This window comes from Ipomoea nil, unplaced genomic scaffold (assembly GCF_001879475.1).
Source record: "Ipomoea nil cultivar Tokyo-kokei standard unplaced genomic scaffold, Asagao_1.1 scaffold2759, whole genome shotgun sequence".
In the NCBI taxonomy this organism is placed as follows: Eukaryota; Viridiplantae; Streptophyta; class Magnoliopsida; order Solanales; family Convolvulaceae; genus Ipomoea; species Ipomoea nil.
Genome location: NW_017619187.1, coordinates 593,594 through 734,841, shown reverse-complemented (window position 1 = coordinate 734,841; position 141,248 = coordinate 593,594). Strand labels below are relative to the sequence as shown.

The window sequence follows — 141,248 nt, the reverse complement described above, 5'->3', positions numbered from 1 at the left end:
ATTAGCATTTTGTATATTACAAAATTTTAAATTGCGGCGCGTGAGCACCACGCGCCACAATACTGGTGTGTGGTGCGTGGCAGAGCCTTTCTCTCCCTTTCCTTCGGAGACAGTTGTCTCCAAAGAATAATCTTCTCTCGCCTCCAACTAGTAGTGGAGTCAAGTTTCAAATTTAGTGATGTCAATATACTAAATTTAATATTACTCTCAATGACATACAAATATAAGTATAAGTTACATTTATAAATAAATATTTTCTTTTTTGCAATTATTCACGACATGTTTTCCTACATTGAAAACATTGTATAATTTTTTTTTTATCAACGCTTTCAAACACATCTCTTTAATAAAAATAATTAACCAAACAATCATTTATTAAATTATCTCCCATTCGATTGCGTTATCTATGATTCTATTCTTAACTATTTTCATTGTTGAAAAAACTCTTTCAACATTACCGTTATCACCGGATATATAAAAGCTAATGTTACCAAGTAAAAAATATACTAATGGCTAATATCATGGACCATGTGTATTTTTTTCAACTTAAATGTATAAAAAATATATTTCATTAAAAAGTTATTGTTGAGATATTTTGAATCATATTTTTTTCTAATTTTTTTAGTAAATCTACAAATATATAAATTGTTCATAAAATTACTATACTATCTTAGGTTCATAAAGTCATCACTGCAGGTTAATAAATGCACTACTCTAAGTTCATAAAATCACTATTACAAGTTCATAAAGTCACATTCATAAAGTTACAACTATAAGTTTATAATATCTCTACTACATATTCATTACACAATTATTGAAATGATATATTGAAAAATATAAATCAATATAATTGCCATTTCAAATGTCACATTGATATTTTTAACGATTTATATTTTTATATATTGATATTATTTATAAAAAATAAATATAAAGGATAATATATTTAAATGATGATTGATTAATTGGTATCATTATATTTTTATGAACCTGCAATTTTATTTTTATTAATCTAATTTTTTTATGAACCGACAACATTAGTTTAAACTTCATGACTTTTTAATCTAAATGATATAATTTGCCTCTTGTATCTTGTAGTTACTTCTGTAGAATAATACTCATTTCATCCTTTTGAAAATATTTATATCCCGGTGAGCAGTAGACTACTCAATACCCGGCAATTTATTGAGTTGCAATATCACGGACGACAAAAACATAAATTAGTAAAGTCGAAATATTGTGAAGATATGGGGATTAAAAAAAAAAAAAAAAAAGAAAGTAACATGTACATTCAATCTTAAATCACTTCCGTGTTTTTTCCTTATAATACAAATGTTTCTACTTCACTCACCGTGTATAACAATCGTCTAGGAATTAAGCTTGACATATCATACGTACAATGGAGAGGGAGAGAGAGAGATTCATCAGCTCTGATAAAATCTACTGAGGAAAGTTTTCTGTTCTAAGCCCGACCATCGGTCCACGAATTATCAATCTTATATAAACTTACAACATGGGTGAAGCCTGTACGAATTTCGTTAAGGATGTCTGTATTCAAGCTTCGTCCAAATAATCTCCTCTGCTCGATCAAAATCTTTCCCCATTCTCTCGATAATAAATACCATTTCGATGTGTCCTTTATAACCTGCAAAATGGGGACAACTTTATACATTAGGAACAATTGGTAAGACCAAAATACCAAAATCAAATCGTAGATCAGAAGTGGGAATAGCTGGAATAGAAATCAATGCAAAGGCGTATCTCAATGCTGTGTGAATCTCAATTCGAAACACAAAGTAACCGCTTCCGTTAAAGAAGTCAGTTTTTAGGAGCTCAAGTTAAGCAAGCAGTGTGAACATTCTAGCACCACCCTGGAATTAGTCACATCAAGACGAACCCCAAGGAAGATAATAAGTTGCACGTTCACTACCGGCTTCTGGTGTAATGGTAATTGATTTTATTACACCGTAAATTAGACATGTACTGTGTATGAGAGATAATTGTCATGTGTTCCGAACTTATGTGGCCTAGTATAATATGTGCATAGAAGTTCCAGCGATCAACTTATTCATAGAGATGAATCTAGCAAAATTTGTAAAGAAACATAGTAGAATAATGTAAATTGAAGCATTACCAAGGAAGCTTAAAAGTGTCCTTCAACCATCCATGTTTAGAGCAATTTGTAACGATTCTATCTGTCCGTAGAATGATCTCTGAAAATGTTGGCCTCACAACATGATCAGGATTCCAACATTCTTCAATCAACCTATAACGGAGTTAAATCAATTGGAGAAGCACAAATAACCTTAGAATGATCCTAAAAAGCAAATAAATCGGGGGGTGGGGGTGGGGGGGTGGGAGTTGAAATTACTTAAATTCCAATTTATGTGATACTCCTCAGCTTGTCGTAAACTTATGTGAGGGATATTGCAGAAGGATATGCATGTCAAATATTTGATATTCAGAGAGGCAATGTGGAATTGAAAAATCACAATTCATGTGTGCAGAATATGATTGGCAATGGTATTGTTTCCCATTTAAATAACCAGCACTATACCATAGATGCTCAAATAAAAGCAGAGCACTATTTTTGAAGTTATATAATTGCACTTCAACAGTCAAAACACTTGATTGTAGCCAAAATATTGAAAACAAAAGCAAATTCAGTCTTACTCTTTCAAATCAGGAGGATATTTGGATTTTGTCTTGAATGTTGGTCTTTTTCCTTCTAAACATAGCAACTTAGCAACCTCTTCAGGAGGTTTTGGATGAAAAGGAGGATATCCTTCCACCATCTGGTACCAAATTAAAGGAATCAATTGTAATAATCTAGAATTATTTTTGACTACTTGCAGACTTTAATAGCTATACAAATTAAGCTAAGGAAAAAAAAAATGGGGGTGGGGAGCGAGCAGAAAATTTTCTACTAAAAAACAATGTGAAAATGGCTGCAGATGAAAACAAGGTTGGTTCTCTGAGAGAGAGAGGGATGATAAATACAAGTACACAATTACAAAAATGTCCTTTACTCTCAAATATTTCAGATGCTTTGGGTGAGAAGCTAAAATTAGTTAAAAATAAATATGCAACCTGTTTCCATCAAATGCCAGATTAAAACAAACAAATCAAATGAAAAATATACCTCGTAAAGTATTATACCAAATGAGTATACATCTGCACTTCTATCAAATATTTGATCCTTATAAATCTCAGGTGCCACATAGTAACCTACAATTTACAACATATGTCACTTTATCACATAAATTCAGCTGTAATCTGAACATATTAATGAATTAGAATGCCACAATTTGGTTTCTCAGAATTAAAGATTATGCTACATGGAATAGTCTCATTAACATACTTTTACGGTCATAGGCATGTGGCTGCACCAACTTTGCTTTGTCAGGAGAAATTTTTGACAGCCTAATTAAACCAAATCCTGCAACTTTCAACAGACCTCCATCATCCAGCAAAACGTTTCTGGCACCTTACCAAAATTTGAATATTAAGAACAATGCAAATCTCAATAAGTGTAGAATATGATGGGAATTATACACCTGAGAATAAACTCAAGCATTTAGTTTCCTTACTTTGGCTGTAAACTACAATGGATAATTGGGTCTGGTTTACATTCATGAAGATAATTCATGCCCCTAAAAAGACAAAGGCAAAAGTCAACTAACAGAATAAGTAGAAAATGGGGAAGTATATTATGCAATCAACTCACTATGCATGTTGAGTAAGATCAGAAAAGTGATTCAAGCACCAATACTCATTTAAGTACATCCTTGACAAAGAGAGTACTTGCCTAGCGATATCAAGAGCAAATCTTAGGGATTTAGAAGGAGATAGGCGTCCTTTCTTTTGAAGATAGATACTTAGATCGCCCTGAAAAATTGGCAGCAGTAAATTTTATGATAATGACATTCCACTTCTGAAGCTAATAAATTTTGGTAAACTGTACATAATAGAGACATCAAATACTTCATCATATATATTCAAATAAAAAGACTGCACAACTCAGAAGCAAAAAGGGCAATAAAACTTAATGTCCTATGCTCATCAAATCATTTAAACCATCTAAAGAGAGTCAAAGAAATGCACTATAAATGTAGATAGATTTATGGATTGGTAAGAGGGAAAGGGCTACTGGGGGTTGAGGGGGATATAGAGAGAGATTCCTACTCTTGGATGATACTCGGAAACAATCATCATTGGAATATTTTGGGTGACAGCTCCAACAAACTGAACCACATTAGGATGCCGTACTTTCTCTAACAATGTTAGTTCATGTTTGAAAGCATTTCTGCATGCAAGAATAAAGAATTGAAAAAAAAAATGTGTTAGCCATTAAAATTTAGAACTTCTGAACAAGAAGAAAGAAATCCTTCACTCCTAAAACAACTTAATGGTGGACTGATCAATTCTTAAACAGAAAATAGAAACTTCCTTCGAAAATTAGTGAGCACAATTTTAAGAATATTCAAGAGCAGGTGAATTCATACATGCTTTCAGGGTCTGAATAGGAATCCTTGTCAAGAATCTTCACAGAAACCTTGGTACCATTCCATTTAGCAACTTGATATGATCCCTGCTCAAGGAAATTAAATAGATTTTAAACAAAATAATGGTGGTGTTGGACCACATAGAGATGCAGTCAGGATGCAAGAGTTAAAATAGTTTACTTCTTTCTCTTTTCCAGTGGTGAGAAGCAAATATGACAACGGGGAGCTATGGATTGGGTGTAGTTAGTGGCAGTAACAAAAATCCTTAAAGAAGATGGATGTTCACACAAACACTGTATCTTTATTCAACATATAGCATATTGCTTCCCTATATGCAGCTTTCGTTATGTTCAGGTTTAGATCTTGGTCACTGTTTTCAGGAACAGTGGACAGGTTATCTTTATGCCAATGGCATCACATAATAGGGATAATGACCACCTTTTCTTTTTGGGTACCCCAGATGGGTTAGCATTTTATAGGCCTAGCCTCAAAAGGTGCTTAGCTACTGATAATGTGGATCTGGAATCAGAGACTATATACTTCGACCATGGGAGACTGAATTGAACAGAAATATCTCAGTCAAACAGAAAATAGTTCATCAACTTTCATTTTGCTTGGGAACAAGATTTGCATGTAGAATGTAAGAGGAAATAAGCACAGAAGAATTATTACGTTTTAAGGAAAATATACAAGGAGAGAACATAGATCTTGCCTTGATTCCATCACTTCTGCGAATTTGAAGCTCCAGTGGATTGAGTTCATATTCTGGAACTTCCCGGGGATTAGCAACAGTCATAGGTGTCTTTCTGATTTTCTAGCAATATGGAATACACTTATAAGGGCCAAGTAAATAAAAAGTCTGAATGTGAAGTATGAACTTGGTATCACTTACTGGAACTTTGGCCCCACGGGCCTTCAAGATATTATAGACATCAGCATTTCCATAATACTTGGCATCAGCAGCTGCCTGTCATAATTCACAAGCAACATAAAAATTCATAGATTTACTGCAAGAAACAATAATTACAGATCGCAAACCAAGTAAAACACAGGCTAAAAGCGAAAAGTCATTTGTTCTATTGGTGCTTGCTATTGCACTAAAAAGTGATGCTGCAGGATCCAATCTCAAGAGTTTCTGATCCTATTCATCCACTATATTCTTCTAATGTTCTAAATTCTAATCATAATTTGCCACACAAAAAATCAGGCCAGAACTTTCAGCACTTTGTATATATATCTCACATATTCATAACAGCACAAGCCAAATAATCAAAAAAGTAAGAGTTCAGGGGGGGAAAAAAAAAAAAAGTATAGGCAAGCTTTACCGTGCTCCCCCATCGATCACGAGCATCAATATTGGCCTTCCGGCTGAGCAGAAGCTTAACGACCTCCACGTGGCCTTCGCACGCCCCGATATGCAGAGCGGTCCGGCCATCCAAATCAATGCTATTGACGTCAATTCCCTCATCCAGCAATTCCTTGACTCCCTCCACGTCCCCCTGGCAGGCCATGAAGAGCAGCTGCATGGTTGAGTCGAGGTTCTCCGGCACCGTGAGCAAGTCGATGTCATCGGCGTGACTCCGGCGAATCGGATCGAGCGACGACTGCCTGCCGAAGCTGAAACGCATATTATTCCGGCGCGGATCCAGCGAGTTCTGGCGCCTGAAGCTGAACCTCCCGCTCTTCTGCACCGACCCCGTCGAGAACTGCCGCGATATCCCCCGCTTCAACTGCACCGCCACGTCCATTTTATTGGCGCAGTTCATTTCCCACCCTCAATCACATCAAAAATGCCAAATCACCTCCCACCATACCCAAAAAACCCCTCAAATATCAATCCACTCTTCCTTCTCCTAAAAAATCAAACAAACAACCAAAAAAACACTACGCAAAACAAACCTGTCGGAATTGAAAGCTCGATCGAGAGCTATGGAGAGAGAGAGAGAGCTCTCGAACGCGAGCAATGAGAGGGAAAGAGATGGATTTGGGTAGAGGATGAAGAAGATGTAATGTATTCCACAGAGTCGCCCGTAAAAAGCGTTACAGCTAGATAAAGTGTACTAGTCATTCTTGTTCATTCTTTTTTTATTTTTATTTTTTGTTAATTATTACTCCGTATTTTTTATTTTTAATTTTAAATTGTTGGTGGTTATTTCGGGTGGTATTATCACGCGGTAACGGCTCGGTGCGGTTAGGCGGTCGTTTTACGTGGGAACGACAGATACCGACGCTTAAATCTATAAAAAATGATAAAAATAAATTTTAAAATGTACATGTGTTAATTAATTCCTTTTTTTAATACTATTAATTCTATTACAATGTGTTAGTTGAATAATTATGCATAATAGAAGTATGAGTCTATTTGACTCTTCTATCATATTTGAATTATTAACAAAAATACCACCGTACTCTAATTATTTCAAATATGTTAAGGGTGTATTTGGTTCATGTGTTTACGCATTACGAATGGGATTCAAAATCATAGTTATTGTTTGGTTGACAATTTTTTAAAATAAAACTAGAGAATTTGATTACTCATTCAATTAAGAACTTCACTCCCTAATTAAAAAAGGAGTATCATTCCACTTTATATTCGTAATATGATTTTTAAGTTTGGATTAGTGCTTTTAAATTTTTGTTTTGATTTTTTATTCATGATGTAGTAAATGCGGGAATTTCTTCTAATTCGTAAGGTACCGGGATTGGTTCTGGTTTCGGTTCATTTTCTTAGTCTGCTTTTGGTTTAAGTCTCTGAGATCGGATTACGTGACAATGGGTCAGAGGTTCTCGAGCTAAAAGTTAGTATGTGGAAAATGCCAAAAGTCCACTCTCTTCGCATTTAATGTTGTATTTGTAGGAGTAAGGGGACAACTACTGATCTCTCGACATGCATGGCACGTGGATTGCATGCATAAGGCCAAGCCGGGATCCTGATGACTGGCTCATCCATGTGTCCATAGATTCCTGAATCCACTGAGTTCGCGTCATCGCATTTGGTTAAGGATACTGGGCTTGAGGTTCTAAGTACTGCTGGTTGGGTGATATGTCTCGACCCAATTTGGTCGAGAAATGGCAATTGATACTGATCTCCGCTTGGCTAGCGGAATTACACTCGTTCACGGCTTTTAGGCCGGGTGGGTGTGCAAGGAGATCGGCGATGCTTGGATCCAACTCTAGCTGCCTGATGGGCAGACCGGTACCGATCAAGTATACGCTACATGAACCGTTGGGGTTAATCCCTATCAGTTCATATTGGTGGTTTTGGATGTCATTATATTAATATTAATTGCCTTGCTTTTTTATTTTGTATTTTTAAAACTTGCATTTCTATTATAGAGTTATACATAACCAAACATCAATATTGGCAATCATTCCAATTACAATCATTATATCGTGGACCTTGGTCCAATATACAGAATTCATGTTCATAATGTACATAATTCATGTTCATAATACACATACACATAAACACGATATAATGAACATGAATTATGTGCATTATTGACATGAATTATGTGTATTATATACCTAAGGACATATAAACATTTAACATAATACACAGAATTCATGTTCATAATGCACAAAATTCATGTTCATTATATCGTGTTTATGTGTATGTGTATTATGAACATGAATTATGTGCATTATGAATATGAATTATGTGTATTATGAAGTCAAATTCTGTGTTTGGACCAGGGTCCACGATATAATTTGTCAAATTCCACCCTACTACCAAATATGCTAAATACTTTTACCAAAACCTATTACTATTACTAAGTATTTGATTCACATTCCGATTCTATTTCAATTCCATGTGCGAACCAAACACACCCTAAATATTTCTAGATCAATATATATGATTGCTTCTTGCTTCTTGCTTCTTTTCTTAAAAGAATAATAATAATAATAAGGAAAAATTACATTTTTCGTCCCTATGTTATAGGATAATTGTAGAATTCGTCTCTGAGTGTTGGTTATGCTCACTTTTCGTCCATAAGTTATCATTGGCGTTGCACTTTTCGTCCCTGAGTTATAGAGTAATTGTAGAATTCGTCCTTGGGTGTTGGCAATGCTCACTTTTCGTCTCTAAGTTATCATTGGCGTTTCACTTTTCGTCCCCGAGTTATACTAAAATTGCAAATTTCGTCCCTAATCACTACTACATAAATAGTATATTACGTCACTTAATAGACATGATTTTTTTAAATAACCACCGTATAATATATTTTGTTATATTACGTCACTTAATAGACGACGATTTTTTAAATAATCGTCGTATATACCTTAATTATTTTTTTTACTTCATACATTTTAAATAACCATCGGCCTTTTTTTTTTTTTTTTTTTTTTTTACACATACACGACAGTTTTTGAAATGTTGTGCATGTAAGTGACTACTGTTGTAAATATACACTTTCTACGGCAGTTTTAGAAACCGCCATGTATGTTAACTATATACGAAGGTTAAACAACCGTCGTGTATGTCAACTATATACGCAGTTATTTAAACAACTGTAATCTATTAAGTGACGTAGTATAACACAATATATTAGACGACGGTTATTTAAAAAAATCACCGTCTATTAAGTGACGTAGTATACTATTTATGTAGTAGTGATTAGGGACGAAATTTACAATTTTTGTATAACTCAGGGACGAAAAGTGCAACGTCAATGATAACTTAGTGACGAAAAGTGAACATGAACAACACTTAGGGACGAATGCTACAATTTCCTTATAGCTCAGGGACGAAAAGTGCAACGCCAATGATAACTTAGGAACGAAAAGTGAGCATGACCAACACTTAGGGACGAATTCTACAATTACCCTATAACTTAGGGACAAAAAGTACAATTTTCCCTAATAATAATAAAATAAAGGTTCTCTCGTGACGCACACTGGATGGTACTCAATCTCCTGAACGATCGTTCGCATGAGAGTGCGCCAATATATATACACACAAACACACTCACACCACAATATATATATATACACACACAAACACACTCACACCACACCACACCATACCCTGTCATCAATTAAAATCAACATTCATCTAACTTAAAATTAAAAATGTATGGGAAGAAGAAAATTAAAAATTAAAAATTAAAAATAATATATATATGAATTAATTTGAAAGGACATCAAGGGAATAGCGGCCATCTTCATTTATTCGAGTACTGACTAGATACCAATTCACGTGCTTGACTCATTCCAGTAGACCAATAAAGAATTATTGTTCCCCTACTAAATATTGCTATTTAATGTTCAACTGTAGATTTTTTTAAAAAAAAAAAAACAAAAAATTCTTTATTTTTATTCACTAGCGATAAATTAGTCAATTTCACCCTGAGTTAATAAAGGATTTGTAAAATAATCAAATACAAAAAAAGTTCAGTACAATCATAACACATTCACAAAACAACTAATTGAACCAAATAATGGTTAAGCTACCAAAAGAAACTGTCAAACAAAACAGAGTGATGTTTTTTGACTTTTTGTCTTTTTCAGTAACAAAGTATCTAGCATTTGGTAAGTGACACAACACAATTTGAACACTTCAAAGGTTGTGTTAAATTTTAAACCACCTAATAAAACATTAGTAGATTAATCAAGGATTAAGTGTGCGTTTGGAAATCCAAAAATGATTTATGCAAATTATTTTTTCAGATTTTCCATGCTTGGCTAGAGGGGAAAATGGAGTTAATGAAAAACAGAGGTGTGGTCAATGGAAACTAGAGGAGATTTTTCAGAAAATGACTTCCATTTTTTAGGGGAAGTCATTTTTCGTTTGTAGCAGTGGAGCAGCCAATCACCCGTCGCCGCCACCACTACCACTATTGTATATTTTAAATATTTAAAACTAAAAATAATTATGCTCATTTTCCAGAAAATGAACCAAACACACAAGATAGTTTTCTGGATTGCAAACAAACACTAAAAAGAAAATGATTTCTGAAAAATGATTCATTTCCATAAAACATTTTTCAAAAGTCATTTTTCTTCTTTTCAAACACACCCTAATATCAACTATTGAAAAATTCTTTACGCTATCTTTACTAATTACCACGCAGTTCTCTCTCACTTTAAAAGTCAACAAAATACACCTATTATAGCATTTGTAATTTAACAATATTTTCTTGACGTCACTGAAATTTTCGCACATATTCAAATAATGATATGAAGATATATATCATTATTCTTATCCCAATGGCTAGACCTAAATTTATTAATTGCTCTGTTTGGTTGTATTTCGTTTTCCTTGCATTTAGAAAACTAAAGGTTGAAATTTTAGTAATGATAAGTTTGGTCTGAAGAGGGATGGATTAAAGTATGATACAAGTTTTATTAAACTTGTAAACGTTTTTTTTTTTTTTTTTTTATCTATTTAAGGTATACATTTTTCAACCATAAACTAGGGAGTGAAAAAAATATGCATATAAGGGGCACACAAAGTTTTTGAATATTTTATGAGAAAATCTTACCAATTCGTTCTTACAAATTAAAAGTTGTTATAACATAAAATTTGTTTGATAATAAAAATGTATTAAAAAATTGCAATCAATATTAATGAGGCATGTTACTAGGTTCAAGGAGGATTTTTATGAATGGGAGAATAATGAGCATATCCAATCAATTTCTGGTAAAACTTATACTCCGTAATAAAATGTTTAATTAATCTAACAAAGTTTTTTTTTTTTTTTTTTGGGGTTAGTTTATAATTATATATTATATATTATATATTATATATTTAGTCTTTAAAATAAGTAAGAATGGTTAAATTAGTCAAGTTGTTGATTTAGCAACTACAAGAGAGATCGATTAAGTTAATGACGTTAGTATATAATTAGTAGTAACATTAACTAACTGCATGATTGAGAAACTAATTTGACTATTCCTTCCTATTTGCACGAGTAACTCAATTGGTTATCATGTGAGCAAGGACACATGATCGAGTTTTAAAAGTCGTAGTATGAACTCTTTATGTGCACCAAGCACTAGTCCTCTTACATAAAAATTCACCGAGTCACGATAATTTATCTTTTTAAATTGTCTTTTATGAGTAAAAATAAAATTAATTATATTTAACGTAACTTATTATGAAACTATATTGTGAATCATAATAAGCAATAATGTTAGAGTTTGAAGTATAAAATCTCGCATGAGCTTAACTTAATGGTAGACACTATTTGAGGCATGAGATTAAGGCTCGAAACTCGATAGTGACAGTGTGGAGATTGTGCCCAAAGTAGGCAGGTCCCTTGTGTGCACTGACATTTAGTTCCGTATACTGAGTCATTGTGTTTTCGTGATTTACGTCTTCCCAAATATTTTGATAGACCCAAATGTAAGGGATTTTTGGGTTGGGATTTAACCTTTTGGGCAAGAGTTGAATTAATTCACATTATTTTACTATGGCCCTGTTTGGTAAAATAATTAGCATATAGGCAAATTTTGACTTATTTGATCACTATTAGCTTTTTGATTTGGTTAAAAATATTAATATAAGTGTTTGGTTAATTAGCTTTTTGTAACTCTAAAATGCTAAAATTTAAAAAGCTACTCAAAATAACTTTTTCAATTATCCTTTTGAAAAAAGAAATTATACCAAAATACTATTAGCTAACAGCTAATTTACCAAACACCTTTCTACAATCAACTAATGTTATTAATCAATTATATCATCTAATTAACTCAATCAACTAACTGCTAACAATTATTAGCTAACAACTATTTACCGTCCTATATGTTTTGTTGGGGAAGAATTACACCGACGTATATGAGTGTGGTGAGCTGGCTATATCTGCGTATCAATATATAATTATATATATGGATAAAACTATGAATTGGAAGAATGGATAAAACTATGAATCAAGTTGCGAACATGTCGGCATTGAAAATGCCCATGCTACCTTCAATACATAATTATTTCATTTTAGTTTGCATTGAATACCACATGGTTTACGCCGTTTGACTTTTAGCCTGCAGAACTATGCATTTACATCACCCCAAAAAAAAAAAAAAATTATTTCATAAAGAATGAATTGGAATAATAATAATAATAATAATAATAATAATAATAATAATAATAATAATAATAAATTATTAATTGCATTTTATTATATTTAATTTATAGAGAGAATGAAAATATGAGACAGATTTGTTATATGTATGTTAGAGTGCTTTTATTTTTCATTTAAAAAAAATATATTGTAGCAAAAGATATTTGAAAAATTGTCTTTGTTATATGTTAATATATTATATACATAAGAGGCCTTTTTTTATTATAAAAATACTCATTTGATTTTAGAAATAATTATCCCTCTATTGTGGCAATTATGCTGTGCAACCGTGTGCACCATGCAAAAACAATGTCGTTTTTAAAAAAAAAAAATCATTTTCGATTGCCGTTAGTTACGTAAAAATATATTCATAATTTTATAATTTTACATTCTGAATGTATAGTTATGAAGTTATGGATGTGTAGTTATGCAATTCTGAATGTATAGTTATGAAGTTATGAATGTGTAGTTATGCAATTTTGAATATATAGTTATGAAGTTATGGATGTGTAGTTATGCATGCAATTCTGAATGTATAGTTATGAAGTTATGGATGTGTAGTTATGCAATTCTGAATGTATAGTTATGAAGTTATATGGATGTGTAGTTATGCATTTCTAAATGTATAGTTATGAAGTTATGGATGTGTAGTTATGCAATTCTGAATGTATAGTTACGAAGTTAATGGATGTATAGTTATGCAATTCTGAATATATAGTTATGAAGTTATGAATGTATAGTTATGCAATTCAGAATGTATAGTTATGAAGTTATATGGATGTATAGTTCAAATTATGCACAACATAACACCGTTAACGACAATCAAAACTGCTTTATTTTTTTAAGTCGGACGTTAAAACGATGTCGTTTTTGCAACCGTGTGCACCATGACGACTCCTCTATTATCTAATTTTATTATTCATTGGATAAATCAACCCTTTTATCTTCACTTATTTTCTTTAATGTTCTCTTGTAATTCTTAAATTTGACTTTTTGTATTTACTAATCTTTCTCATGTAGTTTCTAAATATATAATCATATGCACTAATACTAAACTAAAGGTCGATTTGGAAACTTGAAAAATGTTTTTCAAAAAATGATTTTTAGAAAATGACTCATTCTCTAGAAAATATTTTAATTTTCTAGTGTTCGGTTGAATGTTAGAAAACTATATCTTTTTTCTTTGGCTGAAAGGTAAGAAAATTTATTTTTTATTTGGTTTATTTTCCTTAAAATCAATATATTATTTGTTATAATAATAATAACAATAATTGGTTGTGGTGGTAATAATGATTTGAAAACTAGCCTGAAGAGATCAGAGAAAAGAGAGAAGGGAGAAGGGAGAAGGGAGAGAGACATGAAAATAAAGAATCCAAAAAATTTCTTCGGACTAAAAGTTTAATAAGATATTTTATGCTAAATTGAGTTTTTTTTTCCTATTGATTAGAATGAAGATTTTCTTTTAACTCTATTTTTAAAAAATATCCAAACACATCAAAGTTTGAAAAATAACTTTTGAAAGACATTTTTCGAGTTGCCCTAAATATTACGAACTATAAAATTATATATATAATAAGCCGTTATTAAATTGAACCAGACAAAAACAATTGTACATGTTGAGTAATATCAAACCTTTTCATTCAAAATGCTTTTTTATAACACTACTATTCTTCTTCCAAAGGTTGAACCCCAACCCTAAGGGACACTACTATTCTTGATAATAGAACTAAATGATGAACATATTTTTAAAAATGCTCTTTCATTTTTTATTGTTTTTGGAAAAATAGCATTTTTGTCTATAAATGATGTGTGTGTGTGTGTGTGTGTATCATAGACATAGTTCCTTAATAATTTATCAAAATTAGGATTTCAAAAGTTTTCATCAAAACCTAGTGGAATCTGTATGTGATAAATTAAAAATGTCATTTTAAAAATATTTATTGATAAAACATATATTTTAAATTATTATGTGACCAAATTTATATTTTTTTTTTATTATAAGGAAGGGGGATACCCTACATACAAACTATTTGTCTCAACTAAGGCTCGAACCTTACACCTCCCACTTAGGGGAGTAAGCCGATACCAATGGACCACAAGCCACTTAGTACCAAATTTATATTTAAATATATACTCCGTAATTCAAGGAGTAAAATTTTCAATTTTAAAATCTCTTTTGCAGAGAATATTAGTTCAACTTTTCACGTGCTAGCTAAATGCCTAAATAAGCTAGCCACCAAAATTTTATAGGCTATACACGTTTGACCTGGAGTATGCAGTCTAATTTAGTTTTATTATAAAGATATTTAATAGATGTAATTAATAATCAAAAGCATCTCTTAAAATTTAAAATATTTTTCTTATTTAATATGAGATTGAATTTAATTTGAAGGGGACGTAAATCTACTTCAATCAATTATAAAATTGAAGTCTAAAAAGAAATAAAAAAATTCAGAAGGAACACTATGTAAATCCGTTTTTGTTTTAATACTACTGACTCTATTACAATGCAGTAAATAGTCAATATCACATTCACTGAGGTTCAATCCCACAACCTTCCATATAAGGAAGTAACTTTGTGCCATTGGACGACAATAAATGTATATTTATATGTATACTTGTTAAATTATTTATACATTAGAGTGCAAATGAGTAAAGCTGTTTGGTTAAAACGTGATTCAAGATGCCTGCATGGCTCAACTGGCCATAGGAGTGAGGTTTGGGAATAATGACTAGGGACCGAGTCTCATCAAGGGCTCCTTGTACGCCGTAAGCAAAAGTCTAACCTATGTAGTTCCGTTGAGTTACCATGATTTAATCCTCCCAGATCCTGTGTTGGATACTCACATGAGAACATGTTATTAGTAGAAAGAACACTGGTCATATTTTTATAAAATTTTCCAACTTTAAAAGTGCAAACTGCAACACTATAGAGTATAATTTTAAACAATATAGAGTGTATTCACTGAAAGATACTTCTTTCATTGAAATACATTACAATTACCAAATAATTCGTATTTAATTTGATTTCAATATTCACTGCTAGAAATCTCTCGGTTTCCTGCCAACGAAAGTTGAACGGTAAAAGGATATTTTTGGTTGGTAAAAGGGTTTGCGACTAACATACTGACCAAAATGGAGATCTGAAAAAATCACGGTCGGAGTTTCTATCCAACACCCACTGCTGAAAATTATGAAATTTTCGACCACCTGAAAGTGATCTTAAATCAAGTCGAAAGCAAAAAGTGGTCGGAAATAGCAACAAAGGTTTTTCCGGATACCAAAAGTGATAGGAACAAGGCTTTCGACTTGATTTAAGATCACTTTCAGGTGGTCGGAAATTCCATAATTTTCAGCAGTGACCAAATAGCGTCGAACAACTAAAATGTTGGTCGGAAACGACAGAGGGTAAACTCACATTTTTTTATATTGTAAGTTCTGCCCAACTTCAGTTGTCACTACTGGAAATTCTGAAATTTCCGACCACCTGAAAGTGGTCTTAAATCAAGTCGAAAGCCTTGTTCCGACCACTTTTGGTATCCGGAAAAACCCTTATTGCTATTTCCGACCATTTTTTGCTTTCAACTTGATTTAAGATCACTTTCAGGTGGTCGGAAATTCAATAATTTTCAGTAGTGTGTTGGTAAAAAGTTCCAACCATTAGTTGGACGAAAAACACTCCTGATGTATGATGTGGTTTTCTTTTCAATTGTTGGACAGAATTTCTAACCAACTGTTAGACGAAAATTGTGATAAACTATTTACAGAAAAATTTGAAATCATATAAACCGTTTTAATTATTTGATCTTGCCATAATTTTATTTCAACCAAACCACCCCTTTTGCTATGCTTGTCTTTCACTATTACTTCAAAACCTAACTATTTCACTTTGACGTTGCCAAATCGTTTTCAAAATAAGTTTGAATTCATTCACAAACCTAAGACCTTTCCAGAAAAACTATTCATTAATTAGTCACACTTTTACAATAAATTGGATCACCTAATTTCTTTTATTATAAATGTGTTGTTGGCTAAGAATTGAATAATAATTAATTCCAAGATCTTATACTGTGGAGCAGTCTATATATGATATGGTCATAATTGAATTATAAACTCAGATTTATTTTTTATTAAAATAAAAAAGTTGTTGGCTGAAGATATGATATAGACCAACTTATATAAGTGGTTAGTTGGCCCTGTCTTGGTGTCAATTAATTATCGGTATATCTAAGAACCAACTTGTAATCGTGTCGGCCATCAAAATGACTGTTCTATCCCTGCAGATAATATTTTCATGAAAATTTTCATTTGAATCATGTTTCTTATTAAATCAAAACGAGTTAATCCAGTAGGTTAAATTCGGTTAACCCATTTTAGATAGCTTGAACATCAATAATATTTGCCTAGTGTGTTTTGACATGGTCCGTATAACTTGACTCATATAGATATAATTAGTCTGTTTTAACAGTTCTAAATATGATGATAGGTAAAAAAGATATAATTTTGTATATTCATTCATTTACATTGAATTAAGAGTTAATTCTCAAAATGGTCATCCGACTATGACATTTTCTCAAATTAGTCTTTTGATTTTTAATTTCTCTAAAATAGTCCTTTGACTTTTAAATTTTAAGCCAAAATGGTCATCCGTTAGCTTTGGCATTAAGTTGGTGTTAAAATGAAGGGTAAAATTAAAAATTTAGGTTTTGCACTCCAATTTAAAGCAATATGTGATTCCTATAAGTAGTCTGCGCACATATTTCTTCAAATTAGGTTTTTGCTCTCCTAAATCTGCAATCAAAATATGGGATAATTAACTAGAAGGCCATAAATCTTTTCCTTGGGAAGTTTGTGGATGAAGTTGAAGATGAATGTTTTTGGCCTTTTAGTTGATTATCTCACATTTTGATTGCAGATTTAGGAGAGCAAAAATCTAATTTGAAGAAATATGTGCGCAAATTGCTGAAAGGAATCACAGATTGCTTTAAATTGGAGTGCAAAACTTAAATTTCCAATTTTATCCTTTATTTTAACACTAACTTAACGCCAAAGCTAACAGATGACCATTTTGGTTTAAAATTCAAAAGTCGAAGGACCACTATGAGAAAATTAAAAGTTAAGGGACCAATTTAAGAAAAAGTCATAGTCGAAAGACCATTTTGAAAATTATCTCTTGAATTAATTAAATACAATTACATTGAATAACCTAATACTTGAAAATTTGTGTGTATATATTATCTTTTTTCCAATAGAAGTATTTATTTTTTAACCAGATACACCAGTTAAATAGGTGTGCAGTGTGTGTGTATAGAAAGTTATATATTTCTAAATTCTAATTTTTCTCACATTAAATAATTCCTCTATCTAGAAAATGTTGTTCCTGCTCGTACGAGTTTAGCTCAACGGTTCAGTATACAGTATTTGTGAGAAGAGACAATGGTTTGAACCTCAGCGGGGACAGTGGTTATGCCCAAAATGGACAGATCCCTTGTGCGCACCGACATTTGAGCCATTGAGTCACCGTAATTTACATTCTCCTAAATGTTCTGTCAGGTTGGGGAAGAAAATGTTGTTCCTTTTGATTGATAAATAAATTTAACTATTTAAGGGAGTATATTTAATATATATGTTGTCCATCCCTAATAACACCACCCTCTGCTACAAGACCAAATTATCTGCACTCACAACCACCAACATTCAATTCAATATAGATGACAGTTTATTTGTTTATTTATTTATTTTACATCTGAATATAGTAAAGATGATAATTTTTTTATTTTAATAGATGGATGGTGTATATAACCTATAAATATTTTATTATTTCAAAATTAAAGTTAATTTAAAGGGTATTTCAGAGATATGAAGGTATAAATATTGTTAAAGTTATTGAATGTGATAATTTATTTTAGACATCCTAATATACTAAAAAATAAAAATTTTAGTGGTACTGTGGTAGGAGTATAACATTAAGCCTATTTAGTAAATGGAATATTCACACAAATTTGTCAAATTTAAACAATTGACTTGGTCAACTCACTAAAATATATATTTAGTAAATATCAAATTGACGTAGCACACAGGCTGCAAAACAGTAACTAGAGATTCTACTTATTTTGTCCAAAAAACAATTTTACCAACTAATTGGTAGAAATTACCACTAGTGCTTTTAATTTATATTTATATTATAATTTTTTTGAAAAGATATATTATATATTATATTATATAATAATTCACAACAAAATAACTACTTAGCTTTGTAATAATAATAATAATAATAATAATAATAATAATAATAATAATAACAACAACAACAACAACAACAACAACAACAACAACCTTTCAAAAAAAAAAGAACAACAACAACAACAATAACAATAACAATAACAATAATAATAATAATAATAATAATAATAATAATAATAATAATAATAATAATAATAATAATAATAATAATAATAATAATAATAATAATAATAACCTCGAAAAGTATGACCAAATTGGTGAAACTAACATGATTCGAGAAAGTCATAAGTTCGATTTTTATTAAAATTCTTGAATAATGACAACGGATTTTCCTTAATTAAAAAAATACACTTAGAATTTACCTTAACTTTTGTCTTTGAGACACAATTCATTTGGTCAATAAACTCAAAATAAATTCATAAATTTTACGATGAGATATAGATTTGATCTTATATATTGTGGACTTGCATTTAAGGGCGTGTAGGCCATGTGGGATAGGAACGATGAGTAACCCTTAAGTTTGGAGTTAAAACGAAATAACAAAAATAAGGGTGTGTTTTTTTTTTTTTTTTTTTGAATGGACTCTATGACAATGTATTATCTGTTCATAACTACTTTCTTAAGTACAAAAAGTTAATAACACTTCCACTGAGACATGAACTCATAACTTCCTATATGGGAGTCCAACCCGAGTGCCATCTGAGTACAAGGTGCTTGGCTAATTACCCCCTTAATTAATTAGAAATTCATTCCCTAATAAAATAAGGGTTTTTCTTCAAAAATAAATAAATAAAATAAGAGTTTCATTCCATTATATATTCCCCTCCTAATTGGTAATTTGATTTTTAAGTTTGGATGAATGCTTTTAGATTTTTGTTTTTTATTGTTTTTTGTTCATATTGGTGTTTTGGATGTCTTTATATTAGAATAAATTGTCTTGATTTTTTGTTCTTGTATTTTTAAAACCTTTATTCCCATTATAGGATTATACATAACCAAACAACAATATTAGTAATCATTTCAATTCTACCCAACTACCAAACAAGCAAAATTCTAGCTATATGATCAAACATACCCTAATTGTATTAAAGTTAGAACTCTAAAGACAAAGATCTTATGTTCAAGCAGCATACTTGTGATTCTTCCAAAGATTTGAACCCCAATATATTATGATCTTTTTCAAAATTGATATCCCGTACCTATAATTTGGTTTTAGATAACCAATTCGCAAGTTGTCGGCAAACAAGTATATCTCTAAAGATGTTAATAGATGAGTGGACAATGAAAGTTAAAAAGTTTACTTCCAAAAATGACAATAATTTAATGCGCTATTAATTTCAATTTAGGGCGAAAAAAAAAAAAAAAGGAATGTTAGTCCTTTAATTATTAGTTATTAGTTTGTTTTGATTTTTCATTATATTGTTAAAGGTTAGAAAATACAATCTTTCCCAGATGTTCAGATGACACCTCTATGGCTCTCTTTAAGAGAATATTATATGATCAAATTTCGGTGGTGGGGTATTGACTCCTTGACCTACAATAGTTAGAGAAGGTATAGAACATATAATATCTTATAATAGAGTCAATAGTATATATTAAAAAAAATTACAATCTTACATTTTTAAGATTATAAGACTATAGCAATTTTGCTTCTGTGACAAATTGAAACATAGAATGACATGACAAAATGCTTACCGCAAGGGTAAAAATTATGTCTAGTGGTTAATGCACAATTTATTTACTTATACTTGTATAGCAGCGAACATCATATTTCGATAACAGAATGTTGGATTTAGCCATTCACATCTAGCTTCACATAACGCAGAATATCATTAAGGTTTAGGTATTTTTTGATTTTGGATGAAATGATTAAGTTGGAAGGAGATAACAATTATGTTTTCACTTGTCAAATGACCAAAATCACTACAATCTTGCAAAGCAGAAAGTATGTTTTGCAAAATTTGGAAGTGGAAAACTAAATGACAACTAAACACAAATAATTGAATTTTTTTTTTAAAAAAAAAACTTTTTTCTTTTTAATTTTTTTTGGTCCGACCAACGTCATCTCATTTATAGAGCATGAGTTTTTTCTTTTTAATTTATATTAATCTTTTCGGATGTGTTAAATAAAAAATTAACAATGACAATTAGTGTGCCTTCAAAATCTAAAATTGTAATATTTGATTGATAGATTGGAGATGAGTGACTCATCGTCGGATGGGAAAGAGTCAAACCAAATTAATGACCCTCCACCAAATCTGTTGAACCGGTCAACCAGACAAAATAATGGATGATTCAGGTATATACGTATATTGTCTCATGTAGGGTTTGAGGGGAAAATGATAAGTGCATTTAAAGACACTAAAATTTTGTCATTTATTAAGAAAGTAATAAAAATTGTGTTTTTTTTTATTATTATTTTATTTTATTTTATTTAGCAATTAGAGCATGTCACGAAACAAAACAAAAAAAAAAAACAAAAAAAAAAAAAAAAAAAAAAAACAAAACAAAAAACAAAACAAAAACAAAAGTAAAAAGTGTGAAAAAAATATTGTATGACTTACCTTGACGTATAATTTAGTCATAGGTTAAGTCCATTTTTAAGAATAAAAAAGAGTTTGAATTTTGTCTTGTGTGTGCAATGCAACAAATGGAACTAAATGGGAGATCTTAATGTAAAAAACTTGAAAGCACAATATTGAAGAGAGTTAATACCAAAATCGTCCTCGACTATAGTGATTTTTCTCAATTTCGTCCTAAACGACTTTGGAAACTTAATATCGTCCCAGACTTTTGTGTTTCGCTCAATTTAGTCCTCCATTTGTTATTCCGTCAAATTGGTGTTAAATAAAGGGACAATTCAGTAATGTCAATATTGATCTCTCTTTACTTTCAACTTGTGAAGTGCGAAATTCCTCTTTCTTGTACGAATTACACCCAGAATTACTCTCGGACCTGCAAATCAAATTTTATATTCGCAGTTTTAGGAGTAATTCTGGGAATAATTCGTAAAAAAAAAAGATTTCGCAGTTCACATGTTTATGAGTAAAGAGATGCCAATATTAAAATTACTGAATTGTCTATTTATTTAACACCAAATGGACAGAATAACAAATGAGGGACTAAATTGAGCAAAAATACAAAAGTCTGGGACTAAATTGAGCGAAACACAAAAGTCTGGGACGATATTAGGTCACCAAAGTCGTTTAGGACGAAATTGAGAAAAACCACTATAGTCAAGGACGATTTTGGGTATTAACTCATATTGAAGACTAAAAAACACAATGGGTTGTTTGGTAACATAGCTAAGCTAATTTTAAGTGATTTGACTGGTCAATAAGTTATTTGTGTTTAGTCAAAATCTGACAACTTAAAAAGAGTAGAGTTATTGGTTAATTGATTGACCTTAATTATAAAATGATCATATTATCCTCTTTTTTTTTGAAAACATCATATTACCCTTATTATCCCTAATATTTATCTCTTTTGTTGTTGTTCATTTGTCTTGTCCTTTTGTTTTTGTTTTTGTTTTTGTTTTTGTTTTTTTGTTTTTTTTTTTGTTTTTTTTTTTTTGTTTCCGTATCGACCATAATAATGTTTTATTTTTTTAAATTTTTGATTTCACTCATCCTTGTAATAATAATAATAATAATAATAATAATAATAATAATAATAATAATAATAATAATAATAATAATAATAATAATAATAATAATAATAATAATAATAATAATAAATAAATAAATAAATAAATAAATCAATCAATCAATCACTAAATAAAAATTGTAAAAGTAATTTAATAATTAATAAATTAGCACAATATGTTTATGTCCTTATAGATCATTTAAATCCGGCTAATCAACTAAAAGTAAACAGTTAATTTAACAAACATTTTTTTTTACAACCGACCAATATTATTAGATAGTCAAACCCAGCTAACCCAATAGGTTGTTAGATATCAGCCATCAGCCATTTGCCAAACGCCCCCACTATTATGATACAACTAAGAACTATGTTTACAAAAATAGACAACTAGATACTAAAATTGACAAATGTACAATTTTTTCTAATAAAAAAAAAAACAATTCATATCTAAGCCACAAAATAAATTAATCTGGTTGAAAATCATGATGACTATAAAAAAAAAAAAAAAAAAAAAAAACAGGGTCAATAGTACTCAAAAAAAAAAAAAACATATGTGTAATATTTTTTTTTTTTTTTGGTGACGAGGGAAATCTGTAGCCATTATTCAAGGCTGTATATTGAAAAAACTCTGTTCATGTGTAATAGCCTGCTAATCACACTAGAAAGACTCATGCAACATGTTCAATTAAGAAGATATTAACAATAATTACACTTGTGATTTTTAGGTATGAAAATTATATTTTGATTATACATTGATGGATATATTAGGAACGGACTCGGGGCAAACTGATCCGGGAAGGCATGGTGCAAGGGGCCAAGGGCGAGCCCGGCACGGGCCGACTAAGGCCTTGGCTAGGGGCCGACCGCGACCCAGACAAGGTCGACCTCGGCAGGGGTCTACTTCAGCCCGTCGTCCACGGCTGGGGCCTACCTCGACCCAGGGGCAGAAGGCTGTCCCGGGTACCCGCATGGACTCGGTCAAATCGCGATCCAACCGCCCCACGAGAATAGGGTGGGCGGTTGGGAGGTTAGCTAATATAAAAAGGGGATCATTGTCTTGTTTAGTCTTATTATTACCTTCACCTTGTAATTCTCCTACAAACATTATCAATACAAAAGTTGTCCCCGCGACACACATTTATCGCCTTTATTACCGCATTATTCTAGTCTTATTATTATCAGGTTTAATAATTCGAACTATCCGAGTTAATTAAATCCATCATACATTTTGACACATGTATACTACGGAGTACTATTTTTAAAAATATCTCAACATAGTCTACTGGACTGATTAAGACGCGCAGAGCTGTACTGGGACAAAAATTTTAAATGGTGCTAAGGACGCGGGTATTTCATGTACGTGTGATATTTGGGCCATAAATAAGATGCATGATTGAACCAGGACACTTAATAATGGACAAAATAACTAATATTCATTGGACATACTTATCCTCTTTTAGTTGCGACCACTCTTTGCTTTGGCACGTGGATTCTCAATTTTAGTTCGTTGATTGAATAATTCAAATCTTCAAGATCAACAAAATAAATTAATTGTCACAAAAGCATACACTGATTGAGCATATCTTAATTATTTAAAACAAATAGTCATAATTCCATAACTTTTTTTTTTGGTTGATTAAATTTCATAACTTTTTGATGTATGAAGTAAAGGCAGGTTTCCTAGAGTGTTTATATATTTCATCCTGTAACTATCAACGAAATTAAATTGATTTACGTAGAACGTGCTTTCAGCACCAGGGTATGGTAAGAGTCTCAAAATTAAATTGACTCAATTTACATATCATGAGCCTGAGAACGAGTTCATAAGGTTTAGGAAGAATGTGTTATAAAAATAAATAAATAAATAAATAAATAAATAAATACTACACTTTGCCTACTAGCCATAAGTGGTCCAAATCATATTCCATAAAGATGTACGAAGTCGTGAAAAATCAAAACTTGTGAATCTTTAAGTCCATAATGGCAACAATCATGCCAATACTTCTATGTGTATTTGATTTGCTAGAATTGATGGGTTTTGGCGGGTTTAGAATACAATTTGATAATAAGTTATATAACTTTTTTTAATTAGATTTGAATTTTGTTTAGACGACGAAGGAAATCTAATATTGTATACTGGGTAAACCTTGCTCTTGTTTAACAGTCCACCAACCATACAGAGAAGTGGCAAAGAACATTAAGAAGACCTTGTGCGACTCGACCAATAGTATTGATAAGAATCAATCATTGACCTATTGACCTTTAAGTATAAGAATAATGTTCCACTCACTTGACGACCCATATTAGATTTGAATTTTATTAATCTATTTGTCAAGATGTCTTATGCAATAGGAATTCTAGCTAATTAATCTACAAATAAATACAGAGGAATGATTGTTTCACTTCTTTTACCTTACGACGAGTAGACATGATATTTCTTAGTCTATGTGCTAGATTTCATGCCAAACCAAAGGAAAATCATTTCACAACAACAAAGAAGATCATACTATACCTCAAGAGAATACAAAATGTTGGATTATGGTATCAAAGTAAGGTAATTTTATATTGACAAGATTTTCAGATTTTGATTATGGTGTCTATATCTACTATACTAATAAGAACCAATAAAATTAAGTCTATAATGGGTAGAAAAAATGTCTGTCAAATTTTAGTATTCTGCAGCATGTAGACAAAGGTCTCTTCGTCCCCATGACCGGAGATATATTTGTTTTTTAATTTTAAATAACTATTTTTAATAATATTTTAAATTTTGGTGATCCGTTAAAAATTGAAAAAACCTACAAATTAGATGAATTGTATGAAATGAGTCAATTTAAAGATTCAATTGTAATTTTTTAAGGTTCAGTGTCCTAACTGCATTATCGTGTGCAGTTCAGTGACCTACTTGATTCTTATTCCTAAAAACAAAAATAAAGAAAATCAATACATCCTGATTTAGGATCTACATTGCATGATTGATTACATACATATTCATTTTTAGAATATTGAATGTTTTTTTTTTTAGTGTAATGAAATACCTAAAAATGAACATTCACTATATTAAAAATGAATTTGGGTATGACACTACTGATACTTTGTATGCATTAGGAATGGGCCTATTTGTCCGTCGCATCCCAGTTTAATTTTTTTTTGGAAAGTTATCCCAGTTCAATTAGAAAAGCCCAATTTCAAAAACCAAAGAAAATCAGAAAAATATGGCGTTATTCATATTTTCTCAAAAAAAATTAAAAAAAAAAATGGCGTCATTCATCTTCCACAGAACAACCTAGCACTGTCACTGAACAATTGTGCCCTAATTCTTCCAGCTTACAATAATGGCGCTCTTCAGAGCTCGAATGGCTTCGTCCTCGATTTGTCAATTCCTCGCTCGTTCTTTCTCCAGTATATATATATGCTCTCTATCCACCTTTTCATACAATTTTTGCATTTTCATAACTCAGGATTTCATATTTATATATATTTTTACAGATGCGGCTTCGGCATCTTCGACACTCTCATCGTTCACTCTCGATGTCAGCTCCCAAATAGGGTCGTCCATGCCGCTGAAGAAGATGCGGATTGGAACCCTAATTCACAACCTCGAGATGCGGCCCGGTCAAGGCCCGAAACTAGTCCGGGGATGGGGCACCGTAGCTAAGATCATGACCGAGCCAAGCTCTTCGTCCAGGTACTGCGAGATCAAGCTCCCCTCTGGCGTGAAGAAGTTGATCGATGTTCGGTGTTGGGCCACCATCGGACAGGCGCCGAACCCTGAGCACGCGTCGAAGAAACTGTATAAGGCTGGGCAGAATCGGTGGCGCGGGATTAGGCCAACAGTTCGTGGTGTGGCGATGAACCCTGTTGATCATCCGCATGGTGGTGGGGAAGGGAAGAGCAAGAGTAGTGGTAGCCATGGGAAGGGTTCTCGTACCCCTTGGGGTAAGCCCACCAAATGTGGCTACAAAACTGGGCCACTTAAGAGGAAGAAGTGATTCTTATTTCTACTGAATTATAGAAACAGATATTAATATATTAGAGTTTGATTTGGTTATCTATTGAAATTTCAGGTTCTTTCTTGATTGATACTGTATTATTAGGTCTATTGTGTTTGAAAACTACTGCCTTTTTTTTAGTTCTTTCGAGTTCTTGGTTCTAAATTTTGTACATGTTCATAAATGCAAGATTTACAGATACATGAGATCTGATTAAACTTTCATGTAATTGTTAGGCAGACAGGTTATTGGTTAATATGTTGATCTTTAATAAGAATCCTATGCTGATAGACCTCATCCTTAACAATGGACGAACATATTCAGGTATGAGATTCTACTTTGTTTTTTCGTACAAGCTTTCTTCTGACAATTCATATCTTGAAGGTATTTTTAGACATAAATATGCTTCGATCATGATTTAGATATGAATATCTTGAAGGTATTTTGAGCCTTTTGTATTAGATCATGATTTACGAGATGATTATTTGTTAATTTTGTTGTCTACAAGAGTGTATGATCTACATCTTGTTAGAGATATTATTATTTATGTTATTATTTCTATTAGTTATGTTGACTAGTCTTTGTATTAGATTAGTTAATTATGGCTTTCCTAGTTAATAGGGTTAGTTCACGCTGTGTATTTAGAATACCGTTCTGTAATCTCTATTGTGTTGGAATTGAAATTGCAATCCTTATCTCATCCATCTAACCTTTGATTCTAATATGACTTGGAAGCATGAAGTTTCTTGTTTAGAAGCACCGTATCAAGCATCATTTTACTCAATGTTCTCGAAGTAGATATCAATGCCATTAATGAAGAACCCGATTCAGAAAACTAAATTAATAACAGAATGGTGTCCCATCTTAACAGAAATAATGTGTTCCAGAGATTACAGCGAGCTATAAGTTGGCCATAAAACAGAGCCTCACCTGAATTCAAGTTCTTAACATGCTGATTTGTAATGATTGATTTTCCCGAAATGCTGAGTATTATTTTTCAGTGTGTACAAATTACATTTGCAATTGCATAGATGGTTATCTGTTGCAGTTTCAGGTTCTTTCTTGGTTGCTACTGTATTATTTGGTTGGTTGAGTTATAAAATTATCACTTTTTGGTTCTTTCTGTGTTCCCGGTTCTGAATTTTGTGCGTGTTTCTATCTATGAGATATCGAGATTTGCAGTTGCATGATCTGATTAAACTTTCCTGCAATTGTTAGGCACAGACAGGTTATTGGTTCTTTAATTTGAAACCTATGTTGAATTGCTGATAGACCGGCCTCCTCCTTAATAGTGGAAAAACAGATTCAGGTATGCGATTCTACTTCACTGATTCATATTTCGTATCTTGAAAATATTTCCGATACTTTCATTAATTCAAAAGATTTATAGAAAAGAAACGAAAGGTTTTTCTTATTGTTACATGATATGCAAATGAAATGTGAACACTATAGAGATATTCATGAAATTAAAATGTCTATTCTTGAGAAACAACAATCACTTTCTTTCCCATACTTTGACCATTTAAAAATTCTATGAGAGCACGAGGAGCACTTTCAATACCATCTGAAAGGTCTTCTGCGTAAGAAATCTTCCCCTCCTTAATGTACTGAAGAGCTGTTTCTAGGAATTTTGGATAGAGATCATAATGATCTGCGAGAAGAAATCCTTCAAAACGGAGTCGTTTGTTGATGATGAGAATCAAGTTATGAACACCTTCAGGTTTCTCGAGATTGTTGTATTGTGAGAGCATTCCACAACCAACAATGCGCCCATGGATCTTCATGTTGAGAAGTACTGCATCGAGCATTTTTCCTCCGACATTTTCAAAGTAGATATCAATTCCATTGGGGAAATATCTAACCAAGACAGAAATTCGTAAGAACAATATCTATATATGTATCTGTCAAACTATTTTTTTTTTTACTACTTTGATTCTGTTACAATGTAGTATTTGTCAAACTGTTTGATACAACTTCAATTCAATTTTGAGTTTTTTGTAATGTTTGTCTTTAAAAAAATTTTGGTGCTAGAGTTTAAAAGTGAACAAATATAGTTCTTGGACATGAAAAATGTGCTCCTTTTAGTCCTAACATATTGACTAAAAGTGCCACATTTGTGTGAGCAATTGGCACATTTTTTAATAATGATAATCGAATTTGGTCAATTTTAAACTTGAAAAGCAAAAGGAAAAAATATACAATAATTAAATAATAGTTAGTTTTCACTTTGAAATATTTAAACCAAAAAAAGGAAAATAAAAATATTGTACTAACCTTTTTAAAGCCGCATTCAAGTCTTTCTCCTCTTTGTAGTTAAAAGCGTCATCAAATCCATATTTACTTTTTAACAGGTCAACCTGAGAAAAATTAATTAAATTAAAATTAGGAATAACACTTAGAAATCAAATAAGCGCAATATATACAAAAGGCTCTATATTAATGTAGGGTAAGGGTAGTGATTGAAAAGTATCTATTTTAATTTTTAAGCATGTTGTTTATCAATTATCATTGAAGAAAATATTTAATTATATTAATGTAGGTTGGGGTAGTTAAAAAAGCATTTATTTTAAATAAACTGTTTATCATTGAGGAAAAATATTTAAATATATTAATGTAGGGGAGGGGGGGGGGGGGGGGGGGTTTGAAAAAGTATCTATAATAAATAAGTTTATTATTGAGGTAAAATATTTAAATATATTAATGTGTGGTGTGGAGTTATTCTTTCAGACAATTGTAGACACTTTAATTAGATGAGTAGATGTTAATATTCATTTTCTCTCATTTTATGTGATGGTTCGGTTAATCAACCCTTATTGAAGTTATTTATATATATATTTTTTATAATCTTAAGTTTGTTAATAGTATATAAAATTTATATATTTAGAAATTATATTAAAAATATTACTACGTATTAAATACAAAGAAAATAAATTTAAAAATTATATAAGAATTAAAGAAAGTAAGTAAAGAAAACAAATTGATTTGATCAAATAGTAATATATATGACAAATAAATTAGAATAGAAGGAACAAATTAAAAGCTTACTATCACCATTCTAATTTCATAACTTTTTCAAATGCACCACTACATGAGAGAGGTGCCCTCAGGCATTGAACTAGTAGATGAAAAGCGTTACTTAAGATTTGCTTCTAGAGATAAGATTGGGATTCAATTCTTACCAGTAACATTAAAGACAAAAGTGTACAATTTAGTCCGAGGTCTAGAAAAAAAAAAAAAAAAAAAACATGAGAGGAGGTGAAACAAACCTTTTCTTTTGTGCCAGCACTACCAACAACATGACAACCCACAAGTTTTGCAAATTGTCCAACAAGCTGACCAACAGCCCCAAAAGCAGAGGACACAAAAACCGTTTCTCCTTTTTTGGGACGTCCAATCTCATATAGCCCTACATATGCTGTCAAACCAACCATACCTATACCATTCCATTTATAACAAATTAGATAAATGCCATATTTTGAAATTAAAATAGTTAACTATACATATTCCCGTGCGCATAATACTTCCCGTGCTGTCGCTCACCATTAGGTAAATATAAATGTACTACAAAGTGTTTAGAAATACACCATTAGGTGTTGCGGTGTGGTGCATATTTTGGTGTGTATGTGGTGCATTTTGTGGTTCATTAGTACATTTCATTGTGTTGTATTTCCGAATACTGTGTGGTGCATTTTTACATACCTAATAGCGAATCGCACTAGTCGCACAAAAAGTATTATCCACATTTTAACCAATATATATATATATATATATATATATATATATATATATATATATATATATATATATATATATATATATATATATATATATATATATATATATATATATATATATAACACTTGTGTGAGACTGTCTCACGGGTCTCAATCTGTGAGATGAGTCGAATCAATAGGTCGAATCTTTGACCTCATTAATCAAAGATTCACCCATCTCTCACGGATTGAGTCTCGTGAAACGGTCGCACACAAATTTGTTAGACACACATATGATATATAATGAAGTATATATATAAAACTTACTTAGAATTCCCGCATAATATGAAATGGGAACATCTGTATGTTCGATTTTGTGAAGGTGGTCATGAAATTGAGTAATTATACTATACTCTTCCCAACCGGTGATTCCCCATATCAAATCGCCCTTCTTGAACTTGGGATTACCAGAATCCAACACTCTGCCCACTCCAAATCCTTCCATAGCCTACATCACAACAAAAAAGTAATCAGTCCACACACGTAAAAAGAAATACTAAACATATAAAATACTCTTCAATTATCAGTTTAGACTTACTTCACCGGGCGTGAAAGCCGAGACATAGTTGCCTCCATAATCTATCATTCGAGGCCGCAAGAATGGGTCGCAGGCTAAATACAGATTCTTCACCACCACGGCGTCGGAGCCCGCCGGAACCTCCAGCTTCACGGTGGTTGTCCGGCATTCCATGTCGGATTCTTTCGGCTCCCCCTTCACGTACCCTTTGAAAATTATCTGCTTGTTGCTCACTTCCTCCGCCATCTCTCTCTCTCACTATCACTATTTTGCTCTTCTGGGTGTGGGTTTCGTCAACTTTAACAGATCATCAGTTTATATAATATTTGTACACACACAGTGACACAGAAATAAAGTATTAAAATGGGGAATTAAATATATTATATTTGCATTATCTTTATCGCTGTTCAGACGATTTTGGGTCATCATTAAAGATGACTATATGAGTTCAATATTACTACGCCTTTGTTCAGTAAAAGTATGCATTGGCTGGCTAATGAAAAACGTAGAATGTTTTTTATTTATAAAAATATATAATACTTTTTTATTAACTTATAGAAAAATATTAAGCATTTCACATGCAACGATTTTACATAGTACCAACTGATCTGATTCCCACTACCCCTCTACTGAGGCTCGAACTCACAACCTTCCAAGTGGAAGTCCAACCCGGGTACCATTGGACAACATAGTCCTGATTCCCACTACCTATTTGCACAATTTTACAAAAAAAAAAAAATGTTTCTTAGTTTAATTTATTTGTGTCTCGCATTTAATCAATGTACAATTTAATAGTTAAACAAACTTTTTTATGCTGAGTTTGTCTGTTTACTAATTCATATTTCATATATATGGAGTTGCAGAAATAGTTATATGCTGGGTTACACTACCACCATGGTTGCCTTCTGCCGGAAAAGGCGACTACTAAGTTGCTTGTCTTCTCACCAGAGAAACAACTCAATGGTTGCCTTCTTGAAGAACGCAATCCAGTTTCCTTCTCCATAATTCAAAATCAATTAGCGACCATTCTACAATCGCCAATTGATTTGTTGCTGAAAATGTCGCCGGAGGTTGCCGAAATTAGTTTTTGGGCTTCATTGCACCAAAATGAGATGTTGATGGGTTTAATTGCAACTTTAAAAAGTTTAGGGCCTAATTGACTTTTTAGGTAACGTTTGAGGGCCTATTTAACCATTTTCCCTTTTAAGTTATATATTTAGAAACTATACTAAAAGTACTATTAAACACAAAAAAAAAAAAAAAAAAAAAACACACGCAAAATTTATATATTTATATATACTAAAATTACACTTTTGGTCCCCCTCTTAATTTATTTTTTTTAAAAAAAAATCTATTATGTATATATTAAATGAACTCAAAAGTTACAGTTTTTGTCCCTAAGTTATTAGGTAATTGTAGAATTCGTCTTTAAATGTTGGTTGTGCTAACTTTTCAGCCCTAAGTTATAATTGACGTCACAAATTTTGTCCTTTTAATAACAGGTTGTGGTCACTCTTCGTCTCTAAGCTATACTAACGTTGCAAATTTCGTTCCAAATATTTTGTTAGTAAAGGGACGAAATTTGCAACATTAATTATGAAGTATATTTTAGGGACGAAAAGTGAGCACGATTAATAATTAGAGATGATTCTACAATGACCCTGTATTTTAGGGATAAAAAGTTCAATTTTCCCTATCATTTAGGGATGAAAAGTGTAATTTTTTTTTTTACTACTGTATATATTTTGTGTTATGTGAAAAATTCAAAAGTAATGTTTGAGAATCTTAACAATTGTACTCATATAATTATATTTTTTTAATAAATATAATTTTTATTACAAAGGAAGGGGAATACCCATACAATCTATGCCTACACTAAGGCTCGAAACCTACACCTCTCACATAGGAGAGCAATCCGATACCAGTGGACTACAAGCCACTTGGTCTCATATAATTATATATTTCATATATTATTGCACATAGTATAATTAAAAATAATTATCAATAATAATTGACACAATTATATATATATATATATATATATATATATATATATATATATATATATATATATTGTATGATTGATATTAATATCGACTAAGATAATAAATTTTCTCTATAAATTCGATCTTTGACCCAGACTTTCTGGCTCCCTCCGGCTGGGTTACACTACCACCATGGCTGCCTTCTCGAAGAACGCAACCCAGCTGTCGTCTCCATTACTCTGTATTATTTTTGCATGGATCGATGGATTAGGTAAATTTAAAATGATTTTTTCTTTTAACACAATTTAAAATGAATTTAGTTATATTATAAGTTCGTATTTGTTTGAACGTTGACTTGGTTGTTATTAACACGTGGTGATCATATATTCCTCTAGTAAACACTGAACGTCACTGCCGCAAATAAAACAACAACAACAACAATAATAATAATGATAATAATAATAATAATAATAATAATAAAGGTTATCTTTGCATGTTACAATAATTCTAAAAATTTTAAAGTTAATAATTGAAAAAAAAAATTCTATGATAACTCACTTGATTATTATGTATTTATGTTCAATAATATAAAGATACAAATTTAATTACCGATGATCGGAAATTAGGCCATCAGAGGACTAAATGTGTTGGGCGTCGGCCGGGTTGGCTGAGTCCAAGGTCGGGCCAAGCAAGGATCGAGTCAGGCATGTTGTACAACTGGCCGGGCTTTGTGATCAAAGGTTGCGGCAAATGTTAAGAGGGGATTGTTGGGCGTCGGTCGGATTGGCCGAGTTCAGCCCCTGCTCGAGCTTGGTGATCAAAGGTTGCAGCAGGTGCTCGGAGAGGGATTGTTGGGCGTCGGCCGGGTTGGTCGAGTTCAGCCTCTGCTTGATTCGAGACATGACGCTGTGGCTTACCATAGAGAGATGTGGTTAAATGGTTAATGTCCACCTACTTATCACCAAGATTTTGAGTATGATATGACAACCAGGTACCATAGAACTCTGTGGTTAAGGGTACTTGACTTCCGATAATCCCGAGTAAACATAGTGCAGTGCTGAGATCCTTTAAGATTTTAAAAGTCGTTAACTAAATGTAGAAATAATTCAATAACCGTGAGATCGAAAGTGGAAAAACTATGATAGTAACATAAGCTATGAATTGAAAATTTTATACAATAAATATCTTAACATCAAATGAAAACAAATTCTCTCTATGATGTTATAAGACATCACGGTTTTTTTTTAAATGAAGGGTTCTGATAGCTGCCCTTTGTCAACTCGGGTTAGGCAAGAGCATCCATGGCTGCGCCCATCATCACAGAGTTGATGGGGGCAGTCATTTTCTCAAAGTAATGGAGGTAGCCAAATTTAATTTGTTACTAATTTTTTCTTACTAATTTAAGAAGTGTTTTGTCTAACTAACTCTTCTTAGCTATAATTTATTAACTCTTTTTAGGAAGGTTGGCTTAAATTTACCCAAGGATGTTTTGGCACTCAAACAAGAAATATGGCTTCACTTGTGACTGTTAATCAACCGAACATGAACGAACAGAGTTTGTTTGTGTTCGTTTGTTAAAATTTTTAAAGTGTTTGTGTTTGTTTATTAAGATTTTTTTAAAAAATTCAGTTCGCATTCGTTTGTTAAGCATTCGTTAGTACGTGTTTGTTAACGTTTACAAACGTGTTCGCTAATGTTCACGAGCGCTAAACAAACAAACACATGTACATGTACATGATCATAATTTGTTTGTGAACAAGAAATAGTCTATATTCATGAACAAGGAATAGTCTATGTTCACGAACAATAACCTAACAAACAACATAATGAGTATAAAAAATTTGACTAAACTAAAATAGTATCTTAAATTTTTACAAAAATAAAATAAAATAAAATAAATTGTACTTAAATGTGTCAATCTTAAACGAACACTAAATGAGCATGTTCGTGAACATGATCAAATGAACACTAAATGATCGAGCATATTCATGAACATTATTAAACGAACACTAACAAACGCATTTACGAGCTTTTAACAAACGAGCATACAAAGGTTCGAATTCTGTTTGTTTATTAAACGATTTCTAAAATTTGTTCATTTATATTCGTTTATCTTAATAAACAAACACTTACTAAACACAAACATAAGTAGTTTATCAAAAACTCTATTCGTTAACACTCTAGCTTCACTACTCATGTTCCTAGAACTATCTACTCTCAAAATCCTTATAAGTTATAACTATAGCAGTTAGAGTATGATATGTAGAGGAAATATCTACAAAGAGGGCCAGAGAGGTCCAACTCAATAATGATACAAATATCGAACAGAAAATATTGTCTTTCAACCTCATAACTAGAAATACTAAAAATGTCCCGAAAGGGATGATTGAGTGGGGGATCCGGAGCATGATTCTCGTCCTGTAAGGTTATAAGTTTGATTCTTGGTAACACCATCTCAGTTGAATCTATCGTGCAGGGTCTTCCTAGTGTGTTTTACTTCTCCTATGTAATTTGCGGATAATTACACAAATTAAAGGTCTTTCTAGTGTGCTTTACTTCTCCTAGGTAGTTTGTGGATTATTACACACAAGAGTGAGTTTACCCCGTGCAGAGTTACACGTACACCCTCATGTTTCTATTATCTCTCTTATTTCTCTTGTGTAATTTGCAGGTTTTACACAAAATAGAGAGTTTATCCTGTAGACACTACACTCATGATTTTTTACATGGTAACTAATATTTGTTCTATACTTTTTCAATCTTTTTTAGCCCAAAAAATCTATGTTTCCACCACAAAATTCAATTCTATGACCACTCATTTAGAATGGTAACAAATTTGTCTTAAGATAATAAAACAAACAAGTATACTCCCTGCCTACCCTTTTTGAATAAATTGATCCTCAACATTCTTTTTAAATATTTGGTCAAGATTCCTTTCAAAAAAAAAAAAATAATATTTGGTCAAGATTGTCCAATATGTTAATTTTATAAGTATACAAATCGTCACATTTTGACTGACACAGTGCAATTACTATATAGATCTATCTCATAGTTATACGTTCATATTTAATTTTTGTGATCAAGTTAAGTTTGTATGTAAGTATTTTAGTTGCAATGGATGATATATATATTTTGAAATTGTATTCCAATTTAATTTTTGTATATTTTAAAATTCTTGAAATGTTAAAAAAAAAAAACAATATGTGAAATATTGAGAACTTTCCGATATTATATATATATATATAGATTTTGGTTCATGTGAGGTCAGGTCTTCCCGTGCGGTCAGTGCGGCATACACCGTTAGGTATGCATAAATTCACCATACAATATTCGAAAATACACCAGAATGAAATGCCCAAAAATGCACCACACAAAAATAAAATACACGACACATATAGTGTATTTACGAACACTGTGTGGTGCATTTATGCATATCTAATGGTGTATGTCGCACTGACCGCACGGGAAGACCTGACCTCACAGGAACCTGACCCTATATATATATATATATATATATATATATATATATATATATATATATATATATATATATATATATATATATATATATATATATATATATATATATATATATATATATATATATATATAGTATAATTTGTTTCTTAGGCAGAACTTCATAATTCAAAACATAGATTTATTCAAACTTTTGGCATCCTGTAAACATGTATAATTATTATACAGAACAAAATCAAAAAGTATCATTAGCTTATTTGGTTTGTGTATGCCTGTATTAAACTATTTATGGTAATGTTAGAGTATAATAATACCAAAAAATAAGTATATCTAATATAATGAACATTGGTCAAAGTAATAAAAAATATCTCTCTAATCATATCGACAAATTTGTAAACTGTTCCAATATTATTAAGATGCAACACATGATTCATGATTGTACTATAAATTATTGGAATAATTTTTAGTTGTATCCAATATAATTGGGTAGTATTATATACTATTTCAATATTACACAAATATCATCACGTTTGTCGTTCTATATCGATATTGTTGTTGATTGACAGGATATAATACAAAACACGTTAGCATTTTTGTAAATATGTATACCTTTTATTATTGCATCATTTATGAGAAAAATGACATTATTTTGGAGAGAAACAATACCGTGAGGAAAATAACATTGCTATGGGAAAAACTTGTAAAATATATGGGAAAATGGCACTTTTTCCCCATTTGTTATATACTTATAGCACTTTTTCCCCCTAAATTATTTAAGTGGCAGTTTTTTCACCTGATATATTAAATGGACATATTTACCCTTAAAATAAATATTTTATTTATTTTTCTTCTCCAACAAATTATAACCACGATTTGAAAAAATAAAATACATTAAGTGTTGAATTTAAAATATTTTAAAAATAAAAAAATAAAATTTTAAAAGAAAGTTTGAACCAACCGTTCAAATTGGATCCAAAATCGTGAACCGACGGTTCAAAATAAAACTCAAACCGCGATTATATATACTTATATGTGAGAGTCAATATAAATGCGGAAAAAAACATACACTATTTGCAAATATTATAATTATAATTTAAGTTATTGCTAGTAGTTGTTCCGATTTGAACCTCCGGTTCACGGTTCAGGATCCATTTTTTTCCAGTTCACGATTTTAATAAACGGAAATCCAAATATTGGGTTATGTTATGAATCATAACCGAAATTTTTTAATTTGATTGCTATAGTGTTTGGTTCAGTTCGAACCGAACCGTGGTCATCCCTACGTATAAGCAATAATTTGTTGAAGAAGAGAAATAAATAAAACATTTGTTTTAAGGGTAGAAATGTCCATTTAATATTATCAGGGGGAAAAACCGCCACTTTTATAATAATTGAGGGGGCAAATGTGAATGCATGAATAACACAGGGGGAAAAAATGCTATAAGCATATAACACAGAGGGAAAAAGTGCCATTTTCCCTATATAAAAGAGAAAATTTCTATTTTGATCCTATGACTATAGGGGTCTTGTTAATTTCACTCTATGACTTTTAAAAGTGTCAATTTAGTACCTTAATTATGCAATTTTTGTCAATTTTGGTCACTCTGGCCAAATTTCACCGAAAAATTTAATAGTTAAAATAATGAGGGTATTTTGGTCATTTCACATCTCTTTTCTTCTTTTCCGGCGAATCCATTGCAGCACAGCGCGCCACCACAAAACCAAATTTATTCTTGGATTCGCCGGATCCTCCAGGCTATATATATATATATATATATATATATATATATATATATATATATATATATATATATATATATATGGTCAAGTTCCCTGCAGACTGTGCTTCTCGTATGGTCGTCGTGCGGTCACTCACCATTAGGTACGCATAAATGCATCACAAAGTGTTTGAAAATGCACCATTAGGTGTGGTATATTTTTTGTGGGCGGTGCGTTTTGTGGTGCATTGGTGCATTTCATTGTGGTGCATTTATACACCTAATGGTGAATCCGTAACGGCCGCATGGGAAGCACTGTCCACATCTGAACCAATATCTATATATATACTGTAGTCTTGGTTACGTTGCAGTTCATCCCTAGTGTAATCGTAGGTTTACGAGTTGTGAATACTGCAGTCTTAGTTGCAATTCTACCATAATTAGAACTCCTACAAGCATGGAAGAGATATTGAATAAATTTTAATTACAATTCTTTTCCGAATACTATATCACCCCAGTGAATTAATTCCAACTTAAATGGACAGGGAAAACGTAAATCTTAACCTTTAATTTTTATTGAATGGATGATTTAGATTTGTTCTCACGTTCTCATGTGGGAGGGGTTATCACTAGAACCCACTACATTTTATATATATATATATATATATATATATATATATATATATATATATATAAAGAGCCACCCTGGTAAAAATTTATAAAATCTCAGTCATTGATCTGGTTCAGATCAACGTCTCAGAATAAAGAAAAATTTAAAAATAATGTTGTGACTTCTGGTAAAAAAAAATAAAATTAACTTTGAAGTGTACAATTTTTACACTACGATTGTACAATTTCTCCACTACAAGTGCATACATTTCATACTACAAAAGAGTGCAAAGAGTGTTGGGGAAAATTGCAACGCCAACACGCGATCTGGAAGCCTTTTAAGACGCACGGACACTACGGATGTATGGTAGAAAGAAAATCTGTGCCGTGTTATAATAACACTACCTTAAAAGCGTTATTTGCCCGGTAACGGTGCAGTTAGAACCCTGGCACGCTTTCGACCGGCTACACATACCTACTACGGATAGCTTGCACTAGCAATCGCGTAGGCGAACCTCACTATTGCTCAGACGACGGGAGGGAGAAGGAGAATCGAATAAATGACTCGAATTCAAGGTGTCTTTTGAAACGATGTTGGAAGCTGCTATTTATAGTAAGCAGCCCCTTCATCCCACCCACATGATGGACACAGTGTTTTGTCCACATTTTAGCGCTTTTGGCGCTACACCTTACAAAGGAGCACATTTTGCGCTACCATGTAATGAAATGGATTTTCCATTTCTTAATCAAATGACAAAGTCAAAAGGGGTGAGGTGGACGCTTTCATCTTTCATTTTCCCAACAAAGAGTAGTTCCATACCATCCGAAGATGATGCTTTCGTCTGGAAGATATTATTTCGTTTCGAAAAAATAAATTGATAAAACAATATTCTTCAGTGCACAAGTTTTGTTTTTCAGGTACAGGGATTTTATACTACAAGTGAATAGAGTACACATTTTTATACTATAAGTACACAATTTCTCTACTTCAAGTGCATAAATTTCATACTACAAGTGTACAAAGTTATATCAACGAGTACAAAGTGTAATTCCATACTAGCTATCCGGAAGATGTCACTTTCTTTCAGAAGAAGACATTTCCTTCCGGAACTTATTGTCCTTCTGAATGCGCTTCCTTCACGGGTTTTATAATTCCAAAATATAGCACGCGTGTGAACGAAATAAAGATCCAAGCCGTGTGTGCCTCACACTTTCCTTAAAATTGAGGCCTCATTTTAGAATTTGATTTGCACCCTGCATAGGAGAGAAAGCCTCTATACTATACAATTCAAATTCCTTTTAAAAGGGTCTTGTATATATAGTGGTGCAAATCTACTACCTAAACTAATGTGGGACAAGTGCCTTTCCACTTGCATTTTTCAACTCAATTGAATCTATGAGAATCAATTTCTCATTCACCATTATTCATTTTTAGTGTAATATATATCGATTTCTTTGTCTCACTACAAAGAGTGATAATCTCCTTCGACTCGATCTAAATCAGAAGTGAATCCCACATATATTTATATCACAGAATAACCACTTACATGCAATGCAATTTTATGCTAAAAATTCAAACACACTCAAACTATGATTTTAAAATATGAAATTCATCTCTTCACATACATAGAAAAACATAAATCTACTTTGGCTTGATCTAAGTTGGTAGTAGATTCAACTCAAAATAATGCCTTAAAATAGCTTCTCACATGTTAATTTATGCCAATTTTTCAAATTATAAGAAATGCTCTTCATCATAATAATCATCATTAAACTTAAAAATAAAAGTTCAACAATCAAACAACCAAACTATAGAATAGAAAGAACAAATTTAATTGTCTCTTATTATCTCCAACCCTCTGATCTGAAGAGCAACTCAAACTAACAAGCATTATATTTATTCATTCATTCACGGGAAACAACCACCAACTGCTTCCCAACATTCTCACCAGTAAAAATCTTGACCAGAGCATTGGGAGCACTCTCAAGACCTTCTGCAATGTCTTCCACATAAACAATCTTCCCTTCCCTAATGTAAGAAATCACAGTTTCCAGAAACTTTGGGTAGAGATGATAGTAATCCGACACAAGAAACCCTTCCATGCGAATGCGTTTGCTGATGAGATTCATGAGATTATGAATCCCCTCGGAGCCTCCAGTGTTGTTGTACTGTGAAATCATTCCGCATACCATAATGCGGCCATGGAGATTCATGTTCAGAAGCACTGCGTCAAGCATCTTTCCCCCCACGTTCTCAAAGTATATATCGATTCCTTCTGGGAAGTACCTAATGATGATGAGGAATAATGGCATTATATTTATGTTCAACACAAGAATGAAAGTTGCAGCTAATCAGTGTGTGTATATATATAAAATAAAAACTAACCTTTTTAAAGTTGCATTCAAATCGTGCTCCTCTTTGTAGTTAAAAGCATCATCGAACCCAAATTTGTTTTTCAACAAATCAACCTTACCAGACAACAACGAAAAGAATATATGTTTTTCTTAGTCATCAACAAAATCATCATCAACAAAGAGACCAAGAAACAACAATAAAGATGCAGTCGATCTTTTCACTGGAACAAGAACTCAAACCCCCTTTTCTTTCAATAATACCCAGCAATGGAAAACTGTATATATATGTACATACATACACTGAGAGAGACACCTTTGGGATCTGGGAAGATTAGAAGAGGAGAGATACACAATTACACAAGAAGCAAGAACATACCTTTTCTTTGGTGCCAGCAGAGCCAACAACACGACAACCTAGAAGCTTTGCGAATTGTCCGACAAGTTGACCGACAGCCCCTGACGCTGCTGAAACAAACACAGATTCTCCTTTTCTTGGGGACGCCAATTCATTAAACCCAAAATAGGCTGTGGCACCAGGCATACCTATACATACATATAATTTAATTCAATTCAATTCCTTGGTAGTAATAATGATAAAATGATAAGAGTTTTTGAGAAATGAATTTACCCAGAATTCCTGTGTAATATGAAAGAGGCACATCTGTATGTTCGATTTTAAAAAGAGTTTCGGTAGTTATGACACTATACTCTTCCCATCCAGTGATTCCCCAAACCAAATCTCCCTTCTTGAAGTCCGGATGCCCGGATTCTAATATTCTTGCCACTCCCGTTCCCTCAACAGGCTACATTATCAAAGATAATACGATGGTAAGTATAGAGCTGCCGAAAGAATCATTATTGTGTGAATCATATTTTATATATTGTAAAAGAGCAAATTACACTTTTCGTCCTGTGACTATAGAGGGTGTGTTAATTTGGGTACGTGACTTTTAAAACTAACAATTTAATCCTTTAACTATCATTTGTCAAATTGCCGGTGGAATTTGGCCGGAAAGACGTTCGACTTTTTAAATCAAATATTGGTGAGGGTAATTCGGTCTTTTTAATTGTTGAACCGAATTACCCCACCAATATTTGATTTAAAAAATCGAACGTCTTTCTAGCCAAATTCAACCGGCAATTTGGCCAGGAGGACCAAATCTGCTAAAAAATGATAGTTAAAGGACTAAATTGTTAATTTTAAAAGTTACGTACCCAAATTAACACACCCTCTATAGTCACAGGATCAAAAGTGTAATTTGCTCTATTGTAAAATAATGTACGCTCAGTATAAAAATAATATACATTCAATACAAAAATAATGTACATTATATTCAGAAAATATACATTATTTTTATCCTAAGTGTACATTATAGTGTATAATGTACATTCAGTAAAAAATAATGTATATTTAGTATATTAAAAATGTACTTTTTGTTATGCTCCACATAACACTCTGTGGACTATGATCCACACAATAATTTGCCCTGCTGAAACGGACTAGTAAGGGGGACAGGGCTTGCTAAAGCCCGTCATATGGCAGGGCGGACTAAAAAGCCCGCTAAAATACAAGCCCAAAATATCAAAGTCCATTTCGTCTTTTTCGCCGAACGAGGTGGGCTAAGTCGATCCGTTTTGACGGGTCTGGGTAAGTATTTAATCTTTGGGGTGACTTGCATGGAAAACTCGCAATCAGTTTTCAAAAGATGTACATTGGGTAAATTCTGAACTGCCTTATGATCCTAGTCGACAAAAAATGATAAAACAGCTCAGATTGTCCATAGCTCGACTAATAAGTTGCTCCCGATAGGAGTCGAACTTATAACCTTGTGATTATAGTTAATTAATTTTTGAGATTATAAAAGCTAGCGGCTTACGGATCCAGGTTTGAAGGCGCTATTGACGCCGAGATAGCCGCCATCGGAGAGCTTCATGCGGGTTCGCATGTAGGGATCGCAGGAAAGGTAGAGATTCTTGACAAGCACGGCGGTGGAACCCGGCGGAAGCTCCAGCTTCACGGTGGTTGTCCGGATTTCCATGTCCGACTCCTTCGGAAATCCGCTTACGTAGTTCTTGAATATCACCTGCTTGTTGCTCACTTCCTCCGCCATTTCTGTCGGATCTCGGAACTCAAACTTGGATGTATGTAGTATATACTGATGATAGTGAGAGCAATATATATAGATACACTCAAAGTGTATGGAAACCTTGCGCCAACGTCAGCACTTACACAGGATGAAGATATTTGATGGAGTTAATTATCCCATGCAAAATAAATATGGTAAGTACTCAAAACAAAATATGGTAAAAAAAATGTTTTCCAAAAACAAAATATGGTAAAAATAATCATTCATGGTAAGTAAATATAGAATAGAAGGAAAGAAATATCCCTTATTCTTCTGTGGAATTGAGAGATTTATTAATTTCTTGCATCTAATATCCTTGTATTGTGGCAAATTATTGTATGGACTGTGAGGACTACGGTCCAAAACAACATCGTTTTACTGTTAAAGAAAAATTCTTGCTTTGTAGTCGTGTTAAAATAATAAATATTTTGGGATAAGATAATGTATTTTATGAGTTACAATAATGTATTTTATGTGTTTGAATAATGTACTTTTTGTGTTAAAAAAATGTTTTAAAAAGAATCAAAAAAAATAATAGTTTTATGACTTTTTGCCAAATAGAAGAAAAATTATTTTATGACTTTCAGTTAAACACCATAAAATAAATCATTTTTAAAAAAATTATTTTTCATTAAAACATTTTCCGTGTTTCTAAATAGACCTTTAATAAAAAATTGTAATAAATGACAAAATGTGACAACACAATAAGGTTGTGAAATTAAACGTGATGAAATAAAAAAGGGATAAAGTACAAATAAGCCACTGAACTATTTGAAAAACAGCAATTAAGCCACCGAACTCAAATAACCCTCAAATAAGCCATTGAACCCGAAAAAAAAGAGCAAATAAGCCATTGAACCCTGAAAAAAAGAACAATTAACATTTTTTACAGGTTAACTCTAGATTTTTGCTGATTGGATTGCCAAATGTTTATTTTATTTACGTTTATTATTATTATTATTATTATTATTTTTATTAATATTATCCACTTAGATAGTATTATATTTTAAAGTAATTATAATCAAAATAGTTTTGTTTTGTCGAGATTTGATTTATTTATTTATTATTATTTTTTCACTGGATCTTTTGTTTAAAAAATAATAATAAATAAATAAATTAGATCTAGACAAAACAAAACTACTTTGGTTATAATTACTTAAAAATATATTACTATGTAGGTGGATTATAATAATAAAAAAAAACGTAAATAAAATAAATATTTGGCAATCCAATCAGCAAAAACTTGGAGTTAACATGTTAAAAATGATAATTGCTCTTTTTTTCCGGGTTCAATGGCTTGTTTGAGGGTTATTTGAATTCAATGGGTTAATTGCTTTTTCCTAAATAGTACAGTGGCTTATTTGTACTTTATCTCAATAAAAAATTAAGAATGCTATATGCCATAGTAGTTGTGGAATTTATAATGTAAAATTTACTCTGTATAAAATCTATAGTTGACTAGATGCCTAATGTAATTTTCAGAAACTACAGGATTAATAATGTTTTTAAAAGCGTTGTTACACAAGAGGTTTCGTGGTGTAGTTGGTTATCACGTCAGTCTAACACACTGAAGGTCTCCGGTTCGAGTCCGGGCGAAGCCATATTTGTTTTTCACAGCATGCATTTGCAGAACAGAAAAAGAGATTTTCTCTATGTAACTGTATACGTAGTCCGTATTCCTTAACAATGCTCAATCTGAAACAGAATTTCGCAAAACTTTGATTATTCAGACTCTATAATTCGTGCTTTTGAAAATGGGCAAAGAGTTGCAGATGCCCTTGGCACAACTCCGGTTGACATTTACAGAATACGCAAACACATCTTTTAGTCAGTACATTTTTTGGTAATCAGTCATTACACCACAAACAAGAGCTCCTAAGAGCAGGAAACTAATCACTAATCACTATTCACTCACAAGAGTTCAACTAATTCTCTAATGCATTTACTCAGCTGAAACAACCACCACCTTCTTCCCAACATTCCGGCCAGAGAAAAGTCCTATCAGAGCGCTTGGAGCGCCTTCCAGGCCTTCTGTTACGTCTTCCACATACGTAATCTTCCCTTCCTTTATGTACGGCACGACCATTTCCAAATACTTTGGATAGAGATGGTAGTAATCTAAAACCAGAAATCCTTCCATGCGGATCCGTTTGCTTATCAGACAGAATAAGTTGTGAACGCCTTCAGGCTTCTCAAGATTGTACTGTGAGATCATCCCGCATACAGCAATGCGTCCATGGAGCTTCATGTTCAGCAGCACCGCATCGAGCATCTTTCCCCCAACATTCTCGAAATAAATATCAATTCCGTCGGGGAAATGCCTAGTCAAGATAATGCACAAGTGAGAATAATAAGAAAGTATCACTACTCTCAGGGGCGGATCCAGATGGGGGCAATGGGGGCCATTGCACCCCCTCCCCTACCCCCATTACATATATGTGTGTGTGTGTGTATTATATGCTTTAGTATACATAAAAATCATTGAAAGTTGAAGCAGCTTAGTTGGTTGGTTGTGATTTTTATTACAAAAGGTTTAGGGATCAATCTCCGCCCCAGACTACTCTAGCATCTAAAAGCATCACCAATGTAATATAATTTCATTAGTCTTGGACATTTATACCAGAAAGAAAGTACTGCAATTTCCTAGCTCATAAAAACAAAAAGGAATACCGATTCAAACTAACCTTTTTAAAGCTGCATTCAAGTCCGGCTCCTCTTTGTAGTTAAAGGCATCATCAAATCCAAATTTGTTCTTCAACAAATCAACCTTAACAAACAAAGAAAAAGAAAGAATAAATTAAAAAGAAAGAAAACTAATTTCACCACTCATCTTTGATTTCATGAATTATAAATTGTATATGATAGGTAATATTCACTAATGACCATGCAAAACTTAAAGAGCAGAGGTGAATTTTTCTAAACACCATGAGTTGATGAATATGTTAACTACTATTGACAATTATAAATGAATTGCTACATGTGTTCCACTAGTTGATCTTCCTAAAACTTGGTTTAACCTATCTTTTTTTATAGATAAAACAAATCCAAGCTACATGTGTGCTGCAGAGTCCACAGTCTCAAGCCTATATATATCTAAGATGAAGCCATTACGGAGCACAGATTTTGAGGAAGTGATTCATAAGTTGAAAGGACTTCATTGGTCAAGAAGAGATATGACGATGTAGGAGGAAATGAAATAGAGAATACAGAAAAGAGAAAAGGCAACAGGAGGAGATACCAAGGGATTAAAAAAAAACCCTACAAACTTGAGTTTTTTTCCACTTTTAGTCCCATGACTATTAGAATATTTGGTCCCTGACTATTAATTTTTTCACATTTGGTCCTCCAGCCTAACTTCCGGTCACCGTTGACCAAATATTTTAGTTGAAAAATGACAAAATGTCATAGAAAATGGTAACTTCGTCCTTCAAGATAAGTCACATGACTATTATGCACTCATGTTCAATAACTGAGAGATACAAATTTGGTCACCGGTGACTGGAAATTAGGCCAAAGGACCAAATGTGGCAACGTTTTAAAAGTTGCGGGACTAAACGTGGAAAAATTAATAGTTGGGAACCAAATGTTGAAATGGTCCAATAGCCGTAGGACCAAAAGTGAAGGAAGAAAAAAAAACTCAACAAACTTCAATCACTAAATTGCAAAGAGAGATTAATTCAATAAGGACCTTCTCTTTGCTACCAGCAGAACCAACAATGTGACAACCCAAAAGCTTAGCAAATTGTCCAACAAGCTGACCAACAGCTCCAGATGCTGCAGAAATGAAGACAGTTTCTCCTTTCTTGGGGGAGCACACCTCATAGAAGCCAGCATATGCAGTTGTACCAGCCATACCTACAAATTTCAAGTAAATAGATGAACTATCACAGCTATCAAGATATTCTAATTATGACTATTTTTTGTGGTGGTAGGGATGGCTAGGGTTAGGAAAAGCAATTAAATACTGATCTAGATTGAATCAATTAATGCAACATCACAAGCAAACTCTCAGTGCAGCGATGCTCAGCATCCAAGCAGGAATGTGAAGCTCCATTGTTGAAGCTACAATATAATCAAACTCAGTCCAATTCAGCCTTAATCCCAACCTAGGAGTTGGCTACATTGGTTCCGCTTATCAAAGTAACCACAATCTACTTTCCCTTGAATTCTCTGTGTCACTAAGAACATCTCTATCTGCTATTTCCTATCAGGCTATTATTGCCACAGTTGCTGCCTTGCTATTATACCATGAAATTTAACCAAGTGTATGTAAAATGATATACGCACACTCTAAGTGTGTCTGTGTAAGTGATTAAGTTCAAGGAACTTACCAAGAATTCCAGTATAATATGAAAGAGGCACATCGGTATGTTGGATTTTGAAAAGCCCCTGAGTATCAGTAATAATGCTGTATTCCTCCCATCCTGTTATTCCCCAAACTAAGTCTCCCTTCTTGAAGTTGGGATGGCCAGAATCTAAAACTCTAGCAACTCCATACCCCACAATAGGCTACACCAAAATTATAAAACATTTAAGCTAATTAAAGGTAGAGAGAGGAGAATACAGATTATTATAAGTGCACACTCAGATAGTAGATATATACATTTCTAAGCTAGTTTAAAATGCACTTTTCTTTCCTCAATTATATCTATAACCACTATTCATCTCGATTCATCTCTCGATTGTAGATATAATTGAGGTACAATATCTGGAAATTTGCACTTTTTGTTTCTCAATTATACTATAGCCATTATTTTAATCTGTACGAAAGTTTTCCCTAAATATTTTGGCAAAGCTCCGAAAACATTCAACCAATCAAGGATGCTCCAACCAATCAAACAACTAATAGACTAACACTTCAAATTACGCATATAATGCTCAGCTAATACACGAATAATTATGAAAATTTGTACTTACAGAGCCAGGAGTGAAGGACTGAGCATAGCTGCCCTCCGTTTTCTTCATGCGACTTCGCATGTAGGGATCGCAGGAGAGATAGAGATTCTTCAGGAGCACGGCGTTGGAACCCACCGGAACCTCCAGTTTCACGGTGGTTGTTCGGATTTCCATGTCCGACTCCTTCGGAAAGCCGGTCACGTAGCCTTTCAAAATCACCTGCTTGTTGCTCACTTCCGCCATTGTTCCCTGCCTCTTAGGTAGCAATGCTGAGAGAGAAAAAGAGTATTTCTACGAGGAGATGACTGAAGAGTGAAGAAATACTCTCGCGGATCCTCGGTTATTCCGCTACGTGGCTCGTTGTCGTACTCTCCATATTCAAAAAAGGCACACGCATTCTCGAATGTTCATAAACAGATTAACAGCGACATGGCCTTAACTAATCGGGGTGATTAAGCTCCAAATTCAAGATAATACTATGTTGAGAAGTAATATTTGTGGCTCAAAATCCTTGCCTTTACACTTGGCTGGTTAAGTTGCATGATCTCCAGTCTCCACCCCTCACCTGAAGCTGTCACTTCGTTTCTTTTCTCTCTTTTTTTTTTTTTTTTTTTTTCCTTAAAAAAAAAAAAAAAAAAAAAAAAAAAACTCTCTGTTCTCCATCTAATTTCATTCCTTTCTTTTAGGTATAAATTAGTATTCCAATTACTATTCTAAATGAATGATTACAAGTTTAAATTCGGTGGTGAGAACTTAAATTTTTGGGCTAAAAATGTTTGAGAAATTTTAGAACATATACTATGAGTATTTAAAAAAATAGACATTTTAATCATCATTATATCTTTACATTATTTACCTCATCTTGTAATATCCTCCCAATTTAACAATTTCTTAATTTATCATTTGTATATTCTTCCATTTTTTTTTGAGTACTTATTCTTCCATATTATTTAACTTCTTTTTACATAATTCTCAATTGTTCAATTATTTACTTCCATATAACTTCGCTTTATTTCATTATATTCATACCAAGTGGTATCAGCTGGATTTCAATTGAAAATTATTTTTAAATATATCTGTAGACACTTAAATTTTGATAAATATTGATTATTTATCAATATTAGTATATTTGAATATATTTGAAATATTTTGGATAATATTGATATTATCTAATTTGTTAATTAGATAATATCAAAAGAGTTTGAGCTTATCAAAACTCTCTATCCTACCGCTATAAATAGGGCATTTTATTTCTATGTAATCACACACATCCTAGGAAAAGTGATGTAAACATCTAGAAAAATATTATTCAGGATCACATAAAAATGTGATACTGAAAGTAGAAGTTCCTCCACCAAAATGATCATGCCTATGCCTATTGATCCAAACCTCCATTGAAGATCAAACCATTTGAACCCGGAGGCCCTTCAAGAAGAACAAGCTATACAAGCCCTTCTTTGAAGATCAAGCCACTTGAAACCCGGAGGCCCTTCAATGGTGGAGTGTTCAAGGCATTCAAATCGAAGAATCAGAGGACCATTCAGAGACTTGTACCCACCCCGCATTAATATTTGATATGTAAACCAGAACTTTGAATTTCTAAATATTATTCAATTTTCTTTGTTCACAAATTGGCACGCCCAGTGGGACAGCTCCGCCTCTCATCTCTTCATAGGCACTTTCAACCGATATGGGGGCAAACCCTGTATGAAATTTGAAACGGAGGAAGCTAAATGATACTCCTTGGCACGAGTTTAAACGGCCTTATATTCAGACTCCTTGGCACGAGTTTAAACGGCCTCATATCTTTCAAGGCTCATTGGCATGAGTTGAAGCGGCCTTATATCTTTAAGTTGTAGTGTCGAGACTTTCTTGCACTACATATTTTCGAGTGTTATATGCTATCAAGTGGTGTACAAGTAAGTCTCGAGGGGGCATTTGTAGACACTTAAATTTTGATAAATATTGATTATTTATCAATATTAGTATATTTGAATATATTTGAAATATTTTGGATAATATTGATATTATCTAATTTGTTAATTAGATAATATCAAAAGAGTTTGAGCTTATCAAAACTCTCTATCCTACAGCTATAAATAGGGCATTTTATTTCTATGTAATCACACACATCCTAGGAAAAGTGATGTAAACATCTAGAAAAATATTATTCAGGATCACATAAAAATGTGATACTGAAAGTAGAAGTTCCTCCACCAAAATGATCATGCCTATGCCTATTGATCCAAACCTCCATTGAAGATCAAGCCATTTGAACCCGGAGGCCCTTCAAGAAGAACAAGCTATACAAGCCCTTCTTTGAAGATCAAGCCACTTGAAACCCGGAGGCCCTTCAATGGTGGAGTGTTCAAGGCATTCAAATCGAAGAATCAGAGGACCATTCAGAGACTTGTACCCACCCCGCATTAATATTTGATATGTAAACCAGAACTTTGAATTTCTAAATATTATTCAATTTTCTTTGTTCACAATATCGACTTTCAACAAGTTCGATATTAAAAAGTTTGATAAGATAATTAGTTTTTCTATCTAAAATGTCTAGATGAAAGACATCCTAATTCTTAACCCATAATGGTTTAAAAGAATGCACTAGTTATAAAATAATAATAATAATAATAAATAAATAAATAAAAGAAGAAGAAACCACTGATAACAGATGAGTAGTGGGATGATTTGGATGACAAAGCATTGCCAACCATTCAGTTATGCTTGTCTAACAATGTTTTACTTGAGGTGGTAAGTGAGATAACTACGTCAAAATTATGGTCCAAGCCAGAATCGCTTTATATGACCAAATATCTAGCAAACAAGTTGCGCCTGAAGGAGCGGTTGTACACAATTCATATGACGGAAGGTACCTCTATTAAGCCTCACTTAGAGCATCTCCTACCCACTCAACACCAAAACACCAAAATTTCTCACTAAATGTCACATAAAAAAAGAATATTCTCACACCAATTTTATTCATCTCCAACCCATTTATGTCAAAACACCAAATTTCTACACTAAAATAATTTGATTTTTCAATTATTAATTTGAATTTGATTAGTTTAATATAATTTAGTTCGAACTTAATTACTTTAATATAAAATATAACTTCTGATGTAAATAATAATTTTTATTAACATTAAATTTTTCATAACATTAATTATTTAAAAAATCAAATTAAATTTAACAATATCTTTTAAAATTTAGTTTATTCCACAATAATAATATATCATAAAACATCTAGTATATTTAATTATCAGAATTACTATATCGTTAATAATATATCATAAAACATCTAGTACATTTAATTATCGGAATTATTATATTGTTAATAATATATTACAAAACATCTAGTACATTTAATTATCAAAATTATTATATCGTTTCCACAAATGCTCAATCAATACATTAATTTTTTTAATAACATTAATTATTTAAAAAAAAACTGAATTTAACAATATAAAATTTAGTTTATTCCACAATAATAAATATTTTGATAATTTAAAAAGAAATAGGAATGGACTATGAAATTATTAATTTTATTTTTTTTTAAATAATATCAATATTATTTCGTATGTATTTTAATTTTTATTATGTTCTAATAATGTTTACTGTATTTAAAATTTTAATTAATATATTGAATATTAGTCTTGTTTCGATCGTCTCAATGAGATCTTTAAAATTGTATAATTTATATTTAATAATACAAATTTTAAATACAAATATTTAACAAAATAAAAAATTACATATAAAAAAAAATAAAAGATACATTTGAAATTAAAAAAAAAAAAAAAAAAAACAAGGGAAAAATGGTAAATTTTATCTCCATCTCTAATTTGTCATGGATGAACAGTGCCACGCCATATATGGCGCGACATTGTTCATCAACGCCAAATTATTTGGCGATTTGCCGCGATGGAGCTATCAAAATTGCTGCGATGGTGATTTGGCGTTAGAAATTGTCGTTTTTCCTACACGTTGGAGATGCTCTTAGATGAATTCAATTCTATTTTATTGAATTTGGAGAATATTGATGTCACAATTGAATATGAGGATCGTATTGTTTTAATGCTTGTCTATACCCCTAAATCATACAAGCATTTCAAAGAATATCCAAAATAAAGTGATTCTAACATAATTGGAAAGCTAATTCAAAGATATACAACTTTCATGTAAATCGCAAATCTAATTTGAACGTATACAAAGTTAAAAGTAGCTTAGAAATCAGAATTGATGTGCAAAATACAGTTATCACAACCAGCATCATGATGTGACGCCGATCGTAATCAAGCCCTTGACAGTTTAATTTTTGATCTGTTTCGCTGCGACTCCAGCTATATAATACACATTGACAATTATTTTTAGATCATTTTTCATTTTTCATTTTTCTTTCTCTCTCTAAGCTTTATAGGTAGAAACACTTTTAATTTAAGAAAGATTAAGTTAAGAGATTATAATACAAGCTTGGGTTCAAGCTTGCTTCCTAATGATCTCTAATGAATTCCTTAACTCAAAACTTTATGCATTTATTTTATTATAATAATTTTAAATTTTATATTTATTTATTTATATCTTTTTATTATAATTATTATTAATCTTTACAAACATTATAAATTTTAATTTATAATTTTATATTTTAAATATAAATAAGAATTATTATCATCATTAAAATAAATAATATTTTAAGAATTGAAATAAATTAGTAATAGTTTGATGTTTTATTTTTTAAAATGAATCAAATAAATAATAATAATTTTATGATTTTTAGCCAAATAAAAAAAAATTATTTTATGACTTTTAGTTAAATACCATAAAATGAATTATTTTTAAAAAATTATTTATCATAAAAATATTTTCCGTGTTTCTCAATGAACCTTTAATAAAAAGTTGTAATAAATGACAAAATGTGACAACACAATAAGGTTGTGAAATTAAACGTGATGAAATAACAAATTAACAATGCCATATGCCATAGTAGTTGTGGAATTTATAATGTAAAATTTACTCTGTATAAAATCTATAGTTGACTAAATGACTAATGTGATTTTCAGAAACTACAGATTAATAACATATTAAAAGCATTGTTAGACAAAAGGTTTCGTGGTGTAGTTGGTTATCACGTCAGTCTAACACACTGAAGGTCTCCGGTTCGAGTCCGGGCGAAGCCATTGTTATTTTTCACATCATATTTTGCATGCATTTGCAATCAGAAAAAAGAGATTTTCTCTATTTCTCTATGTAACTGCATACGTAGTCCGTATTCCTTAACAATGCTCAATCTGAAACAGAATTTCGATTACCCGTTTTTAACTGAAAAATTTCAATTTGATTAATGGTTTAAGGATTTACAAAATTTATATTATCAATTAATTCAATTCGAAATTATTAATTAACCGAAGTTTTAAATATATATAAATAATTAAATATATATGGATGTTTGGACTCTATAATTCATACTTTTATGTTTGTAGTGTTGTTATTATATTCTGTTTCTCTAGAGAAGAATTGAAGAGAATTAATTTCACTTTTGGTCCCACGACTTTTGATGTTCTATCACTTTTGGTGCACAACTTTAAATTTTTTTTAATTTTGGTGCCTAACTTTGTTATTTTTATCAATTTTGGTCCTTTCGGCCAAATTGACAGTGAAATGTTGTTGGATTTTATATTGTTAGGGGTAAAATCGTCATCCCAAGGAAACATCTTCAATATCTAAACAAAATCACCGTAAAATCATATCTATAGGTGTTTGATGATGAGAATAATGGGGAAGATGGGCAGAAACCAGACAGATCTATGGGATTTATAGTTTCGACCATTGGCAAACTCTTCTTTTCCTCTTAATATGATTTTTCTTTTGTTTAAATATTGAAGATCTTTCCATGGGATGACGATTTTGTCCCTAAAATATAAAATCTGGAAATATTTTACCGTCAATTTGGCTAGAAGGACCTAAACTGATAAAAATAACAAAGTTAGGCACCAAAATTGAAAAAATTTAAAGTTGTGCACCAAAAGTGATAAGAACTCAAAAGTCGTGGGACCAAAAGTGAAATTAATTCAATTGAAGAGATTAATAAAAGAGATTTATACTGTGATGCAGAAGAATTGAACTTACAAAATGGAGAGAAAACGGGCAAAGAGTTGCAGATGCCCTTGGCACAACTCCGGTTGACATTTACAGAATACGCAAACACATCTTTTAGTCAGTACAGTTTTGGTAATCAGTCATTACACCACAAACAAGAGCAGGAAGTGAGGAAACTAATCACTATTCACTATTCACCGACAAGAGTTCACCTAATTCTCTAATGCATTTACTCACTCAGCTGAAACAACCACCATCTTCTTCCCAACATTCTGCCCAGAGAAGAGTCCTATCAGAGCACTTGGAGCGCCTTCCAGGCCTTCTGTTACGTCTTCCACATACGTAATCTTCCCTTCCTTTATGTACGGCACGACCATTTCCAAATACTTTGGATAGAGATGGTAGTAATCTAAAACCAGAAATCCTTCCATGCGGATCCGTTTGCTTATCAGACAGAATAAGTTGTGAATGCCTTCGGGCTTCTCAAGATTGTACTGTGAGATCATCCCGCATACAGCAATGCGTCCATGGAGCTTCATGTTCAGCAGCACTGCATCGAGCATCTTTCCCCCAACATTCTCGAAATAAATATCAATTCCGTCGGGGAAATGCCTAGTCAAGATAATGCACAAGTGAGAATAATAAGAAAGTATCACTACTCTCAGGGGCGGATCCAGATTGGGGGCAATGAGGGCCATTGCACCCCCTCCCCTACCCCCATTACATATAGGTGTGTGTGTGTATTATGCTTTAGTATACATAAATAATGTATTATTATACATAAAAATCATTGAAAGTTGAAGCAGCTTAGTTGGTTGGTAGTGAGTTTGTAATATTATTTAATCAGTCTTGGACATTTATACCAGAAAGAAAGTACTGCAATTTCCTAGCACATAAAAACAAAAAGGAATACAGAAATTCAAACTAACCTTTTCAAAGCTGCATTCAAGTCCGGCTCCTCTTTGTAGTTAAAGGCATCATCAAATCCAAATTTGTTCTTCAACAAATCAACCTTAACAAACAAAGAAAGAAAAAGAAAGATTAAATTAAAAAGAAAGAAAACTAATTTCACCACCCATCTTTGATTTCATGAATTATAAATTGTAATAATCTGTATGATATGTAATATTCACTAATGACCATGCAAAACTTGAAGAGGAAAATCAAGGAAAAAGCCTGCAGAGGTGGATTTTTCTAAACACCATGAGTTGATGAATATGTTAACTACTATTGACAATTATAAATGAATTGCTACATGTGTTCCACTAGTTGATCTTCCTAAAACTTGGTTTAACCTATCTTTTTGATAGATAAACAAATCCAAGCTACATGTGTGCTGCAGAGTCCACAGTCTCAAGCCTATATATATCTAAGATGAAGCCATTATGGAGCACAGATTTATAGAAAGAGATTCATAAGTTGAAAGGACTTCATTGGTCAAGAAGAGATATGACCGACGTAGGGGGAAATGAAATAGAGAATACAGAACAGAGAAAAGGCAACAGGAGGAGATACCAAGGGATTAAAAAAATCCTACAAACTTGAGTTTTTTTCCACTTTTAGTCCCATGACTATTAGACCATTCCTACATTTAGTCCCTGACTATTAATTTTTTCACATTTGGTCCCACGACTTTTAAAACCTTGCCACATTTGGTCCTCCGGCCTAACTTCCGGTCACCGTTGACCAAATATTTTAGTTGAAAAATGTCATAGAAAGTGGTAACTTTGTCCTTCAAGATAAGTCACATGACTATTATGCACTCATGTTCAATAACAGAGATACAAATTAACGGGTGACCAGAAATTAGGCCAAAGGACCAAATGTGACAAAGTTTTAAAAGTTGCGGGACTAAATGTGGAAAAATTAATAGTTGGGAACCAAATGTTGAAATGGTCCAATAGCCGTAGGACCAAAAGTGAACGGAAGGAAAAAAAAAAAAACATCAACAAACTTCAATCACTACAATTGCAAAGAGAGATTAATTCAATAAGGACCTTCTCTTTGCTACCAGCAGAACCAACAACGTGACAACCCAAAAGCTTAGCAAATTGTCCAACAAGCTGACCAACAGCTCCAGATGCTGCAGAAATGAAGACAGTTTCTCCTTTCTTGGGGGAGCACACCTCATAGAAGCCAGCATATGCAGTTGTACCAGCCATACCTACAAAATTTCAAGTAAATAGATGAACTATCACAGCTATCAACATATTCTAATTATGACTATTTTCGCGGTGGTAGGGATGGCTAGGGTTAGGAAAAGCAAAAAATGAAGCTACAACAAATGAAAGAATATAAGGACAGATTGATGCAACAACCAATTAAATACTGATCTAGGTTGAATCAATTAATGCAACATCACAAGCAAACTCTCAGTGCAGCGATGCTCAGCATCCAAACAGGAATGTGAAGCTACAATATAATCAAACTCAGTCCAATGCAGCCTTAATCCCAACCTAGGAGTTGGCTACATTGGTTCCGCTTATCAAAGTAACCACAATCTACTTTCCCTTGAATTCTCTGTGTCACTAAGAACATCTCTATCTGCTATTTCCTATCAGGCTATTATTGCCACAGTTGCTGCCTTGCTATTATACCATGAAATTTAACCAAGTGTATGTAAAATGATATACGCACACTCTAAGTGTGTCTGTGTAAGTGATTAAGTTCAAGGAACTTACCAAGAATTCCAGTATAATATGAAAGAGGCACATCGGTATGTTGGATTTTGAAAAGCCCCTGAGTATCAGTAATAATGTTGTATTCCTCCCATCCTGTTATTCCCCAAACTAAGTCTCCCTTCTTGAAGTTGGGATGGCCAGAATCTAAAACTCTAGCAACTCCATACCCCACAATAGGCTACACCAAAATTATAAAACATTTAAGCTAATTAAAGGTAGAGAGAGGAGAATACAGATTATTATAAGTACATTTCTAAGCTAGTTTAAAATGCACTTTTCTTTCCTCAATTATATCTATAACCACTATAAATCTCTCGATTGTAGATATAATTGAGGTACAATATCTGGAAATTTGCACTTCTCGTTTCTCAATTATACCTATAGCCACTATTCATCTCTCAATTATTTATGGAGTATATAATTGAGGTAAGAAAAGAACCACTATTCATCTCTCAATTGTTCTAAGAGAAGTGCAATTTTCTTATGATTGAGGTACGAAAGTTTTCCCTAAATATTTTGGCAAAGCTCCGAAAACATTCAACCAATCAAGGATGCTCCAACCAATCAAACAACTAATAGACTAACACTTCAAATTACGCATATAATGCTCAGCTAATACACGAATAATTATGAAAATTTGTACTTACAGAGCCAGGAGTGAAGGACTGAGCATAGCTGCCCTCCGTTTTCTTCATGCGACTTCGCATGTAGGGATCGCAGGAGAGATAGAGATTCTTCAGGAGCACGGCGTTGGAACCCGCCGGAACCTCCAGTTTCACGGTGGTTGTTCGGATTTCCATGTCCGACTCCTTCGGAAAGCCGGTCACGTAGCCTTTCAAAATCACCTGCTTGTTGCTCACTTCCGCCATTGTTCCCTGTCTCTTAGGTAGCAATGCTGAGAGAGAAAAAGAGTATTTCAACGAGAAGATGACCGAAGAGTGAAGAAATACTCTCGCGGATCCTCGGTTATTCCGCATTTCCGCTACGTGGCTCGTTGTCGTACTTTCCATATTCCAAAAAGGCACACACATTCTCGAATGTTCGTAAACAGATTAACAGCGACATGGCCTTAACAAATCGGTGATTAAGCTCCAAATCCTTGGCTGGTTAAGTTGCATGATCTCCAGTCTCCAGTCTCCACCCATCACCTGAAGGAGTGTCACTTTGTTTCTTTTTTTCTTTTTTCTTAAAAGAAAAATTAAAAAACAAAATAAAAAACTCTCTGTTCTCCAACTAATTTCATTCCTTAAGGTACAAATATACATTGTTATGACCAAATATCATGTAGTGTGATGGTATTCCAGTTACCAATTACAAATTTAAACTGGATACGTGATGGAAACTTAAATTTTTGGACTAAAAATGTTTGAAAAAGCATATATAGAACATATACTATGAGTATTTTAAAAAATAGGCATTGTAATCATCATTATATCTTTACATTATTGATCTCATCCTTGTAATATCCTCCCAAATTAATAATTTCCTAATTTATCATTTGTATATTCTTCCTTTTTTTTTTTTAGTACTTATTCTTCCATTTAACTTCTTTTTACATAATTCTCAATTGTTTGATTATTTACTTTCATATAATTTTGCATTATTTCATTGTATTTCTACTAAATGGTATCAGCTCGGTTTCAATTGAGAATTATTTTTAAACTAGTATTTCATATGTGTGATGCGTAAAAATATATGCCCAATATTAATATTTAATGTTAAAATCTTAATTATATATATATATATATATATATATATATATATATATATATATATATATATATATATATATATAAAATTGTAGAATTCATATTAATATTAATGAAGTAAGAATTATAGAAATGATATATTACTAAATATAACTATGGTAACATTTAAATAAATCTAAATAAAATCAAATTATCAATTGAAGAATGTAAGAAAAAGATATTGTGTATGCATGTGCATGGTAATAATAATGTGAAAGATAACAGAAGTTATAACGACAGGGATATTTTTGTCCAGATAATTATGTAGTAAAACAATTATAGCATAATGTACAAACAATGTTAACACAAAAACGGACATAAAATCAAAGACATAACCTGAATTGAAGCTTATTATGTTTTTAGATATGTCGACTTTCAACAAGTTCGATATTGAAAAGTTTGATAAGATAATTAGTTTATCTATCTAGAGGGTCTATATGAAAGACATCATAACCCATAACCCATAATGGCTTAAAAAAAAGAAAAAAAAAAAAAAAAAACCAAAACAGCTATGATGACATATGACTAGGGTGATGATTTGGATTAGATGACAAAGTCTGCCAACCATTCGATTATGCTTGTCTAGCGATGTTTTACTTGATGTGGTAAGTGAGATAACTACGTTAGAATTATGGTCCAAACTATAATCGATCACTTCATATAACCAAATCTCTGGCAAATAAATTACGCCTGAAAGAGCAGTTGTACACAATCTATATGGTAGAAAGTAGTTCTATCAAGTCTCACTTAAATGAATTCAATTCTATGTTATTTGACTTGGAGAGTATAGATGCCACAATTGAATATGCATGAGGATCGTACTGATTTACTGCTTTCTCACCCCATAAATCATACAAGCATTTCAAAGAAATTCTACTGTATGGTAATAGTGATAATCGACTTCACTTTTGAAGATGTTAAGTCTAACCTCAACCGATTGGTGCCGCAGGTTATTTCATCATTGACTGTTTCCCTGAGGTTCGACAGCGCATTGAATGTGGAAATCAATGAGTTTCAGACCAACCTGGTTCCCTAGCCGAGAATCCACTTCATGCTTTCGTCTTACGCGTCGATAATCTCCTTCGCCAAGGCGTTTATTCACGAGCAGCCGGAGATCAACACCACTTTCGAGCCGTCGTCGATGATGGCCAAGTGCGACCCTCGACACGGCAAGTACATGGCATGCAACGCCTATCTAACTGTTATATGGAACAAAAGAAAATAGTGTTGATTCGAACACACACATCTTCAACCAACAGCCTACAGCATCAAGAACCAGTCCATGAGCGCTCCCTTTTTGTAAAGGTTTGAACTTTCTCTCTCTAACAACTGTCAAAGTAGACCGGTCAGAGAAAATGAAACTGCTAGCCCAGTTTTTCAAAAAAAAAAAAAAACAGTTTAACAGCTAAACAGAACCTTCCGATCGAAGAAATTTTTATAAGAGGAAAAGATAAAGGTTGAGTAAAGGGAGTGAGAGGGATAGGAGCCAACAAGGTTAGGAGCAAGCTGGTGAGAAAAGAGATTTCAAATACATAAACACTATTGCTCTACACTGTTTTTTTGTTTCTATGTTTTGCTTGAATCTAATGTACCTTGAATATTTAATTACTTTCCAAGTTTGAAATTGATTGAAGGCATTACTATGCCTTAGTAGTATCACTTTATATTTTGCATGAACTATCAGCATGCACTTAAAGTCATGAAGAAGAAAGCAAATAACTAGAGGATGGAAATGACCCTTTTAGCCCTTTCACTAACACCCATTTTACGGTTGGTTCAAGGAAGGACCATGGTGGAACAAATTTGATAGTCAATGGTCTATTTCGTCCAAATTAAAAGACAATAACTAATTTTGGAAAACCACAATAGTTGAAGGACCATTGCTGGAATTAACTCCTTCACAATAATGAGACTTGAGAGCTGATAGAGTTGCTAGAATGCAGACGCCCATTGAGTTGTAAGTGGATTTACAAGAGAAAGGAGTGCATCCCTAGGGTTGAGAAAGCATCGGTTGATTGTTCGAGATTTCGATCAACATGAAGGTATTAACTTTAACCAGATTTTTCTCTAATTGTACGTCATACCTCTATATGTGTATTACATGCTTTTGTTGCTCAATTTGATTTGGAGTTGAAGCAACTTGATGTAAAGACTGCATTCCTATGTGGAGAGCATGATGATGAACTTTACATGTATCAACTTGAGGGGTTTGAAGTTCCTGGGAAGGAACATTCTGTCTTTCGTTTGAAGAAGTTTCTTTATGTGATGAAACAAGCTCCTAAGCAATAGTATATTTGATATGTGCATATTTGATATCAAATTCATACGACTTTGTGCTAATTTGAAACTAAATATGTGCTTATTTAGTTCCTTTGTGTCATTTAGATGATTCAAAAGCATTGATTCTAAATCATGTACATTGAAACTCAATTTAATGTGTTTTGAAGTCATATTGACACAAAGGCGTGTTTCGGGAATAGAAAGAGGTTAAGGAAGTAAAAAATAGTGAATTGGAAGTATCATGGCATGACCTAATAATCCAAAAGTTAACAAAAATGGAGAAATGTGAATTTTTTAGTGAAGGCCAAGCGTAACACTAATGGTCACGTTTTGATTGCTTAATAAAAAGAGAATAAGTTATGATTTTTATTCATTCATTTTTCTTTCTCGAACAAAATCTAAGTACTTAGTGGGATCGGAATTATATTTCATGGAGTACATCAACCATTTTCTTTCCTAAATTAGTCTCGTGACTATAAAATAATTCATCAACTATGGAAATTTCAATTTTGTCTTCAAATTCAAGAGTCATTCAATGGTGAATAAGTTTTCTAATAGAGGACCAATTTGAATATAAAATCAATATTTGAGAGAATATATGAATAAGAATGGTTGAGAGATCAAATTAAAAATTAATCTAATTATTAATTAAATATTGGTATGAAAAAATTTAGAGGTAGATTAAGCAGGCTGAGTCTCTTTTGACTTTTTAAAACCATCTTACAGATCTTCATTCATGAAATATGTTGGGTCAAGATGAACATATAGTACGTATAAGGAAAAATATAATATTTTTGAGAAAAAAATGTAATATTTTTAAATCAAAATATAATATTTAAGAGTTTTGAATAACTATTTATTATAAGATAAAGCGTATTACTAATCAAGGATAAATTCATTGATTGTTACTTATGAGAAAAAGTTTACGATCATAAAGAAAAATATTATACTTTTGATTAAACATGTAATATTTTTAGATAAAAATGTGATCGATATTATGTGATGAAGAATTACTTTAAAAAAGATAAAAATATAATACTTATAAAAAATTCAAATTATCTTAAGAGTGAAGATATATGTGAGACGGTCTCATCAAAATTTTATAAAATGTATCATTTTTTTAAATACTATTAACTCTATTAAAATGTAGTATGTCTGTCCTAATTGTCAAATTATATCAATCTTACTCTTAGTTACTCGTAAAGTCGTAATTGACAATTTTAGAAGGATTAGAGTATCATTTCGTCAAAATACTTAATACAACGCCGATTCCTCACCTCAAACCCAGCCTGCCGGAGTTTCCTTCCCTTGCAACTCTTTCTCCCTCTTCGGTCCGATCAGTCGCTTGAAGGTCTTCACAGGTCCGCCGCTTTCTCCTTCTTCAAATCGGAGCTAAATTCGCTGTTTATTTTTCGAATTAAACTCCTAATAGATCAACATTATAAAACTCGCTGATCTCGTATGAATTTCGGTTACGTTTTCTTTTAGATTGATTCTAGATTATGTTATAAGTATCTTCCCAACAAGTAGTGGTCTCTAATTCATATCTGGATTGCGGAAGAAGCAGTGATTTCTTTTCAGATTACACTACTTTTTAGACTGGCAATTTGTCGTAGGGTCAATGCAATTGTAGGGGATTCAAGGTTAAGATTGGTGGTAAATTACACTTACCAGGAAGTTGGCCTGGGTTTGAGTCCCACCTCATTTACCCATATGTACCAAAAAAATTTCTACGGAAGAATTTTGGCTGCTATGTAGACACTGCAAAGTTAAAAAGTCATTTTTAAAATTTTTTTTTTAGACTAAAGAAACTAAATTTACAGATTTGGACAAAGAGAGGGCCAATGGAGACAGAGATTAAAGAATTACTTAGTGATCTTGAATCACTCAAGAAAATGCTGTCTGATCCTACTCATTGCCAATTGGTTGATAAGGTAATTGCATACCTAGATGTGTCATATTCTTGTGTTTTTATGCTTACATATAAATTGGGAAAACACATGACTGAAACACATTGATCAAGACCAATTTTATATACAGAAATGCATAATTAATTAAATTAAGGTTTGGAATTATTTGTTTTTTGGGTTCCTTCTTTTAGATTCAATTGCGTGCTGAGCATCTCTCAGCCCTAACAAAGTCAGGACCTCTACGACGCTCAAAAGTCAAGGTAATTGTGTTTTCAGATTCTAAATTTGCATCATCACTTAAATGAGTGGCTTCCTAAGTTAACATTTTGATTTTTTTCCTGGTTACAGGACATGAGTACTGAGGTGGTTGATAGCAATCCATACAGCAGGCTTATGGCACTTCAGAGGATGGGCATTGTGGAAAATTATGAAAGAATACGAGAGTTCTCTGTTGCCATAGTTGTCTGTACTTTGATCTCTTCCCTTTTATATTTTAAACATATAGTTTTTAGTTTTTTCCTTTTTGCCCAAGTGACTGATAAAATATATACGCAAAAAATGTGTTTAAGATATATATGGTAGACACACACACAAGATATATACTCTTCAGCTTTCTCCAACGTTGTTGCCCAAGTGACTGATAAAAGAAACAGAAGCATACCTTTTTGCATGAGTGTTTCACAACAAGCTTATTCACTTCACATTTTACCCTTACTAGTGTTTAGAATAGGAGTGGATTATTTCACTTTCATTATCTAATTTCTATCTAATGTCATTGCAACTTGCTATAGTTGTATTCCAGACAAATCAAGTGATGTGTGTATTTCCCAAATGCTCATTCATCTTAACATTCTGTGAGTCTGTGATGTTACTTTTGCTTTCTAAGTGCCATGCTCATTTAAGTTTATTATTAGCTACTCCAATAATGTGTCAGAAATTAAATAAATGTGATGAGATTTATAAATGGTTGTAAGCCTACTTTCTCTTTTTAACTCAAACATCTTCTACAATTGCAGTACCGGTTGTTATTGCCACAAATTACATTGAAATGTTCATACTATATTCTTCATGAAATTTTGAACAGGGCATAGGTGGTGTAGGCAGTGTTGCAGCTGAGATGCTAACAAGGTGTGGCATTGGTCGCCTTTTATTGTATGATTATGACAAAGTGGAGTTAGCTAACATGAATAGGCTATTTTTTCGTCCGGAGCAGGTGTTGTTTAAGACAATATTCTCAATTTTTGTTCTCCAATCTTAAATTATACTTGTTTACAGTAATTAAAAATTGTACTATGTATATATTTACAACCTGCATACTGTATTTGGATGCTATGCTTTTTCTTGCTATCCAAAGCTTTTGTCATTGCCTAGTATATGATAAGTTGTGTCTCGAAGTTGTTACTAAAATGAAGGACATCTGCCTAATCTAGTTCCATACTATTTGCATTGTTTCCAGGTTGGTATGACAAAGACAGATGCTGCTGTTCAAACCCTTGCTGAAATAAATCCGGATGTTGTGCTTGAGGTAAGGATTAAAGATTAGCATTTTCATGTTTTCTGTTTTAGGCTACTTCCTCATACAGTCATACCCACTTCAGAGAGTGAAAGAACATTTAAGTTGATATGTACTCTTATTTTATTTTGTGGTTGTGTTTGTTGAATGTCTTTTAATAAGTGTTGCTTGTTTGTACCACCCACATTTAGCCTGCAAGATGTGGGGTGTTGCTTTGATATCTAATGTTGTGTGTAATTTTCCTTGATAGTAATCTTTGAACTGCTCAATTGAACTTGTAGTTCTAAAGTCTGTAGTTTCCCATAGTTATCAGATTCATCTAACTAATTTTTTATTTCAGAGCTATACATTGAATATCACAACAGTTGATGGTTTTGAGACGTTCATGTCAAACCTCCAGAATAAGTCATTCTGCCCAAATAAAGAAGGTAGTGGGGTAGATCTTGTTTTAAGCTGTGTTGATAATTATGAAGCAAGGATGGTAGTAAATCAGGTATGACAAGTATCTGCTAAAGACCTTTCAAGTGCACACAAAAGAATTTGTTCAATACTTCAATGTACTCAATATTGAGGGATTTTTCTTCGTCTTAGTTGGTCCTCTTTTATGTCTAAATTTGCATAGCTAAGTCAATTCTTGGTCTAACAGGCATGCAATGAATTAAACCAGATTTGGATGGAATCTGGTAAGTCATTTGTTTTCTTCTGTTTTTTTTTTATTTTTTAGGTTATTATTAATATTTATTATTATTAAAACTTTTTGCTTGTCTTTTAAAATACTATTTCATGTTTATGGGTGTCTAATTAATTTAGATGAGAAAAAAGCTACAGCTTGTGCTTATAAATGATGGAATAACTGTCTAAAGATGAGAAGTTAGAGGAAACTGCTCCTGCTTATAAATGATGGAATATATGTCTAAAGATGATAAGTTAGAATACTACTCCTGCTTATAAATGATGGAATGCACATGTAAAATGAAAAGAGAAGCTGGAGCATGCATGAGGTGGTATAGCTTAGTAATTCCATACAGAAACCAGGTATTCAACCTGGTATCTCTTATGCCTACAATAGTTGCAGAGGGAAGATGCAATAATGAGATGAGTCAAGTTGAGTGGGTTGAACCCTTCTTTGACTCAGCTCCACTTGAGTCCTGGGTCATTCTCAGGCTAAACTGACTCATTGCAAGGCTCTGGAACTGGGAACTTGATACTCTTGAGTCTTTTTTAGATGTTATTACCTTGTAATCATATGTGATTCTCTTTTACGAAATTTAATCGAGGTAATTTTCTGGCAGGTGTATCTGAAAATGCTGTCTCAGGTCACATACAATTGTTGATTCCTGGTGAAACTGCCTGCTTTGCTTGTGTGCCTCCCTTGGTAAGATTCAGTTCTCAATTGAATTGCTGCAATTGCCTCGTTTCTTTGCTGGAAATTTTATAATCGAGAAATATTTGGTCATGGTTTTGAAAAATGCTTGTAAAGTATACTGAAAGAGATGTGGTCCAACCCACTAAAGCAATGTTTGTATAAACAAGTAATGATGAAGAAGTTTGGGATAGGTCTAGTGCCATAGTGATCATTTGTTGATCATGAGGTCATGGTTTCAAATCCTAGAAACCTCCTCCCTGGAAACAGAGGTAACTTTGCCTACATTTTCTTTCCACAGACCTTGTATGATGTTAGTGCCTTGTGCACTGGTGTGACATTTATAAAGCTAGTAAATGATATCAAGGGTGTTTTCTTCTGTCAGTCCTAGTGTTGCATGCACTCGAAGAGTTTCTCTTAAAATCTTGGGTGATAATTTGAATTCTTTACTTGTTAGGTTGTAGCATCTGGAATTGATGAACGCACTCTCAAGCGTGAAGGTGTGTGTGCTGCCTCTTTGCCTACTACCATGGTAAGTTTTCTGCGTCTTCATTAACTTCTTATTTCATGACCCTGGACTTCTTGTTTCATAAGTACCATGGTAAGTTTTCTGTGTCTTCATTAACTTCTTGTTTCATGAGCCTCAACTTTTACCTAGTACATAAAATTCCTGTGTCAAATTGATGATGTTATGAATCTTGTGTATGACTAATGAACTTGATAAATTTGACTTGGGATTGAGTTAAATTTAAATTCCTAAATTGATGAATCTCTCCATGAGGCTCAGATAGATGTGTTTAATATGCTCTTCAGCACTTCTGCCAACCCTTTCCCCTAGTTTAATACATTTCATCTTAACTGACTTTGGTAGGGAGTTGTTGCGGGGCTTTTGGTTCAGAACACACTGAAGTACTTGTTAAAGTTTGGACACGTGTCCCCATATCTGGTAACTTTTTTCCCTAACAGCCTTCCCATACACACACTTATGCACTTGCTGTGATTAGTGTTTAAAATACACACGCACATGCACATGTTTGGCTACTGTTTGGACTTGGGATGTTGAAGTGATTAAAGTAAAAGTTATCACTGAGTGTTTAACTTCCCTTCTTGACCCTGGGTTGATTTCAGGGATACAATGCTCTGAAAGATTATTTTCCAACAATGGAGATGAAGCCAAATACTCAATGCTCAAATGCAGCTTGTTTGGAGCGACAAGTATAATCACTTTGACCTTAGTCTACAGATCATTCAGCTTAGCTTGGATATTTTGACTAAAAATTCTTTCAAACTGCAGAGGGAATACATTCTTGCAAAGCCTGCCAGGGATGCTGCTGCAAAAGCAAAGATGGAGGAAGCATCACAAGTAACAGAGGTCGCCATTCATGATGATAATGAATGGAATATAAGGTAATGTCTCGGACTATTTATTTGAAATTCTTTTCTTGGATGGAGAACTCTCTCGTGAAAATGTAGACAACAGATTTATCTTAGTATTCAAGACTCAAGGCAGATGATACTTTTAATTTACCATGGAAGTTTTTTAATCATTACAACATTTGAAGATGAATTGAAACTAAGACCGTTGTTATATGATGCCCTACAGTGTACTTGATGACAGTGAGCCAGATAGTGCAATTGCCAATAGTTCAGGTAATCTTTACAAATTGATCAGCATCAGATCTGTTATATATTAACTTGGTGCTTTATCTAAACATTCATTTCAGTTGTCATCGATTCTCATCATTCACTTATCTTTTCCGCTTCAGGTGTACTCCCAGAAGGGCTCGTTCATGAGCTGCCAACTGCAGATGAATTTCCGAAAATTCCTCCTTCTGAGACCACTTGTCCCGTGGATGACCTTGAAGAACTTAGAAAGCAACTCGATGCCCTTAATGCCGACTAATCTGGACTTTGAATGTACTGGATATTTGTAGCTGTGCTAGACTTCCACCATTTCTAAAGAGCAAAAAGACTTTTTTCAGTTGACTTCATAGATTGAGTTTCTGAGTATAGAGGGAACCAGAAAGAGCAGGGAAGAAAATAACTTCCCTTTGTTAGTGTTATTTTCGATGGAACCACAAAAGAGTTTTGGCCTTTTAACTTGCAGCTAATCTGTGGATTTTGAACTTGTTGTAAGCACAAATTCTGGTTTTGTTATCTAGTCTTTTTTTTTTTTTTTTTTTTTTTTTTTTTTTTTTTTTTTTTAAGTTATATATGGCATGAGTAAGAAACTCAGAATGAACATAAAGTTAAAGAGTTATTAGAGAAAATTTTATCATGGATTAAGTGCATGTTGCATCATGGATACAAGTACATAAAAAATTAGTGTAGGTTCATAAAAATGACACTAATTGATCAATTATCACTTAAATATATTATTAGGGTAGGTTCATGAATGGATATTATAGGAATTATTGAGATTGTCTTATAATGGACATACATACCAATAAAGCATTAGAGAAATTCATAATGACAAGATGCTTCGTAAAGTTAGTTTTAAAAATGAATTAGGATTGAACATAATTAAAGCTAGAAATGAAAGGATTCTTGATGTGTTAGTACGTAGTCGAATGATTATGATATTTATAGACTTGTACTTGACTTGATATTAATGTTCGTTGTTGTTGGGAATGTTGATTCAGTATCAAAGAAATTTAAGCTTGCTTCACCACTAGACAATAACGAAAAAATGTTTTGAAGTACATGAAGGCATTATGCGATTATGCCAAATACATTGATACAATCAAAAAAATTAACATTTGGTTACTTGTTCCTATTAAATGGAGTAACCATGAAAAATAGTTAAGTTGTAAGTCATTACTACTTTCACTTTAAAAAGACTGAATTTGTGGCGTCTTCGAGACCATGATTCATGACCTTTAAGCTCTAATACTTTGAATAACTCTTACTATCTTGAGCTTTGTTGTGATGATACTTTACTGCTTTCTTTTTTTTTTTTTTTTTTTTTGGTGTCAACCACACATTGTGGTCCGGGTCTTTCTCTGTTCGTTTAACGGTCTAGGTCCACTCAGTTCGCTCCGAGAGACACAGAAGCTGGCCCAAAAAAGATCGTCACTTGTGAAAATCGAACCCAGATTATCCCGAAATTCTCCCCCACAAAGAGGCTTTACTGCTTTCTTGAGAAGTCTTAATGTAAGGATTAAGGAAGTCTTGTTGCAACCTTAGTGGTTGATCATTAGCTAGCTGCTTAAAAGGTTACATTATGCATCATATATCAAAATTTAAATATAATTACACTTTATTCCTGACACTACCAAAACATACAAACCCATCTCTTTTTAAAAATTATATACTAAAAACATGCATAAAACTCAAAAGAGTAACTCTTCTAAAAACAAATTAAACTATATATGACCTGATTGATAAAATTAATAAATTTATATCAAACTTAAAATAACATTCGCAAGTACACTATACCAAAATAGTACTAAATTAAAGCTTCGGGTAATAATGTCATCTCTGAACACATGTATAAAACTAACCATTTATCGTATAAATCTCCAATAAGATGTTGATTCTCTCACAAGAATAACACCAAAGTATGGCCCAGAACAACTTACGAAAATAATGAGAGAAACAATTCTTCTTTTGGCTCTCAAAACAATGGAAGAAAACAAAAATTGGTCTGTTCAAAATTAAAAAAATAATGAAGATAATATATCAATAATATGATAAGATCATCCTAAGCATTTCATATTCGTTTTATAATATATAAATATAAATATAAATAAATCAATAAATAAATAATATATATATATATATATATATATATATATATATATATATATATATATATATATATATATATATATATATATATATATATATATATATATATATATAGAGAGAGAGAGAGAGTAGAGTTCAGGTGCGGCCTTAGTCTCCTGTGCCGTCATGCGGATATATTAGAACCATAGGATGAGCTGAGATCAAACTGCTGGAAATCAATGAAGAAGATAAATTACGTGGTTGGAATTTCGTAATTTCTTGCACCATGTATATTTCGACGGTGCATTACGTGCTAGTGTGTGGGGCATTTTTAATTACTCTGTGGTGCATTATATTTTTGAGTGATTAATGGTGCATTGATTTGTATTACATTACTCAAACCCGTCGACGGTTCAATAGACCCGTTAATGGGTGCTATTGTGTGGTGCATATTTGAGTGCTCTGTGGTGCATTTTTTAGTGCTCTATGGTGCATTTTTGAGTGATTAATAGTGCATTGTTTTGTATTACATCAACGGGGGTGTCAAACCTTTCGACGGGTTCAATAGACCCGTCAACGAGGTGTATTACGTGCTAGTATGTGATGTATTTTTGAGTGTTGTGTGGTGCATTTTCAAGTGATACATGGTGCATTTAGATTGTCCCGCGCCTTTGGATGTAAATGATCAAACGATGCATATTAGACCACAGGACCGCATGGCATATGATAGCGCATTTCTCTCTCTCTCTCTCTCTCTCTCTCTCTATATATATATATATATATATATATATATATATATATATATATATATATATATATATATATATATATATTTCAACTGCAATATATAACAAGAAAATGAAAAAAAAAAAAAGTAAATGTAATATATGAGTCATTTGCAAAAGGTATAGAATTATTTTGCAATGAAAAATGATAAACATTATTCACACAATTTACAACAGAAATTATATATCAGATCAGCTCCTTAATTAACCTCACATATATACTACATATTATTATACCCTAGTGATGCATAGTCTTCATACATTATTCCCTCCTGCTGAGGAGGAGGAGGAAGCAGTGGAGGATCAACCCAAGAATTTGTATCAAACTCAGTGTTCCACCATTCCAACCTCTCCTTCGATCCCTCCATAACCTGTTTGAAACAGTAGTCGAAATCTGAAATCTGATGATTCTCGCCGCCATTGATGAGAAGACTGTCAATCTCAGACTGGGTAAACCCCGGAATAGCCGCCTGAATTTCTCCACTATTATTATTCTCCTGCCCCAAACTCGACGACCCATCATTATTATTCATGCAACTTTCCAGTTCATTCATCTTGCTACTGTACTCTGGTTGGGCTGCTAACATGCGCATCTGCTCCTGTTCATTCATTGGCTCATCAGCCATTTTTGGTTGAAAGGGGGTGATCTTGTTACCAGGCCAAAGGGCTTGTGGGTTGTTGTTATTGTAGAGAGAGAAAGGGTTTTGAAGGCCTTGAAGCTGCATGTGGAGTTGAAGCCTTTCAAGAGCTGAGTTGCTTAGGTTTTGCAGGAATGGATTCTCTTCAGAAACTCCATTTGTTTCCTTATTATCGGCTTCTTGATGATGGCCTGCTAGCAGTAATCTGTTCATCTGTGACTGTTTTCGCTTTCCCAGCAGCTTCTTCTTCAGCCTTGTGTTCCAGTAGTTCTTGATGTCGTTATCTGTTCTTCCTGGCAATTGTGCAGCTATTATAGACCACCTAGGGTTTCAAAACATGAAAGGGGAAAAGTTAGATCGAAGTGCGTTTAGTAACTGGAGAAATGAAAAATATGAAAATGAGGGTTTTTGAATTCAAAAGAAAGACCTCGAAAAGTGTTCAAACTCAAGCCCGACCTAGTTCTATGGGGTTTTATAATTTGAACATTATATTATTATATTATGATCAAAACGATGATACAGTGGAGACAACCCAAGTTGATCTAGATGTTAGCTTATAATTACAAAGTTACAAGTTCAATCGACTCTTTGTAGGAACGACCCATTCACCTTATTGGCCTTCTTATTGGTTTGAGCCGGTCAGAGGAAACCTAGGCAGTTCGACTCCCAACAAGAGTGGCCAATTGGCTTTCTTGATTTGGGTCGATCAGTCATGAGAAACCTAGGCAGTTTGACTCCCAACAAGAGTGGTAAATTGGCTTTCTTGGTTTGTGTCGATCGGCCATGGGCAACCTAGGCAGTTCGACTCCCAATAAGAGTGGCCAATTGACTTTCTTGGTTTGAGTCAATCAGTCATGAATAACCTAAGCTAGTTTACTTCCTTGTGTTCCTTTTGTCGACTAGGGTAGTGGCCGTGGGTTTCCCCTAGTCACCCAAAAGGATGATATGCATATACAGTGTAAGAATTTCAGCTTTTGCAAGGAATATTAAGGATCAAGAAAGGCCACAAAGAAAGATCTAGAATTCATTGAAACAATATATGTATGTATATATGCATATACAGATGTGATCTTGGAAGTGATGATGAAGTTAATAATTCCCTAATTAATCAGAAGAATCAGAAAACAAGAGCTAGAGGACAACTACTTCTAGGTTTTTGACACAAAATATTTTTTCTTTTAATGTTGAGATAGAGAGGTGAGGTGAGGGACAAACTGACCTGCTGCCAATACTAATGTAGAGGCTGCAGATGATGTTGTCTTCTTCTTCAGTGAAACCACCATGCTTTATATTAGGCCTCAAATAATTCAACCATCTTAGCCTGCAACTCTTTCCACATCTCTTTAACCCTACAAACAATCAAACAAAAACTTTAATTTTCTTCACAAGAAAGTAAAAAAACAGTACAGAATCGAATCGAATCAGATCGGGAGATAGATATATATTTATACCAATTTTCTGAGGAAGAGCAATCCAATTGTTACCAGTGCCTTGCTTCTCAATATAAGCCTTTAGTTTAGCATCTTCTTCAGGAGACCATGGACCCTTCTTCACGCTAGCTTTATCACAGCATGGAGCTCTGCCCATCCTTTCTGGACTTTTTCTCTTAGCTTGGTGTACTTTCTGTGTTGATGATCAATCTTTGTTCTTGAAAAGTTAGCTGTCTCTGATTGTTGGTGAGAAATGTATGAAGAGAAGACCTGGTTTTATAGGTAGTAATGGCTACGTGATGTGATACTTTTTAAACCCCTAAGAATATAATAAGCCTATAAATATATATTTCTCATTTCTTTGCCATGATTTGATGAGCCTGTTCTTATTCTATACGATACAACTAATAACTATTTGGATGTGGATGAGTTCTATCCTATTAAAAAGAAACACATTCTTAAATTATAAGTAGTAGGATTTGAATACATACTCAGCTTTATTATCTCATTATATTTGCATAACAGTCAGCGTCATGAACGCGTGACTACCCTGTTCTAATACCAATTATCGTTATTAATGTTGGGAGACGGCTCGGAGAGTCGAATCCAGCATCCTGCCATCGAAACGTGGGGTTGACTGCTATCCAAGTATAAGGAAATAAAGTTGTCTTCGCTACTAGTTATAGTAGCTTTTGGTGTAGTGGTAAGTGTTTGATCCTGACAGGTCAAGGGTGCTGGGGGATTGTTGGGACTTGGGCGGCGGCTCAGTGAGGCGAGTCCACCATCCTGCCATCGAAACGTGGCACTGACTGCTATCCACGTATAAGGAAATAAAATTACATCTTTGCTAGTAGCTATAGCTTTTGGTGTAATGGTAAGCTTTTAATCCCAACAATTCAAACTTTTACCATTATACCAAAAGTTATAATTGTATAGCAATTAGTGTCACGTTCAATACAAGGATGTTAGACTTAACCCTTCAAGTTGATGCCCAATAATAAACTTTTTTTGCATTGAGTATGAGTAGATTTCACTTCTTATCTTAAAACTACTATATATGTATTATGGATGATGTTATATTTGCTATCTATGATCTATCTCCACAACTCCTCACAGTAGTAAAGATTGTGCCCCTCCCTTGTTGACAAATACATTTGGATTAGTTTCACTTCATTAAAAGATTATATTAAAAGACTAAGTCTCAATTATGTTACTACATGACAATATGCACTGCACAAATTGTCAAATGTGATATTAAAATCAGTAGCCTTTTTTTTTTTTGGGTGTGTCCCATTTAATTATTGATGAAGAGGGAAAGATAGAGCTAAAATTATGAAGATCATAAGCCTCCATTCATCCTCTTTGTTTGTCGCCGACCGCGCCTCGAATTGTTCGATTCTTGCCCTACTTTCTTTAGGCCTAGATGGATATACATTATACCTTCCCTGCTTCACATTTCATTTAAAATTAAAACCTTATTTTTTTTTTTTTTATAATACCATTAGTACAAAAACAATCACTTTTGTAAAGGACATTTTGCTGTACAACATATGCATATACTGTCGACCGTCCATTGTGAAAGGGACTCAGATTGTCTGGACAATCTATGTGCGTTCCTAGTCAGGAACGGACACAGATTGTTATTTTTACAGGTCGATATAAATTTTGTTAATATTGTGAAGTGTAAACTTTATATATAATAATGTTTTCAACAATGTCGACAAGTATAATTTCAAGAACCAAACCTTAGTCTTGGCCCACGAGTGGACTTGTGTGTTGTGTATACAACTGCCTCTACACAATGTTCAAATGAACATCATTTTTACTGTAGGCCTGAGGAGGAAGTTCGTCAACCGTTATATGGAGGAGCATTATGGTCCACACGGCTGTGTGAATCGTAGTGATATGTTACAAATATGTATATTTTAAATGAACTTATTGTAGTACAATTAAAATTGTACTGTAGTGTTGCTATAGTATTGAATTTATTGTATCTATAAAATAAAACTGAATAGCAAAGCTTAAATAAATATGTATATTTTTAAATGAACTTGTAGTAAAATTAAAATGATATTTTAGTGTTGCTAAAATGAACATATTGTATGTATAAATATGTATATAGTCACATTAACGCATTTTGAAATTAAAGTAAAATTTTAGTGTTGCTATAATGAACCTATTATGTGTATAAAATGAAATTGGATAGCAAAAAGATGAAGTGTAATAAAAATGATACTTCATCATATCGTTACTAAAATGAAACTAGAGTGTATGAAAAATGAAACTAAAACAAAGTTGTTGAGCATATCTAAAAACATAATAAGTGTCAATACAAGTTATATCCTTGATTTTTGTCCCTTTTTTATATGCTAATAAATATATACATTTTGTTTTAATTGTTGTACATTCATTTGCATTGGACAAAATCACCCTTACACCGTTATAACACCGTTAGTTTTTAATATATCTACCAATCTTACCATACACCTACATCTATCATATCTTTTTCCTATTTTTAATTATCATTTTATTAAAATTATCATATAACAATTAATTTAATTATAAATTATATTTTAATTAAATATTTATATGAATGTTAAATTAAATTATATATATATATATATATATATATATATATATATATATAATATGTATATATATTATTTGTGTATCCATATCAATATATCATATATGTGAGTGTCGGCTTAGTATTATTTGTAAATTATTATTATATAAAAATATAATTTATTTATTTTTGTTTTGATCACTATATTATTCAAATATATGATAATTCAAAAGTATCATCACTTTAAGAAATTGCAAAATATAATTTTAACTAGTTTTTTAAATTTTGTTACTTACAAATATTTTAATATTGGGCATAAGTTTTCGCGCATCGCGCGTACAAAATGCTAGTATAATATATAAACATAAATTTGCAATCCAACTATTAGCTTTTAGTAATACATGCACCAATTTGGTATCAGAGCCAATTCAACCACATGCCAAAGGTCGTGAGTTTAAATTTCCGCGTCACTCGATAAAAAAGAGACTATATGGTCCACGTGTTGCTTGGAGTCTATCAAAAAGTAATCAAGTAATCGGCCCGCACATGTGAGGGGATGTGTTGAGCATATATATATAATATATAAATATAAATGTGCAATCCAACTATTAGTTGAGATGGGGCACATACTTAAATTGAGCTCATACCATGGTCCACGTTGCGTTCATGCTACTACGTACATGGATCATGGTCCACATTAAAACTTGCTGGGAAGTTGGTTACATTCTCCAAGCACTAAAATAAAATTTTCAAGTGCTAATTCTAACATGTATAATTTGGCTGAAACAAATACGGAGTATTATTCTATTTCACAACTTAACACTCTTTTATACGTGTGTCTCATCAAGATTATAAATCTTTTATTTTTTATATACTTTTTTTCAATAAACAAATTATTATCATAATTGGGTTAAAAATAAATTTTAAATAAATAAAGAAGGTAAGCATAATGCCGCGATCCGGCCGTGTTTTGAGGTTAGCCAATTTGAACCAATTGGAAATTGATTGAGATGAACTATGGTCCACGGTTAAAATAAAAACAAAAAATGAAGAAAGAAAAGAAAAACTTGGCTTGTAAGTTGGTTCAATTTGAGAATAGTGTGTTATTGGCAATCCACTTTATTTGTTGGGATTAGGTAGATACAGATATTCCACTGACAACTTGGTTTTCCCCGAAATGAAGTTTACATGCATGATTTTGTTTTCTTCTCTCTTCCCCCCCCCCCCCCCCCCCCCTTTAATGATACAAAAAATTTTGGTATTTAAAGTTTAAGACTTACCACAAGTCTTACAACGACTTACAGTAAACTTTAACATACCAAAACTACAAAAGACTAAGTTGGTAACGTTTAAAACAATTGAAGGACTAAATTTCTTAAAATTGACAATTGGGATTTAAATTGCATAACAAACAATAATTAAAAGATTAAAAGTGTGATTTCTCCTTACACAACGAAAGATGTTTATGGTTTATCTAAGAGACTCACATAATTAGGTGATTAGGCACGAATAGCGGCTAGTAATATATATCAAGAAGTAGTTATTTAGCTCACACCGGCTTAACTCACTGGTTCAGTAGGCAGTATTTGAGAGAAAAGATTAAAGGTCAGACATCAGCAGCGGCAGTGTGAGATTATGTTCAAAGTGGGCAGATCTTCTGTATGCACCGGCATTTGACCATGTCTGTTGAGTCATTGAGTCACCGCAATTTATATCACCCCAAATGCTTTATCGGGGCAGAGTGTGAGGACCCTTGGGGTTGAGGATTCAACCTTTTGAGAGAAGAAGTAACTATTTATGAGTGATAAATGTTAGGGTATACAACATGATTCTTTAACAAAATTGGATCTCATTTGACCCACAATGATTTCATTGTAATTAGAGCATAATTTTTTTTTTTAAAGAGAGAATTAGAGCATAAATATATTACTTTAAATAAAAAGTTTCAAGTTTAATTCTCCTTCCTTTTAAATGTACTTTTTATAATGGTTAGAAGAGTGGAAAAATGATCCCCCATATTCTATTTCTGTCTCCTAACAAGGAATAGTGAGTGAATTCCATTTTTGATCCTATTGTTATAGGGGACATTCCAATTTTAGTGCACCATAATTATTTTTGTCACATTGAGTCCATTATTATTAAAAGTGTTCCAATTTTAGTCCACGAAAAATTTTAAAGTGGACTAAAATTGGAACACTTTTAATAATAGTGGACGCAATGTGACAAAAATAATTATGGTGGACTAAAATTGAAAAAGCACTTATAACAATAGGACCAAAAATGAAATTCACACAGGAATAATAAAAATAAAACAAAAAAAATGCATTTTTTTGAGGTGATAATTGTAACTTTCTGATACAAGAATCATGTTTCACTCATTTGATCACTCCTTTCAAAAAAAATGCAATTTTAATCATTCAATTGTTACTTCTATTAATGAAATTTAGGAATTGTCTTTCAATTTATTTTAACAATATGATCCCTAGTTGTTAGGTCTCTCACATAATCAAAGTCAATACCAATATTCCTATTAAAGTTTTATGGATTTTTTTTTTAATTTTTACATTTCTCTCATTCTTTTCAAGGTTCTGGTATATTACTAATGTCCTCTGCACATTTTATTTCCAAGAAACACAACAAAACTTCTTTTTAAAGTTTTATACCATTGAGCTCTTCCTCTGATTTGTTATTAGGGCTTGAAGACTATTTTTGAACAAATTAAAAGACAGATTATACATTTCAATATGATAAACAATTGAAGAGGCAAAAGCGAATTAATATTTTTTCAAAAAAATAATTTCCTATTACATCTTGACCCTTCAATTAAGTAAAAAAAATTTGCAACTTGTTAACTCGCTAATTACGGCATCACAGGACTAATTGCCACAGGTTGTATCATAAAGAATGGAAAATATATTAAAAATACAAAAGTAAGAAAAAAACAAAAAAGACTAAGAATTAATCCAAATATTTAATTTATTAAATTAATAGAGTGCTTTTACAGAGAAACACCCATTCATTGACCTTGGTCCCAACTAAAATATTTTTGTAATGAAATATGGCATATAATAAGAAGAAGAAATAGGTCCAGAACCGCACTTGCCTATTAGTAACAAGGAGAAAACTATCAAAGTTCAAAAAGGTGTTAGTTTTTTTAATGAGCAAATGGACTCAGATCTTTAGGAAGAAGAAAACATGTTTCTGTTTGTCTTTCTCTACCAATGAGTATCTCTCTCTCTCTCTCTTTCTCTCTCTCCATTGACAATGGGTTTCATGCATCATCAAGAAGACCAACCTGCGATTTCTTTTATATTTTAGCAGAAATATTCTTGATAAGAAGATAAGGGCTCATAATTATTGGCTAAGTATCAATATAATAGGGTGTGTATGGCCCCAACTTATTGACTTCCAGAATCTTTTTTTTCTTTTTCAATATATATATATATATATATATATATATATATATATATATATATATATATATATATATATATATATATAAAAGTTAATTTGATCCAGAAAGTTTAATTATAGGCTGGCATATGCACAAATTCTATTTCATTTTTAGACATGATTTTTTTTGGGTGTAGTCAGGGGTTTCCACCGTCGAGCATAATGACTAATCCCCTCGTCGAATTATAAGCACTTCTAACGGGTGGGACTTATTTTTTCTTAGACATGATAACAATTGTTATTATGTGTGTGCAATCATGTAATGTTTTTTTTAAGGTATTGAACTATTGATAGACACAGATACTTTTTGGATAAAGTACAACTTAGTGTGATTATTAGCTTGGTTGATAATTAAAGTATTGTAAAGAATCAGCATTGATAGTATTCAATACGACTTAAATTCTATGGTACTTTATTTAAAAGATAGAAACCACCTTAATTAGAAATTTTCATATGTTTCACCATGCATGGTGTCTAGCACTAACTTTTAGGGAAGAGAGAAGGAGAAATGGTCGAGTACATAAGGAATGTGAACAAGTGTGGTTTGGATTTAAAAATTTCCCATAAAGTAGAAAAACTTTTGTAGTTGACAATGAGAAAAAAGAAAAAAAAAAAAGTAGATAAATTGTGTGGTTGAGGATGAGTTAAAAATTGGCTCAAATTGTTTTGTCAAATGAAATGTAAATTTTGTTTGTCAAACTTTCAAATTTAGGGCCTCCATCAACAAAATAGATTAAATGACGTTAAATACAAGAACATTTTGGTCTATTCAGTTTTAAGTGTTAAGTCTTTTTCTTTTATTTTTTGGTCCTAGATTTATATGTGTCATTCTATTTTTAGTCATTTTTATTTCTTCAAAACATCCTTGTTGATTCTAAGAGCATCCACACTAAGGGAAGAATGTGGGGAGCATGTCAGATTAAATCTCCTTGTTTAAATTCAAAGCTAATGTAGGAAAGATTTATTTGGGGAAGAATTCTCTGCTAATGTTAAAAATATTGTCAGGAAGACAAAATGAAGAAGAAAAGGTGTTGTGCGATATGCGCACAGCACCTGCCCATACGGGCGCGTGCTAGCGTGCAATGCACGCGCCCAAGGGCACGTCAGGCGCGCCTATAGGCGCGCCTGACACTAATACTTTTATATTTTTTTTTCAAAAATCAATTTTAATTTATTTTTGTTTTCTTTTTCTTTCTCCCCTTTCATCTTCTCTTTCCTAATCACTCTTACATTCTCCCTCCATTCTCCCCAACCATTGTGGATGCTCTAACATTAATGTAGCATGACCATTTTTAGTCCTTCGTCAAAAACTAATATGTTTAAATGACATTAAATTCACGTTATGAACAACTCAAAATTCTCTTTTTTCTTCTTGGTAATAGAACCACAAGTCTTGTAAATTTTAATAAAGTAGACTTATGCACTAGACTTAAGGTTTGCCATGAAGTAGACTTGTGGTTTTTTCAATTGCATTTTTTGTTAGATTTTGCAGTAGACTTATGTATTGGTAACAATTTTATTATCAAGAAGAAAAAAAAAAAGAATTTGAGTGGTTAATAATGCTATTTTTAAACATAACGCCATTTTTAATGCCATTTAAACATATATGTTGACAAATGACAAAAAATCATCATGTCACAATAATAAATTTTAAAAATTTAAATAAATAAAAAAAGCGAGGTCCCCCCTCTTTCTTCGTCTCCGGTTAGAGACGAAGAGAAGTGTCTTCGTCTCCGGCGGAGACGAAGGAGGGGGAAGGGGGTAGCATGAGACGAAAGACCTGTCTTACGCCCACCCCCCTCCTCCTCCTTCAGGAGACCAACCAGAAACAAAGGGGGAGGGGGGAAATTTTCAAAAGTTTATTATTAAAATTATTTAAAAATGTCAACTCATCATCCACGTAAGTAGGCAGCCTAATGAAATGTATAATAACCTTCTATCAGGTGAAATTACATATATTTGTAGTGTTTAGTGGTTTAATTGTGTTTTTTTTTTTTTGTTTAGTGACCTAATTACACTTTCAGGTTACGCTCAGTCGCCAATTTGGACCTTATTACTTAAAATAAAAAGTATTTATGAATATCATATTAGAGTTGATCTAATTAAAATAACAAATATTTATAAATATTATATTGATGGAGATGATATACAATTTATTCCAACAATTTTATATTTTATCATAGATATTTTTTTATCACTTTTTCACCCGCAATAAACAAAATTTCTGGCTCGTCCGTGCCTCAATCACGAACCATAAGCGGAGTCCTCCGGAGCCACACTTGCGTCGAGGGCCCTCTCACAGAACTAAATATGGAACAGAATATACCTAATACACGGATCAAATTAATATTAATCAAATTAACTTAAAATAAATAAAAACAAGAAAAGAAACTAACCAATCAACGTATTCCGTACGTTTCAATGTTTCACGACTAAAGATGCAGGAGCAAAGTCCATATAATTATCAAAAGTAGATCATAATTACGTTAGGTTGATCTTTAACTATAATATAATACATATAATACATATAATACACACACATCTATATAGTACGTGGCACAAGCCCATGAAGAGAATGAAATGCACGTCAAGAAAAAGGGAGGGAAAATAACACACACACACACACACACATATATATATATATATATACACACACACTTAGGTGATCTCAGCTTCGTTGGACTAATCTTAAATCCACAAGACCTCTCCTCTAGAGTCAGGTAAATTATTACGAGTTGTACAATTAGTCCATCAGTGAGACCCTAGTTTTCAAGTGCACACAAGAGATGCAATCCACACCGTTCATCATCATATTCTAGGTCTTTTTAAATTCATATTTCTAGTGGGATACGAATCCCACAATACTGCCATATAATTAAATCGTTACATCAAGTCAGGCCCTACACAAAGTTCAGGCCGGGGCAACATTAATTTTTTGTTTAGGCCAATAGCAATTTTTTTTAATCTAAACAGAGAAAGCTAGGAAGAAGAAGTTAAGGGTTGACAAAGATGCCCAAAACAAGCCAACATCATACATAGAAAAACCCCTTGATTAACAAGGATGCTTTTGCTGCAAACAACAATTATGAAGTGGTAATCTTAAATTAATTGAAAGTGTTACTATCTCCCATGCACTTTTTGCAAGAAACACACATTTGCTGAGATCATTTTGGGGTTATATTCCTCTAACTTATCTCTGCAATTGTCAACTCCCTCTCCTAACTAACCCATCACCTTTTGGCATCCTAGAAATTGACTTTGCCCTTAGCATCTAACCATTGTATCTGCGTTCTCATCTTCCGTGACTCTTCCTAGCTAGATAGTGCTCACATTTGACTTTGGCTTAGATGGAAGGTCGACTAGTCAAGTTTATATAGTCTCAGACTTATACAATTATATAATGAATTAGATTTAACTGTCTCATTTTTATACTCATCACCCAACAAAGTATTTTATATAAAAGTATCATCAAGCACAATACTTACTAATAAGACCATCTATATATATGTGTGATGATTGAGTACATAATATGAATTGAAGTGTGATGCTAGCCTAAAATTTTAACTCAAATAAGAATTCTCGAATATTAGTTTTGATTGTATAAGATGTAATATAAATAATATAATATAGATTTATGCACTTAAAAAGTACAGCCTACCAAACTTTATAGTGATTATGTGAAAAGGTATGAAGAATGACGAGCAATATAATGTAATGTGCTACATACCAACTTGAAAAAAGAGGTACGTAATTTGCACAGTACATCTTCACCAAACCAATTAAAATATTTAATTTTACTATGCCATAATATGCATTATCCACTCAATGATATAGCATCGATCTATCCTCCATGAATAAAATAGTGATTCTGTACAAAAATACTCTACACTCGTACGGCTACATCGAATCATATATATATATATATATATATATATATATATATATATATATATATATATGAATGTGTTCCCGTGCAGTTGGGTGTGTCAAGTGTGGTTGTGAGGTGATATGAGAGTCATTGATCTACTCCAGATCAATGTGTAGGATTAAAAAATTATAAAAAGAACGTGGTGGCAATTTGGTCATTTTGCATCTAGGTCAAATTTAAGGTGCGTGATTTTCCTTCTTAAGGTGCGTGATTTTTGTGTTGTGTATTTAAGATGCGTCATTTGTTGAAAATTTAAGTGTGTCCGTCTAAAGCTTTAGGTGCGTGATTTTCCTTCTTAAAGTGTGTGGTTTGTGTGTTTAAGGTGCATCAGTTGTTGAAAACTTAAGGTGCGTCGGCCTAAAGCTTTAGGTGTGTGGTTTTTCTTCTTAAGGTGCGATGTTTTCCTTTTTAAGGTGCGTGATTTTTGTTCTTAAGGTGTGTGATTTTTGTGTTGTGTGCTTAAGGTGCGTCAGTTGTTGAAAACTTAAGTACGTCAGTATAAAATTTTAGGTGCGTGATTTTCCTTCTTAAGGTGTGTGGTTTTTCTTCTTAAGGTGCATCAGTTGTTGAAACTTAAGGTGCATCGACCTAAAGCTTCAGATGCGTGGTTTTCCTTCTTAAGGTGCGTTGTTTTACTTCTTAAGGTGTGTTAGCTTAAAGCTTTAGATGTGTAGTTTTCCTTCTTAAGGTGCATTGTTCTCCTTGTTAAGGTGTTTTGTTTTCCTTCTTAAGGTGCGTTGTTTTTCTTCTTAATGTGCACCATTTTTATAGTTTTTTTCATTCAACAGTACAATGGACTTTTTCAATTTTGGTTCCTAAGTTCAAAATGATCTAATTCAAAAGAAAAAAAAAAAACATTGATGACAATATAATAACAAATTGTGGAGTTGTTATCTTTGGAGTAAACATGAAGAAGATGGATGCAGGAGGCACATTTTTTTATTTAAATTTTCATTGATTTGAACTGTTGATTTAGATCGATTTGATCAAACGGTTCAGATCTAGCCCCATTTTTCACTTGGGAGCATCTCCACACTAGAACTATATATATATATATATATGGTTTGGTTCTGGTACGGCAGCCTCTAGAGCCGTCAAAATAGACTTTTCCCGCCAACTCTACCCGCCCGTCACGTCGTAGGTAGGGGCTGGTTCATCGAATGTTCAACCTGCCAGCACCCAGCTTGGGTCATGGGCCCTGGCGGCCTGCGGGTTTAGCCCACACCCCCGCTACTATAAAAATACTAATAATAATAATAATAATAAAATTAAACTTCAGTCTGGGCACGTCAAACTTTGGGCTCAATTTTGGTATTGTTTTGCTCTGAATAAGAAAATACTTTGAACATAAAAGTTGTAGGGCACTCTGTTAGCTTCCATAACCACTTGAATCACCTTGATTGGACTTCATATGAAGGAGATATGGTCAAAACATTATCAACATGTTGTAGGACAAATTCCTCAGGGCGTGTCTGAATGTTATCATTTTCTGATATTAATACCATCCGGAACCTCTCAAAGTGTTCAACATTAAAATTGTATAGGACTTTTTTCTCTTTCCTTTGACACTTGAATCATCTCATTTGGACTACGTATGATGTAGATATAGTCACCAATAAATGGGCTTTTTAGCCCACCCTAGCGCTGGGGAAGGCTTTGGCCGGTCCTACCTCCACGGGACCGTTTTGACTGCTCTAGCAGCTTCCCCAAGTGCGAGCATGAAAACAAATTTAGACTATTGGATGAGCTCAGATTAACGGGTGCATGTGGCAGACACTGTGCACTTACATACACTTGGTCTGCATCATAAACCAATAATTTGTGCACCACAGACCAACACTTAGTGCACCACAAATGAGTGACGCATCATAGACCACTACTAAGTGCACCACGACTAGCACTTAGCGCACTATAAAGCAGCTCTTAGTGCACCACATAAATATACTTGGTGTAGGATTTTTTTAAAAATGTCACCACATTTTTCTCATTTTCATTGATTTTCAATCATTGATCTCAGTTCATCCAAGGACCCAGATTTGTTTGCATGGCGCACCTAAGGAGGCTGCCGCCCTTGATCCCTGTAATTTTTTTTTTAGTGCATTTTACATAACGTAAAATACACTTGGTAGTGTTTAAAAGTGCACATTCACACCTGAGAAATTTCTTCTTTTTTTTTTTTAATTAATATTATGTTAGATAACAAATATTATGAGTAATTTATTAGGGGAAGCCGGGAAGGTAACATTTGCCTAACTTCTAAAATGTCTTGTTTGCTGTGTATTGGAATCATAAAACATAAAACATTAAATAGAAAGGAAAGAGATTTTATGATTAAGAAATCTCGATCTACTTAAATATAGTTGTACTTGTCAATTTGAAAAGAAAATAGAAGTCAAATTAGGGGAGTAGTTATAGTTATTTTCTTATGGTTTGTTTGTTTTTTGACCAATAGAATGAGCACACTTAAGTTGTGATTATGATTTTTCAAATAGATGAATAGATTAATGTAATACAATTCCATGCAATATCTTATATGATAATAAGAATAAAGTACAACCAATTACAATAATACACTAAAACAGCAGGGTCTTATTATTATTATTATTATTATTATTATTATTATTATTATTATTATAAGAAAACAAAAAGAAAATGTAAACCCTACAATAATTTAATAAAAATGTTTGCTCCTTACATGTATTTAACAACGACTTCAGTTGTCATGTTCGAGAGTATGGAGTGAAACATCAAAATGTGTAATTAATATAATTCTTAGGTAGAATAAATAAATAAATAATATATAAATATACCCGTAAAGAATAAAACTCTCAATAAGTCCTAATTATAGTTTATTGAATGAAAAAGATGGATAAAAATCAACATTTTTTTTTTAGCAATTAAAGCATGATATGTCAGCTGTTAGGGTGTAATTGAGTTGAACCGAGCTAAGCTTGAATAGTCAAAGCTTGAAACTCAACTTAATTTAAAATATCAAAACTCAAACTTAACCGAGCTCTAACGCAACTCGACTCAAGTTCGAGCTCTTCGAGTTCGGCTCGAATATTTTTAATAAAGATTTTTATTTTTACACAAAAAGCTAAGTATACTAATAAATATTTTACAATCAAATATCATAACAAAACTCAATATTATACATCAATCATAGCTATTTTTTTAACCATATAAATATAAATATATAAATGTATGAGTTAAATTTGTGTTGATTAATTAGGCTCACGAACTGTTTGAATCACGTGCTAAGATATTTAAATTTGACTTGATTCGTTATTTGAAGTTGATCGAGTTCAGTTGAATAGTTATCGAATCAAACTCGAATTTTCATCAAAGCAAACCAAAGTAGATCACGAACATAAACCTTTCGGCGAACAATCCAAAACCTTTCGATTATTGACGTTAATTAAAGAATTGATTGAGATAAGAATGTGAATTTTGAGGGTTGACTTGTGATTAAAAACTCGATCCCGCGTATTAGGTAACAAATTTTTTGTACGGTTTCTAGAGAGAATGAGGATTAAGTCAGTAGTTGATGATAATGATGCTGTCATGGAATTTGACCGACCTCCATCTTCAATTCATTTCTTCAATATTCTTTGAAATTGGAAATAATTATATTATATGCATATATATATATATATATATATATATATATATATATATATATATATATATATATATATATATATATATATGCCCACCAAAGAAGAGAATTAAGTCAACCAGGTGTTGGACTCGTACACCTTCACTACCCTATTTTGTTCAGGTAGGTTTGGTGGGTGTGGGGCATAACACTTGTACACATACAATTTGTTTTATTGGATAGCTCAATTAGTTCTTAGGTACTGAATAGTGAGTAAAGATGCAAGATCGAGTTCCGGCAATGTGCGAGTTTTACCCTTTTATGAGGATGACTCCTTGTAGACACTAGACACTGATCCTTTCACCTAATGGATAGTCTGGTTTCACCCTCTTGTGAGGTAACTCATTGTGAGCACTAACCACTAGTCTTTCCACTAAATGGACCGTTGAATTACCGTAATTTACCCCAATTCTGTACAAGTTTAGTTTATGTCTACTCTTTTCAATAAATTTGGGTGGTGTTTGGTTGGGAATTTGTGTACCCTACTATTGAATTTGATATGATTCTAATTTTAATGTTTGAACCAAACACCCCTTTAATTTAATTTTGCAAGAAGTATAATATGCATTAAATATAATATCTTAATAATCATTAGATATTATATTAACTGTAATCAGTAAAATAATACGGAGTAATACTTAATTATGGTTGAATCCATTTGTTCTTCACTTGCTCAGATGCTTCACTTGAGAAACTATTTGTAACAAAAAAATATACAAACTGTTATGGGTAAAGATATTAAAAAGTATTAAAATATACATGTACTAAATAAAATTTTAATAGAATTTAATAATTATGTCGCTTAATAATACTCTTTAAAGAGTTAGAAAAATATATTGTAACAATAAAAAGTTAAGAACTTTAATAGAATTTAATAATTATGTCTCTTAATAACACTTTTTAAAGAGTTGGAAAAATATATTGTAACAATAAAAAGTTAAGAACTAGACAATTGAGAGACTAAAAATTTTCATATGTAAAAAGGGCACATTCTCAATAAATAAGAAACAAATTTTTAAACTTAATGGCTAAAAGCGAAAAAACAAAAATGAAGGCATGCGTGTTATTGACCATTAACACAACGCTTTAAATAAAAAATAAACAAAATTGTATTATTAAAATATTATTTATTGGGAGCGCCACTCAGTACTCCATTCTAGCACTATTCATGTTAACATGTTTACACAGCAAAATTTGGAGGTTGAAGCATCGAAAGTACCTCAGCTCTATTCAATAATGGAATCGAAGTTAAGGGTGATATAATAATAAATTGAGTACCAAAGTTTCATAATTTTATGTACATATCCTTCTTATTACAAGCTGCAGCCACCTGGCTAGACTTGCAACAAAAATACCCTCGCCTCTCCTCTCCTCGGCCAATAGGATCCCGCGATCGACCTGCAAATGATATGAAATGTCAGCTTTATTCTTTTGGTCAGATCATGAGGTGTCCTGATCAGACCTTAACTGTAGGAGGCACCTTTAAACTCATACCATATTCAGACTAATCCCTATTTGCACTGGGTCGAGCCAATTAAGGGACAAAATGCTGATCAGATTGGTTTTTCCATACGAGAAGGGGTTCGAACTCCCGACCTCTCTTAAGGGATGAGAGTGCACGTTCACTCAAGCCAACCAAACTGGAGATGGTCAGCTTTATGAAAGAGCATATTTTTGTGTATAAAAGCATGAACTCAGCTGTCATGACACTTACAGTCTTGTATGCAATTGCAGCTCTCTCTTCACCAAACTATATATAGCAGTGCTAAGGAATTAGTGCAGTCTCATAGCCAGCAATGAACCCAAAGGCGGCGAAACATATCCTTCTGTTTATTTTAATGGTGCTTCTCTATTAACTGGATAAACGATAGTTAGTAGGGAAAGATGCGACAAAAATGATTGCCATTGAAGTAGCATCATTTCACATTCATTGCTGCAGCCATGCTTCTCAATTTCTGGGAGATTTCGGAAAACGATGGCCTTTCAGTTGAATCAGAAGCCCAACAACTTTCCATCAGGGACTTCCATTCAGGATCGCACCATGTTGGAATTTGTGGGCGCAGGGAGTTGTTTACTATCCCTCCTACAAATCGTAAAAGAGGAATAAAATCAAATCAAATAAAAAAGAAAGAAGTTAATACAAGAGGGGTGCGGCTAACAGGGATCAACGTGGATATAATCATTACACTACTAATTAAATGGCCACTGAGTGAGAACATATCCACAATTTGTCATCAAACTTAATCACGAATGAGAAAATTCACCTGCTGCATTAATAATAGATTGCAACTATTCAACAACGGAAATCTTTTCTGACGGTCATTAATTTATATTGATTACTATTTACAGACTTTACTACAATCTAATTAAACAGGCATTCATGACTTTAAGATGCCATCAAAATTCCCAAGTGATCAATCAAAAATAACTCATAGCTTTGTGCAGTTTTAAGACTAGCACACAGCAAAGAACTGCATTTAGTTGCCATTAAGGTAAAATATTTCGACAAAGGGTAAATTATAATGAATAATCCATAGAGAAAAGCAGTTAACAGAATAATCCAAAACTAATATACCATATGGAAAAAAAGGGAGTGAATTCCATTTTTGGTCCTACTGTTATAGGGGCGTTTCCAATTTCAGTTCACTTTAATTTTTTTTGCCACTTTACAACCACTCTTATTGAATGTGTTCCACTTTTAGTCCACCGTTAATATTTCCGTTAAGAGGCCGTATAATCAAAGGGTAATTTGGTCTTTTTATGTTTGTCTCTTCTCTTTTAATCCAGGCGCTTCATCCTCCTCCTCCGATATTCGAAGATGGCTCTTCGAACAACGAGAATGGGAAGCCAAAGCTACATCGTTTCGTTCGTTCCAACATGGGCCGGCGAGGTTTCTTAGGTTTTAGGTTTAATGTTCTCATTTCTTTACTCAAACATAGTCTTGGATGAGAAGAAAGGTCAAAATACCCCTAGATTACACGGCCTCTTGATGGAAATACTAACGGTGGGACTAAAAGTGGAACACATTCAATAATAGTGGTTATAAAGTGGCAAAAAAAATTAAGGTGGACTAAAATTGGAAACGCCCCTATAATAGTAGGACCAAAAATGGAATTCACTCAAAAAAAGGCATACATTTGCAAGGATGGGATGTACAGGTGAAGTTTACATTGAATTGTTACTCACTGAAGTAGAAAACCTAGACTCATTAAATCAGAGACCGCTTGTTTACATCTGTTTTAAAACAATAACAAATTTGCACTGGTTTTACTACCAATACAGGTTAGAATAGTACTGTATTGTTTTGGTTTCAATCACAATTTTAGAATGACATTTAGATTTGCATTTTTTTAAGAACAAATATATGGAAATTTGCAAAAACAGTCTTTACTGTGAGTGAAATCCCTAAAGCCAACTTTATACAGTAGTAACATACTATTAACACATACCAATTATAGAGGCACAATGCATATCTGCATAGGGTTCATCACCCGTGAGCAACTCCCACATGACAATTCCAAAAGAATAAACATCAATCTGTGCAACAGAACAGAGGAAATGGCATTAGTAACTACAGAACATTGAAGACAAGTTATGTACTCATGTTTAAAAAATTTACCTTTTCTGTTACCATGTTACACTTTCCACTTAGAAGTTCAGGTGCCATCCAGGGTAAAGTCCCACGAACACCTCCAGAAACTAAAGTTTGTTGTTTCACCTTTGATAAGCCAAGATCACCAATCTATAGAGATATTAAGGAATACATCAGTCAAATAATAGTAGAAAATATATAGCAAAGACCAAACAACTAGAATAAATGAAAGAAAGTTACTGAAGTGTTTCTTTAAATGACATTTCACACTGTAAATCAATTTGCTATGAAGAGTTTAAATAAATAAAGAGTTCATTACCGAAATGGTCCCTCTACTATTGCGAAATTACCAATTTCGTCCTCGACAATTTTTCTTCACCAATTAAGTCCTTGACTTTGAAAAAGTTAACCATTTTGGTCCTCCGTTCGGTCAGGCGTAAGAAGTCCGTTAACTTGGAGGGCATTGATGGAATTTCACTTGATAATACCCATTTTATTTAATTAATTTACCCTATTTATTTAATTAATTTACCCTATTTCAATCTGAGATTCACGAAGCACTGGTTTCGATGTCGCTTCTGGAAACCGACGCGGAGGAAGCAATAGGCGCGGTGTTCGCGGCGGCGGTCGGTCTCGACGCAGTAACTGAGGAGGTGGACGAGGTTGGGGTGGGAGATGGTCTCGAGTTTCTTGATTTCGTTGAGGGATTTGGGGAGGTCGGCAGGAGGAGGCCGTGGCTGAGGTTGCGGACGATGATCTCCATCGTCTTGGGGGCATCAGGGACGGGGCGGGTAAGGTGGTGGGCGCGGCGGCGGAGGGTTCCCTTGTAGGTGTCTTCGCCGATTCTGTTGGCGGGCTGAATTTGCCGGTGGCTTTTCTGAGTTTCTTGTAGGTGAATTTCTTGAGGGACGTGGTTGGCAAGGGAAGGAAGGAGTGTTCTTCTCTGCCAGGACTGAAACACCGCGCCCAATCCATGGATAAGATTGATAGATTATGATTTCAGAAACTCTGATCTGGGATTGATGGATGAACTCTCCCAGGTTCGGGTTTTACCCGTCTCAACCCGTTCCTGCTTCGTGTCCAGCTTCGAACCCGGAAATCGCCTCCGCCATCCCGAAAACCCAGAAGCAGCCGCAGCAGTCTCAGTCTGGAGCTCCACATGTTCGTCTGGAGATCTCCATGGCTCGTGAAACAGCTAAGGTTGCTGACGCGCCCACCACCTTACCCGTCCACGGCTGAGGTTGCGGACGATGATCTCCATGGCTCGTGAAACATCCATCAAGTGAAATTCGGGCGTGGGCAGTCCGGGCTGCCCAGTCATCAAGTGAAATTCCATTAATGCCCAACGGACGGAGGACCAAAATGGTTAACTTTTTCAAAGTCGAGGACTTAATTGGGGAAGAAAAATTGTCGAGGACCAAATTGGTAAGTTCGCAATAGTCGAGGGACCATTTCGGTAAGAAACCCATACATAAATAAATAAAGTATATTTATATACTCGTACTTTGGCTTACCTTGCATACTGGTCGCTGTGGATCCCTCATATTCACCAATAGGTTCTCACATTTTAGATCAAAGTGCACAATATTTTTTCCATGTAAATACTCCATACCAAATGCAGTATCCATAGCAATGATAAGCCTTTTACGGCGATCAATTGTCCTGCTCCACAAAAGTTTCTTGGATTAATGTCATACACTTAAGGAGTGAGCAGAAAGTAGGATATTTCTCATTCACAATGAAGAGAGTCTAGAATACATGAAAAGCTTACGACACCTGTCTTTTTTCCGTAAGAACTGTTTCAAGGATCCGTTCACCATAAACTCTGTCACAGTTGCCAAAGATCCATCTGGACCATCACGAACTACGCCATAGAATGAAACAACATTTGGATGGTGCAATGAACTTAGTATCAGGGCTTCTTTCCAGAAGTCTGCAATCTAAATAGAAAGGCAGAATGTAAAATACTTTAGCTTGGTGTAAATGTAGAAGAGCACATATCAATCACCAATAAATGCTTTTCTACTTTCTCACAGTCCAATGGGCTTGCTAGTTGATGGGCCAAATACAATTCAAAAATGATTTTGTGGAGTAAAATTCTTGAATGACAAGATATTGAAATGTGTTCACGCTTCACCAGGATACAAGTGAAGATAGGAAGTCAAAATACATTGTAAAAATATAGCCATCTCCAAATGCTAACAAAATTTCAACCTTTCAAAAAACTGCTAAGCAATTTTCTCATCTTCGAATACAAAACAAGTTAGGGTGTGTTTGGTTCGCACATAGGAATCGGAATCGAAATGGGTATCAAATACTTGGTAATGGTAATGGGTTTTGATGAAAGTATTTAACATGTTTGGTAGTAGGGTGGAATGGGAATGGTTACTAATAGTAGTGCTTGAAAATGAATAAGGGAATGAAACCCTTATTGTATTTGGGTATGGGTTTTTCAATTGATGGGGTATTCGAAACCCATAGTAGTGTTCTAAAAATCTATCAACCAAACAACAACAATCACTTTCATACCCATTCCTATGGGCAAAACCCACCAACCAAACACACCCTTAGTCTGTGCAATTGACAGCTTATGTTCCTACTATAGCCAAACTATGTAAAATCGTGTTAGAATATCAACACCATAGTAATAGTTAAGGTGCTCATTGAATTCACACTCTGCATTGACAACAATGGAAAGTTCAGCATTTTAGGAGAATTTATCTATCCTGCAGTGTTACATAGTGTTTCAATGCGTGAATGAATGTGACATAGAATAGCTCATGGCAACTTAGATGAAAAAGGCACCAAATATATAATCACTTATCACTGCATTTCAAAGAAATTGAAAGGGCTCTCGAGTCTCTTTCAATATACAATGAATTGTACTAGACTCACACCCCAACCACCCCTGCACAACAAAAAACAAATATAGAAAAAAGAAAACACACACACCATGTGTGGAAACATCCATCTCAACAAATAGAGAAAGCAAATGGAATACACTTGATGACATGTTATTAGTCATGAGAATACGGTGGGAAGCTTATTCCTTAACATAGCTTGATTTCAGATGTAATGTATTAAGATGGAACTAGGGAAACTTCAATCATCAACCAAATAAAAATAAAAACTAAAAGTAAATATAGAGATCACATGAAACAATGAACAATGTAATGAAAAGAACAGGGAATGAAGTAACATAAAAAACCTACCAGACGTTCCCTTTCAGATGGTTTTCCAGCAAAGCAGCTAGCTTTTATTCTCTTTATAGCCACATCTGAACCCTTCCATTTCCCATGATAAACAGAACCGTATGTGCCAGACCCCAATTCCCGGATTTCCTCAAGATCTTCATTTCTAATAGTCTACATGTAAACAATAGAATACCATAAATAGAAATTGAAGGCGTATTAATAGCCCATATTAATGGTTTTTTTTAATTTCCTCTTTAAACTTGAGCTACAATTATAATGAAGATTTACTAATTGACAGATAAGACAAACCTGCAATCCCCTTTCAATAGCCTCAGCCTCGGCCTCTGTTGGCTCAATTTTTGAATTATCAAGATTATCATTATCATTATCAGAGTCTATCCCGGAGCCTCCATGGACATCCTATAAATTAAATAAAGATTTCAGTAAGAGGATTAAAGAACTAGCATTGCATACAAAGCACAAGAATCCACCCTCACCACTGCATCGGGCTCATTCTCAATTCCTACTTTTGTAGTTTTCTCATCCTCGATAACAGAATGAGCATCTTCTTGAGCTTTAGCTTTCACTTCATTAACATTTTGCATTGCTCTTTGTTTCACAGATGCAATCAACTCAGGTGTGAAACTCAGACTATCATCTGGCAGCTTCTCCTTCTCACGAGAAGCACTACCATTATTATCTCCTGCCTTCATAGTGCAGCTACTTTCTATGCCATCCACGTCCCTTGTTAATTCTATGGGAATGGCAGTGGAAACGTTGGAATCTACAACTTCCAAGTCAGGGCGTATTGGCTTAGCTCCCGGCATACTCAAACTTACCACCTTATCGTCAATTAAAGGAGTTGAAAGAGGTCTCAATAGTGGATCTACAGGAGTCACAAGGTTGAGCTTTTCAGATAACTCTGAAGGTTCAAGAGTATTAGGAAATTGAATCTCTTGATTAAAAGCATTTTGTGTCAATCTCCGTGTTTGTCCCTGAAAATATTCAGGCACAGAAGACTCATCAAAGGCCATCTTTTTCTGTGACAAATCAACCCAAGAAGTCGGATACTCCAACCCAGTTTGCAATCTGGAATTATTCTCTACCACTCCCCTGATAAATGCAGGACCAGATGACCCATTTGCCAGCTGGGTTGAACCACATGCCTCATAAGAGGGACCCCCATGCATTGCGCCATGAACATTTCTCCACATAGAATTTGAAACTACAGGACCATGTGGCACTTGGTAAAGTGGATCTGCTCCATATGCATAAGGTGAATTCCCATAGCGAACTCCATACTCATCTACCGGTGGAACATGTATGTGTGACCCTTTGGCCACTGCATGGTCGTGAAACACTTGATTACCAAAATCTTGCCCACTTCGAACATTACGAGGGTCATCGTGATGAACATAATGTGGTGGCACATGATGGGCATCAGCTACATTGCTATGCCCCATAGGCATATTGATCCCATTGTCTATAATGTAGTGATCTGTCAACCTTCCAACCCCAGAAACATGTGTCCTTGGTTCCTCCACCCGAGGATTTGATTGGTGCTGCATAACCCACCCCCCTCTTTCATGATTATGAGTATCATTGTAAAGAGCACGAGGATCTGTTTGTTCCCTAGGATAGTAAGGATGGTGCATGTTTGCATCTGTACTCATCATGATCATTTCCCGATTTGGAGGACATTCAGCACAAGAATTTGCAACCTGGTGCAGTCCACTTCCTAGATTTGGTTCTGCATATGGTCTGTCCCCAGGCTTCCAGGAGGAATCTGGATAAGGTTGATTTCTTTGAAAAGTCAACTGGCAATGCTCACAGATACTGTTTCCTTCAAGTGCATGGGGTACATGATGTGGTCCATTTGGAAATAATAGCTCATGGGGAGATTGATGATTAACATGAAGACGACAATATTCCTCAGGAGTCCTATCATAGCTTTTCTCTTGAACTTCTTGATATGGTGGGTAGAAACGCGATGATGAAGGTGAAGTTGGAATCTCTGCCACTGGCCTTGGTTCAAGTCCAGGTTGCCTGGGGGAGTAATAACCAGGACTCCACGGAGCATCCATCTCATTATACCTCTGCGGTTGCCCCAACCCCGAAAGAGGAATATTAATGTGATGCAAGCCAACCTGAGGCATGTGCATCTCAGCATTTCTCTGGTTATGGAGGCTACCCTCAAGACTCATCTGGTTAAAGTACTGCTCTGTGATGTGATCTTCTAATGGAAATTCACCAAGTTGTGGGGTTCTATATTCTGGGGAATCATTAAGGCTATTCAACGCGTCTACATACCTCCTTTCGTTGTCCCTGTCATCCCCATCACCAAAATGCAGTGATCCATCAAAATCAAGCTGAGAGAAAAGGAAGATCCTTAACCTAGTGAACCCATCTCCTGACCCCAGCTTATCGTATTCCTCCATCATATTGATCACATCATCATCATTAACAACAGAGACCAAAGCATCAAGATCCTCATCAGGTTGCTGATACTTCAAAACAGTTGCCGCCCCTTCAAAGAGCTCCCTCATCTTTCCCATTAGCTCTTCGTAACTAATATCCCTTGCAACACTCACTATCCGCGTCTCACCACCCACATACCTAAGCTTCCCATCCTGAGGCCTAGGCAGTATGCTACCCCCAAAACTGCACAAGAACTTAACCCGCGGGGTTTCATCATTAGAAATCAGGACCGAGCCCGATGTCGGGCTATTATTATCCATCTCGTATAAATCTTCAGCCTCCTGCAGTTCAATTGAGCGCTCAGAATCTAATATTGATTCGCCCAACGCTTGAACACCTTTATTACACATCACTTGTTGTCACAATAACTATAAACCATATCCATACCCCTCGCTCGCTCGCAAATGATCGAAAATCTTCAAATTCAAAACACTCAGAGAAATCGAACAATAACTCCTCCAAAACGTAGGCAGTTTAAACAACTAAAAGAATTCCAAAAACAAAAACTCGACGATTTCTGGATTGTCACCTGATAATTATCAAAAGATCACAACTTTTCAGCTTAAATTCATCAAATAATATCATTAATTTCGACCTAAAAATTCAAATTCAACGAGTACCTGATGAAAAAATGGCGGTTCCAATTGCACGAAAAGCAACGAAATCTCGAGTCTCAACACAATCTCTCAATTTCGATGCTTATCTCATCTATATTATACGAGTCAGATATATATATATATAAATATAGATAGATATGGTGCGTTTGTGTATATATATATAAATATATTCTAAAATAAGGAAAACCTAAACTGTATTAATAACAAACTTTATTCTGTGGCAACAATTTATAAATATAATAAATTCATAATTGTATAAATAAAATAAATATATATATATACACAAACAGAGAAAAGAGGAGAGAGAGAGATGGCTATGCTATAATTTGCAGTGCATAATGTTTAGAGAGACAAAGAGAGATTTGTGAAGGGTGAGAGAGCGTCATGGCGGGGAAGAGGGTGCCAGCTAAGAGGACACGTGGCGAGTTTTGGTTTTTCAGAATCATGGCATCAATTTATCTCCATGGTATATTCCCCCTCACGCGCGGTTTTGGAGGCGTGTGGGGCATGGATTCCCCGAATGGGAATCGCAAAATTGGCAACTCTTCACTTGGCCGCACAAAATATATTATAAGTTGACAGTTATAAAATAAAGTTGTGTTTGATAAGAATGAAATCTTGCGCGGAAATTTACTCAGGTGTGAAAGGAAACCACACTTTAACTTTAAGTATTAAAATAGGGCACTTAAGTACACAAATTATGTATCTTAAAAACATAAACTAGACACCTTAGTTTTTAAATAATGCATCTTAAATATTATAATTGATGTATCTTAGATACACAAATCACACACATTAAGCATACAAACTATGCACCTTTAATTTTAAAACGCCGCACCTTAAGTATTATAACTTATGCATCTTAAGTATTAAAATGGTACATATTAAGCACACAAATCACGCACTTTAAATTTGAAGAACTGAATAATTGATTCGCCTTAAGCACATAAACTACACACCTTAAGTTTGACCTAAACGCAAAAAGATCAAATTGCCACTGCGTTTTTTTAATCTGTGTTCAATATGAATAATCATTTTTAGCGAGATCAACAGCTGTCATTCAACCCCATCTTTCGCCTGGGCATAGTATCCGCATGTGATCTCTTATAATTTCTAAATTTTTACGTGGAGATAATGTAATTATACAGTGTATTTAGTCATTTAATAGTTAATCCGTAAAAGTGTTTCATGTTAAAAATTGTTAAATTAAGTTTTACTTGAATAAAAATTGAACTTTAGATGATGAATGGTATACTAGATTAACTGGTCGGACCGCCTTCAAGGCATCCGGTCGATAGAGCTCCACCAGCAGACGGCTTCGACAGCTTCAACAGACTCTCGTGTTAATTACTCGATTCTCACGTCTCGGCTCGCGTTGACTTAGGGACTTAGGGTTAGGAAATAGGAAACAAAATCAATTATTTTAATTGGATTTTTCGTTCAAAACGACATCGTTTTGAGCAAAAAAATTCCAATTAAAGAAAAACTGAATTAACTCAGCCGAGGTAGCCGGCCGACTAATGGCCGAGTATAGCCAAAAACAACACGGTATAGCGGCGCCTAGACCAAGTTTTACAACAATAACAACAACAACAACAATAATAATAATAATTTTTAAATTTGATATTTATATTTAAGAAATAACTAACTAACTGAAATGACATTTATTTTATTTTTATATTATTAATTAATTAACTAAGAAAATATATAATGGATGCATGCTAAAAATAATGAAAAATATAACAAAAGTTATAATGGTTGGAATATTTTTGGTCAAAAATTATACCATACAAATTTTATTGCATAATATATAAAAATATTATTTTAATCTAAATATGGAGAATTGACTCTAGATTTTTTTTTTTTTTTGAATACTACTGATTTTATTATAATATTAGATTTCTTTTTCAACTTGCATCGTCTTTACTGAGACAAGCTCAAACCCACAACCTCTCATGTAAAGAAACCTTACAACTTTTCATATAAAGAAGCAACTTAGTGTCACAGGACCACACTGTCTTTTTACGGCGGTAATTTAGATTAAACATACATAATAATCCGTTAGCGAATCAAAAGTTTAGAAGGTACAAAGAAACAAAATTTGAGGCCTAAAATTGAGTTTCAATGAATGATGGGCAAACATTCTCAAATTTCAAGGCGGATGGACCACAAACTAAATCAAACGTGTCATCGCTTTAATTTGAGGAACATGTATCCTTCAGTTTCACGACAAAGAGAAAGAGAAATAAAGAAAGAATCCCCACGTCGCTCGTGACAAAGACCCACCCGCACTCACATGCACTCTCCACTTTAACACTTTACCATGCCACGGTAGACGTGATTTATTGGTAAATTATACTAATGGAGTCCACATTGCATTCTTTATAATTAATTAATTATTTATGTATTTGTAAACAAATTAAAGACATATCACATGGTAATTACAGACACATAACATGTTAACTACAAATAATAAACTATTAACTACAGGTACAGAATATGTTAACTGCCGACACTTAACATGTTAACCAACATCTTATGTTTCTGCAATTAATAATTTATATGTACGTAATTATCATATTATGTGTTTGTAATTACTAATTTATGTGCCTTCAATTTGTTTATATATACAAAAATTATTAACTGCATATACAAAATGTGTTAACTGCAGACACATAATTTTTGAATAAGAACTCACAATGCAATCCATCGTATAACAACTATGATTTATTGGTCCTCTCTCGCCTCAAATCAATAATTTAAGGTACTTTCTTTTTTTTTTTTGTGTGAATACTACTGACTCTATTACATTGTTCAACATACTTTCTCAACCTAATGAAGCACAAAGAGTCAACAACGTCTTCACTGAGGCTCGATCTCATGACAATTAAGAATGACATCTATAATGTTACTTGTATAAATTTTAGCTTACCGGGATTCTAGAAATTATGAATCTACAATATAAAAATTATGAATTTACAATATAGAATTTATGGATATAGATTCATGCGCACCATGTTCATGGTGGGCACGTGCTCACAGCATAATTTGCCAATTTTGCACAATTGCAGTCTATATTGGCCTCGATTCTCAAACCAAAAGTCTTGTGCAGTGCACTGTTAATACTACAAATCATAAAAAGATAAGGGCACGTACTGCAATTTTAGCATAAATTGGGAACAAAAATATAATGGCCCTGTTTGGTAAAATGGCTGTTAGCTAATAGCTGTTAGTTGTTAGCTGATTGTGTTAATTTGAAGGTATAAATAGTTGATAATATTAGCTGATTGTAAAAAAAGTTTGGTAAATTAGCTGTTAGCTGATAGCTGTTTGGTATAATTTATTTTCTCAAAAAACTAATTGAAAAAGTTGCTTGGAGTAGCTTTTTGAATTTTAACCTTTTGGAGATGCAAAAAACTAATTAACCAAACATTTATATTGATATTTTAACTAAATCAAAGAATTAATAGTAGTCAAATAAGTTAAAATTAGCCTATAGGCCAAACGGGGCCAATATCTATTAAATTGTAAATTTCTCTTCCTCTATCTAATCAGATAGCCGCCATTTTTTTAAGCGCAGACAGAGAAACAAGGAGCAGTAATACGGTGCCGTTTCGCATCTAAGGTACTCTATCTCTCTCTCTGGGCGAATTGATATACACATCTTTCTCTCTCTGTATGTATATGCGTATGTATGTGTGTGTTGTGTTTTTTCGATTTCTTCGTTTTGAAGTGTAGTTGATAGGTGGGTGGGGTTTGTACTTTGTAGGTGTGCGAATTGAAAGAGGGAGATTTGATGGACTTGCTCGCGGATCTTAACTACATACAACACCATTACACCATTATCGCATTAGTGAATTTGGATTCTGCATTTCTGTGGTATTAATTAGGAACAATTCCTGCCATCCCATTACTGGGGCTTATTATCAAATTACTTAGAGGTTCTTTAATCTTTAGATACTAAAATCACAGTCGAGTTTGAATAGCTTGAAGCTTGATCTGAGCTGTGTTTTGAACTTCAACTTTTGAATCAGGCTGAGCTTTGATTATTGGGGCTTGGCTAAGCTCAATTACATCCCTAATGGGAATCATCTTTACTTTTTTGATGAATGAGTTGATCTGATTGACAAGTGGAACTAAGAATACATTGTTTATAAATACCATCCTACTTGCGAGGGTTATGAATGGCTGACTTTCAGATTGTGATGTAGGACATCCAAAGTTAGACAATGGCTCAAGTAACAATGGATCCTTCTAAAAAAGTTGATGACAATGTTGCTTCCTCTACTTACAAATCTCAAAATTCAGCGTCATCATTCAAAAGGTTGGGCAGGAAATCGCCATTCACTAGATATGGACTTCCTATGATCTCACTAATGGTGCTTGGGTCTTTTGGCCTTGGCCATCTTCTGCAAGGCAGGTTGGTTCAAATGTTTATTTAATTAAACGTCAAATTGTGTTTGTTGTTTAGTTGCTAGCTAAATATAGTTCACTAAACTATACTGGACACTGAAACATCCCTTTCCAGGATGGTTTTATCCAAAGTCACTTTGAACCTTTTGGTTGCAGTGCTAAGGAAATTTATATTTAACTCTTCAGAATCCTTCCATCATTTTAAAGCTTGTTTGGAGATTAAGGAAGGGATCAACTGTTTAGATTGTCTATGCTTTTCATTGACAATTGCCTTTCTCGAGTGCCATAATTTTGTATAGAGTAATTGATATTTGCCTTAAAGCAATTTTAAACATTCTTACATAGTTGCTCTTTGCTATGCTCTTTTACTTACTTTTCATTTATTTAAAGATTAAATCTTGTGAAATGTTGTAGTTCAGCAAGGATATTGCTAAAGTGAAGGATGATCGTGAGTGGGAGATCATTGAGACAAGAAAAGCACTTTCGAAGGAAGGGCCTGTCAATGCATATAACCCCAAAAAGATAAATTTGGAGGATGAGTTGAAGGTATGACAGTTTTGACCCATATGTGTGTGCATATGTTATTGCAAATTACCAAATGAAGCCAGTTTTTGTTATGAAAAATGTTGTTGCTTCTGTTGCAATGGAGGGTATCTTGCATTTCTTTTTCAAGCAGAGTAGTCAGAGTCGAATGTTTGTCTGTGTTCTCATAGTAGATAAGCAATACCCAAATTTACTGTGAATTTTACATGTTGACTTTTTTTTTCCTCCTTTTTAGTTTGTCCTCTAATTTCCCTTGCATATTTCAGGCTCTGCAAGAGAAGGTTGATATAAACACTTACGAATACAAGAGAATTCCTAAGCCCAATGAGGGCAAATGAAAAGGCAGCATTTTTCTGAGGCCTTGACCATCAGGTAACAATATTATACTTGCAACTGGGTTCTTTTCCCTTGGGTCTTCCATTATCTTGGCACCCTTTCTCAAGCCTTTGTTCCACCATTTGCAACCAAAGAGTTGATAGCTTGGAGTGCCTCATGCCGTCCGGTTTCAGACATCCTTCGAAGGGGGAAAAGACGGCGTGCTGGTGAAGAAAAGGCAATGACTGCGAGCCCAAACATATTGAGCACATCTTCTGAAATTTGAACCCAAACAAATCAATTTACAAAGTGCCAAAAATTCTACATTCTATTTCTAGATGTGCTATTGAACACTTTGATATGCCAATGCTTTAATTCAAAGATCAGAAAAAGTAGCTGTTACAGCATACCCGCCCAAGTGGCAAAATTATTTAAAAAAAAGAAAAAATGAAGAAGCAAACAAGCAGATTCCTTGTGCGCACGGGCATTTGGCCATGTCTGCTGAACTATTGAGTCATCGTGATTTACATCCTCTCACAATGGTCTACCAGGTCGAAGTGTGGGGGCCCCTTTGGGTTGGGGATTCAACCTTTTGGGAGAAATGAATAAATGTGAGAAGGCTAGTAGACAGCTTCCACAAATCACAAGGGAGTTGAACTTAGAACATACATTTTGATTACTAAGTCAACTAACTGACTAACTTGGAGGCCAATGGTATTTAAACTCAAAAATAATAACAAAAGAATTAAAGGTTCGAGTAGGAAAACAAAATACATAACCTAGTCTCCAAGAAATCATAGGGCGTTTGGTTGGAAGAAGGGAAAGCAATTGTAATTTCTTTGGAAAATAATAAAATGAAAATTTAAATTACATTGTTTGGTAGGAATGAATAGAATGATTGAAAATTAGAAAGGAAGAAGTGAATAAAGACTAAAATATCATTGTATAATAATAATAATAATAATAATAATAATAATAATAATAATAATAATAATAATAATAATAAGGATAAAATGGTAATTTATCATAAAATTACAATTCGACAAAGTGTGAAATTTCAATTCTTAGGAAATACCTTAAGAATTGCAATTCCATGGTTGAAAGGAACTGTAATTCCGTCCAATTAAACTATGAAATTGTAATTCCATGGAGTTTGATAGAAATGGAATTACAATTCTATCCTACCAAACGTCTTGTGATTAAATTTCTCAAGACAAAATCTGAGTCAATTTGCTTATGATTTTATCTCTTTTGCTAAGTAATATATGAATAAGATTTCTCATTTCTAAGGTCGAGAATCTTGTTCTATGCAAGATTGCATGAAGTATGTTTCACATCCTTCTCCTTTTATTTGTGAATTATAATCTATGCATTCGAACCTTAATTACTTCATTTCTTGTTTTCTTTAAAAAAAAAAATAATCAAGAAATTTAGTGTGGATTGCAAGGCCGCCTCAATCCACGGAGATAACTTCCGCCGATATCAACGCCGGCCTGAACGTGCAACTAACAATGAATATTAAAAAAAAAAAAAATCTATAATAACACATATTAATATATTATAAAAATATATATTTTTAATATATTAATATATTTTTATAAATATATTTAAATACGTAAATTCTAAAATAATACTCTTTTCTTACACATAAATTTGAAGATACTAATCATCGTCGCTATTATTATTATTGTTATCTATATAAATTGAAATTTTTTAAATCTAAGTTTATTCCAGTTTGTAACTTTCTATATAAAAAAAATTGAGACTCTAAATTCATAAAGTACCACTAATATTTTAGATCTTTAGTGCCTTAAATGTTAAAAACTTAAAAGCATCAAAATAAATATAAAGAATTTGATCAATCAATTATTAACAATTAATAAATTAAATATAAAGAGTTTTATTGTCACATTTAATAATGAGCATTATAAGATAAATTTAAGAGACAAATAAAATTTTGGACTTTTAATTTAAGTTGCCTAATATAAACATTCAATTAGGTATTTAGGCTCAATGCACTGCGCGATATTGTATGGTCAAAAAACAAGAAAGGAGAGAGAGCTGGTAAACTGCATTGTCATTACCAAAATAACTCCTAGATTTATGGTTTTTTTCAAGAATAATTGAAAATAACGTTTATTACCATTTCTCTTTGTGCATGTCATCCTTGCGCATGGGTCATACTAATCTTTTCCATGTCGTTCCAATTTTATCGGATGTTTCCGAAAGGGCAAGTAGAATAATGTTTATTATATTATTTTTCTTTTGGGTGATCAGGGAAACCCGCAACTACTATCCGATATGGTGATCAATAGGTGGCTCTTACTGTGAGTAAAACGTAACTTAAAATCTTAAGGCTATCAAGTCAACAGTCCGACCAACTTGGATAGAATTGCTCCTATAATGACATTTATTTTAACATATATATTAAATGATTATTTTAAATAGTACTAGATAAATTAAAAAGCAAAAATACAACATAATTGTTTAAGAAAATGCTATGCATCCTTACCATTGTCACTCACAAGCTAAGAGTCATCCCTATGTCGCAAAATGTCACATCACACACATACAATAATTAATGAAATATGTAATTGCTATATCACAAATATGTAATTCATGTCACATTAGAGAGTGATTATTTGTGAATGACAGCTTGCATTTTTGAAGTTTGAATCTGAAACCTTTGATTAAACTAAAATATGTAAATAGAACTAGAACTAATAAAAAAAAAACAAATAAATGAATATCTTTAAGAAATTCCAAATGGATTATTTAATAAAGGAATTATAAATATATATTGTTTTAATTAGGCTAAATTTTGTTCTTCCCTTTGAAAAACAAAAAAGATTGTGGTAATCATTATCGAACATGGATGCCACCAAAGAGTTTGAAACTTTAGCCACTCAAAACTCCAACCACTCCCTTTTTGCCTATATATAAATATAAAATACATTCCTCACAAACACTAAGGTCACTTCTCCTTCCTAAAATCCTCACCTAATCTTCCTCCAATGACCCCTCACTACTCCATTTCCCTCTTCTTTCTTCTCCTCCTTTCACCCACAAACGCCCAAACCAAATATACAAACGCCAGAAACAACAACTTCATCAACCAGTTCTTGGCGCCGCAGAACGCCGCCCGGTCGGCGCTTCACCTCCGGCCGCTGGTGTGGGACAAGAGGCTCGAGAGCTACGCGAAATGGTACGCCAACCAGAGACGCGGCGACTGCGCGCTGATGCATTCCGAGGGGCCGTACGGGGAGAACATCTTCTGGGGCGGCGGCGGCGGGTGGATGCCGGTGCAGGCCGCCGCCGCCTGGGCGTCGGAGCGGCGGTGGTACAACTACCGGTACAACAGCTGCGCGGGCGGGCAGCAGTGCGGGCATTATACGCAGATTGTGTGGAGAGAGACGAGGAGGATTGGGTGTGCTAGAGTGGCTTGTAATGGCGGCAAGGGGATTTTCATGACTTGTAACTATGATCCTCCTGGGAACTACATTGGAGAGAGGCCTTATTAGCTAATTATGTATATCTCATTGTTTTTGAGTAATTGCATAATAATTGATTAATAAACTTATTGGTGTGGTAATTTATTTTCTTGTCAACTCTTATGTAATCTGATGACACATCTGTTATCATTTCAAATGAGTGGTCACATGATTGAACGGGGTGATATGATTCTTTGGAACTAATTTCATTGGTATTAGATTTATAGGTGACAGTCTACTTTTAGTCTATTTTTATTAAAACATCAACGTTTGACCCTAGTATTATTGTGGCATGGTCATTTTTGGTCATCCGTCAAAAAAATCGTTGAAATGACGTTAAATACAAAGACATTTTGATCTTTTTTTTTAAAAAAAAAAAAAAAACAAAATTAGTTGACCCACTATATTTTTGTTTGAAAAAAATCTCTATTTGAAGATCAAAATGCCCATTTTATTTAATGGCATTTAAACGATTTTGTTGATAAAGTACCAAAAATTGTCCTGCCACAATAATATTAGGATTAAAGATTCAAAGGTGATGTTATGAAGAAAAAAAAAATAAAAGTGGAACGTCACCTATAAATATCTAGGATAAAAAATAGAACTAATTATTTGGTATAGAATGATAAAAAGTCATGAGTGTTTCAAAAATTTTATATATATTCTTTATTTTTGTGGCATTAATTATGCCAATTTCCTACTCGTGATTTGTTTTTACTTATGGTAAATGTCACAACTGTTCTATATTCACTAATTAGCGGCTAATTGATAGAATTAAACATGTAAAGTTAGATCACATTTAAAAAAAATAAATTATTTTCTCTTACTAACATCATTATAATACTGTTCAATGTTCACCCTTATATGATACTTTTTCTAAAAGTAAACTACTTATTGTTATTGGTTACTTGTGGATTAATCAATAATAAGTAATAATGTTACATTCTCATCATAATTATACATCTTAATTAATTTTCAACTCATTGGGTAACAACATTTGATTAGTTCATTTTATACTCTACTAGTATTTGCACCCGTGCGTTGCACGGAATAAATTTGTTATAATATTTTAAAAATATTTAGATCGATATACAATTGTATAAATTATAACATCGAATATTATAAAATATAATTGAAGAATTGAGTTGCACCGATTATGTTTTATGATGTTATCAATACTTGAATTCGAGTAAATAATTGCCCAATTAATAGTTAACGTGTAGATATACGCATTCGGTGCTGCAACTTTAGAGATTTTATGTTTAGAATTTGTATTAATTGGACTAATTAACTCGTTGTCTAGCAACTCAGTTATAGAAATTATTTATACGGAAGATATATTTTCTATGTAGATATATAGCAATTTTGTCATCTTTGTATATAAAAAAACATAATATCAATAACTTGAATTATACATTATTGAAAATCTCTTTGTAGACAGCATTGGTAGTAGTAACGGAATTTTATCCATCCTCGTCTAGAGTTAAAACCATCAGACCATCAGGATGGATGACTCGGGAAAAATTCACATACAATTAACCGTGATTAAAGACGAGTTTTTTTAGTAATAACTCAACGTGAGTTAGTGTTTGACCCTGACTTTTGTTGATAGTCATGGCATATGCAAGCATCAACGTGAATTGTTTTCGTTAGAACTTGAATGGCAATCTCGTATCAGAAGGGCGAAAGACATTTTAATTGAAGATTTTACTTTTATTAATAGTACAAATATAGATTGGTGTAAATAATAATTAATAAATTATTATTTTCTTATAAAATTACATATAATTTCAAATGGATTTTCTCATTTATTACGCAGAATTTGTTTCTATTATTCTCACAATTATAATGGTTTAATTATTCTCAATATTTGATAACCATCATCCATTTTTAAGTACACATTGACTTCAATGTGTGATAAAAATTCATTAGATATTAGTTAATTTTCATATAAAATTTTGTTACCAATTAAGCTTTATTAAAATTTTTTTACCAATTAATTAATATTCATATTCATTTGGGCGGGAATGTTGAAGATGATAATTTTACTTTTATTAATAGTATAAATTGGTGTAAATAATAATTAATAAATTATTATTTGTTTATAAAATTACGCAGAATTTCAAATGAATTTTCTCATTTGTTACGCATAATTTGTATCCATTATTTTTATAATTATAATAATTTAATTATTCTCATAATTTGGTAACCATTTTTCATTTTTATATACATATTGACTTTAATCTGTGGTAACAATTCATTAGATATTAGTTAATTTTCATATAAAATTTTGTTACCAATTAAGCTTTATTATTTTTTACTAATTAATTAATATTCATATTAATTTGGGTTGGGATGTTGTAAAGGAGGATTTTACTTTTATTAAAGTCATTTCACTAAGAACTTGGAGGTTGTGGTTGAGTGGAAGGGACGCATCCATCCTTATTAACCAAAGGCAAGGATTTGATCATTGCCTTTGGGAATTGAGCAACTTTAAATCTCCAGGCCAGCCCTTTCACCCAAAAGAGGGGCATTAGTCACTTTATCTAATCATGTTATATTAATTTCATTTTGAAATCATTGGTTCACATATTTGATTTATTTATTTTTTCTTTAATTATTCTCGTTGTAAACATAAATGATATTGCAATAATTAATTTATAATATTTATCAAATTATATTTTTTTTAAAATGTAAAATTTTCTCATGTTTAGGGATTAAAAATATTTTAAAATTATTTTTTATTAGTAAGTATTTTTATTTCTAAAATATTTTCCAGCAACCCAAACACTCCCTTAGTCTCTAATAAAAAACTGAAAAATAAAAGTTATTTCATTAAGAAAATTAAAACTAATTATAGTAAATATAATCATGCTATATTTATTTGTAACTGTATATTAATTTCATTTTGAAATTATTGGTTCACATCTTTGAATTATTTATTTTTTTCTTTGACTATTATAAACAAAAATTATGATATTTATCAAATTGTATTTAAATATAAATAAATAAATAAATAAATAAATAAATAAATAAATAAATATATATATATATATATATATATATATATATATATATATATATATATATATATATATATATATATATATATATATATAACATTTACACATGTTATGAGGGGTTAAAAAATATTTCAAATTATTTTTTATTAGCATGTATTTTTATTTTAAAATATTTTCCAGCAGGATAAACACTCCCTTAGGCTCCCATAAAAAAAAAAAATTGATAAAGAAAAGTCATTTCATTAAGAAAATTAAAACTAATTAAAGTAAATCTAATCATGCTATATTTATTTGCAATTGTATATTAATTTCATTTTGAAATCATTGATTCACATTTTTGAATTATTTATTTTTTTCTTAACTATTATAAACAAAAATTTGATATTTACCAAATTGTATTTTAAAAAATATATAACATTTACACATGTTATGAGGGGTTAAAAAATATTTTAAATTATTTTTTATTTGTATGTATTTTTATTTTAAAATATTTTTCAACAATCCAAACACTCTCTTAGCCTCCGATAAAAAAAAAATTGACAAAGAAAAGTCATTTCATTAAGGAAATTAAAATTAATTAAAGTAAATCTAATCATGCTATATTTATTTGTAACTGTATATTAATTTCATTTTGAAATCATTGGTTCACATATTTGAATTTGTTTTTAATTATTATAATTTATAAACAGAAATGATATTTTACTAATTAATTTATGATATTTATCAAATTGTATTGTTTAAAAAATATAAGATTTACAAATGGTATGAGGGGTTACAAAATATTTTTAAATTATTTTTTATTAGTAAGTATTTAAAAAAAATAAAAATTCCACCAACTCAAACACTCCCTTAGCCTCCCATAAACAACTGATAAAGAAAAGTCATATCATTAAGGATTTAAGGGAATTAAAACTAATTAAAGTAAATGTAATCATGCTATATTTATTTGTAACTATATATTAATTTCATTTTGAAATTATTGGTTCACATATTTGAATTATTTATTTTTTTCTTTAATTATTATAAGCATAAATGATATTGTATTAATTAATTTATGATATTTATCAAATTGTATTTTTTAAAATATAGTGTTTTACGCGAGATTTTTTTTTTTTTTTTGTTATTATGAATTTAAAATTAAATTAGAGAAATAAAAAGATTTTAAAATGTACAATATAATAATATAGTTGGACTTTTATATATTTGGTAAGTATCTATTTTCATAACATACAAAATTAAAATTAAAATATTGTATGCTTAGTATAATCTCTAATCATGTACATATTTAGATAAGTTTATAGAAAAAAAATTATAAAATTAAATTAATTTATTCTAAATTGTATTTCATATATATTATAATTTCAAAAATATGAATAATAATAACTAAGAAAATTGTACTTAGAAATCAATAAAAATGTAAATTCTAAATTTTGTATGAATAAATATAAACTCTAATCGAACGCATATCCTTATATGATTGAATAATACATTGTATATACACATAATATTTATTAATATGTATATATAAAAATTCTATAATATAATTTCATTCATTATAATTTGTATTAATAGATTTATATTTAAAAATTTAAAAAGCTGTGTTATATTTTCAGTAAAATATAAACAAATTCATTCGTTTTTCTTAATATTTCATTTCCTTTTGAATATATTCATTTCTTTTTTTTTTTCCTTCATAAAAAGAATTAATATTGATTTCTATTCATTTTTCCTAATAATTGTCGATTAATTGGCCTAATTTCCATGTCGATTAGGATATTAATAATGGATTTCTGTTTGAAATATTTATTTCCTTTCTGATTAAAAAATAATATAATTATAAAAATATAATTACTGATTATATTTCTAATAAAATATTAATATATTCATTTCATTTTTCCTTCATAAATAATTAATATAAGTATAATAATTATAATCATATAATTACTGATATTTTAAATGAAATATGAGTATATTCATTTCCTTTTTCACTCATAGAAAGAATTAATATTCATTTTCATTTCTTTTTCCTTCATAATTTTTTCCTAATATTTCATGTGGTGGTTACTAATTTTTTCGCAGGGAAAGCGGTGTTTCAATAAATTTTTAATATTAAATCTTTTTTCATTTGGCCTGATTCCTGTGTCTATTAGTAATAAAATATTAATAATAGATTCTCGTGTGTAAAATTCATTTTTTTCTGTTCATATTCATTTCCTTTTTTATTCATAAATAATTAATATAATTATAATAATATAATTACTGATTATATTTTAAGTGAAATATGGATATATTCATTTCCTTTTTCATTCATAGAAAGAGTTAATATTGTTTTCATTTCTTTTTCCTTCATAATTTTTTCCTAATATTTCATTTGGTGGTTACTAATTTTTTTAGGGAAAATTGTGTTATATTTCCAATAAATTTTTAATATTAAATCCTTTTTTCATTTGGCATGATTCCCATGCCTATTAGTAACATATTATTAATAATAGATTTTCGTGTGTAAAATTCATTCCTATTTCTGGTCATAAAAACAATCTAGTACGTTTGTAATATTCATTTTCAATCACAAAAACAATTTGGTACGTGTTTAATAATCATTTCCTTTTTCCTTTACCCTAATTTTCTGTGTAGCAAATTTGTTATTTACTTATTAAGCACTATATATTTTTTTTTAATTCGAGTCCATTTTAATATTAATTTCTTTTTTCTTTTGGTCTGATTTCTGTGCCAAAAACTGTGTTATATTCTTAGTGAAATATAAACATATTCATTCGTTTTTCTTCATATTTCATTTCCTTTTGAATATATTTATTTGATTTTTTTTCCTTCTTAAAAAGAATTAATATTGATTTTTATTCATTTTTCCTAATAATTGTCGATTAATTGGCCTGATTTCCATGTCGATTAGTAACATGATATTAATAACAGATTTCTTTGTGAAATATTCATTTCCTTTCTCGTTCATAAAAAGAATTAATATTCATTTCCACATAATTAAAAAGTAATATAATTATAAAAATATAATTACTGATTATATTTCCAGTAAACTATTAATATATTCATTTCATTTTTCCTTCATAAATAATTAATATAATTATAATAACTATAATCATATAATTACTAATTATATTTTAAGTGAAATATGAATATATTCATTTCCTTTTTCACTCATAGAAAGAGTTAATATTCATTTCCATTTATTTCTCCCTCATAATTTTTTCTAATATTTCACGTGGTGGTTACTAATTTTTTCGTAGGGAAAGCGGTGTTATATTTTCAATAAATTTTTAATATTAATTTTTTTTTTCATTTGGCCTAATTTCCGTGTCTATTAGTAACAGAATATTAATAATAGATTTTCGTGTCTAAATTTTATTTTTTTCCTTTCATATTCATTTCATTTTTTCTTCATAAATAATTAATAATTATAATAATATAATTACTGATTATATTTTAAGTGAAATATGGATATATTCATTTCCTTTTTTCATTCATAGAAAGAGTTAATATTTGTTTCCATTTCTTTTTTCTTCATAATTTTTTCCTAATATTTCATTTGGTGGTTACTAATTTTTTCGTATGGAAAACTGTATTATATTTCCAATAAATTTTTAATATTAAATCCTTTTTTCATTTGGCATGATTCCCATGCCTATTAGTATAACAGAATATTATTAATAGATTCTCGTGTGTAAAATTCATTCTTATTTCTAGTCATAAAAATAATCTGGTACGTTTGTAATATTCATTTTCAATCATAAAAACAATCTGGTACAATGTTTAATAATCATTTTCTTTTTCCTTTACCCTAATTTTCTGTCTAGCAAATTAGTTATTTACTTATTAAGCACATTTTTTTTAATTCGAGTTCATTTTTAATATTAATTTCGTTTTTCTTTTGGTCTGATTTCTGTGTCAATTAGTAACAGAATATTAATAACAAATTTCATTATTACAATTAATTCTTTAGTTTTTTTTTTTGAATTATAATAATGACAATTGTAATTATATTAATTAATTAATTGTATGGATATTTTTTTGCAATGAGATACATATCCACTAATATGCAATGTACCCAGATGTGTTCTTCTGCCTCAAAGCCTAATGAATCATACACATGTTGCATTCACGTAGATATAGACATTCAATTTTTTTTATTATTTTTTTTTTTGAGAATGCTAATCGATTCACTGATAGTTGAAGGTAGATAATAATACTTATAATATGAAATTAAACCTTTTGGAAGAATAATATGAAATTAAACTCAAATCCAAGTTACTTTACATCTATTAACCCCTAATTGAGATTATATAAAAAGGAAACATAAATTTAAATAATTTCATCTAAGAGCTTGTAAATATGGTGACTGCTTTAGTGTTTTTAGAGAGACAATGTGCTTTACCAATTCGCCAGGAAGAACCAATCTCATGCCGGTCTGAATCTCGCGGGAAGTGATAATCGGCTTCTTGTTGTAGTGGGCCAAGCGAGTCACCTCTTTGGCGAGCTTCAAGAAGATATCGTTGATGAAGCTATTCATGATGTCCAAACTGCAAAATATATTGAAGTACGTGAGAATATAGTTAGAAAAATGTAGAAAATTCATACAAAAAGAAAGCAGAAAGAAGAGTTTGAGATTCTTTAATTGAAGAAGCTCTTGTATTTATAGGTAGAAAATACTAATTCAAAAGGAAAGTATAATAATTTATTTATTTAAGAGAAAGTATAATAATTTATTTATTTAAGGTAATAACATTATTATTATTATTATTACTAGTATTTGCACACGTGCGATGCACGGAATGAATTTGTTGTAATATATTAAGAATATATGAATCGATATATAATTATTTAAATTAGAACATCAAATATTATATAATACAATTAAAGATATGATTTAAATTATTTATATATTTTGATGTTATCATTGCTTGAATTTGTGCAAATAATTGCTCAAATTAATAGCTAATGTCTAGATGTACGCATGCGGTCCTATAATTTTAAAAATTTTATTTATCATTGTTTAGTATTTTTATAAATTAGGAAAATGTGCTCGTTCTCTAACAACTCAGTTATAGAAATGAATTGCTATCCTTATTCATTTGTATGGAAGTAAGATATATTTTTTTGTCTAGATATATAACAATTTTTTCATTTAAAAAAAATTAATATCACCGATTATATTTACACATTATTGAAACCTCTTTGTAGACGACATTGGTAGTGACAACACAATCTTATTCATCTTCATCTAGAGCTAACATCTTCTCCATCAGGACTGGTTACTTGGGTGAAAATATATAATGGTAGAATATCACTCAATTAGTTATCATTTTATATTTTCAGTCAAATCGTAATATCATATTCAACCAATTATTCTTTTTTATTTTCAGTCAATTAGTCAATTAGAATATCAAATGCAATGATATTTTTACCTAACTTTCGTTCCATTTTTAATTGATGATGTAGATATTATTATTGAAATATTTGCGTTCCATTTTTAATTTACCTTTACTATTGTTTAAAATATGCATTTACTATTGATAATGTAGAATATTATTATTAGAATATTTTCCTCCAATTTTTATTTTTTATTCCATTTTTAATTAAAATGCAATGATCTGACCATTTTTTTAGTCAATTATAGATCATTTTTTATTTGCAGTCAATTATTAATATTCATTTACTTTTGTATTTTCAGTCAATTAGTAATATCAGATTCATTTTCAGTCAATTGTTCTTTTTTATTTCCAATCAATTAGTCAATTAGAATTAGATGCAGTGATATTTTTACATAATTTTCATTCCATTTTAATTTGATGATGTAGAATATTATTAATGAAATATTTTTGTTCCATTTTTAATTTATCTTTACTATTTTTAAAAATATGTCTTTACTATTTGATGATGTAAAATATTATTTTTGAAATATTTCCTTTCCATTTCTAATTTTCCTTTACTTCTAACAAAAAAAAAAAAAAAAAAAAAAAGTTTTGGTCTTCTCAATACTTGCCCACATTGATTTTTTTTTTTTTTGTAAACTCAAGGTTTTCACCGTCGAACACAGTGACTAATCCCCTCGCTGAATTGTAAGCACCTCTTTTGGGTGGGACAACTGACTTAGAGATTTAAGGCTACTCCATTCCCAAATCCAAGGATCCAACCCTTGACTTTGGTTAATGATGGATGAGTCTCTTACACTCAACCACACCCTCCAGATTGATGGGCAAGCAATTATGTTTGTAAGATGAACATTACTCTTCTTATGTAGAGGAGCTCAAGAGCTCATCTTTCCAAACATTTTCAATGTGAGATCAAAATGATCCCACATCATTTACAAAGGGAGCCCGTGACTCCGTTTTGTCTTCTTCTTATTTTTTTTTTAAATTTTAATTTTATTTTGCATATCATTTTGTTTTGATTATTATTATTATTATTATTATTATTATTATTATTATTATTATTATTATTATTATTATTATTATTATTGACAAATTCGTCATTTCAACAATTTATTAAAACATCAAAAATATTATTTAGTAACTAAGTAATTTGCTCCAAATTACTAAAAACTAAAACAACAGATACACCCTTTTGGGTTAATCTTTCCTAACCCCCACTAATAAATAAATAATAAATAATAAATAAATAAAACAATAAAACTAAAATAAGAAGACAAAGCTAAGGTTTCTTAAATAAGAACCTTTTGACTTCTCAATACTCGCCACATCGATGGGCAAACAATTATGTTTGTACCTCTTATATAGAGGAGCTGAACAACTCATATTTTCAAATATTTTCAATGTGGGATGAAAATAAACCCACATTATTTACAAAGGGAGCTTGTGGCTTCCCTTTGTCTTTTTTTTTTTTTTTTTTTTTTGTTAATTTTAATTTTATTATGTATATAGTTTTGTTTAGATTATTATTATTATTATTATTATTATTATTATTATTATTATTATTATTATTATTGTTGTTGTTGTTGTTGTTGTTGTTTTGTTGTAATTTGATTATTTGGCAAATTCACCAAAATTTTAAGAAATTCGTCTGTTTAATATTTTATAATTAATCAAAAAATTAAAAATATTATTTAATAACTTAGCAATTTGCTCTAAACTGCTAAAAACTAAAACAACACATACATTTTGGGTTAATCTTTTTAAACCCCCACTAATAATAAATAATAAATAATAAATAATAAATAAATTAATAAAAACTAAAATAAGAAGACAACGCTAAAACTTCTTAAATAAGAACCTTTTGACTTCTCAATACTTGCCCACATTGATGGGCAAGTAATTATGTTTGTAAGAGGAGTTTTACTCCTCTTATATAGATGAGCTCTCTCTTTTCAAACATTTTCAATGTGTGATCAAAATGATCCTACATCATTTACAAAAGGAGTTTGTGACTCCTCTTTGTTTTGTTTTGTTTTTTTTTTTTTTTGATTATTATTATTATTATTATTATTATTATTATTATTATTATTATTGTTGTTGTTGTTGTTGTTGTTGTTGTTGTTGTAATTTGATTATTTGGAGAATTCTCCAAAATTTTAAAAAAATTCGCCTGTTTAACATTTTATATTTAATCAAAACATCAAAAATATTATTTAATAACTTAACAATTTTGCTCACTGCTAAAAACTAAAACAACACATATACATTTTGTGTTAATCTCAGCCAAACCCCCTAATAACTTTTTTTAAAAAATAACTAAAATAAGAAGCCATTAAAATAAGGTTTCTTAAATAAGAGCTTTTTGAAACGTTGAGCTTCAATAGGTTGAGAAAGTTTATATGAACAGATACTACGTGTAACACGGTGAATCGAATAGTTATGATGTGGAATCGTGTCGACTTTGCAGCGTGGACATAATTCTATGTTCATAATTACTGAACTATATGTTCATAATTATAAAACTAAATATTCATAATCTTTGAACTTCATATTCATAATTATTGAACTCTATATTCACAACTACAAAACTCTATGTTCATAATTACTGAACTATATGTTCATAAATATAAAGCTATTTATTCATAATTTTTAAACTTCATATTCACAATTATTGAATCTCTATATTCATAATTACATAACTATATGTTCATAATTATGGTCATAATTTTAGAACTATATATTCATAATTTTTGAACTATATATTCATAATTATAAGCAATTTTAGAACCGTGTCTACATTGCTGGACACGATTCCACAACATAATTTGACGTGTCAATAGTCTCAAAACAATTATATTTGTAAGAGGAGCAATGCTCCTCTTATATAGAGGAGCTCAAGAGCTCATTTTTCAAACATTTTCAATGTGAGATCAAATGATCCAACATCATTTACAAAAGGGAGTCCGTGGCTCCTTTTTGTCTTCTTCTTATTTTTTATTTAATTTTAATTTTATTTTGTATATTTTTTTGTTTGGATTATTATTATTATTATTATTATTATTATTATTTTTATTATTATTATTATTATTATTATAAATGTTTGTATATTGTTTTGGTTGGATATATATTCATAATTTTTGAATTTCATATTCACAATTATTGAATCTCTATATTCAAAAATACAATAGTCTAATGTTTATAATTATGTTCACAACACTATGTTTACAATTATAGAACTATATATTCATAATTATGAACAAATTTTGAACTGTGTCTACTTTGCAAGGTGGACACGGTGCCACAGCATAATTTGTTGGGTCAATAATACTAAAAAAAAAAAAAAAGTCTTTGGACTTCTCAATAATTGTCCACATTGATGGGCAAACAATTATATGTTTGTAAGAGGAGCAATGATCCTCTTTCCAAACATTTTCAATGTGGGATCAAAATGATCCTACATCATTTACAAAGGGGATCCACCTTTGTCTTCTTCTTATTTTTTTTTAAATTTTAATTTTAATTTGTATATAGTTTTGTTTGGATTATTATTATTATTATTATTATTATTATTATTATTATTATTATTATTATTATTATTATTATTTACGAATTAATAGATTTTGTTTAATTTCAATTTGAGATTTACTTACCAAATAAGCTTTATTACAAAAGTTTAGACATAAAAATAAAATAGGATGATTTTTATATTATATTATATTATATATATATATATATATATATATATATATATATATATATATATATATATATATATAGATTAATTATTACCCTAATATCTAATTTATAATTCTGAATTTAAAATTTTTATTATTATTATTAACATTAACATTTGATTAGTTTTATAAATTACGTGTAATTATATATATGCACTATGCATAAATTTCAAATTTCCTAGTATAATAATATTCTTCTTCCCATATATATATATATATATATATATATATATATATATATATATATATATATATATATATATATATATATATATATATATATATATATATATATTAAATATTATTAATTGTATATAATATCTATTTATAAATAATAGATGATATTACAGAAATGCCCCTAAGTTTTGGGGTGAAAATTTGGGTAGAATAATTTTACTTTTAATTATATATAGATAGATTGATTCTATTTCATTTTTTAAGCAAAATCTTCTTTAAAGATTAATAGTAAAATAAAGCTAACTTATTAATAACCGATTTTATTACATTTTTTACACATAATTTTTCTTAAAGATTAATAGTAAAATAATGCTAAATTATTAATAACCAATTCTATTCTATTTTTTCTGCAAAATCTTTCCTAAAAGATTAATAGTGAATATCTTAATGATTCTTTTTCTTATACTACTTATTGATTCTTTTCCATTTTTCAGAGTGTAGAAAAAATTCACATGGCTAACATTTCCTTCCATTCATTTCCATTTTTTCATATTATTATTAATTTTCTTCCCAATAGTATTATATATTGTTTTGGCGTACGGCTTCCTTCCATTCATTTCCATTTTTTCATATTATTATTAATTATTAATTGTTTAGGCGGGAACTTGTAAAGGAGGATATTGTTTTTATTAATTAATATAAAATATAGATTACCAATTAAAATTAAAGTTTTTATTATAATTGAACAATAATATTACCAATTATTATTTGAAGATTTTGTTAAATAATAAGTAAAATTGTATTACGGGATAGGAAAATATATATACTTTAATATTAATTTAAATTATTAATAATTAATTCTATTTTATTTTTTAACAAAATCTTTCTTAAAGATTAATAGTAAAATAAAGCTAAATTATTAATAACCGATTCTATTACAATTTTTTACGCAGAATTTTTCTTAAAGATTAATATAGTAAAATAAAGATAAATTATTAATAACCGATTCTATTACATTTTTTACGCAGAATTTTTCTTAAAAATTAATAGTAAAATAAGGCTAAATTATTAATAACCAATTCTATTCTATTTTTTACACAAAATCTTCCATAAAAGATTAATAGTAAAATATCTAAATAATTATTTTTCTTATACTGCTTATTGATTCTTTTTCATTTGTCAGAGTGTAGAAAACATTCACATGGCTAATATTCCTTCCATTATTTTCCATATTTCCATATTATTATTAATTTTCTTTCCAATATTATTATTAATTGTTTGGGCGTACCGCTTCCTTCCATTCATTTTCATTTTTTCATATTATTATTAATTGTTTATGCGGGAACTTGTAAAGGAAGATTTTTTTATTAATTAATATAGAATATAAATATAGATTAATATAGAGTATAGATTACCAATTAAAATTAGATTTTCTTTAATATTATATTTGAACAATAATATTACCACTTATTATTATTATTATTATTATTATTATTATTATTATTATTATTATTATTATTATTATTATTATTATTATTACTACGGAGTAATTATGGCGATACCATAATTACGCCAAAAAAAGAAATACACTTTTGACCTATACAATGAGGAATTGAGCATGTACTTTATAACTGTCAAAACCGGCACCATGAGAATAAAACAACTTAACAAATCAGAACTTCAGAACTCTGATTATTTCAATAATCAACGCAAAGAACTAAGAAGAATATGATAATGAAACTTCAATAGAAGCAAAAAATCAATATTTGAAATGGACTTGGAGTAACCGTAGAAATATTCAGAATAAATCATAATCCAGGCATATGATATGAATAGCTTTTCGCTGAAAAAAGTATTAAATTTAGACAATACAACCATGAAAAACGTATTGTATCCAATCCAATCAAACTACTTGGATGCTAAACTTACCGTTAATTTCGAAACGCAGCTAAACTGGATGATCAAAGTTGAAGACCTAGTGGGAAAAAATGGATGCAATATAAAATGAAGACTAATAATTTTTGTAGTCATCAACTCATTGTATTTATAGGTGAAAAATATGAGAATTATATATTTGTAAAATTTTTCAAAAAGAAAGTGTATTTATTTATTTAAGGTATTACCCTAATCAATTCATTATATATATATTCCTAATCAATTCATTATATTAATATTCCTAATTAATCTTATTCCTAATTAATTCATAATATTGATATTACTAAATTTCCATTTTTCATTTGCTTACCAAATAAGCTTTATTAAGTATTTGACCAATAAAATATAAAATATATTTAATTAATTTGACTACAAAGTTTGGGCGGGAAAATGAAATAGGAGGATTTTACTTTTATATATATATATAGATTATTATTATTATTATTATTATTATTATTATTATTATTTATTTATTTATTTATTTAATTTCCATTTGACATTTACTTACCAAATAAGTTTTACTACAAAAGTTTTGGGGGGAAAATTTGTTAGGAGGATTTTATTTATTTAATTTCCATTTGACATTTACTTACCAAATAAGTTTTACTACAAAAATTTTGGGGGGGAAAATTTGTTAGGAGGATTTTACTTATATATATATATATATATATATATATATATATATATATATATATATATATATATATAGATTAATAAATAGATTCATTTTGTAATGTTTAGTAAGGTTCAGGGCCGTATTTTAAATTTTGGTGGCCCTGTTCTGGTAAATAAATGTGGCCCTACCAAAATCACAATTTTTAAAATCAATACATGCAAGTTTCGAACCTTTGACCTCCAAGTTAAAATACAATAAATATACATTTTTACCATCTCTTCATAGAACCTTTTAAGTTTAATTGAAAACTCTTAATTTTTATTTCTAAACTAGCTAGGTAAAAATTAAATATTGGACCTATAAAATTTGGGGCCCCTCTAAAATTGGGGGCCCTGTGCGGTAGCCCAGCTTGCACAGCCTAAAATCCGGCCCTGGTAAGGTTGGCCAACTCATGGTAGCTCATGAATAAATTAAAAAGAATTTTATTACAATGCCAAGTAGTAAACATTAAGAAGTAATTAAAAATAGGAGAAAATAATATTATTCTCCAATGATCCTATCACAAGCTAGATAAAAACTCGACAAAATATATAAACAATGTTATTTTTCACTTTTGATTCTCGGCTATTATTCACTTCTCATATGTAGTCCCCAACTATTAATGTTGTCAGATTTAGTACAGTGCACAAGATACTCTTGTTGCCTCATTTAGTCTTGCTAGCCAAATCTCCTACAATCACTTGCCGAAAGATGTAAAATTCTTCCATCTAAGGTTGCTACAAGGGTAAATTTTTAGTAATAGTATTGTGTATTTATATTTGAATGAACAAATTTTTTTGTAATAACCCTGGTGTTCTAATGAGCAGTTGCTAGATATTTGGTCATCAAGACCAAATGTGACATATATACTGAAGCACTAAATGTGACAAAATTAATAGTTGGGGCCAAATATGAAAAATGAATATTACTCCAGGGATCAAAAGTTGCAATAGCTCTATAAGAAAGTATATAATACAATCACAAGTTCACAACACATCATGTAGTGAATATCATAGAGCTATTTTGGTAGGGTATGTAGCATTACTAGAAATAAATTTATGTTCAAGTTCAATTTTTGATAACACCCTTTTGATCAAGCTTGTCACACATAATCTTTTTATGTGATTTGCAAACTATTACACATGAGTGTGATTTACTTAGTGCACACCTTCAAATAATGGTGACAAGTTACCCAGTCATCCAAAAATCCAAAAATAAATTAATGTTACATTTTTTTACAAAAATGATCAATACATAATATTCACTGCCTTACATGTTACTATTTCTATTGATAGATTGATTTATTTTGGATATTTGATTGTTGTGTGAAATCTTTATTAATTTACAAGTAATCAAAGTTTTCCTCTTTTAAACATTACGTTGAGTAACGAATATTATGTAATAATTTTCGGAGTTAGTTCCATTTTTGGTCTTAGATTTACTGGTCACAGTTCACTTTTAGTCATTTTTTATCAGAACATATCTTTTGGTCCTAGTATTATTGTGACATGACCATTTTTTGTTCTCCATCAACAAAATCGTTAAATTACTGTTAAATACAAAGACATTTTGATCTTTTTAATATAAAGTGTGTTGATCCGTTATATTTTTTATGTTTATCTTTTCGAAAAGTTCATAATTGAAGACCGAAATGCCATTGTATTTAATGACATTTAAATTATTTTGTTGATAGAGGATCAAAAATGATCATGCCACAATAATACTACGAAAAAAGGAGGATATTTAAAAAAAAAAAAAAGTGGTTATCACCTATAAATTTAGAACAAAAAATGGAATTAGCTCTAATTTTAGGAAGGAAAAGTATAGCATTTGTTTTTCTATTAAAAATATTGAAACAGATATCATTGTATCTATCTTTTCTTAGACATCTTATATGGCAATCAATTTCATTCTTTTCCTTTTTTTTTTTTTTTTTTTTTTTCTCTCTCTCTCTCTCCCACCAATAATAATTCATGCAATGTAGGCACCTTTACTCCTGCAATGTATATTTGATCATATAATAATAATAATAATAATAATAATAATAATAATAATAATAATAATAATAATAATTAAATAATTAATTAATTATCATTACAGGAAATACATTCGGATTACTATTGATTTATTCCAATGATATGATTATATAAACTATTATAAACATAGAGTTTTGTAATTGTGAATATAGAGTTCAATAATTATGAGTATGAAGTTCAAAAATTATGAATATATAGCTTTATAATTATAAACATATAGTTCAGTAATTATGAACATAGAACAGTGTACACCATGCATGGTGCACACGGTTGCACAACATAATTTGCCTCTTCTTAATACTTTGGGGAGCGTTATGCTGTGCATGGTCCACACGGTTGCAAAAATGACATCGTTTTGACCCCGACTTTAAAAAAAAAAAAAATCAATTTCGATTGCCGTTAACGACGTTATGTTGTGCATAATTTGAACTATATAGTTCATTCATTCTGGATATATAATTCATTTATTCTGGATATATAGTTCATTCTGTCTTAGTATATATAGTTCATTCATTCTGGATATATAGTTCATTCATTCTGGATATATAATTCATTAATTCTGGATATATAATTCAAATTTTGCACAACATAACGCCGTTAACGGCAATCGAAACTGATTTTTTTTTTTTTTAAGTCGGACGCGTGTTTTCAATCAAAACGGCACCGTTTTTGCAACCGTGTGCAGCATGCATGGTGCACACGGTTGCATGACATAATTTGCCATACTTGGGCAGTAATTATATCGTAGACCGCGGTGCACATGCATTGTGGTAAAAAACGTCGCCGTTTCTTTAAGTAAAGAAATGGCCCGCCGTTAACCCGCATGTTTGGTGTATTAAACACCAACTGACATTACAGTATATCTAAACCGACACTGCCTCACGACAAATGAAACTGCAGTTATATCAAAATGATACTGTAGTTGTGGTGAAATGAAACTGCAGTGTATATAAAATGAAACTGAATAACATTTCACATATATATTTGAGTGTATATTGTACAATGAAGCTGTAATTATATCAAAATGATCATGTAGTTGTGTTTTAATAAAACTATAGTGTATATATAAAATAAAATTAAATAACATTTTCACATATTTGAGTCTATGAATATCGAATGAAACTGTAGTTGTGTTAATTGAAACTGCAGTGTATACAAAATGAAACTAAATAACAGAGTTACTTTTTTGCGGAAGGGTACGGAACGGCAGAAAACGAATGGGGTTTCTTTTCATTTAACAAAACGACGTCGTTTTAATGCGCGGTGCATAATCGATTATGCACCGCGGTGCACGATATAATTCGTCATACTTGGGCTAATGGGCTCGGACCTACTATATATTTATTGAGTAATTGTTTTTTCTTTTTAAATAATCAAAAGTAGAATCATTTTTAAATGTTTATTAATATGATATTATTGTTCTTGTTATTTCAATATTAAATGCCACCGGTTATGTGATTATGACCCAAGTGTCCTTTAAAAGTACTAAAAATAAAATTATCACTGTAGATAACTGAACTACAACCTAGCTAACTCATGTAACAAGCAAAGAAACAACGTAACCATCATCGTACAACAACTTTATTAATTATTATTAACTAATAACTTTAATTATCTCAATCACCTTAAATGAAAATACAAAATGTTATTGTGGTTAGGGCTTTGGTATTTGACATAATGTGGTACCTCGTGTGGTGATAATAGGGATTGTTTTATGGGTGTCGATAAAATGGCACAAATATGTTCTAATTTAGTTAGATGTTTCAAGTTGAAGGCCTTATAGTTAGAATGTAAATTGAAATGAAATAAGATTCATTATTCATTTTAAAAAGAAGAAGAAGAAGATAATATATTGTTTAGTCAAGGCATTATAACACATTTGGTTCATGGAATTAATAGAATAAAGAGAGATGTTCTAAAAAAGAAAAGACTGAAAGTGAACTGTCATTTATAAATCTATAACAAAAAAAATAGAATTAATTTTAAAATACTTTATCCTTTTTTCTATGTTTGAATAAATGTTTGGAAAAAAATGACATCTATCTAATGAGTAACAACTGTCGAAATATGTTGAGCAGACAGCTAAGTTTTGGTAAACTGATGATAAACTAAGTACTTAATCAACTAAATTTATAGAACTAAAATACTTTATTTAAACTAAAATACTAAGAGAACAATATAATAGGTATTCGAAGAATCTTTCATTGTTTATGCAAATCTATTAAGGAATCAATTATCATATACTTGGAAAACGTTTTACATTAAACTATGTGTATGACATGTTTTAGTGTTGACCAAAACCAAAAGTTCATGATGAATTGGCTACTATCTTCAAAGAGATTGACCTCTCCCTATAAGAAAATGACTACTTAATTAGTGTCTTAGTGAGATTATCTAATTTATGCATTCACGTGCTTAGCTCGCTGGTTCATTAGATAATATTTGGAAGAAGAGATTATTTAATTTAGTAATAACAAAATTGTAGGTTTAATATTTTAGCTATGAACTATATTAATCATTAATTCATATAAAATTTATCATTCTCTAAGTAATTTTCACTCCATTTAATTTGTCAAATTAATTAATCATTTAACTAATATGGTGTATAATTATGATTTTTAATGGTGTTTTAATAAATTTTTCGTTTCCCTTCTATTTTTATATTTTACCCCCCTCAGTCACTTTTCTCATAGTTATATAATAAAACTTATTTATACAATCATCTTGGCTAAAATGATAAACAGGAAGAACCATGAAGTGGTAGAGAATCGGTGAAGATTAAAGTAGTAGTAAAAAAAAAAAAGATGGAAGCGAATTCCACATGATCCTTTCTTCACTAGTGATGAACAATATGGTAACTATAGGGGCAATCAAGAAGATGATGATAGACAGTGAAAATATGGAGATTGAACTTCTTCATACTAAGAAGGTTGATAGAATAAAGGCTGATTATTTTTCTAATCATTTTTTTTTTCTTTCAAAAAAAAAAACAAAGAAGATTTGTGGAGATTTTTACAATGATATATGAGAATTCTATAGTTAAAAAATGAAAAAGCTTTTGAGATTTACTGCGGGGACAAAATGTACATAACAATATACATTGAGTTTGGCCTCTAAACATTGTGGCAAAATGAATTAAATCAAATAAACCATAGAAGAATTCAAGAACATAGAAAAATTTCATAATTTGTGAAGAAATCTAGTGTCTAAGTTTTTCTAAGGTGTAAAGATGTCTCTTAGAGCATGGTTGAAGTCCCAAAAATTGTTTTGGATCATCTCCTTAAAAAGTCCCCCAACATGGTTAAAATGCTGCTTAAATAGAGTTGCGATAGATCAGATGACCTGCCATGTTACACAACTGTGTTGTCAGGCGTGTCAAAATCTTTCAAGTTTTATCTTCAGGATTTAAACTGAATCTCTGAAAATTTTGAACACAAAAGTTGTAGAGCATTACCTTAGCTTTCAAGGAACTCTTGAATCACTTCAATTGGACTTCGTATAAAAGAGATGCATTCAAAATACTATCATCATATCGTGTCCTAGGCATGTCAAAATATGTCTAACTTTTTTACCCTGATTTGTCCCAGATCTTTGAAAACTATGAACATAAAAATTGTAGGAGATTGTCTTAACTTTTTATGGACACTTTAACCTCTTTAATTGGATTTTGTATGAGAGATATGTGGCCAAAATACTTTTAGCACGCCACAAAGTGCTTGTTTTGTCATTTTTGCTCATAAATTCATGAACATCAAATATCAATGAAAAAAAAAAAACTATTCTACCAACTAAATAGAATACAAGCAAAATCATCATAAATAGGGTATTAAAATTATGCGTAGGCTTTTGTTTTGCTAAGCTAAGCGATCTGCAAATCTTGCTGTTCACATTGTTGATCGGAAAGTTGTTTCTATGTCAAGTTCCGGGAAGTGATTTGACAATCCTCCACAATTTCTTGTCGATTGTCTTTTATCTAATTTAATGAATTAAGTTCATTTTCTCAAAAAAAAAAGAAGAAGAACAGAATTATGTATAATTAAGATACGTCGTTTTTGCAACCATATGTACCATGCATGGTGCACACGATTGCACAGCATAACGCTCCCAAATAAAGGTGATAGCCCAAAACATGTTTTTACCAAAATTCTTCTTCAATTCACTCATGATCTTCAAGAAAGTGGTGAAAGCGATGTTCATCAAATCAAGCGACAATCTAGCCGACTTGTTCACTAATGCGTACTTTTGAGAAATTGATTCATAAGATTGACTTATTTTTTCTATCGAGTGTTTCTTAGTAAGGTTTTTAATGAAACATCAATCGATAAATATTTAAGGACGAGTTATAAATAATTGTCGAATAACTATATGGACTTAGGGCGTTTGGTTGGAGGGAATTTAAATTTCATTCTCACCTAATACCAAAGTCCATTAAATTCCTTAGTTTGGTTGGAAGGAATTGCAATTCCCTCATTTTCATGGAATTAAAATCTCATGCCTCCCTTGGGATTTTAATTCCATGGATTTTAGGAAGAAAAAAAGATAATGATGAGACAAATTATCCTTCCCCTTTTTAACCTAAAATTGATGTCTGACAACAACCATGGTCATTTTTAACTTTATATTATTATTATTCCCTTTCAATTCTCATGTATTCAATAATTTTATTCCGGTAAACCAAACACTAGAATTTAAATTTCTACTTTATTCTCAATAATTTATCCCCTCCCTTCAATCAAAAGTCCATAATTATCAAGTTAACCGCTTAATCAACTTGATTGTCATTCAATATGAGAAATAATGCATGCTAATGTATAGTATGGGCGCAGAATGGTGATATAATTATTACGGAGTACAATTTACGTGCGTAATTCGGGCCAGATCCGCACCAGGTTTACGGGTCGCGGAGTTCTTTGATTCCTCCACTCGTCCGTGCACTCTGTCTCTCTCTCTCTCTCTCCATTTCTTCGCATAAAGATTCTGAGTTATGCTCTGATACATGTATATAGTGGCGAACTCCCTAACCTCATTACTTTTTTTATTCTCATATTAGCCGCTATAGGCTCATCTGATCAAGTGTTTGGTACTCCGGATCTCTCATTTCTATTTCCATTGATATTCTTAATGTTTTATCGTTAAATTGGTTGAATTTCATTTTCAACCTTCGTATTAATAACTAATAGGAAACTATAAATCCGTAACTGTTCTGTATTTCGTTTTATTTTTCCAGAGAGGATCAGAGGGTATTGCTGATTTTGCTTGTAGATCTGATCTGCGAGGAACTTTGAATAAGGGAACGGGAAATTGAAAATGGGAATTGTGTTTACTCGGCTTTTCTCGTCGCTGTTTGGTAACAAGGAAGCTCGGATCCTTGTTCTTGGATTGGACAATGCTGGGAAAACCACGATCCTCTGTACGATTTCTCAGAGATTTTGCAGCCCGTTTCCTTGATTTGATGTTTGGGTTTTGGATTTGTCGTAAGTTTAAAATTTTCTGTAACTCTATTTTCGATTTTTTTATGCAGATCGGCTTCAGATGGGCGAAGTCGTTTCCACTATTCCAAGTTGGTATTCTTTCTTTTTCTCCGGGGAAGATATCGAATTTGCATTCATAAAATTTATGGTTTATCTTTTTTATTTTAATTTTTAACGACTTTTTTTCCTTGCTGATAGTCAAAGTTGGATATTAAGACTTCAATATTAGGATGTTATTGAAGTGAATTGTGATGGGTAATATGTAATCCTTTTTTCCCTTTTCTTGTGATGCAGCAATTGGATTTAATGTCGAAACAGTGCAGTACAACAATATTAAGTTTCAAGTTTGGGATCTAGGTATGCTGACCAGTTAGTTTATGATCTAGGAAACTTTTTCCACATTGCATGTTCCTATTTAGCCATTTATGGTCATTATTTTTTTCTTGTGTTATGTTTTGTTCTAATTGGAATTACCTGAGAAAATGATACATATTATCAAGATCTTAATCATCTTATCCTGGAATATTAAGAAAATCAATGCCATTGAGGTGTTAAAATGGCTTGTTACTTTGACTTTGGCCTACTTATTAATCAGATATGTCTGTTTCACTAATTCACTATAGAATAGGAGGGAAGAGTTTACATGAGGTGCTTTAGTCTCCCACCTGTTATGAATCTTTCAGGAACTCTGCTCATAGAATTTCACATTGATTTGCATTGCAGTTTATAGACCACCCTCAATTCGATTTTCACCATGTTCACTAGCAAAGTAGTAATTTGTATCTTAGTTGATCACAACCATTGTATGTACTGAAATTAGAGATCATCTATTAATTCTCAAACTCTTTGTTAGGTTGCTATACGCAATGTCACTCATTGGAGTCATTGCTGTAAGTAGATAAAGTGAACAAGAGTTTCCACCTTGTGAACATTTTGTACTTTTTGCATAGTTTCCACAAGAATTGTTATCCCTATGTTTGACTATTTATCACTCTCTAGAGACATAGTGACTATTTGGATTAAAAAATAGGTATTTGTGAGTGTTATAATCTTAAGACTGGCCAAGGTCACTGATAGAATACAGATCCTGCTGCCAATTTGCTAAAATTGATTGGGAATCAATTTAGTTATCTTATTTCCTAGTTTATTAGTAGTTTCCCTTTTTACTTTAAGTAAGCATATTTTAGAATATTGTTTCCTTATGTCTTAAGCTTTTAACTCTTATATATAGGGAGCATATTAGATTGTCTTAGTAAGTTGGAATTTGAATAAAATCAAAAGGGAAGTTTCTTCCTCCAACTTCTCTCTCTCTCTCTCTCTCTCTCTCTCTCGTACTGTTCTCTGTCACCATAGGGAATCCATCTTTTTCATCATTTGTTAACCACCGACTCGTGACGCGTAGCCAAACATCTGACTCATATCATCTAGTTCCCGTTGCCGGCATCATGGGTACTGATTTGAACATCAAATTAGCCATCAAAGCTTTGCAGAAATCTGTCAAAGCTTTGGAATTACAGCATGACAAAATTGAAAATTTGTCCACTATTGTCGCCTCGTTGTCCGCATCCTCTCACACCTAGGAAACTTCTCTTGCCAGATTGGAGAAACTGGTCCAACAGCTACTCACCAGTCATGGTAAACAACCTGTCCAGGAGGAGGACTCTGTTACTGCCCTTCAAACCGAAGGGGTTTCCACTGCAACGGACATAGGGGATCACCACCCCCGTTTTTCTCCGTATCCTAAGGTTGAATTTCCTTTGTTTTCCGGCGAGGAAGATCCTATGGTTTGGCTTCTTTGTTGTGAATCTTCGTTTCCCCTTGTCGGCACACTCAACCAAGACTGTGTTTCTCTAGCAGCACACCACATGACTGGTGAGGCACAACTATGGTACCACTCCGAAATAGAATCTCCGTTCACTTCCTGGGCATCATTTAAGGAAGAGTGTTGTTTAAGTTTTGGGCCACCCCGTAGCTTTAATCCTTTGGGTGAATTGAAGCTGCTCTTTCAGACAGGCAGACACATTGATGATTATATCAAGGACTTTTGGGCTCAACTTGCTCGTGCAGGCACAGTGCTCCTAGCCCAACGTATTGATCCTTTTACTGGTGGTCTAGATGAAGTGCTTCGAATCGATGTCTAAAGGACCAAATTGGGTTCTCTTAATGAAGCCATGAATATGGCTCGGGATTTCTACAGAAAATGCCACCTTTTAGGCCTTTTGACAGCCAAACCGCCACACAAATTACCAGTCCAGGCTTCACGCCCCCCATCAGCCCGTTTTTCCCCACCCCTTAATCCGCCTGCCAACCATGCCAATTCTTCTCGACCTCCGGTTAAGTTTTTATCTCCAGCAAAAAAAGCCAACAGGGATGCCAAAAAACTGTGTTATAATTGCGATGAGCGATTTTTTTCCAGGTCATAAATGCCGCCACCTTTTTCTATTGTGGACATTAGAGGATGACGAAGAACCCCCTGCTTGGCTTGCATCCACGGAGAACTTCCTTGAATTCAGCCTGAATGCACGCGATGGAATCACTTGAGTTCAACCTGAATGTTGTCACCTGCTTCAAGCTTGAGGGTCAAGCTTGATCTCCGAGAAGGGTGTAATGATACAATACAGATCCTACTGCCAATCTGCTAAAATTGATTGGGAATCAATTTAGTTATCTTATTTCCTAGTTTATTAGTAGTTGTCCTTTTTACTTTAAGTAAGCATATTGTAGAATATTGTTTCCTTATGTCTTAAGCTTTTAACTCCTATATATAGGGAGAATGTTAGATTGTCTTAGTAAGTTGGAATTTGAATAAAATCAAAAGGGAAGTTGCTTCTCCAACTTCTCTCCCTCCCTCTCTCTCTCTCTTGTACTGTTCTCTGTCACCATAGGGAATCCATCTTCTTCTTCGTCATCTGTTAACTATCGACCCGTGACGCGTAGACAAACATCTGACTCATATCAGTCACTCAACTGGCCTATAATGCATATGGACCAAACCACACTAAAAGATTGAATCCAATCAATTAGCTTGTCTAACCCATGGCCTTATAAACCCATATGTGGGACTGTTAACACTCCCCCTCAAGTGGACAACCGGGCCATTTTGAATCTAATCGGTTGACCACTTGAAATTGGACCCTTCCCCTGAAACTAAAGCTGCCACTAATACCACGGGTAGACAACCGGGTGAACACAAAGTGGATTGAACAAGCTCTGATACCATGTTATAATATAAGATTTGGGCCAATGTCACTCAATTGGGCTATACTGCACATGGACCAAACTACACTAAAAGACTGAATCCAATCAATTAGCTAGTTTAACCCATGGCCTTATAAACCAACAGTGAGTAATATCATTATGTTGAGATTAATTGATGAATGATTGAACACCTAGTATTTGGTTTCCTTTTTGAGAGGGATAATGCGGCCAATACTGATTAAGTGGATAACAGTTGTTGGTGGTCACTGACTCACTGTCACATGAGAACTTTCTGATGATTATTTTGCACCAAATAAATAAATTCTTCTTTCTGTTAGTCAGCCTGAGAGCTTTTGCTATTAATTTTTCTAGCTACGTGTGAGGAATGCGAAAATATTTCTTCTGATTTTCTCCATTGAGATAGTTGAATTTTTCCTGACTATTTTGTTTTTGCCATATTGCAGGTGGACAGACTAGTATCAGGTAACTTCAAATTCAAGTTTGTGCTTAGACGTTAGAATGTTAGATCTAAAGGAATTTACAGAGCTTTTATGACAAAACAGCTATTGTTTAGCATGCTAGGTAATAATGTTTTGTATTGTCATTAAGCTCAGCGGTTGTGTTCTGTTTCTTTTCATCAACCAATATGATATGGCTCCTTTCAAGCTTAATAGCACATCTAATGAAAGTATGATTTTTGGTCTCATTCTTGATAAATTTTCTGGTTGACCTAGCCATGGTTGTCCTTTATTGCACAAGATTTTTGAAATGTGAATGCTGCATAAATATTGATCAATGCTACATACTTTTAATTATTAAGGGGCATAGTAACATGAATTTGACACGTGCTAATGTAACATATAGGCCTTGGCTCTCACTTAACGATGTTCCACCTTGCATTGGTCCATAGATTTGATTTTTCGAGATGTGTGATTGACAAATTCAGTGCGGCGTTTACTAGGAATCCTGTGTACACTATTGGCATCCTGACTTGTAGTACCTGAGTAACCTATTGGCATTGCCATTATATGTTCCAAAATGGGAAACAACATACAGATACGCACTCTTAAGTTGTTCCAAAAAGGGAAACAACAAACAGATATGCACTCTTAAATTAAACTAGATTCATAAAGCCTGATAAAATGGAATTGGAAATTAAAATTGTTAGTTGCTGGTTTCCACTATTAATTACTTTGACAACTAATGGCTCTACTTTTTGGGTTGTCTAGGACTTATTTCATGGGCTGAATATTTTCTTTTTGAAATTTAATCCTAGAGCATACACACTTTCTGTTATATTATATTTATTATTGTGGTATGCCCTTCCAGATTTCTAAACTACTTTAGGGCACACTTTCTGGAACAAATATGAAATACATGTAGAAAATGATCTTTGATTTCTGTATTGCTTGAAAAAATCTCCTATTAGGAATCTGAATTAAGATGCTCTAGTACATGTGTTTCTCTTTACCTGTCCAATTTTCTTGTTTGCCATCTTTTGTTGTTGTTCAGTGATGCCAGTTTCTTGAACTTTGTTGTTTGCCAGATTTCATGCTGTAGATGTGAAATTAATAAGAGCTAATTCTTTTTCTGCACAGACCATACTGGAGGTGCTATTTTCCAAATACTCAGGCCATAATCTATGTTGTTGATTCAAGTGACACTGACAGGCTGGTTATTGCTAAAGAGGAGTTTCATGCCATACTGGAGGTACCTTCATGGTGTAGATGTTACATATCTTATAATCTTATTTTGCACATTTTAGTGTACTTGTTTGGAGAATGTGTTTTTGCAGAAAAATAGGAATCGTTGCCTTTATTCATCTCCCACAGGGTTCCAGCCCTTGCTTCTAGATGGTAGTAAAAATTGGAATTGATTTTTATTAAAAACAGTAATTGGATTGTATTTTTAGCGTAACAATCAGGAATTCAAGAAATCTGACAATCAACAGTTAAAGTAACTGCACAGTTCATTAACAATGGCCATATGACCATACAACAGTTCAGTTTCCAGTTTTCAGTTTATGACATGGCATGGTTGGATGTGTTACACTTGAGTGCAAGAGAATGGTTAGGCGTTCATGAATTTAACTGAGAAAGAAACTAAGTTTAAGGAAGCAAGCGTATCCAAATTCTATCAAATTGTTTAATTGCTGTAATCCTTTGTTATTTATTTTAAATATTTAAACCAGTTATGATGAACCAACGACAGCAATGGAGATTAGTGGAATTTAATGTCCCATAATTAAATTACCAGAGTATGAATACAATAACTTCAGAAATGGTTTTGACCCCAAATCCTTTTGAAAAGAAGCTATGCTTTCATGTTCTAGTTTTCCTTAGGGCTACAAATCCTACAATGCTATCTATTAAATGGAGTTTTTAAAAGTCGATTATTAGCAGTTTTCCTAGCGTGATGTGTTCTATGTTTTATATAGTTTTTGACATCCAACTTAAATAAATTGCTTCTAATCTGGATGGGAAGAAATTATGAATTTCAGTCTCTTCTGACCAAACTTTCCTTGGAACTATGATTGCATTGATCTAAAGTCATGTCTTATCATTTGAAAGTATGCTTTTTGATAGTCCTAATGAAACTCTATAACATTATCTTTTTTTTTTTTTTTTTTTTTTTTTTAGGAGGAAGAGTTGAAAGGTGCTGCTGTTCTCATATTTGCTAACAAACAGGTCTTATATTTATCTTTCTGCTAATTCTTTCTTACTTTAAAGAAAAATAATAGCCTTAATGTGTAATGGTTTCTGGTAAAAGTTCTCTGGCACACATAGTCAAGCGTCACACACATTCAAAGAGAGAGAGAGCGAGAGAGATGCACAGTGAAGCACTTACGGATGATGCTCTTTTTCAATGACGTATTTTCATGATGTCTTTCTTGATAACAGGATCTTCCTGGTGCACTTGATGATGCTGCAGTGACTGAGTCCTTGGAGCTGCACAAGATTAAGAATAGACAATGGGCTATTTTTAAGACTTCTGCCATCAAAGGAGAGGGCCTCTTTGAGGGCTTAGACTGGTAAGCTTGAATAAGTGTTTATATTTTGAATGCCCTTGTAGACTTTTTGCTTGCTCAATTGTATTCTTGAGAATACTACACTTGTTGTATTGCTTATGCTTATCCTCTTGTTGTGGATTATATAGGTTGAGTAACACCCTCAAGGCAGGAGGTAGCTAAATTTTGTGTTTATGAGGGGGCCAATGCCTTGGAGACAGACACACAGCAAAGTCTTGGTACAAAACTACAAATTATGTTAGATATGCCGGTTTCTGATGTTATAGCTTCGGAAGTAAAGTGCGGGTATAATGATATTATCTGGCTTTTATTACAACACCCTTCTTCCTCTCTTCCCAAAATTTTTGCGACTTTCTTCATTCTCATTCAAAGATGGTAGGCTTATGTCTTTGGTTCTTCTATACATTTCTGGTGGAGATTCCATGTGCTGATCTTCTGGGAGTTTAAAATGAAACAATATATTTTTCTTGCACATAGAAAATGTGATTAGTTTTCTTGACTTCTGTTTAGAACAAATTTTTGACCTGCGTCAAGTGAAATACTGATTTCGGCATCAACAATGTTTTATTAATTGCTATAGTCTAATATTCCTACTTCTCTAGGATAAAAATTGGGAGAATAGGAATGTTTGGTGCAATACGATGTGTTATCTGCTGACACATAATATGTTTAACAAATATATTATGTGTCTGTAATTAACATATTCTGTAATTGCAGTTAACAGTTTGTTTGTAGTTACTATTTTATGTGTTTGTGGTTAATATGTTATGTACCTTAAATTTATTTACAGACACATTAACTGGGTACAAGATGCAAAGTAGATCATGGTTCATGGTATAATTTGCAATATGGACCATGGCCGTATAATTTGCCATTTGCAAAGGGAGAAGGCTTAAAATTTTGTTGAGAAGCCCAATTTGAAGTTGGCCCAAAATGTAATCACACCAAATAACAAACCCATTTGGGAATTAGCCCACAAAGGAAAGTTGACAATTTATACCATAGACCAGAGTCTACATATCATTATGGCCCTTGGATCAAGAGTCTACATATCATTATGGGGCCTTGGATCAAAACGAGGTACAAAATTTCATAATACAAGATATAAAAAATTACAACACAAGATACATAGTCACATACGACAAAGTATGCAGTGAGCACATGCCTACCTTATAAGGTGGACACGATTCCATATTCATAATTTCTACACTGTAGATTCATAATTTTTATATTGTAGATTTTTAAAATTTATACTTTAGATTCCAATTGTTGAACTCTGTTTTCACAAATTAGAGAACTATATGTTCATAATTGATAACTATACAGTTTAGAAATTATGAATTTACAGTATAGAAATTATGAATCTACAATACATATATTATGAATCTGCAGTATAGAAATTATGAATCTACTGTATTTAAATTATGAATCTACGATTTAGAAATTATGAATCTAAAGTATAAATTTTATGGATCTACAGTATAAAAATTATGGATCTACAGTATAGAAATTATGAATCTATAGAATATAAATTATGGATATGGAATCGTGCCCACCTTGCAAGGTGGGTATGTGCTCACAGTATAACGATCTGAGACTTTGATATACCAATAGATCGATTAGGAAACGGGAGTTCTAACCATTTCTTCATCCATTTTTTTTTTTTTTTTGAGTTATGAGGGAGACGGGTAACTACCACGTAAGGGTATATACTGGATAAATCTCATTTTATGAATCAAATTTATAATCTTGTAGTTATCAATTTAACTGACCAACTTGGCTAGGATTATCCTCATTTCTCCCTCAATTTTTTTTGGGACACATTAGTTTTATTTTTGTTTCTTATTCTATTTTGGCCTTTGATTTGGAGTAGATTTGTCCCAATATATAGAGAGAGTGTGTATTATAAATTTAATTAACACCTACACTAGTTAGGTTGGTTAACTACAAACAGCTTATAAGAGTCAAACTCAAACCATCTACAAGTCCCTATATTATACCAATATGTTTGATTTAGTTCAATTTTAATTTTGAACCATTTGATCCTTGAGCTTTAAAGTTGATAGATTCAAACACAAAAAATTCATTAGCTTTCTTTGCATACCAGTGACATTATTATTATGTCATAATACGTTGACTTGACAATTATCGTGTCAACATTTAAAATTTTTAATATTCCAAAACTAAACCAAATAAAAATTAAGAGGAAATTTCAATTTTGGTCCTATGACTATAGGAGTCTTGTTAATTTCAGTTCTTAATTTTTAAAAGTGTCAATTTGGTACCTTAACTATGCAAATTTTGTCAATTTTGGTCACTCCAGTCAAATTACCGGTCAAATTTCGTCAGAAAATTTTAATTATTAAAATAATAAGGGTATTTTTATCATTTCACGTCTCTTTTCTTCTTCTCAGGCGAGTCCATCCCTTCCTCCCCCGTTTCCGGCGAATGCAATGAACTAAGATGATGGAGAAAGGATGCTTGATGATATTAAAGATAGGGTTTACAGGGAGAAAGAACGCCGGAAACAGGGGAGGAAGGGATGGACTCACCGGAGAAGAAGAAAAGATGCGTGAAATGACCAAAATATCCTCATTATTTTAATTATTAAAATTTTCCGGCAAAATTTGACTGGCAATTTGGCCGGAGTGACCAAAATTGACAAAAATTGTATAGTTAAGGTACTAAATTAACATTTTTGAAAGCCAGGGGCTAAAATTAATAAGACCCCTATAGTCATATGACAAAAATTGAAATTTCCTCTAAAAATTAATTAAATACAATATGTGTCGGAAAATAGATGTTATACCAGCCTATATTTGAATGTTGGTATATATGTACACATGTCTGGGTAGTACGGTTTGTGCATTCGAGTATGTTGGTTGTGAAACCCAGTGTTGTGAGTTGTGCATCATAGGTTGGTGAGATGTGCATTAGTGCACTTAGTGCGGTGCATCGTTGGACATTGGGATGTCTATTGTAGATTTTTTTTGACGGTGTTTGAATGCACAACTAGAGAATTGTCAATGCACGACATTCAGTTAGGAATGCACAACTTCTAATAAGACTGATTTACCCCTAATCGTATATTTTCTAATATTTTAAAAGGGTTTGTTTTCTTAACCCGTGTGGTTTGTTCTTTTTTATCCCAGTTGTGCATCATTTTGATTTAATAGTCTAGATTAGTCTTCACGTTTTACATTAAGGGTGGTTCTCATGGGAGTGCGACCATATATATATATATATATATATATATATATATATATATATATATATATATATATATATATATATATATATATATATATATATATAAGAGATTAAATGTGAAGGACTCTCAGGTAAAAAATGGGTGAAATCTCAACCATTGATCTAGTCTAAATCAACCGTCCAAAATGAAGAAAATTTTAAATGGGGTGACATTATGGTAATTTTATGTAAGTTCAATTTTTTTTTTTTGGGGTCTTTGGGTGCATTATTTTCCTTCTTTGAGTGCATATTTTTCCTTCAAATATTGTCTTGCTTACTTTATTAGCTTCTTAAAAGAATACTTATGGTGCATAACTTTAAACTTTGAGGTGCATAACTTGAAACTTACAGGTACATAACTTTGAATCTTGAGGTGCATAACCTTAAACCTTTGGTGCATACCTTTAATTCTTGAAGTGCATAACTTTGAACCATGAGGTGCATACATTGAGCTACGGGTGCATAACTTTAAATCTTGAGGTGGATAATATTTTGTAATGTCAAATAGATCATTCTAAGTCTGTAATATATTATTTGTAGTGTTAAGTGTTTCTTAGACTGGCCTAGATGAAAAGCTTCCATTTTTAGAAGGATTAGAATCAAAAGGATATTAGTCCTTAATTAGTTATGAAAAGTGTTTCTGCTTGCTAGTATAGTGGTCATTAGTGATAACGAAATGTGTCTTTTTTCTCCAAAATTATTTGTGTTTCTTGAAACTTCATAGTGTTAAATCAATTGACCTACTGATAATAACATACATGTTTTTGTTCTTGAATTTCCAACCTCGGTTATGAGGGAAATGAAGAAGAAAATTGGAGAATATATTGAATTGGTTTGGAGACTTTCAATTATCTTATCTCTATTTTTTGGAGTTAGGCTGTCACTCAAAGCATAACCATGTCTTTTCTCTCTAACGTTATAGCTAGAGTTTAGTTCTTGACTAGAAGAAAAGTATTCCCGTACAATCTCAGGGTTGTATTAGTTGACAGGGGCGGACCCAGCATGGGGGCAGCTGCCCCCCTCACCCCACCTCCACCATATATATAACCCCTGTATGTATATATGTATATATAGTACAAGTTTTAGTATATGTATAATAAAATAGATAAAAATTAACATTTAATGACTAGACCAAGTAGCAAGGCTTGCGTTTAGTTTTTGTAAGTGGCCAAGGTTCAAATCCTCAGTGTGTTGTGAGATTTATACACATATATATCACTTTTTTTTTTTTTATATTAATAATGAGATGTGTTTATAATGTATTTTTTATTCGAATTATTTTATCAAATTAATTATGTTTCATATTTTGTTATGAATATTTTTATAAAGTTTTGATGTGTTTTATTTTTCGTCCACATCCAACAATATTTATTCTATACATTTAAGTGTTTTATTTCACTTTTTTTTTATATAAATAATGAGATGTGTTTATAATGTATTTTTTATTCGAATTATTTTATCAAATTAATTATGTTTCATATTTTGTTATGAATATTTTTTATAAAGTTTTGATGTGTTTTTATTTTTCGTCCACATCCAACAATATTTATTCTATACTTTTAAGTGTTTTATTATTTTTTTTTATCAAACTATCTCTTTTGTTTTAATGCGTTTCGCCCTCATTGAACAAGTTTTCTGGGTCCGCCACTGTTAGTTGGTGCTTTCATTGAGAGTCGAGTGGTGCTTAAGATGGGGCCGAACCTCCTCTCATGAGCTAACTTTTTGGGGTGGAATTAGGGGTTTGACTTGAGTGTCGTATCATTATCTTAAACTTTGACTGTACTCCGCAACACTATCAAGTGCATTCTTTGATATCCAAAAGTGCAATCTCTCGAGTGCATTATACATAATATTGAATGCGCTTGTAGTTTTGATAAAATACACTTGTACATGCCAGAAAATGCACTTGGTATTGGTAATTTTACAAAGTGCGCATTCACAAGGGTAACCCCTAGCCAAGTTGGTCAGACAATTAATTTGATAACAACACATTAAAGTTCAAACTTCAAAGTTTCACTGCCTCTAGAAAATACCTATTGATGACTTTCTTAGTTTGAACTAATCAGCTATACTTTAATTTGTAAGTTGAGGCCCAAAGTGCTCTTCACTCAAAGCGTACATTCACACTTTGGCGTGATTTTTTATTTGAACACGCAATAAGAGTTTACATATTATGAATATTATTTATAAAATGAACATATTTAAATGTATACTCAAGTTAAATAATTACCAAAAGACTGATACGTAGTTTGTATCAACATATATAATTAAGCAATGAAAAAAAAAAAAAAACTAGCTCATGAGAGGAGGGATCGAGTCTCACCAGCGGCAGCGTAGGAGCAACCTCTCAAAGTGAGGGAAGTTTCTTGTGCGCAGTGAGCAAAGTTCTAGCCTCTGTGGTTCATGTTCAGTTGAGTTACCATGATTTACATCCTCTCAAATGTTCTGTCGGGTCGGAGTGTGGGGACCCTTAAAGTTGGAGTTCAGCCTTTTGGAAGAATGAAAAAAAAAAAAAAAAAGAGTACAAGTTTTTCTTAGTACAATTAGAGATGACCACGGTTCTGGTTCGAACCGTAGGTTCGAACTGGAACCGTGACTGTGCGAACCGAAACTGAACCGGAATCGTCCGTACGGTTCCGGTTCCGGTTAAGGTTCCGGTTAAGGTTTGTAAAATCTTGGAACCGGAACCGGCGGTTCCAGTTCCATACCGGAAAAAAATAAATATTATAGTGTTTTTAAAATTTTTTTTTTTTTAATAATCCGGTTAGAACCGGTGATTCTAATCGGAACCGCCGGTTCTGAACCGGAACTGGAACCGGAACCTTACTATAAGGTTCCGGTTCCGGTTTCGCCATCCACAGAACCGGAACCGGTAATTTCGAACCGGAATTGGAACCGTGGTCACCCCTAATTACAATCCAAAAAAAAAAAAAAGAAAGTTGCATTTCCTATGAACGAGGTTATCCATCTAGCTATATGGTTTGACCTAATTTCTTTAAACGAAGATATTGTGATTGGTGGATAAGCATGCCCCTCTATATGTTTAGTCTCTGTCTTAATTATCGTGCCTAATAGGTAGGAATTCCCCACCACTAACTTTGTTGGAGCTTAGCAACTAGGTACTATACACTTTGATTCCAATACAACATCAAAATTCAAAACGCATGTCAATAGGTTTTTACTTTTTATCATTCAATAATAATAACATTTTTATTTATAGTTATATATTTTGTATTAAGTCTTAAAATGACATAACTTGTGTGGTGTGAATGAGAAAAACAAACTGTGGAGAGAAGAAAATTTATTGTTATTTTACATTTGATTGTTTATTATTTTGAACTTTAATGTTGGCTATAGATTTGTGGCTTGTGAATTGTGGATTTTGGAGTTATGATTTTTGAATTTGTGGTTTATAACTTTTTGAGGATTATTAAGTTATTAGGGACTTGCACTTGCATTATGTTTTTTGATGAAATTTGGAAATGATGATTTAAATAGGAATTAATTATTTTACGTTTGATTGTTCTGCGACGGGATTGAATGCAATATTCGACCAAGCAGAAAAAGAATGGAAGACATTGATAGACCTACCATGCTCACGATCACGATATGGTTGATATGGAGATGGCGAAACAATAGCATCTTCAGAGGAGAAGCAATTGAGCCCAACAGAAAAATCGCCTGGGTGTTAGAAGCTGAGAAGGAGATCAAGCGTGCATTCAAGCGTCTGCATGCAATGAACTCCGACAGCCACAAACGAACGGCCATGAATCCTCATTGGACTCCATCCAACGGGCATATGTGGACCCTAAATGTTGACGCCAGTGTTAAACCATCGTCACAGAAGGCTGGATATGGGGACATCCTCAGAAGGGCTGATGGCGAATGGATGGGAGGCTTCTGTGGAAAGACTAGCTATGAGAATGCTGCCATCGTTGAAGCTGAAGCCATATCGAAGGGCCTCACCTGGGCTTGGAGAGATGACATTAGAGACGTTGAAATCCAGTCGGACGTCGAGAGAGTTATCAATGGGGTTTTGGGCAACTCACAACTGAGGGGTCCCATGTGCGAACATGTTGAGAATATTAGACATTGGCTAATGCAAAACTGGAAGGTGTCCTTCAAGAGTGTCATTTGTGAGCAAAATGAGTGTGCAGACGCTATTGCAAATATGGGCGCGAACATGGATGTGGACTGGTGTGGTCTTACATGGTGCCCCCCATAATAGAGGAGATGATTGGCAACGATCGCCTACGTGCGACTTGGTCTCGCAGTGAAAGGAACTAGATGCTACCCCTGGGTCCCCTCCTTACTGATCTAAAAAAAAAAAAAAAAAATTCTTATCATCATTATTTTAACTTATTAGGTTTAAAATGTTTAATGTATTTGGAATCACTACTACTTGACTTAAAGTGCTCACAACACATGAAATATGTATGGGAAAAAACTACCACTGCCAAATATCAACAGACGCTTGTAAGATAAAAAGTTCATAGGACAACTAAGATCCTAATCATATACATAAGGCAAATCCAAAGCTTCTTACACCATAATCTCATTGCATGACGTTGTCCTCTATGGTACCACCAGTAATTCAATTGCACATGACACACTACCAATAAAAAAGAAGAGTACAAGTACTGAAGAGGAAGACAATGACAATGCTACCCAAAATAGAATTACGAAGACTTAGAGAAATTCAAACAAGTAGTATTTATTTAGATTATTATTTTTACACTATCGTTTTTACAAAGTTACAAACATTTATTTTAATGACAATTATAATCAATCTTTCCTATACTATCTTGCATTCATATACTTTAAATTATATTGATTTAAATAAACAAATTCAACATTCAATTACCGTATAAATATCTCTTATATATCTTACATTAATATACTTTAAAATAAACATTAGGCATTATCTTATTTGACCTGCAAAACTACGTACAAATATGTATACATAAAGAGCCCGCACGGGTTTAGCTCAATAGTTCAGTGGGCAATATGTATACATA

The 141,248-nt window shown here is 32.1% G+C and overlaps 12 protein-coding genes and 2 non-coding genes across 19 annotated transcripts; 7 read left to right on the top strand and 7 right to left on the bottom strand.

Annotated features, from left to right (window-relative positions):
• Positions 1-1,260: 1,260 nt before the first annotated feature.
• On the bottom strand, positions 1,261-6,550 carry LOC109156862 (serine/threonine-protein kinase STY17-like). Of its 2 annotated transcripts, XM_019304726.1 has the most exons (12): positions 5,828-6,549; positions 5,395-5,469; positions 5,215-5,316; positions 4,503-4,588; positions 4,183-4,303; positions 3,806-3,885; positions 3,588-3,650; positions 3,359-3,477; positions 3,140-3,225; positions 2,671-2,792; positions 2,132-2,263; positions 1,261-1,642 (listed from the first exon to the last, which is right to left on the bottom strand). In XM_019304726.1, the coding sequence occupies exons 1-12, from the start codon at positions 6,266-6,268 to the stop codon at positions 1,636-1,638; spliced, it is 1,434 nt and encodes a 477-aa protein (XP_019160271.1). In that variant the 5' UTR covers positions 6,269-6,549; the 3' UTR covers positions 1,261-1,635. The 2 variants fall into 2 exon arrangements, with proteins under 2 accessions (XP_019160271.1, XP_019160272.1); XM_019304727.1 differs by lacking the exon at positions 1,261-1,642 and having other exon boundaries at positions 2,128-2,263; positions 5,828-6,550.
• A 19,162-nt stretch (positions 6,551-25,712) lies between these two features.
• On the top strand, positions 25,713-26,716 carry LOC109156918 (60S ribosomal protein L2, mitochondrial-like). Its single transcript, XM_019304815.1, has 2 exons — positions 25,713-25,855; positions 25,943-26,716. The coding sequence occupies exons 1-2, from the start codon at positions 25,789-25,791 to the stop codon at positions 26,443-26,445; spliced, it is 570 nt and encodes a 189-aa protein (XP_019160360.1). The 5' UTR covers positions 25,713-25,788; the 3' UTR covers positions 26,446-26,716.
• Positions 26,717-27,839: 1,123 nt separating this feature from the next.
• Positions 27,840-31,040, bottom strand: LOC109156916 (2-alkenal reductase (NADP(+)-dependent)-like). The gene is made up of 5 exons (XM_019304813.1): positions 30,757-31,040; positions 30,486-30,666; positions 29,712-29,878; positions 28,720-28,802; positions 27,840-28,302 (listed from the first exon to the last, which is right to left on the bottom strand). Exons 1-5 carry the CDS (start codon positions 30,979-30,981, stop codon positions 27,921-27,923), a joined length of 1,038 nt encoding a protein of 345 aa, XP_019160358.1. The 5' UTR covers positions 30,982-31,040; the 3' UTR covers positions 27,840-27,920.
• Positions 31,041-40,429: 9,389 nt separating this feature from the next.
• On the bottom strand, positions 40,430-42,990 carry LOC109156917 (2-alkenal reductase (NADP(+)-dependent)-like). The gene is made up of 5 exons (XM_019304814.1): positions 42,757-42,990; positions 41,508-41,682; positions 41,256-41,422; positions 40,911-40,993; positions 40,430-40,811 (listed from the first exon to the last, which is right to left on the bottom strand). The coding sequence occupies exons 1-5, from the start codon at positions 42,988-42,990 to the stop codon at positions 40,430-40,432; spliced, it is 1,041 nt and encodes a 346-aa protein (XP_019160359.1).
• Positions 42,991-44,532: 1,542 nt separating this feature from the next.
• TRNAV-AAC lies at positions 44,533-44,606 on the top strand. Its single transcript has one exon. It is a non-coding gene; the product is annotated as a tRNA-Val (tRNA).
• A 154-nt stretch (positions 44,607-44,760) lies between these two features.
• LOC109156911 (2-alkenal reductase (NADP(+)-dependent)-like) lies at positions 44,761-48,391 on the bottom strand. Its single transcript, XM_019304805.1, has 5 exons — positions 47,923-48,391; positions 47,337-47,514; positions 46,694-46,860; positions 45,690-45,772; positions 44,761-45,326 (listed from the first exon to the last, which is right to left on the bottom strand). The coding sequence occupies exons 1-5, from the start codon at positions 48,142-48,144 to the stop codon at positions 44,948-44,950; spliced, it is 1,029 nt and encodes a 342-aa protein (XP_019160350.1). The 5' UTR covers positions 48,145-48,391; the 3' UTR covers positions 44,761-44,947.
• Positions 48,392-53,004: 4,613 nt separating this feature from the next.
• Positions 53,005-53,078, top strand: TRNAV-AAC. The gene has a single exon. It is a non-coding gene; the product is annotated as a tRNA-Val (tRNA).
• Positions 53,079-54,006: 928 nt separating this feature from the next.
• On the bottom strand, positions 54,007-57,670 carry LOC109156910 (2-alkenal reductase (NADP(+)-dependent)-like). Its single transcript, XM_019304804.1, has 5 exons — positions 57,326-57,670; positions 56,679-56,856; positions 55,995-56,161; positions 54,927-55,009; positions 54,007-54,609 (listed from the first exon to the last, which is right to left on the bottom strand). Exons 1-5 carry the CDS (start codon positions 57,653-57,655, stop codon positions 54,231-54,233), a joined length of 1,137 nt encoding a protein of 378 aa, XP_019160349.1. The 5' UTR covers positions 57,656-57,670; the 3' UTR covers positions 54,007-54,230.
• A 4,250-nt stretch (positions 57,671-61,920) lies between these two features.
• On the top strand, positions 61,921-67,649 carry LOC109156840 (ubiquitin-like modifier-activating enzyme 5). The gene is made up of 15 exons (XM_019304698.1): positions 61,921-62,067; positions 62,530-62,640; positions 62,808-62,876; positions 62,965-63,078; positions 63,701-63,829; positions 64,073-64,141; positions 64,470-64,622; positions 64,776-64,812; positions 65,422-65,504; positions 65,950-66,024; positions 66,364-66,438; positions 66,621-66,707; positions 66,787-66,899; positions 67,096-67,142; positions 67,259-67,649. Exons 2-15 carry the CDS (start codon positions 62,551-62,553, stop codon positions 67,393-67,395), a joined length of 1,278 nt encoding a protein of 425 aa, XP_019160243.1. The 5' UTR covers positions 61,921-62,067; positions 62,530-62,550; the 3' UTR covers positions 67,396-67,649.
• A 2,458-nt stretch (positions 67,650-70,107) lies between these two features.
• Positions 70,108-72,319, bottom strand: LOC109156841 (transcription factor MYB36). The gene is made up of 3 exons (XM_019304699.1): positions 72,096-72,319; positions 71,864-71,993; positions 70,108-70,966 (listed from the first exon to the last, which is right to left on the bottom strand). Exons 1-3 carry the CDS (start codon positions 72,229-72,231, stop codon positions 70,228-70,230), a joined length of 1,005 nt encoding a protein of 334 aa, XP_019160244.1. The 5' UTR covers positions 72,232-72,319; the 3' UTR covers positions 70,108-70,227.
• An 8,983-nt stretch (positions 72,320-81,302) lies between these two features.
• Positions 81,303-95,830, bottom strand: LOC109156839. Of its 3 annotated transcripts, none has more exons than XM_019304696.1 (10): positions 95,564-95,825; positions 92,963-95,472; positions 92,775-92,885; positions 92,484-92,636; positions 91,048-91,211; positions 90,786-90,933; positions 89,299-89,421; positions 89,129-89,216; positions 87,388-87,762; positions 81,303-81,315 (listed from the first exon to the last, which is right to left on the bottom strand). In XM_019304696.1, exons 2-9 carry the CDS (start codon positions 95,291-95,293, stop codon positions 87,596-87,598), a joined length of 3,285 nt encoding a protein of 1,094 aa, XP_019160241.1. In that variant the 5' UTR covers positions 95,294-95,472; positions 95,564-95,825; the 3' UTR covers positions 81,303-81,315; positions 87,388-87,595. The 3 variants fall into 3 exon arrangements, with proteins under 3 accessions (XP_019160241.1, XP_019160240.1, XP_019160242.1); XM_019304695.1 differs by lacking the exon at positions 81,303-81,315 and adding an exon at positions 86,765-87,077 and having other exon boundaries at positions 87,394-87,762; XM_019304697.1 differs by lacking the exons at positions 81,303-81,315; positions 87,388-87,762; positions 89,129-89,216 and having other exon boundaries at positions 89,389-89,421; positions 90,776-90,933; positions 95,564-95,830.
• A 3,265-nt stretch (positions 95,831-99,095) lies between these two features.
• On the top strand, positions 99,096-101,238 carry LOC109156762 (cytochrome c oxidase assembly protein COX16 homolog, mitochondrial-like). The gene is made up of 5 exons (XM_019304593.1): positions 99,096-99,185; positions 99,772-99,980; positions 100,393-100,519; positions 100,783-100,888; positions 100,987-101,238. The coding sequence occupies exons 2-4, from the start codon at positions 99,790-99,792 to the stop codon at positions 100,852-100,854; spliced, it is 390 nt and encodes a 129-aa protein (XP_019160138.1). The 5' UTR covers positions 99,096-99,185; positions 99,772-99,789; the 3' UTR covers positions 100,855-100,888; positions 100,987-101,238.
• Positions 101,239-103,814: 2,576 nt separating this feature from the next.
• Positions 103,815-104,510, top strand: LOC109156767 (pathogenesis-related protein PR-1-like). The gene has a single exon (XM_019304599.1). It carries the CDS (start codon positions 103,846-103,848, stop codon positions 104,350-104,352), a length of 507 nt encoding a protein of 168 aa, XP_019160144.1. The 5' UTR covers positions 103,815-103,845; the 3' UTR covers positions 104,353-104,510.
• A 21,623-nt stretch (positions 104,511-126,133) lies between these two features.
• Positions 126,134-133,538, top strand: LOC109156898 (ADP-ribosylation factor 1). Of its 3 annotated transcripts, none has more exons than XM_019304785.1 (9): positions 126,134-126,209; positions 126,512-126,694; positions 126,806-126,844; positions 127,050-127,112; positions 130,418-130,436; positions 131,552-131,663; positions 132,593-132,640; positions 132,854-132,984; positions 133,110-133,538. In XM_019304785.1, the coding sequence occupies exons 2-9, from the start codon at positions 126,592-126,594 to the stop codon at positions 133,141-133,143; spliced, it is 549 nt and encodes a 182-aa protein (XP_019160330.1). In that variant the 5' UTR covers positions 126,134-126,209; positions 126,512-126,591; the 3' UTR covers positions 133,144-133,538. The 3 variants fall into 3 exon arrangements, with proteins under 3 accessions (XP_019160330.1, XP_019160331.1, XP_019160329.1); XM_019304786.1 differs by having other exon boundaries at positions 126,149-126,282; XM_019304784.1 differs by lacking the exon at positions 126,134-126,209 and adding an exon at positions 126,230-126,364.
• Positions 133,539-141,248: the final 7,710 nt, after the last annotated feature.

Excerpts from the sequence above, each read along its gene's own strand:
- LOC109156862 (XM_019304726.1), bottom strand. The coding sequence starts at position 6,268 with ATGAACTGCGCCAATAAAATGGACGTGGCGGTGCAGTTGAAGCGGGGG. Across the intron at positions 5,317-5,394 it reads CCCGTGGGGCCAAAGTTCCA|AAAATCAGAAAGACACCTAT; the intron begins GTAAGTGATACC and ends CCATATTGCTAG. Across the intron at positions 2,793-3,139 it reads TTGGTATAATACTTTACGAG|ATGGTGGAAGGATATCCTCC; the intron begins GTATATTTTTCA and ends ATTTGGTACCAG.
- LOC109156918 (XM_019304815.1), top strand. The coding sequence starts at position 25,789 with ATGGCGCTCTTCAGAGCTCGAATGGCTTCGTCCTCGATTTGTCAATTC. Across the intron at positions 25,856-25,942 it reads CCTCGCTCGTTCTTTCTCCA|ATGCGGCTTCGGCATCTTCG; the intron begins GTATATATATAT and ends ATATTTTTACAG.
- LOC109156916 (XM_019304813.1), bottom strand. The coding sequence starts at position 30,981 with ATGGCGGAGGAAGTGAGCAACAAGCAGATAATTTTCAAAGGGTACGTG. Across the intron at positions 29,879-30,485 it reads ATATTATGCGGGAATTCTAA|GTATGGTTGGTTTGACAGCA; the intron begins GTAAGTTTTATA and ends GGAATGGTATAG. Across the intron at positions 28,803-29,711 it reads GTGCTGGCACAAAAGAAAAG|GTTGACCTGTTAAAAAGTAA; the intron begins GTTTGTTTCACC and ends AATTTTTCTCAG.
- LOC109156917 (XM_019304814.1), bottom strand. The coding sequence starts at position 42,990 with ATGGCGGAGGAAGTGAGCAACAAGCAGGTGATATTCAAGAACTACGTA. Across the intron at positions 41,683-42,756 it reads GCGCCTTCAAACCTGGATCC|CCTGTTGAGGGAACGGGAGT; the intron begins GTAAGCCGCTAG and ends TTGATAATGTAG. Across the intron at positions 41,423-41,507 it reads ATATTACACAGGAATTCTGG|GTATGCCTGGTGCCACAGCC; the intron begins GTAAATTCATTT and ends ATGTATGTATAG.
- LOC109156911 (XM_019304805.1), bottom strand. The coding sequence starts at position 48,144 with ATGGCGGAAGTGAGCAACAAGCAGGTGATTTTGAAAGGCTACGTGACC. Across the intron at positions 47,515-47,922 it reads AGTCCTTCACTCCTGGCTCT|CCTATTGTGGGGTATGGAGT; the intron begins GTAAGTACAAAT and ends ATTTTGGTGTAG. Across the intron at positions 46,861-47,336 it reads ATATTATACTGGAATTCTTG|GTATGGCTGGTACAACTGCA; the intron begins GTAAGTTCCTTG and ends TGAAATTTGTAG.
- LOC109156910 (XM_019304804.1), bottom strand. The coding sequence starts at position 57,655 with ATGCGGAATAACCGAGGATCCGCGAGAGTATTTCTTCACTCTTCGGTC. Across the intron at positions 56,857-57,325 it reads AGTCCTTCACTCCTGGCTCT|CCTATTGTGGGGTATGGAGT; the intron begins GTAAGTACAAAT and ends ATTTTGGTGTAG. Across the intron at positions 54,610-54,926 it reads TTGAATGCAGCTTTGAAAAG|GCATTTCCCCGACGGAATTG; the intron begins GTTAGTTTGAAT and ends TATCTTGACTAG.
- LOC109156840 (XM_019304698.1), top strand. The coding sequence starts at position 62,551 with ATGGAGACAGAGATTAAAGAATTACTTAGTGATCTTGAATCACTCAAG. Across the intron at positions 62,641-62,807 it reads ATTGCCAATTGGTTGATAAG|ATTCAATTGCGTGCTGAGCA; the intron begins GTAATTGCATAC and ends TCCTTCTTTTAG. Across the intron at positions 65,505-65,949 it reads TTGCTTGTGTGCCTCCCTTG|GTTGTAGCATCTGGAATTGA; the intron begins GTAAGATTCAGT and ends TTTACTTGTTAG.
- LOC109156841 (XM_019304699.1), bottom strand. The coding sequence starts at position 72,231 with ATGGGCAGAGCTCCATGCTGTGATAAAGCTAGCGTGAAGAAGGGTCCA. Across the intron at positions 71,994-72,095 it reads TGCTCTTCCTCAGAAAATTG|GGTTAAAGAGATGTGGAAAG; the intron begins GTATAAATATAT and ends GATTGTTTGTAG. Across the intron at positions 70,967-71,863 it reads TACATTAGTATTGGCAGCAG|GTGGTCTATAATAGCTGCAC; the intron begins GTCAGTTTGTCC and ends TTGAAACCCTAG.
- LOC109156839 (XM_019304696.1), bottom strand. The coding sequence starts at position 95,293 with ATGTGTAATAAAGGTGTTCAAGCGTTGGGCGAATCAATATTAGATTCT. Across the intron at positions 92,886-92,962 it reads AGAATGAGCCCGATGCAGTG|GATGTCCATGGAGGCTCCGG; the intron begins GTGAGGGTGGAT and ends TTTAATTTATAG. Across the intron at positions 89,422-90,785 it reads CACAGCGACCAGTATGCAAG|ATTGGTGATCTTGGCTTATC; the intron begins GTAAGCCAAAGT and ends ATATCTCTATAG.
- LOC109156762 (XM_019304593.1), top strand. The coding sequence starts at position 99,790 with ATGGCTCAAGTAACAATGGATCCTTCTAAAAAAGTTGATGACAATGTT. Across the intron at positions 99,981-100,392 it reads GGCCATCTTCTGCAAGGCAG|CAAGGATATTGCTAAAGTGA; the intron begins GTTGGTTCAAAT and ends GTTGTAGTTCAG. Across the intron at positions 100,520-100,782 it reads ATTTGGAGGATGAGTTGAAG|GCTCTGCAAGAGAAGGTTGA; the intron begins GTATGACAGTTT and ends TGCATATTTCAG.
- LOC109156767 (XM_019304599.1), top strand. The coding sequence starts at position 103,846 with ATGACCCCTCACTACTCCATTTCCCTCTTCTTTCTTCTCCTCCTTTCA.
- LOC109156898 (XM_019304785.1), top strand. The coding sequence starts at position 126,592 with ATGGGAATTGTGTTTACTCGGCTTTTCTCGTCGCTGTTTGGTAACAAG. Across the intron at positions 126,695-126,805 it reads TGGGAAAACCACGATCCTCT|ATCGGCTTCAGATGGGCGAA; the intron begins GTACGATTTCTC and ends TTTTTTATGCAG. Across the intron at positions 132,641-132,853 it reads TCATATTTGCTAACAAACAG|GATCTTCCTGGTGCACTTGA; the intron begins GTCTTATATTTA and ends TCTTGATAACAG.